General features: G+C 35.5%; 12 protein-coding genes, 1 long non-coding RNA gene and 4 pseudogenes across 18 annotated transcripts; 8 read left to right on the forward strand and 9 right to left on the reverse strand.

Moving 5' to 3' along the window:
• Nucleotides 1-1,057: 1,057 nt before the first annotated feature.
• Nucleotides 1,058-6,451, forward strand: LOC147287093 (protein ANTI-SILENCING 1-like). The gene is made up of 12 exons (XM_086240879.1): nucleotides 1,058-1,408; nucleotides 2,086-2,254; nucleotides 3,173-3,352; nucleotides 3,439-3,693; nucleotides 3,780-4,015; nucleotides 4,196-4,225; nucleotides 4,359-4,451; nucleotides 4,730-4,808; nucleotides 4,943-5,033; nucleotides 5,569-5,677; nucleotides 5,784-5,900; nucleotides 6,395-6,451. The coding sequence occupies exons 1-12, from the start codon at nucleotides 1,058-1,060 to the stop codon at nucleotides 6,449-6,451; spliced, it is 1,767 nt and encodes a 588-aa protein (XP_086097005.1).
• A 918-nt stretch (nucleotides 6,452-7,369) lies between these two features.
• LOC147287094 (putative disease resistance protein At5g63020) lies at nucleotides 7,370-11,973 on the reverse strand. Its single transcript, XM_086238880.1, has 4 exons — nucleotides 11,192-11,973; nucleotides 10,500-10,625; nucleotides 9,164-10,285; nucleotides 7,370-9,064 (listed from the first exon to the last, which is right to left on the reverse strand). The coding sequence occupies exons 1-4, from the start codon at nucleotides 11,205-11,207 to the stop codon at nucleotides 7,566-7,568; spliced, it is 2,763 nt and encodes a 920-aa protein (XP_086095006.1). The 5' UTR covers nucleotides 11,208-11,973; the 3' UTR covers nucleotides 7,370-7,565.
• Nucleotides 11,974-13,472: 1,499 nt separating this feature from the next.
• LOC147287095 (putative disease resistance protein At1g12290 pseudogene) lies at nucleotides 13,473-24,441 on the reverse strand (annotated as a pseudogene).
• Nucleotides 24,442-31,037: 6,596 nt separating this feature from the next.
• LOC147287096 (uncharacterized) lies at nucleotides 31,038-33,546 on the forward strand. The gene is made up of 3 exons (XM_086240881.1): nucleotides 31,038-31,060; nucleotides 32,308-32,554; nucleotides 33,280-33,546. Exons 1-3 carry the CDS (start codon nucleotides 31,038-31,040, stop codon nucleotides 33,544-33,546), a joined length of 537 nt encoding a protein of 178 aa, XP_086097007.1.
• A 3,994-nt stretch (nucleotides 33,547-37,540) lies between these two features.
• Nucleotides 37,541-42,476, reverse strand: LOC147287097 (uncharacterized). Its single transcript, XM_086238883.1, has 2 exons — nucleotides 41,706-42,476; nucleotides 37,541-37,783 (listed from the first exon to the last, which is right to left on the reverse strand). The coding sequence occupies exons 1-2, from the start codon at nucleotides 42,037-42,039 to the stop codon at nucleotides 37,710-37,712; spliced, it is 408 nt and encodes a 135-aa protein (XP_086095009.1). The 5' UTR covers nucleotides 42,040-42,476; the 3' UTR covers nucleotides 37,541-37,709.
• A 7,980-nt stretch (nucleotides 42,477-50,456) lies between these two features.
• LOC147287098 (uncharacterized) lies at nucleotides 50,457-52,202 on the forward strand (annotated as a pseudogene). Its single transcript, XR_015121608.1, has 4 exons — nucleotides 50,457-50,583; nucleotides 51,220-51,423; nucleotides 51,619-51,823; nucleotides 52,080-52,202. The product of XR_015121608.1 is annotated as an uncharacterized LOC147287098 (transcript).
• Nucleotides 52,203-56,422: 4,220 nt separating this feature from the next.
• LOC147287099 (uncharacterized) lies at nucleotides 56,423-60,236 on the forward strand. Its single transcript, XM_086240882.1, has 6 exons — nucleotides 56,423-56,582; nucleotides 58,518-58,697; nucleotides 58,784-59,038; nucleotides 59,123-59,358; nucleotides 59,702-59,881; nucleotides 60,177-60,236. Exons 1-6 carry the CDS (start codon nucleotides 56,423-56,425, stop codon nucleotides 60,234-60,236), a joined length of 1,071 nt encoding a protein of 356 aa, XP_086097008.1.
• Nucleotides 60,237-60,244: 8 nt separating this feature from the next.
• On the forward strand, nucleotides 60,245-62,207 carry LOC147287100 (uncharacterized). Its single transcript, XM_086238882.1, has 4 exons — nucleotides 60,245-60,306; nucleotides 60,939-61,142; nucleotides 61,330-61,530; nucleotides 61,787-62,207. Exons 1-4 carry the CDS (start codon nucleotides 60,265-60,267, stop codon nucleotides 61,907-61,909), a joined length of 570 nt encoding a protein of 189 aa, XP_086095008.1. The 5' UTR covers nucleotides 60,245-60,264; the 3' UTR covers nucleotides 61,910-62,207.
• A 4,839-nt stretch (nucleotides 62,208-67,046) lies between these two features.
• LOC147287101 (protein ANTI-SILENCING 1-like) lies at nucleotides 67,047-72,671 on the forward strand. Its single transcript, XM_086240883.1, has 13 exons — nucleotides 67,047-67,397; nucleotides 68,053-68,221; nucleotides 69,156-69,335; nucleotides 69,422-69,676; nucleotides 69,763-69,998; nucleotides 70,177-70,206; nucleotides 70,341-70,433; nucleotides 70,712-70,790; nucleotides 70,917-71,007; nucleotides 71,392-71,500; nucleotides 71,607-71,723; nucleotides 72,301-72,385; nucleotides 72,506-72,671. The coding sequence occupies exons 1-12, from the start codon at nucleotides 67,047-67,049 to the stop codon at nucleotides 72,355-72,357; spliced, it is 1,767 nt and encodes a 588-aa protein (XP_086097009.1). The 3' UTR covers nucleotides 72,358-72,385; nucleotides 72,506-72,671.
• Nucleotides 72,672-73,002: 331 nt separating this feature from the next.
• LOC147287102 (putative disease resistance protein At5g63020 pseudogene) lies at nucleotides 73,003-76,397 on the reverse strand (annotated as a pseudogene). Its single transcript, XR_015121606.1, has 2 exons — nucleotides 73,574-76,397; nucleotides 73,003-73,131 (listed from the first exon to the last, which is right to left on the reverse strand). The product of XR_015121606.1 is annotated as a putative disease resistance protein At5g63020 pseudogene (transcript).
• Nucleotides 76,398-81,394: 4,997 nt separating this feature from the next.
• Nucleotides 81,395-83,730, reverse strand: LOC147287103 (zinc finger CCCH domain-containing protein 39-like; annotated as a pseudogene). Its single transcript, XR_015121607.1, has 2 exons — nucleotides 82,789-83,730; nucleotides 81,395-81,853 (listed from the first exon to the last, which is right to left on the reverse strand). The product of XR_015121607.1 is annotated as a zinc finger CCCH domain-containing protein 39-like (transcript).
• Nucleotides 83,731-84,867: 1,137 nt separating this feature from the next.
• On the reverse strand, nucleotides 84,868-89,126 carry LOC147287104 (Single hybrid motif superfamily protein). 2 transcript variants are annotated; one of them, XM_086240644.1, is made up of 9 exons: nucleotides 88,945-89,126; nucleotides 88,124-88,339; nucleotides 87,865-87,944; nucleotides 87,183-87,242; nucleotides 86,785-87,021; nucleotides 86,654-86,716; nucleotides 85,413-85,481; nucleotides 85,237-85,282; nucleotides 84,868-85,145 (listed from the first exon to the last, which is right to left on the reverse strand). In XM_086240644.1, the coding sequence occupies exons 1-9, from the start codon at nucleotides 88,952-88,954 to the stop codon at nucleotides 85,075-85,077; spliced, it is 852 nt and encodes a 283-aa protein (XP_086096770.1). In that variant the 5' UTR covers nucleotides 88,955-89,126; the 3' UTR covers nucleotides 84,868-85,074. The 2 variants fall into 2 exon arrangements, with proteins under 2 accessions (XP_086096770.1, XP_086096772.1); XM_086240646.1 differs by having other exon boundaries at nucleotides 88,124-88,312; nucleotides 88,945-89,125.
• A 4,364-nt stretch (nucleotides 89,127-93,490) lies between these two features.
• On the reverse strand, nucleotides 93,491-95,152 carry LOC147287105 (Ran BP2/NZF zinc finger-like superfamily protein). Its single transcript, XM_086241978.1, has 4 exons — nucleotides 95,081-95,152; nucleotides 94,202-94,604; nucleotides 93,867-93,963; nucleotides 93,491-93,741 (listed from the first exon to the last, which is right to left on the reverse strand). The coding sequence occupies exons 2-3, from the start codon at nucleotides 94,591-94,593 to the stop codon at nucleotides 93,888-93,890; spliced, it is 468 nt and encodes a 155-aa protein (XP_086098104.1). The 5' UTR covers nucleotides 94,594-94,604; nucleotides 95,081-95,152; the 3' UTR covers nucleotides 93,491-93,741; nucleotides 93,867-93,887.
• A 3,065-nt stretch (nucleotides 95,153-98,217) lies between these two features.
• On the reverse strand, nucleotides 98,218-106,319 carry BRCC36A (Mov34/MPN/PAD-1 family protein). Of its 2 annotated transcripts, none has more exons than XM_086239869.1 (10): nucleotides 106,070-106,318; nucleotides 104,629-104,752; nucleotides 103,863-103,949; nucleotides 102,413-102,498; nucleotides 102,091-102,306; nucleotides 100,677-100,864; nucleotides 99,432-99,590; nucleotides 99,277-99,357; nucleotides 99,128-99,182; nucleotides 98,218-98,753 (listed from the first exon to the last, which is right to left on the reverse strand). In XM_086239869.1, exons 1-10 carry the CDS (start codon nucleotides 106,178-106,180, stop codon nucleotides 98,547-98,549), a joined length of 1,314 nt encoding a protein of 437 aa, XP_086095995.1. In that variant the 5' UTR covers nucleotides 106,181-106,318; the 3' UTR covers nucleotides 98,218-98,546. The 2 variants fall into 2 exon arrangements, with proteins under 2 accessions (XP_086095995.1, XP_086095996.1); XM_086239870.1 differs by having other exon boundaries at nucleotides 98,643-98,753; nucleotides 99,102-99,182; nucleotides 106,070-106,319.
• Nucleotides 106,320-109,452: 3,133 nt separating this feature from the next.
• LOC147287107 (uncharacterized) lies at nucleotides 109,453-111,890 on the forward strand. The gene is made up of 5 exons (XR_015122051.1): nucleotides 109,453-109,944; nucleotides 110,046-110,105; nucleotides 110,400-110,481; nucleotides 110,859-110,969; nucleotides 111,656-111,890. It is a non-coding gene; the product is annotated as an uncharacterized LOC147287107 (long non-coding RNA).
• Nucleotides 111,891-114,370: 2,480 nt separating this feature from the next.
• Nucleotides 114,371-115,725, reverse strand: LOC147287108 (uncharacterized). Its single transcript, XM_086241442.1, has 3 exons — nucleotides 115,567-115,725; nucleotides 115,257-115,457; nucleotides 114,371-114,855 (listed from the first exon to the last, which is right to left on the reverse strand). The coding sequence occupies exons 1-3, from the start codon at nucleotides 115,630-115,632 to the stop codon at nucleotides 114,691-114,693; spliced, it is 432 nt and encodes a 143-aa protein (XP_086097568.1). The 5' UTR covers nucleotides 115,633-115,725; the 3' UTR covers nucleotides 114,371-114,690.
• Nucleotides 115,726-119,314: 3,589 nt separating this feature from the next.
• Nucleotides 119,315-120,662, forward strand: LOC147287109 (uncharacterized). The gene is made up of 2 exons (XM_086241835.1): nucleotides 119,315-119,441; nucleotides 119,966-120,662. The coding sequence occupies exons 1-2, from the start codon at nucleotides 119,382-119,384 to the stop codon at nucleotides 120,422-120,424; spliced, it is 519 nt and encodes a 172-aa protein (XP_086097961.1). The 5' UTR covers nucleotides 119,315-119,381; the 3' UTR covers nucleotides 120,425-120,662.
• The last annotated feature ends 1,703 nt before the right edge of the window (nucleotides 120,663-122,365 follow it).

Genomic DNA, 122,365 nt, shown 5'->3' on the forward strand with positions numbered 1-122,365 from the left:
AGCTGCACACCCTGATAGCTACCTGATGGAAATAGAACCTGATGAAATCATGCTTTGCAGGAATGTTAGGAAGTTTTGGAGATAGTAGAGGACCATAGAGCTGGATATAGTTTATGTGGGTTCTTTCAGAGTATAAACAATGCAGAAAAAATTGTACTTGATAATTAAAGAAGGTTTAGATTGAATTGTTTTAGTTAACATAATGGTGCAAAAAGAAAGCTTAGAAACTCTTGCACTGAAGAGTAATCTAAAAGAGAGGTTTTATTTTTCATGTTGGGGCTCTGGTCCCATTTCAACCAAAAAAAGAATTACTGAGTTATGGAACACAGGAGATCCAAAATTTTTATACCTTCTTAAAATTATATTAGTGATTTTGGAGTTTGCTTTAGATCTTTGGGTCAAAACTTTGTAAAAGGGTTTATTGCAGCTAGCAAATGTGCAACATATCTTGCCCTGTAGGTGTCTACAGGGGAATGCCTTTTCTTTTCTTTTTTTTAGCGTTACGTTTTTGAGGCTCCAGGGCTCTAATGATGGTCTAGAATATTCAGAGACAAATCTGGACTTATTGCTCTGCCTGATTGTTCTAACCAGAAGAAAAAACAGTGTAAACCTTTTTCTTACTTCCCTCTTCTTTAAACAGCTCCTTATGCATCACTGTATCAATTGACTCTATAGCACATTAAGTCTTGTGTACATCTTTGGTTTTTTAATGCTACTGGATTCTCTTGTACTCGACTAGGTACTTTGAGGTTGATCAGATGAGGAAAACACCAGGAACTACTAATATATAAATTTCAGCTTAAGCCCTAAGATCCCATATTCTTTAGATATTATATGGAATTTGGTTGCCTGCTGAGCTATGATCAATTTTGTTTCCTGACTACAGCTTACAATATATTGCATAATTTGTTTTGCATCTCTGGTTTGAGTGTTATTTTTTATTTGTTTATTGTTTATTTTTATGGTTCATGTATTATAAGGAAATTTACTGTTTTAGGTTCTCGAAACCTATTGGATGGGCTAAGAAACAATGGTTGAGTTTGAAGATAGATAAGCCATGGCGCATCCTGAAGATACAGATATGGAAGATGATGTTGAATTTAGGTGGGGCAAGAAAGGTGGAGCTGGGAGAAAGAAAGGTGTCCAGTTCTATGAGTCATTCACTTATGAAGGCGTGAAATACTCCCTTTATGATTGTGTACATGTTTATCGCACTGGTGAATTCGAGACTGATATTGGTAAGCTTGTGAAAATATATGACACAGAGGACCATAGAAAGAAGATAAAGCTCGTGTGGTTTTTTCGTCCTGCTGAAATACGTAACTTTTTGGGTGATTGTGAACCACGCTGGAACGAGATATTTTTAGCTTCTGGTGAGGGTGCAGGCCTCTCCAACATCAATTCTCTGGTAAATTAGATTTATTAGAGACATTTTATAATCATGTCCACTTTATGTTTTCATACCTCATTTAAGTAGAGTGCTATGCATGGTATAATCATTGTTAAATTAAAAGGGACAAAGGAGTCTTTCTTCTTAGCATCTCTCTGGGCACCTTTGTCTATACATTTTAGAGATATTTAGAGATATGGTATAATCATTGTTAAATTAAAAGGGACAAAGGAGTCTTTCTTCTTAGCATCTCTCTGGGCACCTTTGTCTATACATTTTAGAGATATTTAGAGATATTCCTTAATCCTTTTAGTGTTATTATTCTAGGTTTTCGGGTAGCTTTGATTTGAATGTAATCTGTGTTTTTGCTTGAGGATGTTAACCTAGATGTGATGGTTATATCTCATGCATCCTACTCGTATCTACTTTTAACTGCATATATACTTTTTATGGCAATGTGGCCAATATATTATTAGATGTCTTCTCCGCGTCTTTCCCTTTACATTGCCATGAAAGTCTTTACATTTCCATAACATTAATGAGCCTACTTCCTTTAGATCAATGTAATGCCTTTTTCTTCTTTCATTTGAATCTATTTGGATGCCAAACTTGTAGAGTCTACAGATCGTTAACAAGGGTGTCCACATGGTTATATCGACATCTAATTACATGGCAATTTTGAATACTAATTTCAGGAATCAATTCAAGGAAAATGCAATGTTGTCTGCACATCAAAGGACAAAAGGAATCCTCAGCCCTCTGAAGAAGAGATGGGAATGGCTAGTTACATTTTCTGTCGTACTTTTGATGTAGGAACGCGTACAATATTAGAGAACTTTCCAAATGAAATAGGTGGAATTAAAGGTCAGTCATCTACATCTGGAATTTATTTAGGGTGCTTTCTGGTATAAACCTTTTAAACAAATATAGGATGTTAAATTGTTAATCAGATTCACATTTGATAGAATTGAGAATTTGTCACTCATTTTTTTGATTACTTTCTATCAAGTATTGGGCTGTAGGCTGTAGCAGTTCTGTCTAATTGTTTGAAGTAGAACACTTCTATAGTTACTAATCATGGCTTCATGTAGAATAAAAAACTTTGAGCAGCTAGATTTCGTTTGTTTATGACAAATAATGAAATATGTTTATGTTAATATCTATATGATGATGCTATTGTCACTCTCAAAGCCATGTTCTCAAAAGGCAATGATCAGTAAAACTGAGTACCTTGTTGCCAGATTAGGTAGCAGTTGAAAGAGACCCACTGACACTTCTAGGAGGCATGTTAGCATGCATTTACATCTTTCTGGTGGATTTATAGTAGCTGATAACAAATGAACATGCTATTTCAGCGAGATATAACAAGTGAGTGGTTTTAAGTCTTAGCCTCAACTCTGAAGGGCTGCTACCTCCTTTCCAAGAAACAATCAAATACCCCTAACAGATGTGATCACTTAAAGCAAACTGATGTGAGAGATCCTGCTCAAAACTGGGGCTACATGTCATTCATTGTACTTGGGGACCATATAGTGATAACTGAAGGGGTTCAACAATGACCTGAAATGCATTTAACAGCTGTTTGATTTCAAAGCCAAATTCTTCAAAAAACAAACTGAGGTTTTTTTTTTTTTAATTTTTAAATTATGAGTGCACTATTTACAGCAATATTTATTTACCATACATTCATGTCTCAAAATCATTATAACTTCCCTTGTATACTTTTTTCTTAGTGGACTTTAATATCTATCGTGGTCTTCAAATATTTTGAATGCAATGCAGTGGAGTGCTTTTTTAATGCGGGAAAAAGTCAAAAGCTCATCAGGACTCCCAAGTTCCAGACAAATTTGAGAGACCAAGCTGGACCATCAAATGTGTTGCCCAAGTTAGGATTGGACAAAGTGGTGGCCTCTCCAGTTAAAAATGACAAGTCCAGCAGCAGAGTAAGCCCTGTAGTGAAAGGTGATTTCTGAGAATGCCAGCTGTGCATTTTACTTCTGAATTCAACTGATTAGATGAAAATAAGATTGTTTCTGGCTTATGTGCAGAATCCGAGAAAGCAGTAGTTCGTATTGGTGAGAATTCAAATGAGGCATTAAGGCGCAAACCATATATGCGCGCATCAGATACCCATCAACATAAGAAGGTGATAGTTCTACCTGGTGTAGCTTCCAAGTTACAGACAAATTTGAGAGACCAAGATGGACCATCAAATGTGTCGTCCAAGTTAGGATTGGACAAAGTGGTGGCCTCTCCAGTTAAAAATGACAAGTCCAGCAGCAGAGTAAGCCCTGTAATGAAAGGTGATTTCTCAGAATGCCAACTGTGCATTTTACTTCTGAATTCAACTGATTAGATGAAAATAAGATTGTTTCTGGCACATGTGCAGAATCAGAGAAAGCAGTAGTTCGTATTGGTGAGAATTCAAATGAGACATTAAGGCCCAAACCAGATATGCATACTTCAGATACCCATCCTCATAAGAGGATAATTGTTCTACCTGGTGTAGCTTCCACTATGGGGAAAAGTTCTGAACAGAAGAGAAGAAAAACTGCTGGAGATGCAGCTACTCAACTTGCAGGGGATAGGGGAGTTAAAGTTAATAGCAAACCTTTGAGGATAATTGTATGCTAGCAAGTTTTATTAGTTCAATCTGGAACCTTATTTTATGTCCCAAGTTTGGATATTTTACGGAAATGCAATAATATGCTAGACGACTACAAACACATATTCACACAACCTGTTCGCAAGTTTTGATAATGAATTTGGTTAATATTCTAATTTCTCTAGTTTTCTTAAATCCAGGAGGAAAGAAGAAATTGGTTCAAGCCACTTGTGAGTTTCTATTTCCCGATATTTTTTTGTAGACATTACCATTTGTTGTTTGATTGTACATACAAATCAATGGTTGGCTATTGATTACATTGTAAAGTCTTAACCAGATTTCTTTCCTTGTCAAATTTTGAAGCCTTGGAAGCAAAGACTGCAGAGAGCTCAAGATGCTGGCACTTTGGTCTTACTAGACAATTTGGATCCATCCTATGCATCATCAGAAGTAGAGGTAATATTCCCTGATGCATCTAATATTGGAAGCTTATTAGATAGTCAAAGAAATTCATTGAAACTCAGATGTATATAAAAAGCCAGTCTAGTGTACGATGCAATGTATCATCTTATTTTCTCTTAAAAGAAAAACTCTCCTATTAAAGGTTCCCTAGCCACCAAACTGGATGAGAAATGACTAATCCTGGATGAAGTAACAAACTGGAGTTATAGGGCCAATGTGGTATGGCCTAGTGTTAGACATTATGTTTAATCTACATCCCTTTTTCTCCTCAGGATCTAGTTTGGCGTGCACTCCAAGAAAAGGTTGAGGCAAAAATGATACAATGCAGTACTTTTTCTAATCCATACTATGGTACAGCAGCTTGTTGTGGCTATATACTGATTTTTCTAATGATTTCATGTTTTGTTTGGTGGTTGATTATTAATGGTTTTAAACCTGAAACTTAATTTTGGACTGATTACATTTATTCTTTCATGGCCTTACAGGCAAGGCTTTTGTCATATTCACGTCAAAGATTGCTGCTGAGTCTACCGTATCTGAGTTAAATAGGAGATGCCTGATTCTGGCAGATGGGAGGTATCCTTTTTTATTTCTTCATTCCATAGATGGAGCACGTTCGTTTATTTCTTTTCTGTTGGAGTGTTCAAGATTCCACACATAATTATGTTGTGAATTTTAATAAGTTAGTTATTGTGTGAAAACGATAAATCTTAAATCCATATAGTGGATAAGAATGACTAGCATTCTACTTGTCAATCATTTGATAATATCTCTTTTCCTCTTTCTTTTGCTGTTTATTTTTTCCTTGTTGAATTTTCTTCAATGCACTCATTGTTATGATTTAAATTGGCTGGATGCTTGTCATGTTTTTTGTGGTGTCAGATGTGAGTTACCACTATGATGCCTTTGTATGTCAGTGGAGAAATATACCTCTATTATTTTGAACAGTTAATTGTAAAAGTCTGCGATAGTCTTTTTACTTTCTATTGACTCAGAGCTCAGTTTCTTAAATTAGTTACAAAGGCCACCATTAACTTGGTACAAGTTATGAGAATAATTGAACTCCACTCAAGTTGATCTTACACATGTATATCTGACTTTGCATTTGCAGACCTGTGATTGGTATGAGAAGGACTCTTAAAGAGCCTGACAAAACAGCCAGATTTGTTGGACATCTGACCATTGACAAAATCAGGCTTCAAAGCCAACGTGAAGAGATGGTGACTCACATTGCTTAGTGCTTTGTTCTTGCTTTTGGGTTCAGGTCCCCTCTTTTGCATATACATTTTCATATACATAATATTTTCCTATTTGTTCCTTTTGTAGAGAAAGGCAGTATCAACAGCACACTGTTCTCAGCCCAACACAATTGAGTATGATATGGCCATGGAATGGTGTTTACTACAGGAAAGGTCAGATTTATGGCAGAAGGCATTACATAAGGTGCTTTCGATTTTCCTAAGCTAAGTATGTTATATCAATGTATATAACAGTTTCAGGACACTGCACTGCACACCAACCTTTTACCAGAGATTTTGTTAACTGAAACATTTGAATTGATATATAGGTTTTGATGTCTACAACATGTCATAAATTCTATTTTCAAGTACCGTACTACAATCTATAAATTAATTAGTTTCTTCTAACTTACTAGGAGGCCATTAGTCAAACTTTTGGTATGCAAAAAAAAAAAAAAGAAGCACTTTTTAATGTACTTTGCAGCCAATTAAGAAAAACTTTTTAACTCTTTTAAACCCGCCTGCAGTGATTTTAGGAAATTCATAGTTGTGACAAAGGGCCCTTAATGTGTTTTTGATGTTTTCTACTTGAGGAGTTCCCACTTTAAATGTGTGTCTCACAAATATAAGAAAGAATTTTCTCTTTTTTGTTAAATGTTCTAACTTTTTTCTCCCCTTTGGAGCCCCCTTTCTCTTCAGGAACAAATGGAGGAGATAGAGTCGCTAAGGAGACAGCTAAAGTCAATTTTTAAATAGCTAACATTGTATTCCATCGATACATTGGGTAAGCTTACATCCTTGGAGGAAAAAATCATTAGTGTTGGCTCTTTATCATAGATCATCCTACCTTTTTCATCTACAAGTTTTACACTAACATACTAAATTTATTAGTTATGTTTCTGCAGGAGAAAATTGTTCTTTTTGTGATTACAGTAGAGTCAGAGAAGGGTGCCCCAAAATTGGACAGCATACAGGGTTCTACCCACACTTGAAGGATTGTGTAAATTCCTAACAACTTAAAATTCACTTTTGTGTAAACCTGTCATCTGATCAGATCTAATTTTGTAAGCTTGGAAGGAAATATTAGGATCAAATTCATATGATAGAATTTCTTTTTCTCTGGGGAATTGGTCAGCCTGTGATATGTATCACTTTTTCCAACAACTTTGTTATTGACTAGTTGTGCATTTTGATGCCTAAGTATACCATTGTGCCATTCATGGCTGATCTGTTAATTTTGCTGATCTGTTAGATTGATTAGTCCATTTTGAAGCTTGCCATGATAAAATTATCTACCTAATGAGTTTAGAGCTAAAAAGATCCACCATTTTAGGATAATAAATCTGGCTCACATTATAAAATGAGCGGCATGTTTCACAGGGTCAAGCACTTGATCATGTTGCACGTTTACTTGTTCCAGATAGTTAACATATTTGCCTCCTGTTAGGGCTTCTGCCAAATAGGTTCATCAAATCAACTTACTAAATGATGTGTTCGTATATTTGGTAGTATGTTATTTGCTAAAACTAAATGAGGTTGAGAGTGGGTTTAGATTTGAATAAAATTTGATTCGTGTAGTATTATCCTCATAAATTGAAAGTTTAAAGGAATTGACTATAGATCGAAGCTCAAGTTTATATCTATAAATTCTTGGATTTATCAAAATATTCTTTGACCAGAATTCAATATTTATACTTGGCCACTGAAAAAGAGCTCTTGTATCCTGTTGAAACACTAGCTTGTTATTGTTTCTCACTCCATTGTGGAGTTAAAAGAGTACAAAAACAACAATGCAGAAATAAGTAGTGCATTACAAACAAGTAATACATATATGATGAATATCATTTGGTAGCATGGGAAGTGACCCAATTCAGACAATTAAGTGGCTACCTGCAACTCTGCAACTGCAAGTCAGATCCACCAGCTCAGCTGCCTGCCTTTCCCAAGTCCGAATCAAATGATTTGGAGCATCTTGGTCGTCCCACTCTAACCCATTCCACCACTCTTCCTCTCCTCTGATGATGAGATTGCATCCTTGGGCACTCCTTGAGTCCAGTGGCAACTTCTTCAGTTCTGGACAATTGCGTATGCAGACGTCCTTCAGATATGGAAAGGGTAAGGCACCTTCATATATGCTCTGCAACTTTGGTAGATTCTCCAAACTCAACTCTTTAAGTTTTGCAAATGGGTTCAATTCTTTTACCTCATTTGCCACTCCGCCCAATCTTTCCAAACTCATTATTTTTTCCATTTCAGAGCATCCGTCTACAACTAATAAGATGAGATTTGGAGCAAAAATGAGCCATGTCAGATCCTTCATTTTTGGGCATCCAAGCACACTTACTATTTGAAGGCCAACGAAGCAACTTTGGTTTATCGTCATCGATTCGCGAGGATCATTAGGACCTCGTGCTTCCCAATTAACCTTCAATTCTTCCAAATCAGTACACTTTTCAATTCGAAGGAAATGAATATGTTTCATATTGACCAGAGATGATGATAAATCAAGAAACCTCGTTTTGTCGGAAAGTTGGAGGTTGAGATCTCGAGTGCAGGTCACTAAGTTCTTGTAGCTAAATAACTGTTGGAAACAAGAGGTACTTCTTATGGTCAAAGTCAAGACCTCTAGGTGTTTCAAACACTGCAATTCATCCAACATTGCTTTTTCACTGTCAAAAGGACATTTGTCATCATGACCACAACGCAGCATTCTCAAAACTTTTAGCATGGAAAAGCTTGATATTATATGCGGTGGAACAAAGTTAAGCTTCCGCGTAGACTCCAAGTTCAAGTATTTTAGCCTTACCAAGGCCTTTAACTCCATCGGCAACTCTCTTATACCAGTTCGTGACAAATTCAAATGTTGTAAAAAAGCAAGTTTTGAAACTCCAGATGGTAGTTGGGTTAAATTCCAATTGATAGACAAATCCAGAACTTGAAGAGAACGCATAGAATCAAAGAAGGTTTCGCCAATCTTCTTCAATTTATTTTCTTGAAGAAACAAGGTCAGCAAATTGGGGGATTCTGGTTTTTCAACTAAATTTTCAATACGATTGTGTATTAGTGACACCCTCTCTATGCCCTTCCATTCTTCAACATTTGGTGCGTCAATTAAATTTGAACCTGTGTGCACAAGGAAATTCTTGTTTGTTTTCTTTGGATCACAAACTAACCACAATGCCATGTCTCGAGTGACATCGTGCATTTTTACGAGTCTTTCATCTTGTGGTTCCAACAAACATGCACTAAGAAGAGTACCTATAATATCATAACTCTCATTTTTTGCTTCGTCTACATTAGCATATTCATCCAATATTCCCTCACACATCCAACAATAGAACAATGCATCTTTATGTATGAGAAAATCGTCTGGAAATAAAGCACAGTATAAGAAGCAGGACTGAACTTTCTTGTTGGGTAGATTATCAAAACTAAACTTTAAGAGGTGGAACACATTTTTCTCCATACCTGAAATCTTTGAGGGAAATTTCTTCAAAACTTGAATTGCCTGATTCCACTCTTCAGGGGTCTTCTTGCAAGCCATGGTTCGACCGACTGTAATTAGTGCAAGTGGCAAACCCCCGCACTCTTTTGCCACAGTTTGAGCAATATGTGTATGAATATTAACAAGTGTTTCTGTCCCAACATTCTTCTGAAACAATTCCCATGCTTTGTTCCATTCTAAATAATCCACTTTAATCTTATGAGCATTCATATGACCACATACATCTTCGGATCGAGTTGTGAAGATTATCTTGGACTTGTTTTGATCATCAGGAATAGGAACCCCTACTTGGATTATTTCAACTGGCTCCCATATATCATCCAACAATAACACAAAATTCTTTTTGTTCAGGACATTGAAGATGTCTTGAGCCTTTCCATGCCGCTCTTTTCTCTTCCATTTTTCACCGGAAAGCCCAATCTTTTCACCAATCTCATCTTGAATAGTTTCAAGTTTGTGGTTCTGAGAAACCACTACCCAGATCACAAGATTGAAATCATTAAGAGTGTGGACGAACTTGTTATTGATTTGTTTTAGAAGGGTGGTCTTGCCCACTCCTCCCGTCCCATATAAGCCAATTATGCGCACTTGGTCACCTTCAATATACTTCCAAGCCTTAGCAAACGTGGATTCCATGCCCACAGTAGGCACAACAGGTACTTCATTGGCTGAAGCTGCAGGTACTCTTTCTGTGACCTCTGCAAAATCTTCCTTGCTCTGTTTCTTTAAATCAGCGACTTGCAGCAACTTCTTGGCCACTTGTTTTCCATACTTGTAGCTGGACACGTAGTTTTTTGAACAGTAACCTCCACAACATAATTTCCCAATTTCTTGGCTGCCATCGGTTACAACTTGATTGACTTGAGCCTCTGTACTTTCCACACTTGAAATCCACCACTCTACATGCTCTGACCGCTTCATGAATGGCTGCTGCTCCTCGAGCTCAACCCTTCTCTTCACACCATTCTTTATAGCTGTCAATTCTCGCAGAGAAGTTTGCAGAGCTTCATGGTTTTCTTGGAGCTTACGGACATATTGCTGTTTTCCAATAATGGAATCCCAGCAGCCAGAAACAATGCCATCGCCTGAAAATGAGACTGAGAAGATGTTGCCCATTGCTTGCAGATGGATCGAAAATGGATCGAAAGAATAAAAGATTTCTAAATATTTTTGAGATAGAGGAATTAGTGTGGGTAGCTAGGCACGGCAAGCACACACACATACAGGAGGGAGAGAGAGAGAGAGAGAGAGAGAGAGAGAGAGAGAGAGAGAGAGAGAGAGAGAGGTGGTGGGGCTCACCCGAAGACTTGACCCGGCTTTGATTGATTTTTATTTTTGGTTGAAACTCGAAAGGAACAAACCCAAGGCTTTGATTGATGTAAAAGCCAAGAGTTAGTGGGTGGTGGGGATCATGGCTCACCCAATCTGATTTAATTTAAGAGTCCATTAATTATAAGTTATTAACAAAGTAAAATATTAACCAAAATCACTCAATTTATTTTTATTAACTTGCAGACACTATCTACCAGTCCCCCAAAATACAACATGCGGACATCTTCCAAAAGAAACGCATCACAACCAAACCAACTACACAAACAGTCCAAAACTGATCTTTTTTTTTTTTTGCCAAATCGATCTCTTTCTTTAACTTTACCAAATCGCCAATTGTTCATCTTCACTCAAAAGCATCGTTCTACAACTCTATAAAAACTGCAGTTTCAGTTCACTTTGCAGTTTCACTTGCAGTTAGTAACTGCAACTGCAAGCCTGCAGCTCCAATAAACTGCAGTTTCACTTACACTGCAACTGCAAGCTTGCAACTCAAATAAACTGCAGTTTCAGTTCATTTGCAGTTTCAGAAACTGTAGTTAGTAACTGCAACTCCAATAAACTGCAGTTTCAGTTCACTTGCAATGTTCCAGAAATTGAGCTTAAAAAAAAAAAATCAAGAACCTTCTACTGATAAGAAATCAAAGTAGGAGCCTACGTACCACAAGCTGCGAACATGCCCAATCGAGGAGAAGTCGGAGTGGTCAGAGCAGATCTAGAAGGCTTCAATCAAGCTCAGAGCAGATCCATTAGAAGGCTTCGATCAAGCACAGAGAGAGAGAGAGAGAAGCAGTGCTGCTCGTGGTGGTGGTGGTGTTCGTCCCGAAGGTGTTTGCTCTGTGAAGAAGAAGAAAAAGACCAAGAAGTTGATAAAGAGGAAAGAGAAGAGAGACATAGTGGGGGGAGAAAGAGAGAAGATGAAAGTGACGAGAGAAGAAAAAGAAAGACAAAAAACAGCTAGATGCATCTTACTTGTTATTAAATAAAATTAATTGGTACACTAGAGAGTAAAAACAATAAGTAAAATATAGTTTTGAGTAATTAATTCTTAATTTAAAGACCCAATAATTTGTACAAAAAAACAGGACTCAATAACTCAAGACTCATGGCTCAGGGCAGTGTGAACCCGGTGGGTGGTGGGGCTCCCAATCCCATGAGTTGTGGTGGAGGTTTCATTGTCATTAACGCCACAACTTTGTTAAGTGCATCATCCTTAATGGAGTCATGTGGTTACAAATAAAGACCCATTTGCATGCACAAAATACAAATCTTTTAAAAGGATCTTAGAATATAGAAAACTACGAGTCCTGTAATCCATGACATAATTGAAATTAGGTCCTCCGAGTGCTCAAGGTCAAGTTCTTTTTCAACAATGAGAAGTAGGCTTTAAAATCACCGGGGTTCAAACCCCTGTTTATTTTATCAAAATTTAGTTAGAAAAAATAAATGAAGAAAACTCTTAAAGTAGAGACCAATGTATTAAATTTCGAAATTTTTGGCAAAATTTTGGTCGAAAATTTTGTTTTTCTAGAGTTTCGAAATCGAAATAAATGTTTAATAATTTTTCTAGAAGATTTCGTCGAAATCCTACTCTTATAATTTAATTATGTAAAAAATAATAATCACCAAATTCTTGAATTTTTCATTTTCTAAAATTCATTTCTATACAACTAAGCTCTAGAACCCACAACCAAAGGTCTAAGTTAGTTAAAATAAATTTTAAAAAATTTATAATTCCTTTAAACAAACCTTAAAATAAATTTGAAAAATTTAAGTAACAAAATTACTATAAGCCAAAATTTGGGTTGTTACACTTAGTGAAGACAAAGCTTGGCTAGGTGAGAGGCAGAAAAAAAAAAAAGGAAGGAAAGATAAAAAATAAAAAAATTGAAGAGAGAGGCACGAGGAACAAAAGTAAGGAAAGAAAAAAAAAAGATAAACAAAAAAGGGGGGGGGGGGGGAGGGTTTGAGGCCTTTGGGCAATTGGAAAGAAAAAAAAAAGTTTGGGATTTCGTTTAGTTATTTTAAACCTTAAACTTTAATACATTTCTATATAAAAAAATAATTAAAACTATTCTAAAGGGCCTAAAACCTAATATCCTACAGAATATAGAGTATATAGGGTTTAATGTATAGATTATAGAGTATAAAGAGTATTATGGTATATAGAATATATAGAGTATTAGAGTTTAGATTTTAGTGTATAATTAAATTATACAGTATAAAGAATATACTAATTTTGTTTATTCATTATACTAATTTTATTTAACAGTATTTGCTGCAGCGCGCATTATATTCACCTTATACCATATAAAACCTACTATATAATTTGATTTCTTTAATATTTTTTATTAATTTAGTAGATAATATGTTAAATAAATATACGGTAAAATTTCATTAAAAATTTTCATATTTTGATAGCAATTTCCGTCGTTTCCAATTAATTTTTGTCGAAATTTTAAAATATTCAAAATTTTCATCGAAATTTATTGGAAATCCGAAATTTAATTCCTTAGTAGAGACACGCATCAAGATTTTGGCAGCAAGTAATAGAAGCTCCTCTGCTTCTTCTGCTACTCTGCTACCACTAAAACAAAAGATGCAGTATTAATGTTTAAAATTAATTTTTTTGGTCAATTCTTAAAATTTATTCAATGTTTAATTTAAAGAAGGAGCAAGGTGCCTATATTTCCACCAAAAACTCCGGGGGACGTGGATGAAATATGTAATAAAGGCTAGAAGAACTTGAAGAAAAATAAAACATAAAATACTGGACGATGAAAATAAAGCTGATACATAACTAAGACAGAAACTGGCGTCAAAGTATCTTAAATTTGCAGTTATCCGCCAGAATATCTTTTGCAGAAACTCCACCCGCCGTTCATAAACAAACCAAGATCATAGCGCAAGCCCATCTAACCAATCCTGAGTCTGATTCTGAAGTCTGCATCAATACGTGTAGTTAAATCAAGGAATTTATTCAAGGCTGCAACTTTAAGTGAGATCCACCAGCTCAACTGCCTGCCTTTGCCAAGTTCGAATCAAATGATATTAAAGAGGTTTGAAGGTGGGAAGGAAAACATTTGGAGCATCTTGGTCGTCCCACTCTAACCCATTCCACCATTCTTCCTTTCCTCTGATGATCAAATTGCATCCTTGGCCACTCCTTGAGTCCAGTGGCAGCTTCTTCAGTGCTCGACAATCATATATTGGGAATTCCTTCAGATACGGAAAGGGTAAGGCACCATCGTATATGCTCTGCAACTTTGGTAGACCGCTCAACTTCAAGCTTATAAGTTTTGCAAATGGGTTCAATTCTTTTACCACATTTGCCACTCCACCCAATCTTTCCAAATTCATTATTTTTTCCATTTCTAAGCATCCCACAACAACTAATCTCATGAGATTTGGAGAGCAAAAATGAGCCATGTCAGATCCTTCATTTTTTGGTATCCAAGTACATTTACTGTTTGAAGGCCAACGAAGCAACTTTGGTTTATCGTCATCGAAAAGGACATTTGTCATCATGACCACACTTCAGCATCCTCAAAACTTTTAGCATGGAAAAACTTGATATTATACACGGTGGAACAAATTCAAGCTTCTGCCTAAACTCCTAGTTCAAGTATTTTAGCCTTACCAAGGCCTTCAACTCAATCGGCAATTCTCTTATACCAGTTCCTGACAAATTCAAATGTTGTAAAAAAGTAAGTTTTGAAACTCCAGATGATAGTTGGGTTAAATCCTTATTGTTAGACAAATCCAGAACTTGAAGAGAACGCATAGAATCAAATAGGGTTTCGCCAATCTTCTTCAATTTATTTGTTTGAAGAAACAAGGCCAGCAGATTGGGAGATTCTGGTGTTTCAACTAGATGTTCAATATGATTTTTCATTAGTGACACCCTTTTTACACCCTTCCATTTTTCAACATTCGGTGCTTCACTCAAATTGGCACATGATTCCACAAGGAAAGTCTTGTTTGTTTTCTCTGGATCACGAGACAGCCACAATGCCATGTCTCAAGTGACATCATGCATTTTTATTTGACTTTCATCATGCGCTTCCAACAAACATGCATTGAGAAGAGTACCTATGATATGGTAACTCTCATTTTCTGCTTTCTCTACATTAGCATATTCATCCAATATTCCCTCACACATTCTTTATAGCTGTTAATTCTCGCAGAAAAGTTTGCAGAGCTTCATGGTTTTCTTGGAGCTTATGAACATATTCTGCTCGTCGCTTAATGGAATCCCAGCAGCCAGAAACAGTGTCATCGCCTGATAAGGAGACTGAGAATATGTTGCCCATTGCTTGCAGACGGATCGAAAGAACAAAAAGATTTGTAAATATTTTTGAGACTTATTGGACCTCCATAGATTCTCCTTGGTACACTGAAGACTTGGCCCGACTTTGATTGAATTTTGTTTTTGTTTTTGTCCAAAGGATGATTCATTAACCAAAACAGAGAAAAACCCCACATCACAGCACCAAAAAACAAACCCAAGGCTTTGATTGATTTAAAAGCTGTAATGTAATGCAGCCAAGAGGACCCAATAATTGTACGAAAAAACAGGACTCCATAATTCAAGACTCATGGCTCAGGGCAGTGTGAACCCGGTGACTTTAATTTAAAGGCTGTAATGGAGCCGGTGTGGGTCCCATCAGTTGTGGTACAATAAGTTTGGTGGAGGCCGGTTTCATCGTCATGACCGCCGCAACATGTTAATGGAGACTATGGAGTCATGTGGTTACAAATAAAGACCCATTTGCATGAACAAATACGAATCTGCTAATCTGCTACCACTAAAACAAAAGATGCCCATATAGGACAGACCAACACAAATCTTTAGATTTAGACCTTCTCAAATGAATTCTAATTTTCTATTGCATGCGTTACTGGATTTGTTACTTTAATAATTATAGGAGAAAATTTGGGAATGTTTGTCGGTTGCTGTAGGGGGAGGTGGGGCCCACCGGAAGACTTTAGGTTTAGGAGACTTTACAAGCTTTGAAACACCCATGGCCATGGAAATATTATTGTGTAAGTCACTTTTTTTGAACGGATTGCTCCTAACAAAATCATGTTACTCATATTTAACAATACATTAATTAGACCATTTTGGTATTCATGTTAGCTAGTTGACCCAGTTCTTGAGTAGATGTTACACACTGTTTGCAGAATATTATTTAAAATAAATAGAAAAGATTTTTAATTTTTTCTAAGAGCTACACTATAGGTGTAACGACCCGACCCAAAGTTCACTGGAAGTTAAAATTTTTATTTAACTTTGGTTTCAAGAGGGTTTCAAGGAAGTTTAGTTTTCGCGACCTTGGAAATTTTTTTTTTTAAAATTTACTTTGGGAGTTTTGAGAGTTATTTGACGTTTTCACTAAGATTGATTTAACGTTATTTAAAAGTTAAATTTGGATTTAAAAATGTTTTGTTTTAAAATTTGTAAGACTGTACTTTTCTGAATTTGATTTCGAAAAGTATTTTAAAGATTTGGGAATTTATTGTGAATATTTTGGGAATTTATTGAGAAATAAAATGTTTTAATTTATTTTATATTTTTTTGTTTTAATTTAAGCTTGACCAAAAGTTGACTTTTAAAATGAATGAGATTTCGATTTTGACTTCGGGTCCGTTAGATAGGTTTCGATCCCACGATTTCATAGACACGTGGCACGCGCCAATCCGAGTTACGGATTGAAAGATATAGGCGTTTAAAATGAGGGGCAATGTTGTAAATTTATAAAAGTGGGTTTTAAAAATCAGATTTCCTCTTTCTCTCTAGATTTTTCCACAACTCTCTCTCTCTCTCTAGAACTTTCTCTCTTCCTTTTTATTTCTCTCTCTCTCTCTCCCGCACTCTCACTTCTCCCTCTCTCCCCGAGCTCACTCACCTCCCCCTCTCTTCCCTCACCGGCGCGGCCAGCTCCGGCCTACTCCCCGGCGACCAGAGGCCGGCGACGAGTCCCTCTCGTCGTCACCGACCCCACAGACCCCCTAGCTTTCCCTCTCTCCGTGACTCCCTCTTCTCCCTCCCCCACTGCGCGCGATCGGCTCAGCCCAGCCCGGCCAATTCCGGCCATTTTCCGACCAGCCCAGGCCACCGGCGAGCCTTCCCGACGCCGGCCACCTCTCCCGGCCATTACTCCAGCCAGCCCAGCTCCCACACGCGCGAAATCAGGGCCAGAGGAAGCCCAGCCCGCCGCCATTGCTCTCCGGATTCCAGCCTTCCCCGTCGCCAATCAATGCTTTTTCTGGTGGGTTTTTCTTCTCTCCTACTGGGTTTTTCATTTCCTTATGTATTTGGTTGTTAAAAACTAGAAATTTGAAACTTGAAATTTGGGGGTTTAAAGCCAGTTCGGGTGTGCTTTGAAATTTGGTTTTGGAGATTGTTCTTGGTCTATTATTGGGCGATTTCTACCTCTTAGGAAGGATGATTGATGTTTAGGATCAAAATTCGGAGTAATTTGGAGTAAGTTGCAGGATTCACTATGGTGGTGGTGGCGATGGCGGTGGTTCCGACCACTCAGCCGTCAATTCTTTAAGATGACACGAAATCAAGAACTCATATTAAGTCGGTCGTTGTTTTGGACTGTTGGGTGTTGCCCAAATTGACGAAACTCAATTTTGGGTGCTATTTGGATACTTTTGGTTACCGAAACGACTTTCGGACGAACCCCGACCGTGGTGTCCTATGCAAGAAGCTTTATTTGAGTAGAGTTGACGGATTAAAAAGTTTGGTGTGTGGTGGGTTCTGAGCCGGGAAGAATATATATACTGATTTGTGTTTATGGGCTTTAAGATGAAGTTGATTTTTACTGTTGAAAATAGGGGGTTGAACGAAATACCTAGTTTTATACACACACCTTGTAATTGGTCGTTGAAGTCGAGACTAATCTTATGTTTTATTGGTTTATTTTTAGGCAAGACGACCGTGGCTCGTGACGATCCGGTGGAAGATCGACATTAGATGTTCTCACTGTGAGTGGACTAACTTTTAAATTTTTCTGAAATGTTTTTACATGTTGATGATTAAATTCTATTACTTAGCTATATTGAGTTTGAAATTAAGCTAAAGGATTTTTGGGTTAAAATTGGGTTTTTAAATTCCTTTTTCCTAAGTTTAAATTGATATTTATGGTTTTTGCATTTCAAAGTTTCATGGATTTATGAATTTAGATATTTTGAGTTGAACAAATGTATATTCGATGAGTTTGGTTTTGTTAAGAAGAGTTTTGGAAGAAAAAAGAAAGGATTGAGATTTGAATTATGTGTTTATGAGTTATTGGTTTTCAAACCACCTTTGCAGTACCCTCCAGGTTACCAGATTTAATAGGTCTTTGGGACCCATCACGGCACACACATAGGCTTTGGGCCGTGTGTCGGGATGCTTCGCCCTTTGAGGGCCGCTCTGCGTGCACGTACGACAGAATATTCGGCTCTGCGTGCGTACGACAGACTCTCGGCTCTGCGCACGTAAGACAGAATTTGTGGCTCTGCATGCGTATGACAGATTCTTGGCTCTGCGCATGTATGACAGATTATTTATGACTCTGCATGCGTATGACAGATCCTCAGCTCTGCACATGTATGACAGATTATATGGGTAACTGACTGGTGTGTGTTTTCAAATGTTAAGTATTTTAAGTGATGAGTTTATGACAGTAAAAGTTTAAGTAAGACAGTTCCAGTTGAACAGTTTTATTGATTTTTAGTATATTGAGAATGTTTGAGAAGAAAGTTTTCAGTTCAAGTTATTTATTTATAGATTGACAGTATCAATTTCAGTTTGAGAACTTGGATTTTCAAAGTTTGATTTTCAGCTTCAAATTTTATTACTTTACTGGGAAATGGTTTTAAAAAAATTGGGGGACTTCAAAGGACATCGTAAGGTTTAAGCGTTAAATGTGGTTAAAAGGGTTTTTCTGAAAAAAGTATTCAAACTATGATTTTCATTTCCGTTTAACTGTCCACTCACTGAGCCTATCTCACAGTTTCTTTGTTTTGTCTTACATTGTCCCCCCAGGTAGTAGCTTTGGTGGAGGTCGAGCCAATAACGTCGAGGCATTTGCGTCCATATCCTTACTCCAACCCTGTAGGCGTTATTCTAGCTTTGTAAAATGGTTTCTATTTTAAAATGTTGGGTCTGAGATCCTATTTGGTTGTGGTAGAGGTGGTTGATGATTTAGAAGTGTTTTTAACAGGTTTAGAAATTTCTGGGTTAGTCCATTTTCAGGGGAGGTTCTGCCGAATTTTCGGTAGGATTTTCCTTGAATTTGGATTCCCGCAGGACCTCTCCGGGTTTCAGGGTGGAATCCGGGAGCGGTCCTGTCAATAGGATCCTAGGAATTAGGAATATTGTGGTCCTTGTGGAGATGAGAGAGAGTAATAATAATTGTTCCGTAGAAATTGCGACCAAGTAGTCTTGCAACCCATTTTTCTCTCGCACAGAACTCTTAGTTCAAGTGGTATAAATGAGATGGAGTGAAGGATATAGGTCTGATTGTAACTAATTATGAAAATGAAGCACATTTTTGTCCACTATAATGAATTGGGTTTAGAAGATGAGAGCAATGGTCATCTAGGAATGACTGCATAAAACTTCCTTTTTTGTTGGTCAATAATGATCATAAACCTTTGATTTCGGTGAAGTTTTGATCTTTATTACCATATTCCGTTCCTTTGGAGGGATTTGAATTCATCCGTTATAGCCTTTCTCCATATTTCATATATTATTGACTTAAGAAAAACAAGTTCGACAAATATTTCATTAGCAAAATTTACATGGATAGCATATTTAGAGTTGGGCTTCCCAATACCATCCTTTCCCCTTGTGATCATGGGATGAGTGTTTAACGGACCCACCGTAGGTGCTGTAAATTAAAGCCACTGATAACGGTGAGCTAGGAGGAGAAGTGTGAAAACCATCATTGTTTGGAACCTGCAAAGAAGGTGAAGAAGCAAGAGGAACTAACGTAGGAGAAGAATATATAAGAGTTTATTGGCAATGGGGCTGGATTGGCCGGGCTGGCAGTAATTAATGACGAGCTGGATGGAGCAGGTGGCTCAGTTGGGATGGAAGGCACGAACTGAGGAGGCCCATTTGGTGACTAAGCATGTCTGGGCTGGTGAGGAAGGCATGAGTTGTGCGTAAGTCTAGTAAGAACAACTTTGTGTTTGAATTTGACGATGCTCATTAAAAATGACATGCCAAGATAAGAATAATACCTGCCCTGTTGCAATATTAGGACACCTGTATCCTTTTTGGTTAAAGGAATAACTCAAGAAAAGGGAAATTGGGGGCACAGAGAGAGAGAGAGAGAGAGAGAGAGAGAGAGAGAGAGAGAGAGAGAGAGAGAGAGAGAGAGAGAGAGAGAGAGAGAGAGAGAGAGAGAGAGAGAGAGAGAGAGAGAGAGAGAGAGAGAGAGAGGCTTCGATGCAGCCGGGGGAGTGGGGACTGGCCGGCCGGTTTCCGGAGAAGGGAGGGAGCTAGGGTGGGGATGGGTCGATGGTGGGAGGGTTTCATCTCCTCTCCTTCCAATTTTTTATTATTATTAGTTTTAATACTTTTTTAAATTTTTATAATTATTTTTACATAATTACAATTTTGCCCTTAAAATTGGTCACGTGCGTGTCATGTGATCAATTTTTAACAGATGCATGTTTTGACGGATTTAACAAAAATTTCTTGATTGAAACTAATAGTTAATTCTAGTCTTTAATTAATTGAAACAAAGTGAAAATCGGATCTTTAACTGCAAAATAATGTATAGTTAAAGTCATTTTGTTAAAATTTTCCCAAGAAACACACTTAGCGGATCTAGGTTGCAATTTATTATTGTTACAGGCCCGTAAATAAGGAAACATATGTGCAACCAAATATTTTGAGAAAATAATGATTGGGTTCTATGGAAAATAACTTTTGATAAGGAGACATAGATTTTAAAACTCTGGCAAGAAGCCTGTTAATATACATTGCAGTATGAAAAGTATCAGTCCAATAGGTCATGAGTATGGAGGCGTGGGTATATATATGCTTGTTCTTACGTTCAGCAAGTCTATTTTGCTCAAGGTGATGTGGGCATGCGTAACATGTTTATGTAAAATTCTTAAAAAATATTCTCTTCCTCCGTCCTTTTGAAATTCTTTAATTTTTCTAGAAATCATATTCTCAACAAGAGTTTTAAAAGTTAACAAATATTTTTCATAAGATAATGGCAAGTAAATCTACAATAATTATCAACAAATAAAACATACTATCGAAATCCGATCCTAAAATAGATAAGTAGGGAGGATACCATATGTTTGAATGAACAAGCTCCAAAGGAAATACCATATGTTTAAATGAACATGCTCCAAGGAAATTTAGAAACTGACTTGGACGAACTAAAGGTAACTTAATGTTTTTAGCAATTGAACATGCATGACAAATAGATGAAAACCTAACACCGAATATCGGTATTTATTCACACAAACTAATGTTAGAAAGGCAGGATGACCAAGTCTAGCATGCCATACTTGCTCATTTACTCTTGCACCAAGGAAAGCAACCGTAACACCTAAAGGCTCGGAGCTTGACTCGGGAAAAGGGTAGAGTCGACAGTCGTTCTCATGTACTCGGCCTCCTGCCGAAGAAGATCTTCCTCGTACTCAAATCCTGTACACATAAATGATCAGGATAAATTTTGAAGGAAAAATTATCACAGGAAAATTTATTAACAGAAGTCAATTAAGTTAGAAGACGTATTAGAACAATGAAGTAAATTATTAAGATGAAAGGAAGTAGAATTATGCTTTAACAGATGATGACCATGTGATGAATTTGCAAATCTTAACCACCTAGCACAGTTGATGTTATATATTAATCCAACTTTTTTTTTTCTTAATTTTGGTTTTCTCAGTCTTCTCATATTTATTGGGTCCTATAATATTATGAATCTCAATATAGGAGAAAGAGGAAAAGAGTTGAGTTCTATAACAAGATCATTTTTCAATATATATATATATATATATATATATGATGAAGAGGTGCACATGCAACAATATATAATACATGATGAATATAATTTGGTAGAAACATAGCTGACAAATTTGCCAAACAACATGAATGTTTAACATGGAAGTGATCAAATTGAGACAGGTACGTACAGAAAGGTATCCAAACATGCACGAGTTTAATTAGGAAAGAATATATACTACCTGAAGTGAGATCCACCGACCTAGGCTTAACAGGTGTGAAGCTGGGAAGGAAAACATTTCGAGCAAGTGGATCCTCTCACTCTAAGCTATTCTACCAGTCTTCTTTTCCTTCAATGATGATATTGCATCCTTGGGCACTCCTAGAGTTGAGTGGCAGCTTTTTCAGTGATGGACAGTTCAATATATCGACTAGCTTCAGACATGGAAAGAGTAAAGTACTTTCATATATGCTTTGCAACAATGGTACATAGGACAAATGCAACTCCGCAAGTTTTGCAAATGGGTTCATTTCTTTTACCACATTTGCCACTCCACCCAATCTTTCAGAATCGATTATTTTTTCCATTCCGGAGCATAGAATCACAGTTAAACTGCTGAGATTTGGAGAAAAACTGAGCCATGCCAGATCCTTCAGTTTGTCACATCCATATACAACTACGCATTGAAGGCTGATGAAGCGGCTTTGGTTTATCGTCATCGAGTGCCGGTCATTAAGACTTGGTGCTTTCCAATCAACCTTCAAATGTTCTAAACTAAGACACATTTTAATGCGAAGGTAGTCAAGATGTTTCATATTCGCCAGAGATGATATATCAAGAAACCTCGTCTCGTTGGAAACTTGGAGACTAAGCTTTTGAATGCAGGTCACTAAGTTATGGTAGCAGAATAATTCCTCGAAACAAGAGGTAGTTCTTAGGTTCAAAGTCAATAAGTGTAGCTGTTTCAAACACTGTAATACTTCCAACATGGCCTTTTCTTTAAAATAACCACAATCCAACATTTTCAAAACTTTTAGAGAGGAAAAACTTGATATCATATGTAGTGGAACAAAGTTAAGGTTGTTCATAGACTCCAAGTCCAAGAATTTTAGACTTACTAAGTTCTTTAACTCAATCGGCAACTCTCTTATACCAGTTCCTGCCAGATTTAGATATTGTAGTGTAACCAAGTTTGAAACTCCACATGGTAGTTGGGTTAAATCCTTATTGTTAGACAAATCCAGAACTTGCAAAGTAGGCATAAAATCAAAGAAACTTTTAACAATCTTGTTCAAATGATTTTTTCCTAGAAACAAGGTCAACAGATTCCGAGATTCTGGTGGTGCATCTAAATTTTTAATATGATTAGACATTAATGACACCCTTTTCACATTCTTCCATTTATCAACATTGGGTACTTCAATCAAATTAGCACCTGCCTGCACAAGGAAACACTTGTTTGTTTTCTCTGACTCACAAGCTAACCACAATGCCATGTCTCGACTGATATCATGCATTTTTACCCGACTTTTGTCATGCTCTTCCAACAAACACGCATTGAGAAGAATACTTAAGATATGGTAACACTCATTTTGTGCTTCCTCTACATTACCAATTTTATCCAATATTCCCTCACACATCCAAAAATATAATAATTGATCTTTAAATATGAGAAAACCTTCTGGAAATAAAGAACAATATAAGAAGCAAGATTTGATTTTCTCACTAGGTAAATTATCATAACTGAACTTTAAGAGACGGAACACCTTATCTCCCATACCTGAAAACTCCGAGGCAGAATCCTTCAAAACCTGAATTGCATGTTTCCATTCTTGCGGAGTCTTCTTGCATGCCATTGCCCTACCAATTGTAATTATTGCAAGTGGCAAACCGCCACATTCTTTTGCCACAGTTTTAGCAAGCTCAGGAATATCTGGATCAAGAAGAAGTGTTTCTTCCCCAACCTTATTCTGAAACAAGTTCCATGCTTGATCCCAAGCCAAAAACTCCACTTTAATCTTCTTGTGAGCATCCATTTCACCACATACATCCTTGGAGCGTGTTGTGAAAATTATCTTCGACTTGTTTTGATTGTCAGGAATAGGAACTCCTACTTCAGTTATTTCAACTCGCTTCCATACATCATCCAATAATAGCACAAACTTCTTTTTGCTCAAGACCCTATAGATATCTAGAAATTTTTGATGTTGCGCTTTCTGCTTCCATGCGTCATTGGAAAACCCAATCTTTTCACCAATCTGATCTTGAATACTGTCTAGTTTGAGGTCCTTGGAGACCAATACCCAGATCACAAGATTGAAATCATTATGAGTGTGGAGGAAGCTGTTATTGATTTGGGTAAGGAGGGTGGTCTTGCCCACCCCTCCCATTCCATATATGCCAATTATTCCCACCTGGTCTTCTTTAATGTAGCTCCAAACCTTATCAAGCATCAAATCCATCCCCACAGTAGGCTCAATAGGTCTTTCATCGACTGAAGCTCTGGGTAATCTTTGAGCCACCTCTTGAAAAACCCCCTTGCTCTTTAAAACATCGACTTGCACCAACATTTTAGCCACTTTTCTTCCATACCTGTAGCTGGAAATGTAGTTCTTTGAACAGAAACCTCCACAACATAACTTCTCAATTTCTTGATTGCTGTCTTTTACAACTTCATGGACTTCAGTCTCAATAGTCTCTACCCTTAAAATCCACCCCTGTACCTGCTCCAACCGCTTCATGAATGGCTGCTGCTCAGCGTCCTCAACCCTTGTCTTCACATCATTCTTAATAAACATTAATTCTTGCAAAGAAGTTGTCAATTTTTGAAGGCTTTCTTTGAGCTTACTTACATATTTTGCTTGCCAAATAATGGAATCCCAGCAGCGAGAAACAATGGCATCGAAAGATAAGGAGGCTGAGAAGTCGACACTGCCCATTCCTTACAGATGATTCCAAGAAAAAGAACAGCAAACTAGCTTTAAGTTTTTTTGAGAGGTATGTAGGAGAGAATGTGGATTCAACTAGCGGAGAAAAACAAGCTGTGATATGTTATGCAATCGATCAGAAGGTGGTGGTGGAACTTCATTTCATTTGACACTTCTTATTATTCTTTGCTTAATTGCGTGGTGTCATCAGTTTGTATTGATCTGCATATTCTTTTCTTCTTCAGCTGCTTGCGTGCGTTTGTTATCTTGTTTTATATGCAATGAACATATTCTTTGCTTCTCATTTTTGCTCGCTACTTTCATTTTTCTTACATACATATTTACAGGCTTACAGCGGGTTTAAATTAAGGACCCACAACAAAACATATATAATATGTATTCTTTGCTTCTACAGATGATATGATTGCAAAACTAAAGAAAAAGTATATGACCGCGGTGGATGTTGTACAAGGGAGATCATACATATATGGATTCAAGATACTAAGTACTGTCTGACATGGTCACTCACTGACATGTTAATTTCTTAATTCTTGATTCATATATATGTGTTTTCTTTTCTATAGCAAGCTAGTGTTATAACAATTTTGGAAATATTTTGTATTTTTTTTTAAGTCCAATTTAGAAACTACGCTGATAACTCAGTCCACTTGCTACACGAAATCTCAACTCGGTCCACTTTAATGAGAAGCATGCGACACGGAAGTCATCAAATGCTCGGTAAGTGGCTTCATCGAGTGCTCGGCAATTGCAACTATCAAATAGTGACAATTTTTGCCATTGTGCGACAGCAGCTATTTGAATTGCAAAAAACACCCTTATGATGTTGTTATTAATTGTCATTGTTTGATAGTGACAATTTATCCAGATTTCAAAAAATAAAAAAAAACCTTACCAAGCGCTCTGCGCCAAAAACACGGAAAAAAAAAATATAATGTGAACTTTATTTGTACAAAGTAGACTTATTTATCATTACAAATTTTTAGGTGGATTTGTTTATTATTAAGGGCTGTAAAATTTTAGCAAAAAAAAAAAAAAAAAGGCTGTAAAATAGAGTTTAAAGTTATTTACTTTAATTTTTATATGACTTTCTTAGCCTTTTTTATTATTAGGGGATTTTTAACCCAAATGTGGGTAAGGAAAGTAGATTTTAGCTACGCGGGGCCCTTTAGATGTTAAGATAAAGATGAATTGTTGGATTTGTTTGAAGGTAAAAATTTACAAACAGGACACATACTTTGATGGTTGTTTCATTTCAGGACATTAATTTTGATTCATGTTAATGAAGGACACATACTTTTATTTTGTGTCAATTAAGGACCCTATTTTATCTCAACTTTGCCCCGATATTGAACTCATCAAAACTCCACCAAATCTAGCAAACTTATACTTGATTTAAAGCTATGCATCTCCTATTTACAACTATATAAAGATCACTCAAATTGAACATCTACAACTCAAGATAATTGGCCCAAAAGTAGGGTACCCGAAATTGTCCAATCAGACTTCTGGGAAAAAATTTGGAAAATCAGACAGTTTCGAGTACCCTACTTAGGGCTGATTATCTGAAGTTGTAGAAATTCAATTTTGGTGATCTTTATATGGTTGTAAAGAGGAGATGCATATCTTTAAACTTAGTATAATTTTTCTGAATTTGGTGGAGTTTTGATGGATCCAATGTCGGGCCAAAGTTGAGATAAAAACTGAAAAAAAAAAAAACATAGTCCTTAATTGACACAAAATAAAAGTATGTGTTCTTCATTAACATGAATCAAAATTAATGTCCTGAAATGAAACAACCATCAAAGTATGTGTCATGTTTGAAATCATAAAGCTAGTTATAAAAATAATAATAAGAAGAAAAAAAAAAAAAAAAAAAAAACTAAAACTAGATTGGCATAGTGGAAATAATGAAAATTCCACATCGATCCCAAATGAGATTTCGAGTGAGCCTACATGGACTATTTGGCTTGTAAATTTCCTGTAACCAATGCTTCTGTTTAATAAAACTATAATCAGTTTGGATAAGAAAAAATAACAAATTTAGAGTGGGCGCAGATTTGAATATATAAATAGTACAATAATGTAGTCCTACTCCTACTAAGATTAATATTCAATTTCTAGGATTTATCCCCTATATAAACTTATGCTTATGATGTAAGTTTGAATTTTTTGATGTTTGATTAATACAATAGTGAGAGACAGAGTTTCTCCTCCAAAACTCTAACTCTTGGTATTCTTGCGAATCAACAAGACTTAGATGCCCTTTTTTCGGCTATTCTCAAGTTAGAGAATCAACGAGTTTAGGAAGGTCAAGTCATTCGTGCCTTTGAAACATCCATCCGCTATACGCTGCATCCACAGTTCTATCATCAGAAATTAGTTCAGCATGAGATTTAGTTCACTTTGGATGCGAATTTTGTTCGTTTGTCCCATTTCTGTTGCCTTTCGGTTCACAGGGTCAAGTTGATGATTTTGCATCAACTGGTCCTTCCTGGGTGAAGCCTTGAGAATTTTGGTCTTTGGCTGTTTCCAGATCTAGTTGTTGACGTACAATTCACTTGCATGCTTATAATTAATTCTTTATATAGCTATATAGGTGTTGTGTCAGATTGGCTAGATGTTGTAGTGGTGAAAGATCTTGTAATTCTTGTTGTGTTTTTTTATATCCCACTGGCCTCGAGCCTAACTTTCCAAAAAAAAATGGTTCAATAATTCTCTCTTTGATCTCTTTATTCTTATATCATCCTAAGAAAAAAGTAAATTGAAAATATTGTCTTTTAGTTAGGGGTCGGCAATGGGCCGGGCTCGGGCAGGAATTAGAGGAGCCCAATAGGGCTTTCAGGCTGGGCAGGGTTGGGCTTGGGCCTTAATACACAAGCCTAAGGCCCACCCATCGGGCTCGGGGCTTGCGAGCTTGGAGGGCCAGGCTGGGTTAGACCCAAACGGGCGACCCAGAATGGGCCCAAAGCCTATTTACACACATATATATTTTCAATAAAAAAAATATAGGAATTTTGGCTATGTTGTGATTTGAACATATGACCTCACATAACAAATTTCAACTCTGAACTAACTGAGCTGACTTATTTATTTGTCTAGTTTGTGAATTATAATATATTTAATAGCTTTTTCGTTTGTTTACTTTAATAAATTATTAATATGCTTATTAAGTTATTATATAATACTATTATGTTAGTAATAGTGTAATACCATAAATAATAAACTTTTAAAATTATATACAACATTACAACTATAATAAAATATAAATGTACATGTGTATATACAACTTTTATAATATAACTATAATTAAAGTTATTAAACCACGATCGTTCATTAATTCGACCATCGTTACTTTACTTTTATATTTTCGATTGAGCTAATTTTTTGCATAGATTATCTTTGAGTGGGGAACTAAAACATGAATGATTCGGATCGTTAAAAACACGATTGAGATGTGAGCTTCTACATAGAAATACACTTGAAAAATATAATTCTAATAACTTTCCCATTGAAACCTTGTCGTTTCCATAATTGTGAAGACCACAACGTAATTTCAACAATCTGAGCCGTTCATTTTCTATGTTCATAGTCAAAGATTATCCTTACAAAAAATTAGCCAAATCGGAATTCATTTACACGTTCGATTATCATTAGAAAAACCACAATCGTTTATAAGTTGAACCAACGTTACCTAACTTCTACATCTCCAATTGAGCTAATTTTTTATAGGGATGATATTTGAGTAAAGAACTAAAAAATGAACGGTTCGGATCGTTGAAAATACAATTGCATCGTATGTTTATAAAACATATGTAATAAAAACTCTAAACTCCAAACCAAACCCCAAATAATACTTTGAAAATAATCCATTTAAATATTTAATACAAAACTTGAGATTCCTTATATATTAAATTATTAATACATTATATTAATTATATAAAAATTATATAAAACCTAATTTATTAGAGTAAACAAACGAAAAACCTATTAAATATGTTATAATTCATAAACTAGACAAATAAACTAGTCAGTTTAGTTAGTTGAGAGTTGAAGCTAGTTTTGTGAGGTCTCATGTTCGAATCAAAACATAGTCAAAATCTTATAAATTTTTTTTATTGAAGATATATTTGTGTGTAAACAAGCTTTGAACCGGACTTTTGGCAGGTCTAATCGGGTTGGGCTTCCGGCAGGCCGTGGACTTCAAGGAGATGGCCCAAGCCCAGCCCAAGAGACTTTCGGGCCGAGCCGGGCCAGCCCAAATTTCAGGCCAAATCAAGCTTCGGGCCTTGGGCTTTTTGGTGAGGCCTACTTTTAGTGCCATTTTAGGAAAATGAAGTTACTTCTTCTATCTTCTAACCACTACTGCCAGTACCACAATAAGTTCTGAGATTCATCCATGACTCATGAGCGCCACACAGCCGGAACAGATTTAAGGGGCCATGGCCCATATGTCAAAATTTAAAATGGAGCTTTTTTTTTTTCACTCATACTAATTTTTTCTTTTTGTGATTTTTTTGATATATTATCAGATTTCAACCTAGAAAATTTCATATTACAGTATTATGATCAATAAGCAATTAGTATAAAAGTAAACAAACAAATAATGAAACACAGCACAAAAATAAAGGGTATCAGGATGGAGAGACAAAGCATCACTTGATCATTACTAGGCCATGTATAGAGATCAATGTCAATCTCACACCCATTAAACAAAACTAATTAGTAAGGTGTTAAAGCAAAACAAAATAAACTTAATTAATTTAATTTAATTATAAGGATACAGGACTAATCTGTAATGATGAATTGGAGTACAAACTTCGAAATTTTGACTTGGTTGAAACTTTTTGAACAATAGGGGAAAGTGGAAATATATTGGCTCAAATCCCAAAAGTGTAATTTGGCCTTAAAAAACAAGCTCAATTACAAATACACTCACCAATTATAAGATGTATTTCAGATTGATCTATGTATAAAAAATTATTTCAGATTAATACACTAACTAATAAAAATTTAAAAATTATTACATCCGTTACAAATTTCGTTAATAAAGACGTTAAATGCCAGTGTAGACAATACTGACGTAGATTTTTTAAATGATGTGGACACCAAATTTAAACCACATAGATTAATGATGTCATATTTAATTATATTTTTAGAGGGTTTAAAAGTTTTGTTAGTTTTTATTTTTTATTTTTTATTTTTTTAATCAATATGACATAATTAATACATGTGGAACAAATTTGGTGTCCACTTCATTCAAAAAATTCAGGTCATCGTTGTCCAAAGTAGCATTTAACTATCGTTTTTGACGAAATTCATAATTGATGTGCTATTTTGTAGTTTTCTATTAGTTAGTGAACCAATCTAAAATAATTTTTTGTTTATGTACCAATCTGAAATACCACTTATAGTTGGTGAGTGTATTTTATAATTGAGCCTAAATAATATGAAGAGATTCACACAAGACGATTTCTTAAAATGGGTCTAAAGTCTAAACAACAGTAATACATACATTTAATTTAGTAGCGTACATACATAATAAATGTGACAGGGGACAACATTCATGAGAACACTTATAGAAATGAGCATTCTCAGAGGTTATAGCAAATAAGATTTTTGTGATAGTCCACGCTACTCAAACCAATTTTTTGTTAGTTATATTCATTCTTGTAGAAAGAGAACATATATGTCTTTACTCTTTAGACTCACCAAATCAATGAGGACAAATGTAAGAAAAATTAAGCTCATCTCGAATAGACTCAGCAAATGTTTTTTGCTGCTCAATTAGTTATGTCACATTGGATAAATCATCTCTAACAGCCTCTGCAAATGAGCTCTTCAAAATAAGGACCCAAAGTCAACTCTAAGAAATTTGGTTCTTCAAATTGTCATATAGGTCATCAAAGTAAGATTTAAAGAACTTGTCGAAGATGTTCTAACGACTAAAAGCAAACTTATCTGTACAGGGATATCGAACTAAACTTCAGGCCTCCACTTTGCTTGATGAGCCATGTATAAGAGCTAGGCACAACTTCAATCTAATCAGCATATATAGATGCGAATCATTGAACTTCCATCGAACAATATTGAGCGTCTCTTTAGTCAATGGACATTGATGAATGGAATACAATACAAAATGAAGGTTATGTTATGTACTTCGAAATTCTTGTGCGTGACATGTCGTTTGGATTATAAAATAAAGACTTGTGTCTATTTCTTAAATAAATTGAATGAATGATTACTTGTTGTGATTCTATAAAGACTGTTTTATATATTGTTTTAAACATATAGGTTTAATTTCACTGACAACACCAATAATATATAGAAGACTAAACTCAAATAATTATACTAGATTCACCAAATTGTACAAATATCTTGAGGAGGTGAGGGGGTGGGGAATGGGGATGCTAGGTACGTTGAGTGAGTGGGAGTGGGCTTTTGGTTTTTCTTTTTATTAAATAAGAGTTTCTCTCTTTTATTTATTGTAAAATTTGTCTAACAAATTTGATGACTGATCAACTACCTAAGGGTTGTGCCTTGCTTGGAAGTGGTGGAATGTGACAGTAGACAACATAGGATTCTTTTACATGGAAGTGAATTCTACCTGCAGGTGAGATCGACCTTATATGGTATGAAAAGTGTCTATGACTTTTGAAGTCACAAATTAAAGAATTCTAACCCTTGGCATATATAATTGATTAGGCCTTTCGAGTGCTCAAGAGTCAAGACCAAGCTCTGATTCAGTGGTGAGAATTAAGCTCTAAAGTCACAAGTTATCGATGTAGACCCGCATATATATAGAAGCAAGACTTACAACCATTACCGGCAGCCCTCATTGCCACAGCTTCTTTGAAGACCTCTTACCAATAGGCAATAGCATCTCTGCTGGCCTATATCTTAAAGGAACTCTGTATTTCCCTTTGTTTTTCTGCACATGAAGACTAGGATGGTATTTTACTGAATCAATTAGTAGACTAAAAACTTGATATTCTGACATAACGGCAAGGTCGTATGGTGGATTTTGAGCAGCCACACATACCAATACATGCACACACTAAGACACACATTTATACTCAAGAGCATTCTTAAAGGTTATAGAAAATAAGATTTTTGAGAGTTATTTACGTTCATGTGTCACACCACATGAAAAGTAAGAAAAGTAAGAAACGAGTTATTTACCATGGCAATGGGGACAAACGTAAGAAAAGTAATGATTAACAGCCCTGGTCTTCTTCTGATTACTAAGCCATGTATCTCCTGATTCAGCAGAGTTGGATTCATATGAAGCATCTCTTGATTACTAAGCTATATATGTATGGAGATCAAAGTCAATTCCCATGCCTATTTAACAAACTAAGGTGTTGAAGGAAAACAAAACAAACGTCTTATCTGTACAGGGATACAGTACTAATCTCTTCCTTGACACATATCAAACTAAACTTGAGGCCTCCACTTTGCTTGATGAGCCATGTATAAGGGGCACATCTTCAATCCAATCAGCATAGATGCGGCTCATTTTCTCAAGTTCATTCCATATGAAGTTGCACCTTGTACCCTGCACTTGTTGTTTATAAATAGTCGCATTCCCAATCCTACCATTTGAAGTCTTTGAATTGTTAGTCTGCACCGTTCCAGATTCAACTGCAGTGTAGCCACGAAGCTTCTGTAGTTCTGTTACTTCTGTAAAACGATGATGCAGCTGAAAATTTAATTCTCTGAGAATTATTGCACATCTCAAATATTGAGTGTCTCTATAGTTAAGAAAGGGACATTGATGAATGGGAAGAATCAGCAATTCTGAATGTAGATAGGTTCTAGATATCATGAACTGACTCCAATTCATCATTATATTAACAGATTAACATGTTATTCGATCTCTTTGTTCCACAGGGTCCCCTGTAGAGCTGGAATATGTACATCACCAATGGAGGTAACATCCTCTCAGTTAATTGCATTTGAACTACTCCCTTTAGTTATAGTAAAGGGGGCTGTTGCAAATGCATTTGTCAAGAACAAAGCAATCCCAAGCTATGATAACTTGATGTTATATGAGTTCACCAATGTAAAGGAAACCACTGCAATATCTGATCTACAGCGCCTAGAGGTTAGTATGTTCACAGCATTTTTCTCTCAACTCCTATGTGATATTGCTGAAACCTTAATTAGCTAGGTCTCACATTGGGAATCATAAGCCTTACATCTCAATACAAAAAATAGCAGGTCTCCTATTCATTGTCAATTTGTTTTTGAGTTGGATATTCTAATTTTACCATAGTATCATAGAGAGGCAAGCAATTTGTTCATGTTTAATGCCCACTTTGGCTGCACACACGTTATTGTCAATTGGTTTTGAGTTGGATGTTGAAACTTTAACATAATCAACAATCTATGTTCCCTGCTAAGAAATACAACAAGACAAGAATTTACAGTTCTTTGGTAACCTTCTCCTTTTGTTTTCAGTTATTTTCTTTAATTAAAGAGTGAGGGAGACTAAAGATAGAAAGGAGGGAGAAGATGAGAGATGTGAGGAACAAAATGAAGGACAATAAGTATATAGAATGATTTCTAAAACTAGAACCTATTGGAGACCCATTCATTTTATTTTTCATCCTCTATTCCTTACCTCTTTGATCTCCTTTTTCCCTTTCTCTCTTTAATATAAAGAAAACAGATAAGGAAAATGAAGATATTACCAAATGAGCTTAGAATAAAATGCACTAGTAGAGTTCAATGAAAAAAAAAAAGAAAGAAAGAAGAGAGAGAGAGAGAGTAAATACATGAACATAGATTAAATTCTGTAGTACTTGTTATCACCATGGCTTGCATCAGGTTCTTGCTGGAAGTTACTTATCAGTGGCAGGAGCACTTATGGGCCTTATAAAACCAGGGAGAATGAGCCTCTTTGGTATTCTTCTTATCCTATGGGGCCTTGTTAGGGAAATCATTTTGAGAAGATCAATGAGCACAGATCACATATACATTTACCCAGCAATGTCAATTGCCATGTTTTCTGCCTTCTTGTCTGTAACAAAGGATGTAAGGAGGATAATTCGTAGTTTCAGAGGTCCGCGGAATGTAAAAGCAAAACGTTTATAAGTTGATGCCTTCAAAATCATAAATTTGTTTGAAATGTTTCCTGTTTCTGCGGGAAGAGACTATTTTGATGTAAATGATTCTTTCTGTACTGTAATTACAAAGAAAGGAACACATTTGTTCTTATGAGGTAGAGCAACCAGTCTTGTGATTTAACTTTATTGCATTCAGAAAGCAATAGTCTGTGGAGAGGGATCTAAAGCTATTAGTTCACATGTAGCATTCTCACACTTGCTTAGCTTGGTGTATGTCTTTTGGCTTTTCTTTGTTTTTATATTGTTTGTGTACGACTTCAACTTCTGGTTTCCTCTTGTGTTCTTTTTAAACTGTGAAATCTGAATACTCATTATTGAAAAAGCAATTAATAGATTAATAAATTTTGATTTGCCTCAGTCTCAGTATAATCACCCAGGCATGAAGGAATCTAAGAGACTAAAAGTGATATGGAGGGAATCAGAAGGCACTAATTTCTTGCATAATTGTATGAATAACACAGCACAAAGCCAATTGCTAAAACTAAATATTGAAGAACAAGGGTTGGCAGATTGGGGATCTCTAACCAAACTCATTCTTCCAAGTCCTCCTTCATGTTTCATTGACAAGTCACCTTCAAATAGATCCCTCAGCTAACACACATAATGCCCAAACATCTTGAAATGATTCAAGGGTCCTAATAAAAAATAACAGGGGAAACACATCTTTTTTACTTGCTTTTGGTTGTTTTTGAACTCTTAAATCATTATTTAGAGCGAAGCACAAGTTGGAACCAATAATGCCACAAAATTCATATTCAAACTTGAACTGAATGGCATGATCATAGTGGATAAGCATAAGTAAGCTAAATGTTGGACATTAGCTTGGTTCATTTACTGGCACGTTCCTTAATGCTATTGAATTTTCAGCAAGTCTTTTCAACTCTCAGTTGCACATGAATGAAAAGTTGTGAATATATGGGGCCTCATGGCAAAGTGTATGTTTTCCTAAAAAACTAGCTATGTTGCCCATAATGACTGAATACATTTGCACCATGAGCTGCTATGTACTTGTGGACCATATGCTGCTATTTACATATTAATATACAAGGTTTTTGTGGTTAGAATCACATGGGCGTTTCAGATTCAATCATATGCACATGGCATTAAGTAAGGTAGACTGGAACAAGTTTGCAAAGGCATTTGGCAATGACTGGTGATGGTGACCTTACTGATTAGTGTTCTGATGCTGTTTGTTGTGATTTCACATTTTTTTCCCGTATGATATAAATTAGATAGACTACTACATATTCTAGATGTATATATTAAATTAAACATGAAAAAATTATTAGGTGTAACCGATATAACGCCACGTGATGTAATCAATTCAACGTGTAAGGGTATTATTGGACGGTATATTTATATTAGTAGGATATAGTATTAATAACATTCACTCATATTATGATACGTTAGATTGGTTACACCACGTGACGGTGTATCGGTTACACATAATAATTTCTCACTAAAACAGGATATGGAACCAATGACTGTAATAGCTCAAGCAATTAGCAAAGTGGCAGAGGTATGACTAGGGGTGGAATCGATCGGTTACCGAATCGATTGGTCGGTAACCGACCTTAAATAGGGGGTGGGGAGATGCTGCGCAGGTGGATCGATTTCGAACCGAACCCAGTCGGTTACCGACTTCTCAGTTGCGGTTCGGTTTGATGGGCGGTGCAGGTCGGTTGGTCGGGGCATTTTGGTGGTCCGAGGAAGGTGGTATGTAACCGTTTTTGACGCCGACAAGGGGAGGCTCGGCGTGGTGCACGACCAAAACCGATCTTCAACACCAAGGACAGAAACCAATCGGTGCTGTTCGATCGGATTCGATTTTGTCGGACAAAAAAACCACCCCTAGGTATGACATATTGACAAACATGAAACAGAGGTCATTGATTATTTGAGTAATAAAAATCCTGGCAATATGAATGCATGCTATCTTTTCTTTTCTTTTTTATTACTTTTTCAAGGGAGGTTTATGATTATGGAAAAAAGGTACCTACCCTGTCTAAACTCTAAATGATAAAGTTCAATATAAATAGCAATTATCCAATTTTTCTCTAAGATATCAATTTATAAGATCGAAACATACAATAAAAAGAACATAAATATAAAGTTCAACCATATTGTTTATAACTAGAACAAAAAGAAAAGATGTCTCAATTTTTTTTTTTATTTGGACTGAGATGTCTCAAAATTTACTCTTTCAATAAGTGAGTATAATTTCTATGGAAGATCTTAAAAAAAATTTAGTATTTATAAAATTGCAGAAAATAAATGGGTGTGTGGTTATGATTGAAAGTATGATAACATTCTCTAACTTTATCATTAGTCAAACTCTTTAATTTTTATTTATTAACGAAAGTCAAAGAATTTCAGAATTCAGAGGTGGATTATTATAAGCTCTTATTATTGCTGCCCTGTTGGTCTGCTGGACCATGATGTAATGCCAAATTTGATACTGTTTAGATGCACACAGATTTCGTCCACTTCCTTAACCACTGGTCCATTGCTGAATCATGTCTTTCTTGTAGGGCCACAAAATAGGACCATCTAGTGTTCTAAAAATCCTCAAATCTTGAAAATTTTGTTTGCACTCACTTGTCTCTACTTGTCTAACTTTTTAATATATGGATTTTCATCTTAGTGGACCCTCTTTTTCTTCTTTGTAGCTATCTCCATAGAATGAAATAAAGAGATTTTGGGGTTTTAGAGTTGGGTTTTGCTTTTCAGCTTAAGAAATAGACTGGGAGAGTCCATAGATTTGCTTAGCTAGACCTGGTAGTTGTTGAGAGTAATGTGGAGCAATGTCCCATATCGAAAAACTAGAGCTTAGTATATATGCTTATAAGTCTTAGGCCTCTCCAGTTATTGCCAATTAGTTTTGGGTTGGATGCTCTAATTCTATCATGAACCCAGAGATTGGTTATTCGCGTGTAAGGCCTCACGGCCACACGTGCTCCCACGTCACCCAATACAATTTGTTCACGTGTAAGGCTCAAAATCTCGCCACACGTGCGGGGGCGTGTTGAAAGTAATGTGGAGCAATGTCCCATATCGAAAAACTAGAACTTAGTATATGTGCTTATAAGTCTTAGGCTTCTCCACCCATTGTCAATTGATTTTGGGTTGAATGCTCTAATTCTATTTGTAGTTTCGTTGGGAGTAAGCTCCAGTTAAAAGATTACATTTTCGAGGAGGGCTTTTGTTCTTGGATTGCATACTTCGAAAACCAGATGACTTCTGCTTTTTGAGGGCTGTGATTAGAAGATTTCTGAACGTTGACTGACTTTGAGAGCTGGGTTTTACTTGTGGAAGGCAGAAATTGATATGTATCTGCACAGGACCCTCTGAGCATTTTTCTAGTTTAAGTATTAATTTTTGGAGGTGGGTTTTCATTTGTGGAGCTATATGTAAATTTCAATTGTGGGTTGTGGTTCATGGGCTGCAAAGTTCAGAAATTTATAGAGAATGTTTAAGCTTTTAGTAGTGGTTTTCGTGTAAATTGTTTGATGGAAGCATGACAGCATCTTTGCACACTTGGATCTATCCTTTCCAAAAATTAAGCTTTGCAAATACACATAGAATTAACCCTCCATAAGCTTTGCACACAATAGTCATGGAATCTTACTTGCACACACTTGGAACTATCCTTTCCATAAATTAAGCTTTGCACACAATAGTCATGGAATCTTACTCCTATCAAACATATCATATGCAATGGAGAAGCTAATGCAATTGAGTCTTTTCCTCTAGAAACTATGGACAAGAAAGATAGACTAATTTGGTCTCTGGAGAAAAAATGAATCTACACAGTCCAATCTAGCTACCATAAGCAGCATGCTAGAAAGACTTCTTTAGTGGCCTAGAAACCCTCCCAACAAGACTTCTTTAGATGCAGAAAGACTTCTTCTGGAAGGGCATCTCCAACTCTCTACCAACAAGATTCATTCTATACATAAGGAAAATGATCGATCACCAACCCATTTCATTTATCAATAAATCATATGTTATTTTTTAAAAATCTTTGCACATAGTGAATAAAGTAGTATCAAATTCAGTACATGAATTGTGTGTTGATCGATGTGCTTAAAGTTATGAACCGAAGATAATGCTGGTGCATGGCATTGTATATCAATAAAGCTGAACAATGCATATCAACATAACAAACTCCTTAAATTGAGTCTTACTTGCTCCCTGTATTGGATCTGCGCAGATAAAAAATAATCAAATTTCAATATAGAAAAAGGGGTCATGATTGAGTTTTTAAATACAAGATGTTCAACATTATATGTCAAGCATAAAACACACTAAATTAATTGGATTATGTGAGGGCGTGTAGCTTCAATGGTAGAGAGCATCTACCTCATATCCAAAGCTAGAATTCATAACTTTTATATAAAATATATGATATATCAAATTTTAAAAATGGTTCTCTGGGACTTGAGCTAGCAATGAATACAATTGCATAACATTGGGATCTCAATCTAAAAGCATTCAACAAGACATTGAGCTAGTACATCTAATTGATATATTACACAAACAATAATTCTTTAGTATAATAAGATCGTTCAATTTTTCAACCGTATACATATAGTACTAATAATAATAATACTATGGCAAGAATTTAAGGCATTCAACGAAACAAAATATCTAGTACAGCTTATTTTAGGTGCAAATACACGTATAGAACCTTTTCTTTCAAAGTAAAACTTTCTACTAATTATTTTTGCAACTGTTGTAGCAGGCTCCAAAGTAGCCTTCCACTTCAGCCATACCCAAGGAATAAAATTTCGAGTTTCGAGGAAATTTCGATGGAAATTTCGACGGAAATTTCGAAGATTTTTAAATTTCGACAAAAATTTGACGGAAACGATGGAAATTATTATCAAAATACGGAAATTTTGAATGAAACTTCACAATATGTTTATTTAACATATTATCTACTACATTGATAAAAAACATTGAAAAAAACCAAATTATATGGTAGGTTTCATGTGATATGTGATGAATATAATGCGCGCTGGTGGCAAATACTGTTAAAAAAATGCTTCACTAATTAATAATTACATAAATTTGATTAAACAAACACCTCAGAGGTTGTGTAATTTATTTCCAGTTTTTTATAAATGAAAAGAACTTATCACAGCTTTGGATTATTGTTGTTGTGCTTATTTGAAGTTATTCAATTATTACTTTCTTTGGGAATTTCAAGGACGAAATTCTTATAAGAGAGATAGATTGTGAGACCCCGTATTTTTTCAAGTTTTATTTTAAAAATTTATTTGAGAAATAAAATATTTTGAGTTAATTTTATAATTTTTGTTTTAAATTAGTTTGACCCGTTTTTTGACTTTTCGAACTATTGGACTTTTGACTTCGATTTGTGACTAGTTGGAAAGGTCTCGAACACACGAACACATAAACGTAAACTGTGCATCGATCGAAGCTATAGTTTAAGATATATGAGCATTTAAAACGAGGGATATTTTTGTAAATTTATAAACATGAGTTTTAAAAACTCAAAATTAAATTTTTTATGTTAATTTCTCTCTCCCTCATTAGATCATTCACGTATACTAATAGTTCATATCCTTAACTAACTTTAATGCATTTTTGAAAAATTTTCTCTAAAATAAACTATAGGCCTCACAAAACATGTGTCACTTGGCTCACACCGAAACCAATTACACTTGCCCATCCTCACCGTCCATTCCAATCAAACTAATCAATCAAGGCTGTACGAAGCCCTAGCTTCTCAGCCCCATCGACAACAACACCAGCTCGTTTGACGGAGTCAAAGAGCGGCAAGACCCTGAGGCGGTGGTGGACCGGTCTGGAGAGCTCTTGGGCGAGGTCGATCTCGACGGCGGTGACGCCGATCTCTCTGAGGCGGAGGCCCAGCTTGTCGCCGACGCGAGAGGCGACCTTGGCGTCCCAGAAGATTTGGGAGCGAGGGAAGCGGTTAAGCTTGGCTCGGTACTGGGCTACGAACTATTGCTCCGAGGAGGACGCCATGGCTATGATTGAGGAGCTGCTGGGGTTCGTCACCTGGGCTGTGATTTCCCCTGCCGCGCCCGTTAGACTGGGTATTTGAGATTTTGAGCTCGGGTTACTGTTACAGTGGTAGGCTGGGTATTTGAGCGAAATTTCGCTCAAATTCAAAAAAACTTGCTGTTGGGGCATTCGAAATTTCGAATATTTCGCCGAAATTTTCCGAAATTTAGTCGAATTCGTGTTAAAATTTCGGAACCCCTAAAAAACGAAATTTTCGGCGAAATTTCGCCGAAAACTTCGAAATTTAAACCCTTGGCCATACCTGCCACATATAGAAGAAACCATAAATTAAAGGGAAATTCTATACATACTCAGTATTCTTCTTATTTTACTCAACAAAATTTTTAATCATGAATGGACAATTATGTCCCATGATGAAATGACCATTGAGGACAAATGCAACTTAAAAAAAAAAAAAAAAACTTTGTTTCTTTCTATACCCAACATCATATCTTCATCTTCATCTTCATCTTCAACTTCTTCTATAACCAAACTCCAATCCTAATCAAAGTTTTGACTTCATATCATCCAATCAAGTGTTTTAACCCGAATTGAGGATCAAATCATTATTTTCAAGGCTCCAAATAAGGTATGAGTGCCAATTTTTTGCATTTTTTCGTGGGTATTAAAAGCTTGAACAAATCTGGGTTTGCGCAGTGTTCGGTGGACTAGTGCCGAACATTTGCATTATGTTTAGCAAGTGCCTGCTGAACATTTGCATTTTATTTGGCAAGCACCTGCTGAACATTTGCATTATATTCGGCAGGTACTCACCGAATAATGATAGGATGTTCGACAGGTGCTCACCGAATAATGATAGGATGTTCGACAAGTGCTCACCGAATGATGCAAAAATATCTAAAATTATCACACAACCATCGGTTGGTGGGCACCTGCCGAATAAAATGCAAATCTTCAGCAGGCACCTGCCGAACATAATGCAAATGTTCGACACTGGTCCATCGAACAATGCGCGAATCCAGATTCGTTCATGGCGTTCATAATACAAAAAAGTTTGCACACAACCCTCATTTGAAGGCTCCCAAACGACGATTTGACTCTTTATTCGTCAAAACAATCTTGATTAGATGATATAGGGACAAAAATTGGTTTAGGGTTTGAAGTTTAGTTATGAGAATGAGGTTGAAGGTAAGTTTGGGATGGAGGGAGGTTGAGTATTATTAATAAGGGCATAATAGTAATTTGGGTTGGGTAAAATGAGAAAATATTAATTTCAAAAAAGTGATGGTTGGGTAAATTGAGAAGTTGGGTAAAATAAGAAGATTTTTGGGTATGTATAGAATTTTCCAAAATTAAATTTGAATGAATTTTATGTCTAGCTATGCTCTTGAACAGATTGCAGATTTTTTAAAGAAATGTTTCAGTAGCTTTATTAGACACTCAGTCCAAGTTGTCCAACCAATGTCAGACTAGTGCTCAACAAATCTTCTTCATGGGGATAAGAAGAGCAACAAATCATTAAGGGGATGAAAAATATTAATTTTTATTTTCGTACAATATAATATGAATTCGACCTTATAAAACTTGTCTCCTCTGTTTTAAATTACTTAAAAGATTCACTTTCAGACAATGTTCTGGTAGCTAACCTCGATGCCCTTCATTCTACACAAACTTCAACTAGAAGTCTTCAAGAAAGAAATTTGGAATTATTTACAAGTTTAAGTACAAAATTATGTTTCTATTAAGTCTCTGCATGCAGAGAAAGATGAATATTTGGCAATATGCATCCTTTCTATTGCAACACTAATGAATGAGAAAGTGGGAAAAAAAAAAAAAAAGATTTTTAGATTCCGGTCTCTAATCTATAAGATTTATTACAAAGTCCAATGCTCTATATATAGACTTTTCAGAGGAAAGTCGAACTAAAACTCAAAGAAACACCTACAGAAGTAGAAAGAATGAACAGAAATGTCATCCGTTTACTAAAATTGTCTTACATATATGCATGCATGAGTATACATAGAGAGAGAGAGAGAGAGAGAGAGAGAGAGAGAGAGAGAGAGAGAGAGAGAGAGAGAGAGAGAGAGAGAGAGAGAGAGAGGGCTTAATTACCAGTTGCAAACTTGGTGCTCAAGGTCTTTGTACAACCAAATGTACAACTATAGACAGCATCCACAAGAGTTCTAATGCAGGGTTCCATACATGTAGTAGTGCATTTTGTGTAGACTGGGTACTTTGATGCTTCCTTCATGCATTGTCCAACGCATCGTTCACCACAAGCATAAACTTTCGCGTTTATAGGACTCAAAGGCTGCTGAGAAGGAGATGGAGCAGGGGCACTACTTATTCCATCTCCATCAGCTTCAGCTTTCACAATTGTTAATGCCAAAAACACAATAGACACCACCATTATCACAAAAACTCTTGTCACACCCATTCCATCCATAGCTCCTATCTCAGTACTTTAATTTGAAACTCAATGTTGTCATTCTGAAGTATTACACAGTTACACTGTTATTTATAGGGTCTATATCAATAATTGGCCGCCATCGGTTACAACTTGATTGACTTGAGCCTCTGTACTTTCCACACTTGAAATCCACCACTCTACATGCTCTGACCGCTTCATGAATGGCTGCTGCTCCTCGACCTCAACCCTTGTCTTCACACCATTCTTTATAGCTGTTAATTCTTCCAATGACGTTTTCAGAGCTTCATGGTTTTCTTCGAGCTTATGAACATATTCTGCTCGTCGCTTAATGGAATCCCAGCAGCGAGAAACAATGCCATCGCCTGAAAATGAGATTGAGAAGATGTTGCCCATTGCTTGCAGATGGATCGAAAGAACAAAAAGATTTGTAAATATTTTTGAGATAGAGTAGCTAGGCAAGGCAAGCACACACGCATGTAGGATTGATCCGACTTTTATTTAAAGGCTGTAATGGAGCTGGTGTGGGTCCCATCAGTTGTGGTACAATAAGTATGGTGGAGGTTTCATTGTCATGACCGCCACAACTTGTTAAGTGTGTCATCCTCAATGGAGTAATGTGGTTATAAATAAAGACCCATTTGCATCCACAAAATACTAATCTTTTAAAAGGATCTTAGAATATATAAAACTACGAATCCCGTAATCCATGACATAATTGAATTTAGGCCCTCCACTGCTCAAGATTAAGCTCTGTTTCAACAATGAGAAGTAGGCTTTAAAATCACCGGGGTTCAAACCCCTGTGTATTTGATCAAAATTTAGTTAGAAAAAATAAATGAAGAAAACTCTTAAAGTAGAGACACATGTCACACATCAAGATTTGGCAGCAAGTAGCTAGAAGCTCCTCAGCTTCTTCTGCTACTCTGCTAGCCTACCACTAAAACAAAAGATATAGTATCATACAATTTTGTTTAGAACATTTTGTTACAATGGACAGCATGAACAGGAGCATAACACTTTTAAATGCTAAACAATAATGCTATATCATAATAATATGTTTCCCCAATAATTGGAAAAGAAGATCCTTTATACAAATTGATTTAATTGTAATTGACTTTTGGAAAGGTGGTAATTGAGAAGAAAATTGCTTGGGCTCCTTATCCTATATAAGTAACCATTCCTCCTTATTAAGCTGAAGCTTTAATCACAGTTTAAGACCTATCTAATTATTAATCATACGTATTATACTGTTTTGTCATTTTCATATACTAGTCGTATTTGCATAATATTTTTATCTTTTGAATTGTTTTGGAGTTGCATTATTAGACCTATTCCTGATCTAAAAATATATACAAACTCAATTTTAATTTTTATGGACTAGCTACTCTGCTACCACTAAAACAAAAGGGCTTTATTACATTTTATCCACCTAAATTTTGAGTTCAATCTCACTTCACCACCTAAAAAACAAATTGAGATAATTTAACAAAAATACTAAAACACTCTTATTTTTAACAAAAATTTAGACAAAATTAGCCAGAGGTGGTACATTACAACAAATTTTTAATTCAAATGGTAAATTGGGACAAATTTTTTTTTTTAGGTGGTGAAGTGAGATTGAGCCTAAAGTTCAAGTGGGTAAAATGTAAAAAAACCAAACAAAAGATGCATTAATGTATTATACAATTTTGTAGGTAGTCATGCACATACAGGATAGAGGCAACACAAATCTTTAGATGTAAACCTTCTCAAATTTAATATAGGCTTATTTGCACATTTGGCACCTGACTTTAAGGTTTTGTCTCAATTTACCCTCTTACATTTTTTTGTCTCACATGACCCCCTAAACGTTAACTTCGTGTCCCAAATTGCCCTATTCCGTCAACTTCATCCTTATCTCCGTCTGAAATGCTGAGGTGGCGTGGGTAATATCGTCTTTTCAGCCACATTAGTGCTGCATGAGGGTCTACTCATCCATTATGGGCCCCAAAGTGCCACGTTGGCATCCAGTTGGCCATGGCTGAGCCAATCCAAGCATTTCCCTCCTTTTTTCTTGCTTTTCCCTCCATTCTCATCCTGCTATGTTAGTTCTCTCCATTTCCCAGTGTATAAAAACCTGACCCAAAAAATCCATTCCACCATAAAACTCAAAGCTTTACTAAATCTGTTGTCAAAGTGGTTGAAGATGAGCAACCGAAGCTACCGGAGCAACCAAAGTTACTCGAATCAGTGTATGAAGGGGGAATCAACTGTTCGATGTGGGTGTGGGCTGAAAGCTCGGGTTTGTACATCCTGGACAGACGCACACCCAGGGAGAAGGTTCTATTGGTGTCCTCAATGGTCTCGGGTAACAGTAATGGCCTATTTGGAATTTTTCTGGGTTTAGTTTAAATTTTTTTGGGATTTAATGAAATATTTTTCATGCATCGAGAATGTGGTTTTTTTATGTGGATGGATCCCGATATGTGTCCCCGTGCAAGGAATGTGATCCAGGGTTTGCTTCAGAGGACTAGAGAGTTGGAGCATGAAGTGGGGAGAAAAAATGCAAGAGTCAGATGTCTAAGTGTTGTTCTTTTTCTGTCATGGGCTTTCTTCATCTTCAATTGGATTGTGTTCATTCTGGTGTAATTCTGGGTTTGAATAAGATGATGGTGAGATTCGGTGGTTGGGAGGCGTGTATTGTAATGAAATCCTATGGGTAAGTTGTATTAATGGATTATGGGAGGCTTGTATTTTGTGAATTTAATTTGTAATTGAATCCCAAATTATGGAATGAAAATTAATTTGTGATTTTGTGATTTTGTGATTTTGTGATTTTGTGATTTTGTTTTGGTTTCCATAATTTCCATTAAAGTGTGGAATATTTGTTTAGTTTTAAGTTGAAAATGTAGATAGAAAAAGTGAATGTCACACCAAATTCCAATAGGCTTATATCAAAGTGTTTGTCAAGTGGAAATTCCAAATTCACAGTAAGTGATGAATGCAACCTATCAAGTGCAAATGTTAAAGATCCAACACAACATACCAAAATACAAGCTTTCCTAAATACTTGAAATGTCTTGGAAAATACCATCTTTTTACAAATAGGGATTCAAGCTGGTGAATGAGTTCAACATACTTTAATGACTGAATATGAGTTTCAACATACCAAAATTACACAAAAAATCAATTTCAAAATGCTGCAAGACTCAATGAGTTACCTGACTTACCAAAATACACAAAATGAGTTTCAAAACATTGCAAGACTCAATATGAGTTTCAACATACCAAAACACAAAATAAGCTTGGAACAATCGTTATAGCCCATTAAACACATGAGTCCCAGACTTATCAATTCCATGGCCTAAACTGTCTCTGTGTTTTCCTACATTTCTCCAAGTGCAATTGGGCAACATTCTTCTTCTTATTCTCTTTTTGGTTCTTCTTCCTTTTGGGCATAGGGGTTGATGCAGCACCATTCTCTGGCTGAGATGCACTTTAAGGTTGTCTCTACATGGGCAGGGATAGTGCTCTCTATGGGCTGAGATGCAATTTGGAATTGGGCTTGGGCCATATTTCCACCTGGTGCCATATTTCCATCATGAGTTTGGGCTTCAGCCGAGATAGTTCTCTCTTTTGTCTGCCTTGCACCCCTCTTAACTTGAAAGTAACAATATCCATATATAACCATGGAAAAGAGATTCAATGAGCATTCAACAAACCCATATAAGTTGAAGCCACTTGAAGCTGGGAGTCCTTTGCAGATTGGAGTGCAAACTTTGACAACATGATTCTATCAGGAGAAACTGCAGAGCGAGGTAATTCCATTCTGCAGCTTTTGGTCTAGAAATGGCAATTTGTTCCCAATAGATTACCAGTCAACTAATTAATAATGCTGCAGAACAAAACATATGTTTTATGTAGACATGTCAAATAATTAATACTGCTGCAGAAGAAAATACCAAGATGATGAAGAAATTTTAGTTTAGAGGTATTGGATATCCAATGTAGTTTCGGTTACATCACAAAAGAGATGCCCATATTAGTTTTTAAATTGTATAAAATTTCCAATTTTGAAAACTTGCACAGCTTGGTCAAATAGTTATACAAATAGCATTTCATTTCTGCATGCTGAATATGAATTCCTTGGTGCACTAAATTCAGAAAGATGGTTATAACTGAGAATGATTAGACTTGTAACCTTTTTTATTGCTACATTAGGTTTTTTTTTTTGGCCACTATTGCTACATCAGGTTATGATGTTCATTTTAGTACTTTTTTGTTGCCAGCAAATATTACTCATTTTTCTCATTATGAATGCAGGGGTTTGAGGTTGTGCTGCCAGATAAAGCGACCATGGAACACACTGTAGTCCCTTCTATGGAAGCTTTAAACAGAAAAGACATAGAGGGGGCACAGAATCTTTTGAGGATTGCACTTCAGGTTCTTCTAGTGAGGGCTGTGAACTCTGTGATTCTTGCCTCTGATGATATGCAGAATCTTCTTCCCCGGGATGATCCTCTTCTTAAGAAATGTGTTGACGCTATGGATGCATTGGCCTGGTCAACCATAAAGTGTGCTCAATCTGCTGAGAAAGGTACATAAAAAATACAGTTCCTCAAGCAGATCTCTATCTGTTCCTGAATCTCCTTATTGATGTAAAACTTCAATTAAAAAATGTTGTTATTATGTCAGGGGAATGCGTGTTGAAAATTAGTCCCCGTATTCTTTCGTCATGATTATGTCAATTAAAAGTAATTGTAATAAGGAAACAACTCCATTGATTACTAATGAAAGAAGTACCTCATACAAATCCTTAATCACATTAAACATGGCTCTGGTTAAACATGGGATTTGACCACATTGCTTCAAGGAAATAGTGAGAATCCTTGATTTATATCGTGTGATGTCATGCTAAAAGAATAACATAGGAAAATCCAGCATCTATTTCAGCCAAAATACTACTAGTTTGAATCAACAAATCCTTAATTCTATTTTTAGGATCTAAGTCTTTAATAATCCTAATAAATGTTTGGGGTTGGCTACACTATGGAAAAGGTAAAACAAAATCAGTTGTATATGTCAAGCATAAATTATGAGTGAAATACAGGGGTGGAAGCAAAGAACACTGTCTTCAGTAGGGAGAGGTTCTCACTAAGATTGTTTCCTTTGCTATCCCAGCTTACCTTATGTTCTGTTTTAGGTTTCTTACTATCATTTTCGGGGAAAATCCAATTAGCTGTAGGTAAGTTATGGTGGGGTGAAAATGGTGTGGAGGGCAGGATTCACAAGCGAAACAAGACTAAACTAATCTTAAATGCAAGGAGGGCATGTAGTTTAGGGATTTGGGAGATTTTAACAAAGCACTCTTGGCCAAGCAAGGGTGCAGGATTGTTTAGAGCCCTAGGGGGTTTTTGAGTGAAAGTCCAAAAAGTTTTCTATTTTCCAAACTTACTGGAGGCAAACAAGCGCTCTACAGCCTCTTGAGACTATAGCAGTATCGATCATTGAAGGAAGAGAGTCAATGTCTCACAAAGCATGGAGCTAAATGGAAGCTTTTGTTTCATAGAACCAATAGTCATGGAATCTTACTCCTATCAAACATGTCATATGCAATGGAGAAGCTAATGCAATTGAGTCTTTTCCTCTAGGAACTATGGACAAGAAAGATAGACTAATTTGGTCTCTGAAGAAAAAATGAATCTACACAGTCCAATCTAGCTACCATAAGCAGCATGCTAGAAAGACTTCTTTAGTGGCCTAGAAACCCTCCCCAACAAGACTTCTTTCGATGCAGAAAGACTTCTTCTGGAAGGGCATCTCCAACTCTCTATCAACAAGATTCATTCTATACTTAAGGAAAATGATCACCAACCCATTTCATTTATCAATAGATCATATGTTATTTTTAAAAATCTTTGCACATAGTGATTATTGATTAAAGTAGTATCCAATTCAGTACATGAATTGTGTGTTGATGTGCTTAAAGTTACGAACCGAAGATAATGCTGGTGCATGGCATTGTATATCAATAAAGCTGAACAATGCATATCAAGTTATCAACATAACAAACTCCTTAAATTGAGTCTTAATTGCTCCCTATATCTGGGAAGATAAAAAATAATCAAATTTCAATATAGAAAAAGGGGTCATGATTGAGTTTCTAAATACAAGATGTTCAACATTATATGTCAATCATAAAACCAACTAAATTAATTGGATTATGTGAGGACTTGTAGCTTCAATGGTAGAGAGCATTTACCTGATATCCAAAGCTAGAATTCATAACTTTTATATAAAATATATGATATATCAAATTTTAAAATTTGGCTCTCTGGGACTTGATCTAGCAATGAATACAATTGCATAACATTGGGATCTCAATCTAAAAGGCATTCAACAAGACATTGAGCTAGTACATCTCATTGACATATTACACAAACAATAATACTTTAGTATAAATAAGATTGTTCAATTTTTCAACCGTATACATATAGTACTTTATCGATTTATAAATCGATAATAATAATAACACTATGGCAAGGATTTAAGGCATTCAACGAAACAAAATATCTAGTACAGCTTATTTTAGGTGCTAATACACGTATAGAACCTTTTCTTTCAAAGTAAAACTTTCTACTAATTATTTTTGCAACTGTTGTAGCAGGCTCCAAAGTAGCCTTCCACTTCAGCCATACCTGCCACATAAAGAAGAAACCATAAATTAAATTTGAATGAATTTTATGTCTAGCTACGCTCTTGAACAGATTGGAGATTGTTTAAAGAAAATGTTTAAGTAGCTTTATTAGACACTCAGTCCGAGTTGTCCAACCAATGTCAGACTAGTGCTCAACAAATCTTCCTCATGGGGATAAGAAAATCAACAAATCATTAAGGGGATGAAAAATATGAATATATTCGACCTTATACAACTTGCCATTGTCCGTTTTAAATTACTTAAAAGATTCACTTTCAAACAATGTTTTGGTAGCTAACTTGGATGCCCTTCATTCTACACAAACTTCAACTTGAAGTCTTCAAGAAAGAAATTTGGAATTATTTACAAGTTTTAAGTACAAAATTATGTTTCTATAAAGTCTCTGCGTGCAGAGAGAGATGAATATTTGGCAATATGCATCCTTTCTATTGCAACACAAAAGTCCGGTCTCTAATCTATAAGATTTGTTAAAAAGTCCAATGCTCTATATATAGACCTTTTAGAGGAAAGTCGAACTAAAACTCAAATAAACACCTACAGAAGTAGAAAGAATGAACAGAAATGTCATCCGTTTACTAAAATTGTCTTACATATATGCATGCATGAGTATACATAGGGAGAGAGAGAGAGAGAGAGAGAGAGAGAGAGAGAGCTTAGTTACCAGTTGCAAACTTGGTGCTCAAGGTCTTTGTACAACCAAATGTACAACTATAGATAGCATCCACAAGAGTTCTAATGCAGGGTTCCATACATTTGCCACTCCACCCAATCTTTCCAAACTCATTATTTTTTCCATTTCAGAGCATTCCTCTACAATTAATGTTGTGAGATTTGGAGCAAAAATGAGCCATGTCAGATCCTTCATTTTTCGGCATCCACGTACATTTACTGTTTGAAGGCCAACGAAGCAACTTTGGTTTATCGTCATCGATTCGCGAGGATCATTAGGACCTCGTGCTTCCCAATTAACCTTCAATTCTTCCAAATCAGTGCACTTATCAATTCGAAGGTAATCAAGATGTTTCATATTGGCCAGAGATGATATATCAAGAAACCTCGTATTGTCGGAAAGTTTGAGGCTGAGCTTTCGAGTGCAGGTCACTAAGTTCTTGTAGCTAAATAACTGTTGGAAACAAGAGATACTTCTTATGGTCAAAGTCAAGACCTCTAGGTGTTTCAAACACTGCAATTCATCCAACATTGCTTTTTCATTGTAGAGGTTCCCAAAGCACGCTTGTTGTGGGGGTCAGATTCTAACTCCTTCCTCTTAAGAAGCGGGAAGAGGAAAGAGTTACTGTCCTTGAACTTAATGTTATTTTATATCTGTCTAGACTGGTGATGTTGTGCCAGAAATGGCAGATAAAAACTGTCTACTGATTGGTGAGAGATCGGGAAATGGCATTTGAATATGATCTTGCATCACTAGACAGACCAGTGAGAGATCGGGAAGGGAAAGGAGACTAGCAACACATAAGCTTATGCATACCCTCTCCTTGCTCTAGATTATGTGTCATGTCTTCAAATTACTATTTGTCCAGTATATCCTGTAGGTTGATACTACCTAAACAGTTTTGCCAACATGGGCACTTCATTAAACATGGTCCTGCAGTGCTGTCATGGATGCTTAATTGCTCATTTGGTCCCCTCCCCATATACGTACCTTTTGCATTGTTCCTGTTTCCCTCCCATTTAGAATTTATATTTGTCTGAATTTGTTGAGCTTAATCTTTCAGGTTGACCTGCTTCTTTCTTTCTGCTCTGAGATGGGGTTTTCTTCAGTGGTGCTTGTTGGTCATGATGATGGAGGCCTTCTGGCTTTGATGGCTGCACAAAAAGTACAGGCATCATTGAATTCTTTCAATGTGAGTATGCCTTGGATCACTTTATGCTTGGCTTTCCAACTTGTGAAATTAAGTTACTTGCACAAATATCCCTAAATTAGTACTGAATTATTGGCAGTTTCATTATTAAGATTATGCCCTTGTGATGTTTAAATGTATTGCATATGTTCGTCACCATGTCATAGCTGATTCCTTTTGTTTGATTGATATCCTTCTTAAAGCCCTTTTCTTTGGCCAACAATAACATAGTGAAATTGGCTAGAAATTTGATAAGACATTGTGAGTTCACAGGATATTTTCACATTATTAAAATGCTGATATAGTTTTGGGTATATAGTTAGATAAGGCTTCCACACCCTGGCGAGCTACATGTAACCAATGGGAGAGTTAGATAGGGTAATTACCACATCATTGTGTGAAAATACTGGGGTCATCCACCATGTCTGAAGATGTTACATTCCATCCAATCATGCTTGAAGATGGAACAGGAAGTGAATAAGTGATAACGATGGCGTCATTACCCCTTTATTCAAAAGAGGATGATGCTGCTCTTTTTCTATACTTACATTATGCAGAATATCTGTAGATGTTTTTTTTTTTTTTCTCCTTTAATTTTAAGTTTCATAAAATTTAATTTTTTTTGGTTATGCAATTCAGGTTACAATTAAAGGGGTAATATTGCTAAATGTTAGCTTGTCAAGAGAAGTGGTGCCTGCTTTTGCAAGGATACTCTTAAGAACTTCACTTGGGGAAAAGTACTTGGTTCGTCCTTTGCTGCGAACATAAATTACTCAAGTGGTGAATAGACGAGCATGGTATGATGCTATAAAGCTAACAACGGACGTTTTGAGCCTTTATAAGGTATGCCTGGAAAATCGTGTAAAATAGTCACTTGAAAAGGGTAAAAGGGAAAACTTTGGGAGAGATTATGTTTAAGTATACAGCACAGTTTCAGATGCATGCTGAGCTTATTGCCTTATTTTATCAAATGTGATTTGTGATTGTGAACTCAAATTTTTGTTTGTCATTTGCTTGATGTTCTTTTCTTGCAATCAGGCCCCTCTATGTGTAGAAGGATGGGACGAAGCACTCCATGAGATAGGTAGACTGTCGTATGAGACAATTCTTCCTCCGAAAAATGCAGAATCATTGCTGAAGGCAGTTGAAGACATGCCAGTGTTGGTCCTCGCAGGCATTGAGGATGCCCTAGCTTGTCTCTCTTAAATCTTCTCAAGCCATGGCCTCCAAACTTGTAAATTCTGTAAGTTCCTGCTTTCACTCTTCTATAATTTTGGGAGTACTAAAGGAATCTAGGCAACTAATGTGAACAATTAAAAGCTGGTGGTATGGATATGCAAAACCCTCCAGTTGAACTGAGCTGAATCTCCCACACCCTATTATTGTTTGACAAAATCTTGAAACTCATTATTATTATTAATATAATTTAGTGGAATGTGATAAACAACGATCACCTTTTCATCGTATCTAATCTGACGTCAGTATATTGTGTCATGCAGAGACTAGTCGCAATATCCTGATGTGGTCACCTTCCTCATGAAGAGTGTCCGAAGGCATTACTTGTAGCAATATCACCCTTCCTAAGCAGACTCTTTATCAGACGAGACTCAAAAAGCCAATAGTGTACCTTCTTTTTAACTTCTAATTAGGGTTTTTATCGTTTGTAGGTTCCTTTTCCTTTTCTTTCCCTTTTTTTTTTTGTTTTATTTTGTTTTTTTCGTTAAGCAATTTAGCCTAAGGGAAGAGACTAAGGTCATCTCTTCTTTTTGGTATTTTCGATGTGTTAGTTTGGAGCCTTACTCTAGCCCACATTCTTTAGGGTTTTAGAGCTCTTTTCTCTTGTATTTTCATATCCCTCTATTCCTTCTTTTTCCCCTTTTGGAAATTTTAGTTTTATTTATTGTTGTTTGAACAGTACTTGTTATTATTCCCCACTAAAGGGGGTGGAAGATAGCATATATTTGTACATTTTTATCACATCGTGAATGTATGAATTTTGAGAATGGTTTTGTTCCACCAGTCTGTTGAATTGTGATTCTCCATGCCTAATACCCACAAGCACTAATAGGAGGCTCTGAGCTGTTGTATGTTCCTTCCATCCAATGCAACCTTAAAATTGATGAATGGCAACAGCATTGAGTGGTACTGATAATTTGTTTTTCGGGGAGAAAGGGAGGATTTTGAGCAATTGTGCAAGACAGTTGAAAATGAATTGCGACGGGCACGAGTGGGTTGAATTAGCTTGTGGTTAAGTAGTATTTATCTTTACAATATTGAAGAAGTTTCATGTTCGATTCCACCATCCTCAAGAACCAAAAAACCTTCTCATTCATAGAACAATACAGCTGTACAGGTCCTTTTTGGAAAGACGACAAATCAAGTGTTTTAAGGGTTTATACATTATCAATGGAGATGGACATTACCACATGATGTTACTTTCAAGCTTTCAATCATGGGAGGGAGTACAATTACTTTCCTCTGAATTTGGCTATCTTTAAGCTAAAGATGGAAATTTGCATCATGGGTTACTTAAAGGATGATAATTTGCTTAGTGGGTTACTTAATGAAGGAAATTTACTTTATGACACCGACCCTACAAGTACTTGGTTGAAGGACTAATCAGAACTATTCAAATCTGCAATGAATGACTCATGCAAAGATGTTGATTGATGTGAATGTTGGCATGTTGCTTTGCATGAATTTAGTATACAAATTTAAATAAAATTATTCTTTCCTTTAATGTATCGGTGGAGAACCACTAGAGATGGCATGCCACTTTGTCATGCAGGTTAATGCTAATTTAATTCAAACTTTATTGACTCCATGTCAATAATTAAATCACATACCACTCAATTTAAGTTATATTTTAAACTGATTAATCCAACAACTCAAAAATCTTACAGGTCAAATTTTCATATTCTTTTGCCTAATAGCGGATATGGCTTTTATTTTTTGTTCTTGTTTTGTTTTTGATATTGAATTTTTGTTTCTATGTTTGGTTACAATAGGGGTTATAATTGTTTGCTTGAACTAACAGTGAAAGAGTTGGGCGTCATATTTAGCTTTTTACATTATCCCTTATCTTTTTGCCATTTTTTTTAGTGTTGGGTTAAGATTACAAGTTGGAGGCTCTGTTTTTAGATATTCATAGTTTACTGCTTAACAATGATTATAATTTTTGTTTTTTTGTTACAATAAGGGTTATGAATTTTGTTCTGCCAGTTGTTGCGCTCTAAAATCATTATTTAAAGTTATTATAACTCATATACATCTTTTCTTTATTGAAAAAAACCGAAAAACACATACATAATTTCTTTGAATTATTATTGGCAAACATTATCATTTCAATTTGCACATATATGTGGTACGACTCTGGGATATCACTACAAATAAGACAAGCACGTGAATATCACTACAAATGAGACGCGCGTGAGAATTCAACGTCCTGTCCTGCCTTCCCCTCAAAGGCGTCGCGCCTCACCTCACTACCCGCGTCAATTCAGAATCCACGTAAGGATTGTGGAGGAACAGTACGCACCCGGCGCACTTTAGCACACTTTCCATTTTTGTGCTTGCTTTAATTTCGCTCTGTGTATCAAAACCTCACACACCAGTACACCACCTTGACCGTCTACACCTCTCTCTCTCTCTCTCTCTCTCACTCTCTCTCTTCTCACTCGGACCACACGCTTTCCATTGAAACACTTTCTTCTGGACTCCAAAATCTCAAATGGGGCTTCTCTGTCGTTTCGTTCATCATCGACGTTGAGGTATATATCCCTCACTAAACCTCCGTTCCAAGTTTTTTCTTCATTTTGAGCTCAACATTTGTTTGTGGGTCATGGGTTTTCAACTTTCTTTTTGACTGCCTTTCCAAAGCATCCAATGTGTTCGTTTTGTCTCTTCTTCTTTTCCCAGCTTTTCGCTGATTTTTTTTTTTTTTCTTTTGTGTGTGCCGGACCGCCGTTCGTTTATATACATTATGCTTTGTATAAGATTGCAAAGTTTTCTGCAACTTAAGTGTGCATTAGTGATTCGCTTGAGTGCAAGAGGAGGCTCTGTTTCCAGATTTTCACATTCTTTTGCCTAATAGGGGATATGGCTTTTATTTTTTGTTCTTGTTTTGTTTTTGGTATTGGGTTTTTGTTTCTTTGTTTGGTTACAATGGGGGTTATGATTGTTTGCTTGAACTCACAGTGAAAGAGTGGGTTGTCATGTTTGGCTTATTACATGGCCCCTTATGTTTTTGCCATTCTTTTTGGTGTTGGGTTAAGATTACAAGATGGAGGCTCTGTTTTCAGATATTCACAGTCTACTGCTTAACAATGGTTAAGGTTTTTGTTTTTTGTTACAATAGGGGTTATGAGTTTTGCTCTGCCAGTTGTTGCGCTCTAAAATGTGCCCTAAATGGTAATGCGCGTAGAGTCTGGTTGGTTTCAACTCACAGTGAAGGGGCATCATGTTAGGCGTATGACATGGTCCCCTCATGTTCTTGCAATGTTTTTTGGTTGTTAGGATTAATACCCAGCAAATATATTCGTAGTTTTCCTCATGTTTGATAAATGTCACAGCTGATAGAAAGTGTTGTTTTTAGAATTTAGGAATTTCTTAGCTCAAATTTGGAAAATAATAAATATTTATCAATGTCTGTGGCTTAGTTTGAAATATTGATGCCCTTTATGTCCTTTACGCTCCTTCGAAAATTTATTACCTTTATTATAAGGTTTGTCATGGCATCTCAGGTTGAAGTGCTGAAGCATTATTTTAGCGTGCATACTTGTGTCCAGCTGCACACCCTGATAGGTACCTGATGGAAATAGAAACTGATGAAATCATGCTTTGCAGGAATGTTAGGAAGTTTTGGAGATAGTAGAGGACGATAGAGCTGGATATAGTTTATGTGGGTTCTTTCAGAGTATAAACAATGCAGAAAAAATTTTACTTGATAATTAAAGAAGGTTTAGATTGAATTGTTTTAGTTAACATAATGGTGCAAAAAGAAAGCTTAGAAACTCTTGCACTGAAGAGTAATCTGAAAGAGAGGTTTTGTTTTTCATGTTGGGGCTCTGGTCCCATTTCAACCAAAAAAAGAATTACTGAGTTATGGAACACAGGAGATCCAAAAATTTTATACTTCTTAAAATTATATTAGTGATTTTGGAGTTTCCTTTAGATCTTTGGGTCAAAACTTTGTAAAAGGGTTTATTGCAGCTAGCAAATGTGCAACATATCTTGCCCTGTAGGTGTCTACAGGGGAATGCTTTTTCTTTTCTTTTTTTTAGCGTGACGTTTTTGAGGCTCCAGGGCTCTAATGATGGTCTAGAATATTCAGAGACAAATCTGGACTTATTGCTCTGCCTGATTGTTCTAACCAGAAGAAAAAACAGTGTAAACCTTTTTCTTACTTCCCTCTTCTTTAAACAGCTCCTTATGCATCACTGTATCAATTGACTCTATAGCACATTAAGTCTTGTGTACATCTTTGGTTTTTTAATGCTACTGGATTCTCTTGTACTCGACTAGGTACTTTGAGGTTGATCAGATGAGGAAAACACCAGGAACTCCTAATATATAAATTTCAGCTTAAGCCCTAAGATCCCATATTCTTTAGATATTATATGGAATTTGGTTGCCTGCTGAGCTATGATCAATTTTGTTTCCTGACTACAGCTTACAATATATTGCATAATTTGTTTTGCATCTCTGGTTTGAGTTTTATTTTTTATTTGTTTATTTGTTTATTTTTATGGTTCATGTGTTATAAGGTAATTTACTGTTTTAGGTTCTCGAAAACTATTGGATGGGCTAAGAAACAATGGTTGAGTTTGAAGATAGATAAGCCATGGCGCATCCTGAAGAGACAGATATGGAAGATGATGTTGAATTTAGGTGGGGCAAGAAAGGTGGAGCTGGGAGAAAGAAAGGTGTCCAGTTCTATGAGTCATTCACTTATGAAGGCGTGAAATACTCCCTTTATGATTGTGTACATGTTTATCGCACTGGTGAATTCGAGACTGATAGAGGACCATAGAAAGAAGATAAAGCTCTTGTGGTTTTTTCGTCCTGCTGAAATACGTAACTTTTTGGGTGATTGTGAACCACGCTGGAACGAGATATTTTTAGCTTCTGGTGAGGGTGCAGGCCTCTCCAATATCAATTCTCTGGTAAATTAGATTTAATTAGAGACATTTTATAATCATGTCCACTTTATGTTTTCATACCTCATTTAAGTAGAGTGCTATGCATGGTATAATCATTGTTAAATTAAAAGGGACAAAGGAGTCTTTCTTCTTAGCATCTCTCTGGGCACCTTTGTCTATACATTTTAGAGATATTTAGAGATATGGTATAATCATTGTTAAATTAAAAGGGACAAAGGAGTCTTTCTTCTTAGCATCTCTCTGGGCACCTTTGTCTATACATTTTAGAGATATTTAGAGATATTCCTTAATCCTTTTAGTGTTATTATTCTAGGTTTTCGGGTAGCTTTGATTTGAATGTAATCTGTGTTTTTGCTTGAGGATGTTAACCTAGATTTGATGGTTATATCTCATGCATCCTACTCGTATCTACTTTTAACTGCATATATACTTTTTATGGCAATGTGGCCAATATATTATTAGATGTCTTCTCAGCGTCTTTCCCTTTACATTGCCATGAAAGTCTTTACATTTCCATAACATTAATGAGCCTACTTCCTTTAGATCAATGTAATGCCTTTGTCTTCTTTCATTTGAATCTATTTGGATGCCAAACTTGTAGAGTCTACAGATCGTTAACAAGGGTGTCCACATGGTTATATCGACATCTAATTACATGGCAATTTTGAATACTAATTTCAGGAGTCAATTCAAGGAAAATGCAATGTTGTCTGCACATCAAAGGACAAAAGGAATCCTCAGCCCTCTGAAGAAGAGTTGAGAATGGCTAGTTACATTTTCTGTCGTACTTTTGATGTAGGAACGCGTACAATATTAGAGAACTTTCCAAATGAAATAGGTGGAATTAAAGGTCAGTCATCTACATCTGGAATTTATTTAGGGTGCTTTCTGGTATAAACCTTTTAAACAAATATAGGATGTTAAATTGTTAATCAGATTCACATTTGATTGATTGAAAAGAATTGAGAATTTGTCACTCATTTTTGTGATTACTTTCTATCAAGTATTGGGCTGTAGGCTGTAGCAGTTCTGTCTAATTGTTTGAAGTAGAACACTTCTATAGTTACTAATCATGGCTTCATGTAGAAGAAAAAACTTTGAGCAGCTAGATTTCGTTTGTTTATGACAAATAATGAAATATGTTTATGTTAATATCTATATGATGATGCTATTGTCACTCTCAAAGCCATGTTCTCAAAAGGCAATGATCAGTAAAACTGAGTACCTTGTTGCCAGATTAGGTAGCAGTTGAAAGATACCCACTGACACTTCTAGGAGGCATGTTAGCATGCATGTACATCCTTCTGGTGGATTTGTAGTAGCTGATAACAAATGAGCATGCTATTTCAGCGAGATATAACAAGTGAGTGGTTTTAAGTCTTAGCCTCAACTCTGAAGGGCTGCTACCTCCTTTCCAAGAAACAATCAAATACCCCTAACAGATGTGATCACTTAAAGCAAACTGATGTGAGAGATCCTGCTCAAAACTGGGGCTACATGTCATTCATGGTACTTGGGGACCATATGGTGATAACTGAAGGGGTTCAACAATGACCTGAAATGCATTTAACAGCTGTTTGATTTCAAAGCCAAATTCTTCAAAAAACAAACTCAGGTTTTCTTTTTTTAATTTTAAAATTATGAGTGCACTATTTACAGCAATATTTATTTACCATACATTCATGTCTCAAAATCATTATAACTTCCCTTGTATACTTTTTTCTTAGTGGACTTTAATATCTATCATGGTCTTCAAATATTTTGAATGCAATGCAGTGGAGTGCTTTTTTAATGCGGGAAAAAGTCAAAAGTTCATCAGGACTCACAAGTTCCAGACAAATTTGAGAGACCAAGCTGGACCATCAAATGTGTTGTCCAAGTTAGGATTGGACAAAGTGGTGGCCTCTCCAGTTAAAAATGACAAGTCCAGCAGCAGAGTAAGCCCTGTAGTGAAAGGTGATTTCTGAGAATGCCAGCTGTGCATTTTACTTCTGAATTCAACTGATTAGATGAAAATAAGATTGTTTCTGGCTTATGTGCAGAATCCGAGAAAGCAGTAGTTCGTATTGGTGAGAATTCAAATGAGGCATTAAGGCGCAAACCATATATGCGCGCATCAGATACCCATCAACATAAGAAGGTGATAGTTCTACCTGGTGTAGCTTCCAAGTTACAGACAAATTTGAGAGACCAAGATGGACCATCAAATGTGTCGTCCAAGTTAGGATTGGACAAAGTGGTGGCCTCTCCAGTTAAAAATGACAAGTCCAGCAGCAGAGTAAGCCCTGTAATGAAAGGTGATTTCTCAGAATGCCAACTGTGATTTTACTTCTGAATTCAACTGATTAGATGAAAATAAGATTGTTCTGGCACATGTGCAGAATCAGAGAAAGCAGTAGTTCGTTTTGGTGAGAATTCAAATGTGACATTAAGGCCCAAACCATATATGCATACTTCAGATACCCATCCTCATAAGAGGATAATTGTTCTACCTGGTGTAGCTTCCACTATGGGGGAAAGTTCTGAACAGAAGAGAAGAAAAACTGCTGGAAATGCAGCTACTCAACATGCAGGGGATAGGGGAGTTAAAGTTAATAGCAAACCTTTGGGAATAATTGTATACTAGCAAAATTTATTAGTTCAATCTGGAACCTTATTTTATGTCCCAAGTTTGGATATTTTACGGAAATGCAATAATATGCTAGACGACTCCAAAGACATATTCACACAACCTGTTCGCAAGTTTTGATAATGAATTTGGTTAATATTCTAATTTCTCTAGTTTTCTTAAATCCAGGAGGAAAGAAGAAATTGGTTCAAGCCACTTGTGAGATTCTATTTCCCGATATTTTTTTGTAGACATTACCATTTGTTGTTTGATTGTACATACAAATCAATGGTTGGCTATTGATTACATTGTAAAGTCTTAACCAGATTTCTTTCCTTGTCAAATTTTGAAGCCTTGGGAGCAAAGACTGCAGAGAGCTCAAGATGCTGGCACTTTGGTCTTACTAGACAATTTGGATCCATCCTATGCATCATCAGAAGTAGAGGTAATATTCCCTGATTCATCACTAGACAGACCAGTGAGAGATCGGGAAATGGCATTTGAATATGATCTTGCATCACTAGACAGACCAGTGAGAGATCGGGAAGGGAAAGGAGACTAGCAACACATAAGCTTATGCATACCCTCTCCTTGCTCTAGATTATGTGTCATGTCTTCAAATTACTATTTGTCCAGTATATCCTGTAGGTTGATACTACCTAAACAGTTTTGCCAACATGGGCACTTCATTAAACATGGTCCTGCAGTGCTGTCATGGCTGCTTAATTGCTCATTTGGTCCCCTCCCCATATACCTTTTGCATTGTTCCTGTTTCCCTCCCATTTAGAATTTATATTGATCTGAATTTGTTGAGCTTAATCTTTCAGGTTGACCTGCTTCTTTCTTTCTGCTCTGAGATGGGGTTTTCTTCAGTGGTTCTTGTTTGATCATGATGATGGAGGCCTTCTGGCTTTGATGGCTGCACAAAAAGTACAGGCATCATTGAATTCTTTCAATGTGAGTATGCCTTGGATCACTTTATGCTTGGCTTTCCAACTTGTGAAATTAAGTTACTTGCACAAATATCCCTAAATTAGTACTGAATTATTGGCAGTTTCATTATTAAGATTATGCCCTTGTGATGTTTAAATGTTTTGCATATGTTCGTCACCATGTCATAGCTGATTCCTTTTGTTTGATTGATATCCTTCTTAAAGCCCTTTTCTTTGACCAACAATAACATAATGAAATTGGCTAGAAATTTGATAGACATTGTGAGTTCACAGGATATTTTCACATTATTAAAATGCTGATATAGTTTTGGGTATATAGTTAGATAAGGCTTCCACACCCTGGCGAGCTACATGTAACCAATGGGAGAGTTAGATAGGGTAATTACCACATCATTGTGTGAAAATACTGGGGTCATCCACCATGTCTGAAGATGTTACATTCCATCCAATCATGCTTGAAGATGGAACAGGAAGTGAATAAGTGATAACGATGGCGTCATTACCCCTTTATTCAAAAGAGGATGATGCTGCTTTTTTCTATACTTACACTATGCAGAATCTCTGTAGATGTTTTTTTTTTTTCTCCTTTAATTTTAAGTTTCATAAAATTTAATTTTTTTTTGTTATGCGATTCAGGTTACAATTAAAAGGGTAATATTGCTAAATGTTAGCTTGTCAAGAGAAGTGGTGCCTGCTTTTGCAAGGATACTCTTAAGAACTTCACTTGGGAAAAAGTACTTGGTTCGTCCTTTGCTGCGAACAGAAATTACTCAAGTGGTGAATAGACGAGCATGGTATGATGCTACAAAGCTAACAACGGACGTTTTGAGCCTTTATAAGGTATGCCTGGAAAATCGTGTAAAATAGTCACTTGAAAAGGGTAAAAGGGAAAACTTTGGGAGAGATTATGTTTAAGTATACAGCACAGTTTCAGATGCATGCTGAGCTTATTTTATCAAATGTGATTTGTGATTGTGAACTCAAAATTTTGGTTGTCATTTGCTTGATGTTCTTTTCTTGCAATCAGGCCCCTCTATGTGTAGAAGGATGGGACGAAGCACTCCATGAGATAGGTAGACTGTCGTATGAGACAATTCTTCCTCCGAAAAATGCAGAATCATTGCTGAAGGCAGTTGAAGACATGCCAGTGTTGGTCATCGCAGGCGCTGAGGATGCCCTTGTCTCTCTTAAATCTTCTCAAGCCATGGCCTCCAAACTTGTAAATTCTGTAAGTTCCTGCATTCACTCTTCTATAATTTTGGGAGTACTAAAGGAATCTAGGCAACTAATGTGAACAATTTAAAGCTGTTGGTATGGATATGCAAAACCCTCCAGTTGAACTGAGCCGAATCTCCCACACTCTATTATTGTTTGACAAAATCTTGAACCTCATTATTAATATTAATATAATTTAGTGGAATGTGATAAACAACGATCACCTTTTCAAAGTATCTAATCTGATGTCAGTATATTGTGTCATGCAGAGACTAGTCGCAATATCCGGATATGGTCACCTTCCTCATGAAGAGTGTCCGAAGGCATTACTTGCAGCAATATCACCCTTCCTAAGCAGACTCTTAATCAGACGAGACTCACAAAGCCAATAGTGTACCTTCTTTTTAACTTCTAATTAGGGTTTTTATCATTTGTAGGTTCCTTTTCCTTTTCTTTCCCATTTTTTTTGTTTTGTTTTGTTTTTTTCGTTAAGCAATTTAGCCCAAGGGAAGAGACTAAGGTCATCTCTTCTTTTTGGTATTTTTGATGTGTTAGTTTGGAGCCTTACCCTAGCCCACATTCTTTAGGGTTTTAGAGCTCTTTTCTCTTGTATTTTCATATCCCTCTATTCCTTCTTTTTCCCCTTTTGGAAATTTTAGTTTTATTTATTGTTGTTTGAACTGTACTTGTTATTATTTCCCACTAAAGGGGGTGTTAGATAGCATATATTTGTACATTTTTATCACATCGTGAATGCATGAATTTTGAGAATGGTTTTGTTCGACCAGTCTGTTGAATTGTGATTCTCTATGCCTAACACCCACAAGCATTAATAGGAGGCTCTTGAGCTGTTGTATGTTCCTTCCAACCAATGCAACCTTAAAATTGATGAATGGCAACAGCATTGAGTGGTACTGATAATTTGTTTTTTGGGGAGAAGGGGAGGATTTTGAGCGATTGTGCAAGACAGTTGAAAATGAATTGCGACGGGCACGAGTGGGTTGAATTAGCTTGTGGTTAAGTAGTATTTATCTTTACAATATTGCAGAAGTTTCATGTTCGAATCCACCATCCTCAAGAACCAAAAAACCTTTTCAATCATAGAACAATACAGCTGTACAGGTCCTTTTTGGAAAGACGACAGATCAAGTGTTTTAAGGGTTTATACATTATTAATGGAGATGGACATTACCACAGGATGTTACTTTCAAGCTTTCAATTATGGGAGGGAGTACAATTACTTTCCTCTGAATTTGGCTATCATTAAGCTAAAGAAGGAAATTCGCATCATGGGTTACTTAAAGGATGAAAATTTGCTTAGTGGGTTACTTAATGAAGGAAATTTACTTTATGACACTGAGCCTACAAGTACTTGGTTGAAAGACTAATCAGAACTATTCAAATCTGCAATGAATGACTCATGCAAAGATGTTGATTAATGTGAATGTTGGCATGTTGCTTTGCAAGAATTTAGTATACGAATTTAAATAAAATTATTCTTTCAAATTTAGTATACAAATTTAAATAAAATTATTCTTTCCCTTAATGTATCGGTGGAGAACTACTAGAGATGGCATGCCACTTTTGGCTAGTTTGGTATTGCTGTGTGAAAAAACAGCTGTGATGTAAAACAGCTGTGAAGTAAAGTCAGATGTAAAGTAAAGCATCTGAGTGTTTGGTAAAATATGTTTTCAAAAGTGCTGTGAGTGCAAAAAATAGTATCAAAGTGTTTGGTAAATGTTAATGTAAAAGTGTTGTGACTGTGTATAATTACTAAAATAGACATGATGCTAAAAGTGTCTTTCACTTGTTTGTTTGGTAAAAATAAAATGTGTTTCACTTGTTTTTTAAATTTTTGGCTACAAATTTTTATTAGCATTAATTTTTCTAAGAACAACATTTTTAAATAACTATGTCTATTATTTTTTTAGGTATATTATAATTTTAATCGTGCAAATAAAATATCATAATTAATTATCACAATATAAAATATAACTAACAATTAACATATTTTTTAATTTAAAATAAACAAATTAAAAATATAGAAATCAATGAGGATATTATGGGTAAAATAAAATATTCATTGTTGCTGTGATTCACTGCAGCTTTCAAAAGCACCTAGAAACCTGCTTTCTGTTTTTATTGTGGGGAGTTGAGAATTGTGAGAAAAAGCAGTTTTTAATTTTTTTACCAAACACCAAAACTGTTGTAGGTGATTGAGAATTGTCATCCACAGCAGCTTTTAGGTATTCCACCGCAATCCCAAACGGGGCCTTTGTCATGCAGGTTAATGCTAATTTAATTCAAACTTTATTGACTCATGTCAATAATTAAATCACATACCACTCAATTTAAGTTATATTTTAAACTGATTAATCCAACAACTCAAAAATCTTACAGGTCAAATTTTCATATTTTTTTGCCTAATAGCGGATATGGCTTTTATTTTTTGTTCTTCTTTTGTTTTTTATATTGGATTTTTGTTTCTATGTTTGGTTACAATAGGAGTTATGATTGTTTGCTTGAACTCACAGTGAAAGAGTTCGGCGTCATGTTTAGCTTATTACATCATCTCTTATCTTTTTGCTACTCTTTTTGGTGTTGGATTAAGATTACAAGATGGAGGCTCTGTTTTCAGATATTCATAGTTTACTGCTTAACAATAGTTATAATTTTTGTTTTTTTGTTACAATAGGGATTATAAATTTTACTCTGTCAGTTGTGGCGTTCTAAAATCTTTATTTAAAGTTATTATAACTTATATACATCTTTTCTTGATTGGGAAAAATCGAAAAACACATACATAAGTTCTTTGAATTATTATTGGCAAACATAATCATTTTAATTTGCACATATATGTGGTACGACTCTGAAATATTTCACACATTTCGAATAAATCAGATACAATTCCATGAAAGGACAGACAGTCGCGTGACTTAAAATTCAAAAAGATGGCGCGTAGAAAATCGTCTGCATCCGTAAACCCGTACTACCTTCACGTAGATAACTAAACCCCTATTATGAAATCCACCGATCTTCGCACTCCTGGTGCGTGCGAAAATCCTCCGGAAACCCAACGCTTCTCCTCTCAAATAAGACAAGCACGTGAATATCACTACAAATGAGACGCGCGTGAGAATTCAACGTCCTGTCCTGCCTTCCCCTCAAAGGCGTCGCGCCTCACCTCACGACCCGCGTCAATTCAGAATCCACGTAAGGATTGTGGAGAAACAGTACGCACCCGGCGCACTTTAGCACACTTTCCATTTTTGTGCTTGCTTTAATTTCGCTCTGTGTATCAAAACCTCACACACCAGTACACCACCTTGACCGTCTACACCTCTCTCTCTCTCTCTTCTCACTCGCACCACACGCTTTCCATTGAAACACTTTCTTCTGGACTCCAAAATCTCAAATGGGGCTTCTCTGTCGTTTCGTTCATCATCGACGTTGAGGTATATATATCTCACTAAACCTCCGTTCCAAATTTTTTCTTCATTTTGAGCTCAACATTTGTTTGTGGGTCATGGGTTTTCAACTTTCTTTTTGACTGCCTTTCCAAAGCACCCAATGTGTTCGTTTTGTTTCTTCTTCTTTTCCCAGCTTTTCTCTGATTTTCTTTTTCTATTTTTTTTTTTGTGTGCCGGACCGCCGGTTCGTTTATATACATTATGCTTTGTATAAGATTGCAAAGTTTTCTGCAACTTAAGTGTGCATTAGTGATTCGCTTGAGTGCAAGAGGAGGCACTGTTTCCAGATTTTCACGTTCTTTTGCCTAATAAGGGATATGGCTTTTATTTTTTGTTCTTGTTTTGTTTTTGGTATTGGGTTTTTGTTTCTTTGTTTGGTTACAATGGGGTTATGATTGTTTGCTTGAACTCACAGTGAAAGAGTGGGTCGTCATGTTTGGCTTATACATGGCCCCTTATGTTTTTGCCATTCTTTTTGGTGTTGGGTTAAGATTACAAGATGAAGGCTCTGTTTTCAGATATTCACAGTCTACTGCGTAACAATGGTTATGGTTTTTGTTTTTTGTTACAATAGGGGTTATGAGTTTTGCTCTGCCAGTTGTTGCGCTCTAAAATGTGCCCTAAATGGTAATGCGCGTAGAGTCTGGTTTGTTTCAACTCACAGTGAAGGGGCATCATGTTAGGCGTATTACATGGTCCCCTCATGTTCTTGCAATGTTTTTTGGTTGTTAGGATTAATACCCAGCAAATATATTCGTAGTTTTCCTCATGTTTGATAAATGTCACAGCTGATAGAAAGTGTTGTTTTTAGAATTTAGGAATTTCTTAGCTCAAATTTGGAAAATAATAAATATTTATCAATGTCTGTGGCTTAGTTTGAAATATTGATGCCCTTTATGTCATTTACGCTCCTTCGAAAATCTGTTACCTTTATTATAAGGTTTGTCATGGCATCTCAGGTTGAAGTGCTGAAGCATTATTTTAGCGTGCATACTTGTGTCCAGCTGCACACCCTGATAGGTACCTGATGGAAATAGAACCTGATGAAATCATGCTTTGCAGGAATGTTAGGAAGTTTTGGAGATAGTAGAGGACCATAGAGCTGGATATAGTTTATGTGGGTTCTTTCAGAGTATAAACAATGCAGAAAAAGTTGTACTTTATAATTAAAGAAGGTTTAGATTGAATTGTTTTAGTTAACATAATGGTGCAAAAAGAAAGCTTAGAAACTCTTGCACTGAAGAGTAATCTAAAAGAGAGGTTTTGTCTTTCATGTTGGGGCTCTGGTCCCATTTCAACCAAAAAAAGAATTACTGAGTTATGGAACACAAGAGATCCAAAATTTTATACCTTCTTAAAATTATTTTAGTGTTTTTGGAGTTTCCTTTAGATCTTTGGGTCAAAACTTTGTAAAAGGGTTTATTGCAGCTAGCAAATGTGCAACATATCTTGCCCTGTAGGTGTCTACAGGGGAATGCCTTTTCTTTTCTTTTTTTTAGTGTGACGTTTTTGAGGCTCCAGGGCTCTAATGATGGTCTAGAATATTCAGAGACAAATCTGGACTTATTGCTCTGCCTGATTGTTCTAACCAGAAGAAAAAACAGTGTAAACCTTTTTCTTACTTCCCTCTTCTTTAAACAGCTTCTTATGCATCACTGTATCAATTGACTCTATAGCACATTAAGTCTTGTGTACATCTTTGGTTTTTTAATGCTACTGGATTCTCTTGTACTCGACTAGGTACTTTGAGGTTGATCAGAGGAGGAAAGCACAAGGAACTACTAATATATAAATTTCAGCTTAAGCCCTAAGATCCCATATTCTTTAGATATTATATGGAATTTGGTTGCCTGCTGAGCTATGATCAATTTTGTTTCCTGACTACAGCTTACAATATATTGCATAATTTGTTTTGCATCTCTGGTTTGAGTTTTATTTTTTATTTGTTTATTTGTTTATTTTTATGGTTCATGTATTATAAGGTAATTTACTGTTTTAGGTTCTCGAAAACTATTGGATGGGCTAAGAAACAATGGTTGAGTTTGAAGATAGATAAGCCATGGCGCATCCTGAAGAGACAGATATGGAAGATGATGTTGAATTTAGGTGGGGCAAGAAAGGTGGAGCTGGGAGAAAGAAAGGTGTCCAGTTCTATGAGTCATTCACTTATGAAGGCGTGAAATACTCCCTTTATGATTGTGTACATGTTTATCGCACTGGTGAATTCGAGACTGATATTGGTAAGCTTGTGAAAATATATGACACAGAGGACCATAGAAAGAAGATAAAGCTCGTGTGGTTTTTTCGTCCTGCTGAAATACGTAACTTTTTGGGTGATTGTGAACCACGCTGGAACGAGATATTTTTAGCTTCTGGTGAGGGTGTAGGCCTCTCCAATATCAATTCTCTGGTAAATTAGATTTATTAGAGACATTTTATAATCATGTCCACTTTTTGTTTTCATACCTCATTTAAGTAGAGTGCTATGCATGGTATAATCATTGTTAAATTAAAAGGGACAAAGGAGTCTTTCTTCTTAGCATCTCTCTGGGCACCTTTGTCTATACATTTTAGAGATATTTAGAGATATGGTACAATCATTGTTAAATTAAAAGGGACAAAGGAGTCTTTCTTCTTAGCATCTCTCTGGGCACCTTTGTCTATACATTTTAGAGATATTTAGAGATATTCCTTAATCCTTTTAGTGTTATTATTCTAGGTTTTCGGGTAGCTTTGATTTGAATGTAATCTGTGTTTTTGCTTGAGGATGTTAACCTAGATTCTACTCGTATCTACTTTTAACTGCATATATACTTTTTATGGCAATGTGGCCAATATATTATTAGATGTCTTCTCAGCGTCTTTCCCTTTACATTGCCATGAAAGTCTTTACATTTCCATAACATTAATGAGCCTACTTCCTTTAGATCAATGTAATGCCTTTTTCTTCTTTCATTTGAATCTATTTGGATGCCAAACTTGTAGAGTCTACAGATCGTTAACAAAGGTGTCCACATGGTTATATCGACATCTAATTACATGGCAATTTTGAATACTAATTTCAGGAATCAATTCAAGGAAAATGCAATGTTGTCTGCGCATCAAAGGACAAAAGGAATCCTCAGCCCTCTGAAGAAGAGTTGAGAATGGCTAGTTACATTTTCTGTCGTACTTTTGATGTAGGAACGCGTACAATATTAGAGAACTTTCCAAATGAAATAGGTGGAATTAAAGGTCAGTCATCTACATCTGGAATTTATTTAGGGTGCTTTCTGGTATAAACCTTTTAAACAAATATAGGATGTTAAATTGTTAATCAGATTCACATTTGATTGATTGATTCTGTTATCTAAGAATTGAGAATTTGTCACTCATTTTTGTGATTACTTTCTATCAAGTATTGGGCTGTAGGCTGTAGCAGTTCTGTCTAATTGTTTGAAGTAGAACACTTCTATAGTAACTAATCATGGCTTCATGTAGAATAAAAAACTTTGAGCAGCTAGATTTCGTTTGTTTATGACAAATAATGAAATATGTTTATGTTAATATCTATATGATGATGCTATTGTCACTCTCAAAGCCATGTTCTCAAAAGGCAATGATCAGTAAAACTGAGTACCTTGTTGCCAGATTAGGTAGCAGTTGAAAGATACCCACTGACACTTCTAGGAGGCATGTTAGCATGCATTTACATCTTTCTGGTGGATTTGTAGTAGCTGATAACAAATGAGCATGCTATTTCAGCGAGATATAATAAGTGAGTGGTTTTAAGTCTTAGCCTCAACTCTGAAGGGCTGCTACCTCCTTTCCAAGAAACAATCAAATACCCCTAACAGATGTGATCACTTAAAGCAAACTGATGTGAGAGATCCTGCTCAAAACTGGGGCTACATGTCATTCATGGTACTTGGGGACCATATAGTGATAACTGAAGGGGTTCAACAATGACCTGAAATGCATTTAACAGCTGTTTGATTTCAAAGCCAAATTCTTCAAAAAACAAACTGAGGTTTTTTTTTTAATTTTAAAATTATGAGTGCACTATTTACAGCAATATTTATTTACCATACATTCATGTGTCAAAATCATTATAACTTCCCTTGTATACTTTTTTCTTAGTGGACTTTAATATCTATCATGGTCTTCAAATATTTTGAATGCAATGCAGTGGAGTGCTTTTTTAATGCGGGAAAAAGTCAAAAGCTCATCAGGACTCCCAAGTTCCAGACAAATTTGAGAGACCAAGCTGGACCATCAAATGTGTTGTCCAAGTTAGGATTGGACAAAGTGGTGGCCTCTCCAGTTAAAAATGACAAGTCCAGCAGCAGAGTAAGCCCTGTAGTGAAAGGTGATTTCTGAGAATGCCAGCTGTGCATTTTACTTCTGAATTCAACTGATTAGATGAAAATAAGATTGTTTCTGGCTTATGTGCAGAATCCGAGAAAGCAGTTGTTCGTATTGGTGAGAATTCAAATGAGGCATTAAGGCGCAAACCATATATGCGGGCATCAGACACCCATCAACATAAGAAGGTGATAGTTCTACCTGGTGTAGCTTCCAAGTTACAGACAAATTTGAGAGACCAAGATGGACCATCAAATGTGTCGTCCAAGTTAGGATTGGACAAAGTGGTGGCCTCTCCAGTTAAAAATGACAAGTCCAGCAGCAGAGTAAGCCCTGTAATGAAAGGTGATTTCTCAGAATGCCAACTGTGCATTTTACTTCTGAATTCAACTGATTAGATGAAAATAAGATTGTTTCTGGCACATGTGCAGAATTCGAGAAAGCAGTAGTTCGTATTGGTGAGAATTCAAATGACACATTAAGGCCCAAACCATATATGCGTACATCAGATACCCATCCTCATAAGAGGATAATTGTTCTACCTGGTGTAGCTTCCACTATGGGGGAAAGTTCTGAACAGAAGACAAGCAAAACTGCTGGAAATGCAGCTACTCAACATGCAGGGGATAGGGGAGTTAAAGTTAATAGCAAACCTTTGGGAATAATTGTAAACTAGCAAATTTTATTAGTTCAATCCGGAACCTTATTTTATGTCCCAAGTTTGGATATTCTACGGAAATGCAATAATATGCTAGACGACTCCAAACACATTCACACAACCTGTTCGCAAGTTTTGATAATAAATTTGGTTAATATACTAATTTCTCTAGTTTTCTTAAATCCAGGAGGAAAGAAGAAATTGGTTCAAGCCACTTGTGAGTTTCTATTTCCCGATATTTTTTTTGTAGACATTACCATTTGTTGTTTGATTGTTCATACAAATCAATGGTTGGCTATTGATTACATTGTAAAGTCTTAACCAGATTTATTTCCTTGTCAAATTTTGAAGCCTTGGAAGCAAAGACTGCAGAGAGCTCAAGATGCTGGCACTTTGGTCTTACTAGACAATTTGGATCCATCCTATGCATCATCAGAAGTAGAGGTAGTATTCCTTGATGCATCTAAGATTGTATGCTTATTAGATAGTCAAAGAAATTCATTGAAACTCATATGTATATAAAAAGCCAGTCTAGTGTACGATGCAATGTATCATCTTATTTTCTCTTAAAAGAAAAACTCTCCTATTAAAGGTTCCCTAGCCACCAAACTGGATGAGAAATGACTAATACTGGATGAAGTAACAAACTGGAGTTATAGGGCCAATGTGGTATGGCCTAGTGTTAGACATTATGTTTAATCTACATCCCTTTTTCTCCTCAGGATCTAGTTTGGCGTGCACTCCAAGAAAAGGTTGAGGCAAAAATGATACAATGCAGTACTTTTTCTAATCCATACTATGGTACAGCAGCTTGTTGTGGCTATATACTGATTTTTCTAATGATTTCATGTTTTGTTTGGTGGTTGATTATTAATGCTTTTAAACCTGAAACTGACTGATTACATTTATTCTTTCATGGCCTTACAGGCAAGGCTTTTGTCATATTCACATCAAAGATTGCTGCTGAGTCTGCCATATCTGAGTTAAATAGGAGATGCCTGATTCTGGCAGATGGGAGGTATCCTTTTTATTTCTTCATTCCATAATTATGTTGTGAATTTTAATAAGTTATGAATCCAACTTTTTAAAAAGGATACCACACATAATTATGTTGTGAATTTTAATAAGTTAGTTATTGTGTGAAAACGATAATTATGTTTTTTGTGGTGTCAGATGTGAGTTACCACTATGATGCCTTTGTATGTCAGTGGAGAAATATACCTCTATTATTTCGAACAATTAATTGTAAAAGTCTAAGATAGTCTTTTTACTTTCTATTGACTCAGAGCTCAATTTCTTAAATTAGTTACAAAGGCCACCATTAACTTGGTACAAGTTATGAGAATAATTGAACTCCACTCAAGTTGATCTTACACATGTATATCTGACTTTGCATTTGCAGACCTGTGATTGGTATGAGAAGGACTCTTAAAGAGCCTGACAAAACAGCCAGATTTGTTGGACATCTGACCATTGACAAAATCAGGCTTCAAAGCCAACGTGAAGAGATGGTGACTCACATTGCTGAGTGCTTTGTTCTTGCTTTTGGGTTCAGGTCCCCTCTTTTGCATATACATTTTCATATACATAATATTTTCCTATTTGTTCCTTTTGTAGAGAAAGGCAGTATCAACAGCCCACTGTTCTCAGCCCAACACAATTGAGTATGATATGGCCATGGAATGGTGTTTACTACAGGAAAGGTCAGATTTATGGCAGAAGGCATTACATAAGGTGCTTTCGATTTTCATAAGCAATGTATGTTATATCAATGTATATAACAGTTTCAGGACACATGCACTGCACACCAACCTTTTACCAGAGATTTTATTATTTAAAACATTTGAATTGATATGTAGGTTTTGTTGGCATAATTTTTTTTTTTTTTTTTCAGCCTGAAGGTTTGTTGACATTACGTATCTCTGAAAATGCTTATGAATACTCTTTTAGATGTCTACAACATGTCATAAGTTCTATTTTCAAGTACCATATTACAATCTATAAATTAGTTAGTTTCTTCTAACTTACTAAGAGGCCAATAGTCAAACTTTTGGTATGCAAAAAAAAAAAAACGCACTTTTTAATGTACTTTGCAGCCAATTAAGAAAAACTTTTAACTCTTTTAAACCCGCCTGCAGTGATTTTAGGAAATTCATAGTTGTGACAAAGGGCCCTTAATGTGTTTTTGATGTTTTCTACTTGAGGAATTCCCAGTTTAAATGTGTGTGCCTCACAAATATAAGGAAGAATTTTCTCTTTTTTGTTGAATGTTCTAACTTTTTTCTCCCCTTTGGAGCCCCCTTCTCTTCAGGAACAAATGGAGGAGATAGAGTCGCTAAGGAGACAGCTAAAGTCAATTTTTAATTAGCTAACATTGTATTTCATCGATACATTGGGTATGCTTACATCCTTGGAGGAAAAATCATTAGTGTTGGCTCTTTATCATAGACCATCCTACCTTTTTCATCTACAAGTTTTACACTAACATACTAAATTTATTAGTAATGTTTCTGCAGGAGAAAATTGTTCTTTTTGTGATTACAGTAGAGTCAGAGAAGGGTGCCCCAAAATTGGACAGCATACAGGGTTCTACCCACACTTGAAGGATTGTGTAAATTCCTAACAAGTTAAAATTCACTTTTGTGTAAATCTGTCATCTGATCAGATCTAATTTTGTAAGCTTGGAAGGAAATATTAGGATCAAATTCATATGATAGAATTTCTTTTTCTCTGGGGAATTGGTCAGCCTGTGATATGTATCACATTTTCCAACAACTTTGTTATTGACTAGTTGTGCATTTTGATGCCTAAGTATACCATTTTGCCATTCATGGCTGATCTGTTAATTTTGCTGATCTGTTAGATTGATTAGTCCATTTTGAAGCTTGCCATGATAAAATTATCTGCCTAATGAGTTTAGTGCTAAAAAGATCCACCATTTTAGGATAATAAATCCGGCTCACATTATAAAATGAGCAGCATGTTTCACAGGGTCAGGCACTTGATCATGTTGCACGTTTACTTGTTCCAAATAGTTAACATATTTGCCTCCTGTTAGGGCTTCTGCCAAATAGGTTCATCAAATATTCTTTGACCAGAATTCCATATTTATACTTCGCCACTGGAAAAGAGCTCTTGTATCCTGTTGAAACACTAGCTTGTTATTGTTTCTCACTCCTTTGTGGAGTTAAAAGAGTACAAACGCAACAATGCAGAAACAAGTAGTGCATTACAAACTATTCCAGGTGAAACAATAAAATGAATTAGAAAGGAACCATAAAGTATTAAAGTGGTATATACGGACAATAAAAGCTGCAAATTTTATAAAATGTTTCTTGCTCATGAAATATTGAAATCTCTAAAAAGCTGCAAATCTCATTAAATGTTTCTTATTTAATTATTGGACGAATGCAATGCAATTTTGATGACAAGTTTGTTTGCTTGATTAAAAGGGAATGCCAACCAAGAAAAAAACTGATATTGAAAGAGTGTTATTTAATCTACACATATAATTTATTGGGTCCTATCATAGAATCTACACACTACACACTCCCATGACCCAATTCAGACAATTAAGTGGCTACCTGCAACTCTGCAACTGCAAGTGAGATCCACCGGCTCAGCTGCCTGCCTTTGCCAATTACTTGCGAAGAGGTTTGAAGGTGGGAAGGAAAACATTTGGAGCATCTTGGTCGTCCCACTCTAACCCAGTCCACCACCATTCCTGTCCTTCGATGATGAGATTGCATCCTTGGGCACTCATTGAGTCCAGTGGCAACTTCTTCAGTGCTCGACAATCGCGTATGTAGACTTCCTTCAGATCTGGAAAGGGTAAGGCACCTTCATATATGCTCTGCAACTTTGGTAGACGGATCAACTTCAAGCTTATAAGTTTTGCAAATGGGTTCAATGCTTTTACCTCATTTGCCACTCCACCCAATCTTTCCAAACTCATTATTTTTTCCATTTCAGAGCATCCGTCTACAACTAATGTGATGAGATTTGGAGCAAAAATGAGCCATGTCAGATCCTTCATTTTTCGGCATCTACATACATTTACTGTTTGAAGGCCAACGAAGCAACTTTGGTTTATCGTCATCATCGATTCGCGAGGATCATTAGGACCTCGTGCTTCCCAATTAACCTTCAATTCTTCCAAATCAGTACACTCTTCAATTACAAGGTAATCAAGATTGGCCAGAGATGATGATATATCAAGAAACCTCGTATTGTCGGAAAGTTTGAGGCTGAGCTTTCGAGTGCAGGTCACTAAGTTCTTGTAGCTAAATAACTGTTGGAAACAAGAGGTACTTCTTATGGTCAAAGTCAAGACCTCTAGGTGTTTCAAACACTGCAATTCATCCAACATTGCCTTTTCACTGTCAAAAGGACATTTGTCATCATCACCACACCCCTGCATTTTCAAAACATCTAGCATGGAAAAGCTTGATATTATATGCGGTGGAACAAAGTTAAGCTCCTGCGTCAAGTCCAAGTTCAAGTATTTTAGCCTTACCAAGGCCTTTAACTCCATCGGCAACTCTCTTATACTAGTTCGTGACAAATTCAAATGTCGTAAAAAAGCAAGTTTTGAAACTCCGGATGGTAGTTGGGTTAATTGCAAATTGTAAGACAAATCCATAACTTGAAGAGAACGCATAGAATCAAAGAAGGTTTCGCCAATCTTCTTCAATTTATTTCCTTGAAGAAACAAGGTCAGCAAATTGGGGGATTCTGGTCTTTCAACTAAATTTTCAATATGATTGTTCATTAATGACACCCTTTCTACGCCTTTCCATTCTTCAACATTCGGTGCTTCACTCAAATTGGCACCTGATTCCACAAGGAAATTCTTGTTTGTTTTCTCTGGATCACGAGACAGCCACAATGCCATCTCGCGAATCACATCATGCATTTTTACCCAAATTTCACCATATGGTTCCAACAAACATGCATTGAGAAGAGTGCCTATGATATCATAACTCTCATATTTCGCTTTGTCTACATTACCATATTTCTCAAGTATTCCCTCACACATCCAACAATATAACAATTGAACTTTATTTATGCGAGAATCTTCTGGAAATAAAGCACAGTATAAGAAGCAGGATTTAACTTTCTCGCTTGGTAGATTATTATAACTATACTCTAATAGGTGCAGCACCTTTTCCATACCTGTAAACTTCCAGACAGAATTCTTCAAAACATCAATTGCATATTTCCATTCTTCAGGGGTCTTCTTGCTAGCCATGGCCTTACCCATTGTAATTAGTGCAAGTGGCAAACCGTCACACTTTTTTGCCACTATTTCAGCAAGTTTGAGGATTTCTGGATGAAGAAGAAGTGTTTCTGTGCCAACATTCTTTTGAAACAATTCCCATGCTTTGTCCCATCGCAAAGGATCCACTACAATCTTATGAGCCCTCATACTAGCACATACTTCTTCTAATCGAGTTGTGAAGATTACCTTGGACTTGTTTCCTTCACCAGGAAAAGGAACCCCTAGATTGGTAATTTCAACCGGCTCCCATATGTCATCCAAAAATAACAAAAACTTCTTTTCACTCAAGATCTTGCAGATGTCTTCAGCCTTTTCATCCTGCTTTTTTTGCTTCCATGCGTCACCCTCAAACCCAATCTTTTTACCAATATTATCCTGAATACCTTCATATTGGAGGTCCTTTGAGACCACTATCCAGATCACAATCTTAAAATCATGAGGAGTTTGGGCCAACTTGTTTTTGATTTGGGTTAGGAGAGCGGTCTTGCCCACCCCTCCCATTCCATGTAAGCCAATTTTTCCCACTTGATCATCTTCAATGAGTCTCCAAACCTTTTCAAGCATGGATTCCATGCCCACAGTAGGCTCAACAGCTATTTGATTGACTACAGGTGCAGCCACTCTTTCTGTGACCTCTGCAAAAACTCCCTTGCTCTTTAAATCAGCGACTTCCAGCAACTTCTTGGCCACGTGTTTTCCATACTTGTAGCTGGACGCGTAGTTTGTTGAACAGTAACCTCCACAACATAATTTCCCAATTTCTTGGCTGCCATCGGTTACAACTTGATTGACTTGAGCCTCTGTACTTTCCACACTTGAAATCCACCACTCTACATGCTCTGACCGCTTCATGAATGGCTGCTGCTCCTCGACCTCAACCCTTCTCTTCACACCATTCTTTATAGCTGTTAATTCTTCCAATGACGTTTTCAGAGCTTCATGGTTTTCTTGGAGCTTACGGACATATTGCTGTTTTCCAATAATGGAATCCCAGCAGCGAGAAACAATGCCATCGCCTGAAAATGAGACTGAGAAGATGTTGCCCATTGCTTGCAGATGGATCGAAATGGATCGAAAGAAATAAAAGATTTCTAAATATTTTTGAGATACAGGAATAAGTGTGGGTAGCTAGGGAGAGAGAGAGAGAGAGAGAGAGAGGACTGATGCACTGAGAGGTAATATTGGCCCTCCTTGGATTCTCCTTGGTGCACTGTGGAGTGAGGAGCTGGTGGGTGGTGGGGCTCACCCGAAGACTTGTCCCGGCTTTGATTGATTTTTATTTTTTGGTCTAAAAGAACAAACCCAAGGCTTTGATTGATGTAAAAGCCAAGAGTTAGTGGGTGGTGGGGATCATGGCTCACCCAACCCAATTTAATTTAAAGACCCAATAATATATGCTTAAAATATGCTTAAAATATGACTTCTCTCTCAATTGGTTCACAATTGATTAAAATAATATGCTTAAAATAATATATAATATATATTATTAAAATTTGAGGCTGTAATTCAGTCAGTTTGCAAAATGAAATAAATTTGTTAGTAGTTTGTTTTTTTTATGTATTTAGATTACATAAATCTTAAAATTTATATGATATTAATTAAAACAAAACAAAAAACAAAAAATCCAAATTTGTAAAAATTTATGAGGTTTTTAGATAAAGCCAATTTGGGCAATAACCCATGGATATATTTTTATCTTTGAATTTTAACCCATTTTTTATTTTTGGATGTCCATTTAGCCCCTTGATATAATTATGGAAATAAATTAAAAATCCCTAATTTTAGACATTTATTACTCATAATTTTGAATTTCAATGTTTTTATTTCCAAAAGTTTGATGACATGAATACAGAGTTGTAGAGTAGCTATTACTAATCCCTTTCATCTATTAAGGATAAAGACTAGTTAATCAATATTTGTAATAATAAATTAATTATCAATTACATAATATACAAAATTAACTTAAAATAGAATGTAATTATTAGAAAAATTATAATTAAATATTATTTAATATAAGAAATTAATTGACATAGTATTAAAATTAGTCATTTATCAACTAAAGAGCAAAATAAGCATTCAAAATAAATAAATAAAATATAACAAAAATAGAAATTCAACATGTCAAAATATAAAATATAAAAAAAAAAGGCCAAATTTGATAACTAAAAAATGATGGGTTTAAGGCCCCGTTTGGGATTGTAGTGGAGGACCCAAAAGTTGTTGTGGAAGACAATTCTCAATCACCTACAGCAGTTTTGGTGTTTGGTAAAAAAATAAAAAACTGCTTTCCCCCACAATGCTCAACTCCCCACAACAAAAACAGAAAGCAAGTTTCTAGGTGCTTTTGAAAACTACAGTGAATCACAACAACAATGAATATTATATTTTACCCATACTACCTTTATTGATTTCTATAATTTTTATTTGTTTATTTTAAATTAAAAAATATGTCTATTGTTAATTTTATTTTATATTGTGATAATTAATTAAGATATTTTATTTGTACGATTAAAATTATAATATACTTAAAAAAATAATAGAAATACTTATTTAATAATGTTGTTCTTAAAAAAATTAATGCTAATAAAAATTTGTAGCCACAAATTTAAAAAATAAGTAAAAAAAACATTTTAGTTTTACCAAACAAATAAGTGAAAGACACTTTCAGCATCATGTTCATTTTAGTAATTATAAACAGTCACAACACTTTTACATTAACATTTACCAAACACTTTGATATTATTTTTTGCACTCACAGCACTTTGAAAACATAGTTTACCAAATACTCAATTACTTTACTACTTTATAGTTGACTTTACTTCACATCTATTTTTTCTCACAGCAATACCAAATTGGCCCTAATTCAAAATCAACAATTGTATTTGAGTTTTTGTCCAATTATGTGAAAATTTATCCTTATTCATATTGAAAAGAAAAAGTTTTTTTCTGGTACAGAAAAGAAAAGTTAAATGAAAGATTAAAAATCTTTCTTCTATTCTACAGTACTGTATAAGTGTATATATATAGTAATACAGTACCATCGCCTCCTTATATGACTTTTCTCCTACCAATCCCATCACTGCCAGTATAATAAATTTCGTGAGCTTTCATGACAACCATGCACAGCTTGCTAACTGCATGATTATTAATGTTGTGATGGTGGTTAAAATTTACCTAACAAATTAATGACAGATCTACCACCTTCCCAATTATTTAAGTTGCCAGGGACTGGTTCGAAGATGATAACAAATCCTTTACTAAGCCTCTAGATGTATTGTTCATTTACACGTAGAGGTCCTGTCCTGTAAATTGGGTTAGCACTTAGCAATGTGGGCCACATATATTGTTAACGAATTTTGATGCGGACCATCTACCCAAGAGTTAAGTTCTATAACATTAACGTTTTTCCATTAAAAAAATAGATGAAGAGGTGCACAACAATAATAGTGATAAATTTAATTTGGTGCCAGCTTCTTCAGTACTGGACATCTCCATATACAGACTTCCTTCAGATATAGAACCCCAAAACTCAACCGTTTAAGTTTTGCAAATGGGTTCAATTCATTTAATTACCAGATTGGCCACTCCACGCAATCTTTCCAAATTCATTGTTTCTTCCATTTCCAAACATCCAATTACAGTTAAATTGATGAAATTTGGAGCCAAAATGATCGGCCATCACAAATCCTTCAGTTTACTCAAATTAATTCTATAATTGTTTATTGCTTTAGTGAATTTGTTACTTTATTTAAGAGAAAATTTGGGAATGTTTGTCGGTTGGTGTACTGGGAAGTGGGGCCAACCGGAAGACTTTACAAGCTGGAATGGGAAAATTATTGTGCAACTTTGGTTCCAGTGTTCCACAGCACATAAATTTCTCACGGTATATATAACGCCACCAATAAAATAAATAGGTGTTCTTATTTAGACCTAATTAATTTATAGAAAAATTTTAGCAAAAAAATTATAACGCTATTCTTATTTTTAATTAAGAATTTTGTTTTTACTTTGCTTCAATCAATAATTATTATTTTTCAAAATGTTTCAATTAAGTTACTTCTTCTGAGTTCTAACCACTGCTGCCAGTACTACTCTAAGCTTATGAGATTCATCCATGACTCATGAGCCCCACAGCCAGTACAGATTTAAGGTGCCATATGTCAAAATTTAAAATAGAGCCATTTTTTTCACATACTCATACTAATTTTTTCTTTTTGTGATTTTTTTGATATATTATCATATTTCAAATTTTCATATTACAGTATTATATTGTTATGATTAAGGGTGTGTTTCGAACGGATCGGATCGAAAATATAGTATTTTAATTCCAATCTAAAAAATTTCGGAATGAAATTTCTATTCTAATTTTTATTCAAAAAAATTGGAATTTCAACATCTCATTTCAATTCGGAATTTTCAGATTTTTTCGGAATATCACATTTTCGGAACGTTCGGATAAAAATTTGAAATTTTCAGATAAAAGATCGGAATCTTCACGTTACTTTTTTTTATTAGTAAAAACAAACTAAAAACATTAGTAATTACATGTACAAAAAATGTGGGTGTTTTTGTTAGCATTTATGTTATTATGATACACATATATTTAAATATACATATGTTTATATTAATAGTATTAGTTTTTTTTTTTTAATATATATGTATGTGTATGTTTGAAACAAATAATAAATTAATAAAATATATAGTAAAAAACTAAATAAATGATATAATATTAATACAAATATGGAATAAATTGGCATAATTTCGAAAATATCGAATCGAAATGCCTTTGAAAAATTTCAGATGGAAATTCGGATTGGATCGGAATTTACAAATACATTCCAATTCCAATCCAATTTTTTTCAGAATTTCCGGAATTCGGCATATTCGGATTTTGGATTTGATTCGGACGTTCCAAAATTGGTTATTTTCGGATTGCAATCGGTCGGATTCGAATTTTCCCATCCAAATCACACCCATTGATCAATTGCCAAATGATATAAAAGTAAACCAAAAAAAAAAATGAAACACAGGACAAAAATAGAGGGCACTAGGATGAAGCGACAAAAGCATCACCTGATTACTAGGTCATGTATTGAGATCAAAATCAATCTCACATCCATTAAACAAAACTAATTAGTGAGGTGTTAGGGCAAAACAAAATAGTAAACTTAATAAATTTAATTTACAGGGATACAAAACTAATCTGTAATTATGAATTGGAGTACAAACTTCGAATGTTGACTTGGTTGAAACTTTTTGAACAATAGGGGAAAGTGGAAATATATTGGCTCAAATCCCAAAAGTGTAATTTAGCTTAAATATGGGTCTAAGGTCTAAACAACAATAATACATACATTTAATTTGGTAGGTACATAAATAATAAATGTGTCAGTGGACAACATGTATGAGAATACTTATAGAGATGGGCATTCTCAGAGGTTATAGCAAATAAGATTTTTGAGATAATTCACGCTACTCAAATCAGTTTTTTGTTAGTTATATTCATGTGTCACACGAACCTCTTGTAAACTGAGAACATATATGTCTATATCATATTATGAGGACATATGTAAGAAAAAGCTAGTAACGACTAACAACAACTTCTTATCTGTACAGGGATATCAAACTAAACTTGAGGTCTCCACTTTGCTTGATGAGCCATGTACAAGAGGCACATCGTCAATCCAATCAGCAATTCAGCATAGATGCGACTCATTGCCCTCATTGCCACAGCTTCTTACAAGTGTTACCAATAGCATGTCTGCTGGCCTATATCTTAAAGGAACTCTGTATTTTACTGAATCAATTTTAGTAGACTTAAAACTTGACATTCTGACACAACGGCAAGGTCGTAAGGTGGATTTTGAGCAGCCACATATACCAATACATGCACACATGCGGGCACGCGCACACACAGAGACACATTTATACTAAAGAGCATTCTCAAAGGTTATAGCAAATAAGATTTTTGAGAGTTATTTACGTTCATGTGTCACACCACATCTGGTAAGAAGAAAACTTGTCTTTACCATGGCAATGAGGACAAAAGTAAGAAAAGTAAGAAAAGTAATGATTAACAGCCCTGGACAACAGAGATAGGGAGAATCAAGATATTCAAAGTAATGATTAACAGCCCTGGTCTTCTCCTGATTACCTAAGTCATGTATCTCCTGATTCAGCAGAGTTGGATTCATATGATGCCTCTCTTGATTACTAAGCTATGTATGGAGATCAAAGTCAATTCCCATACCTACTCAACAAAACTAAGGTGCTGAAGGAAAACAAAACAAACGTCTTATCTGTACAAGGATACAGTACTAATCTTTTCCTTGACACATATCAAACTAAACTGCAGGCCTCCACTTTGCTTGATGAGCCATGTACAAGGGGCACATCTTCAATCCAATCAGCATAGATGCGACTCATCTTCTCAAAAGTTCATTCCACATGAAGTTGCACTTTGTACCCTGCACTTGTTGTTTATGAATGCTCGCATTCCCAATCCTACCATTTGAAGTCTTTGAATTGTTAGTCCGCACGGTTCCAGATTCTACTGCAGTATAGCCACGAAGCTTTTGTAGTTCTGTAAAACGATGATGTAGCTGAAAATTTTAGTTCTCTGAGAATTATTGCAAATCTCAAATATTGAGTGTCTCTATAGTTGAGAAAAGGGACATTGATGAATGGGAAGAATCAGCAATTCTGAATGCAGATAGGTTCTAGATATCATGGACTGACTCCAATTCATCATTAGAGATGGCAAACAATAATGGATGCCACTTTTCTGATGGCTAATACAAAATGAAGGTTATGTACTTTGAAATTCCAGGTAAAACAAAAAGAGGAAAAGATGCCAGTCAAATTCCATGAGCAACTAATGCACAACAAATGTATCTTTTACTTGGAAAAATCTTAAAGATGAAGTAAACAAGTCCATGTTGAACATTTAACCGATCTTCTATGGACCCACTTTGGCCACAAGCCTATGCATCCAGCCATGACAAGTAAAAAGTCTCACTCTACAACATATAAACCAGCTTGCAGCAAAAGCAAAATATTGTTAATGTCAATTTGAAAGCATACATATACAATCTCAAATTAATAAATTTGGAAAAAAGTCTGGGTCTGTTCTTTCTTTCTTGCTTGCTTGGAGAAGCCTTGCCACCTTCTAAATAACAATTGAGAAAATTGCAATCAGCTTTATCAAAATGTTATCAACCAATCATCACCAGTAATGCAGTCCAAATAGATAGTTCATGTAAACCAAGATCCAGGGTGCCTCTTCTAAAATTCAAGTCCTGTCAGCAGTCCAACCTATGGCTGTGGTTCAGAATCTTATTTTTATAAGTAAAGCTCTAATTGGTTGTATCTATTGATAATGAAACCAAGTGAAAGGAATCAAGAGGTCTTATGGGCCAGACGTGAATACTTAATGGACTGTCTTTATTGTAATTAATCCAAAATGTTTATAGCAAAAGAATAAAGTATTGAATAAAATTAAGAGTATTGTTCTATTACCAGTATGTCCACGAGCAAAGCGACCACTTGCCATGTTTGTAGTCAGCAGCCCTCTCCTTGAAATGCTTCTCACTGTCTTCTCTCTGATGTTTTCATGAAGATAGCGGCATTGGTCTCCATATATGCATTTCTTCCCATTCCAGAACAATCTGCATAGTTTCAATTCATTAGAAGTTCTATGATCACCATTCCAAGCCCTACCCAACAGCTCCTTCTCACCATGGCAAGTGTTGCGGATATCTTTGATACCATGAGCAAAGAAGCATCTCCCCCCATAAGGCCAAATACCCATTTTGTATTTCCTGCAGAGTCGGGTCTTGAAATTACAGGGCATCAATTCACTATGCCCCACAGGCATCCTCGAGTTCGATACAGCTTTGGAAACTCTCGGTTTCTTGTAAGATTGGGATTCAATGTCAGATAGAGCTTCGAATGCTTTGTCGTTGCCACTGGATTCAAGATATGGGGCAAAAAAATGGCAGGTAGGTCGAGGATTGCTCATTTTGGTACAGTTTAGATCTTGGAACGAGTTCAGGATTTTTGCTGAATTATCAAACAACCCAGAAGAAAATTATGCTCGGGAAATGGTTGGAGCTGAAAATCAAGAAAACCCAGATGCTATATTAGAAGAAATCAGTAAGTATCAATCAGGAAATGAGACCCATTCTGTTTGAAGGTTTGCACATTCGCAATGTATCACAATCCAGATAAACATTCTGAGTTGGGAATGGACCAAATTGAGATATCAAGAAAACCCAGATGTAATTTGAGCCGAAAATACCAGAATGTAGTGAAATGAAAAAATCCCAAATGAAATTTTTAAGCAAAATCCCAAATGAAGAATTTGAAATGAAAAAGCATTACGAGTCTGAGCTATGTGCAAATCCCCAAAGTGTTTGTGAAAATGAAAAACCCTAAACCCTTTGGCACAGGTGAGTGCTTGTTTCTTCTACAGCACGCACAACTGTGGGTGAGCACTAGAAGAACCTCATTTATTATTATTATTATTATTATTATTATTTTTTTTTAACTCGGGTGGTTCTGATGTACAAGTTTTATATTTATATAAGCAATGTTTGGTCTCTCATAGTTTGATAGCTCACGATGAGATTCACTATTCTAATTCTTTTTCACTTTTATGGTAAAACTAATTTAATTAACCACGAAGACAAGATTGATTCTCAAATATAAAGACCAAGCATGTAAACAAGTGTATGTTCACAAAAAAATATATGAAGTATGTGAGTAAACTAGCAGTGAATTCCTAATAGTGTTTTTGAGATTGTAGGTGTGTGAGTTCAAATGTGAGTGAGAATAAAGACGGAAGACATATATCAATACAGGCTCATTGTATAAATGAGTCATGTTTACTTAATGGATAAATTTTGAGCACAGTGAATATTTATTACATTCAACAATTAGATTTAAAATAATGAGTCAATAAGTTATTAATTTTATCATATATAAATTTAATTCAACGGTGATTATATATTGTAATGAATGAATCTCTTATTACATAATTTACATGTAAGAAGTCAAACCATTATTTCTTTTATAAGATGCTCTCACTATTTTTGTTTTTGTTTTTTCAATTAAGATAGAAATTGACCACTTTTTTCTTTTTGGAATTTCACCGAAGGCTCTAAAGTAATGGGAAGAATTCTAACTAGGCTTCAATAGACATAGGCGTGCATAAAGACAGACAAGGCAGTTATAAATTACACTTCAATAGTTCAATGCATAAAGACCTACAGAAACACATAGATATTCATAACATACCCACAGACGATAATCTGACCTTGACATCAAAACCACACTCAACCTCCCCATTCAGATCTAATCTCATCTTTCTTTAGTAGGCTGTAAAGGAAGCTCAGCTCATTAGTCCAAATAAGGCAGGGAAGCTAACTGCGACAGTTGACCGTTGAGGAAGGCAGACAAGAAACATAAGTAAAGGTTGCTCAATGTCAAGAACAAACAGAGCTACAGGGAAGTAAAGTGGAATCAAGAGACGATTTGGAATTCGTACACAGATTTAAGTATTTAAGTACTTGAGAAAAAAAAAAATCTTACAAAACGTGGGCAAATAAATGCAGTTTCATGTATATAAAGTTGTGCAAGGCTCACTCTGTAACATCCAGTGTACAAACACATACAATACACTAGGCATGTAAGAAATAGATTCTAGAATATTACTTGTCAAAGAGTACAAGGGAAAAATTAAAATAATAAAAATCAAATAGAACAAATCTTCTTTATTTTTCACTATGCAACAAGTAAAATCATCTATTGAAGCTTCTTGATCCCGGGAAATGAGGGGAGAACTGCAATGAGAGCATCACCATATCCAACGGGATCTGTTAAGAAAAACAGATCACATGAGAACTTACAACCAGTGATATCAACAAAATCCCTGCAGAAAAAGGATTGTAACATGGCCAAACTTACCACCATCTTCTCTTAGTATCCTGATGACCTCCCCAGATACATCAGACTTCAAAAGAAACAGATAATGAATCAAAACTATGTTATAAGAAAAAAAAATGAAAAAAAGAAGTTTGAAGGACAATAGATGGGAAGGGATGAGAAAATCAAACACCCTGCCTCTTTCATCAGACACATACCTCGATTGGGAGCTCTCCCCCAAGCTGTTCTATGTAGCAAATCACTTGGCCCTCCTTCACTGTTTGCTTCTGTTGTGTAACAATTCAAAACTTAGAAGAATCAGTTGAAAGACCAGAAAAAATCTACTGCACTGAGTCAATGATATAATGAAGTAAGCGTATAAGGGTACTAGAGGAAAGAACTGAAAGGGAGGTTCTAACTTCTAAGCGGAGGCAAGAAGAGAAATTAAATTTAATATTGGCAAAGTTTAGAAATTGAGTTATATATATATATATATATATATATTTACTTTAAGTGTCCCATATCAATTGGTATCAGGCCTATACTTCAATTTGCTGCCGCTGCAACCATTTCAGTTGCATCCAACTAGCTAGAATCCAACCGCAACTTTGTCATCAACCTCTATAGAAACCCAACACTTGCTATCCAACAACCTTTACTGTACACACTCCACCATCAAAACAAATTGAGTTTTTGGAAAAGGTACCAACAGAGTCTGGCAAAGCCAATGCATATATTTGTCATTTGTGGAAGATAACTAGCTAAACAGTGCCTGATACGACACCCCCTATGTGTGACTGTCAGCATTGGCCCCTCTCTTTCATTCCAGAACTAGGAGTTGTCCTTGTGGCTTTTTATTATTTTTAATATTCACTTGTCCTAACATGATTAAATTGAATCATAAATTTTTGTTTTAATTTTCTCCCCATCTGTTCTTTCCATGTTCTACATCAATAAGGTCATGTAGATAATTAATAGCTAACCGCATAACGGATCCTATACCAAGCACAGAAAAAAAAAAATAGGGCAAGAATTTCAAACCCTCCAATAACACAGTAAATAATCTCTAAACCATGAAATTATGCCAGTGGAATATTGTTATCTCTTTTAAACTGGTCGGGTATGTGGATTAACTTTCATTTAGCAGAAACAAATTTTCATTTTTCCGGTCTTTTACTAACAAAGATTAAGAATTATGAAGATCAGAACTTACCAGAAAAATGAAACATAAAACAAGAGTACAAGGAGACAGAAAGTCAAAACAAAGCACAAGAAAACCAATATGATTCCATAAGCTTAATTTTTTGGCCCCGAACAGCAAATGAGTCTCAAAGCCCAACATCCCTACTTCCTCACTGGGTGCCAGCCAAGTAGTGCCAGTATTGCCTTTAAACCAAGTTGGAAAGTCTACAAAATGTTTTACCTTAAAAATTATAAAATTCTTTAAATAAAGATGTACCTCTTTACATGATGGAGGAGCACGCTTTCCCTTTATTGTTCGAGATCTCCTAAATAACCCCACCTGCACCATTGATTGTTTTAGTACCCAGATTTTATAAAATAACAGATAAATTTGATTTGGGTTCTTACTCGTGGAGACTGAATTAACACCAAGCCTTCATCTGCAGCTTTATCTAACAATGTCTGGATATTTCTTGAAGGTTCTGATCTTGTGATAGCTAAAGATTGTGTAGGAACTGACCCATTTGAATTAAGTGCTTCAGCAGTTGTATTTGCATTGACAGGAGCAGGACTTGGGGGAGGTGGAGGTGGAGTGCTAACTTTTTCAGTCAATTCCCTCACCACATGTAACCGAAATCCACCGAGCTAATTATAGGGGGAAATGTGTAAATAAAACAACAGCATCCCATTCTAACAGGAAATATAAAGGAAAGGAGAGGGCCAGGAATGAAATATTTATTCTTAAGTTGTAAAAAAATTTACAATTCCTAATATATGCACCCGAAAAAGAAAACAGTCCTGCTTACTTTTAATTCAAACTCTGCAACTGAAGTTGTATCACATATTGTTGTGAGCAAAGATTCTACCTGCAAACAAGATTGAACCAAAATACAAGTTTGAGCTCACAAGAACAATTTTGCATGCGTTCGTGAATAAAATGTTAAAGAGAAAATTATGTTAATTCATTACATTGTAAATGAAAGCCGGGCACAATTCTTGCATGAATTAGAAGATGAAAAGCTTGTTGGCATAATAATCTTAAATTTATGATTAGGGAATTGCATGATGATGTGAATGGAAGTAAATTTTAATAAAGGAAAATCTTGTGGGGGCACTTTACAACAAACATGGATAAAATTGCTCCACATCACCCAATATGATTGATCCCCTTGATATTTAACAAATTAGAAATATAGAACGCAGATGTCTACAAGGTGTATCAATAAGTTCAAATTTAGAATTGACATGATGATGAAAAGGAAGAAATTTACATTTAGGCTTCTATCTTTGTTTTACCGTTTGAGACATGGAAAGAATAACCATGCAAAATTCAACTAAAAGTAAAAACTACAAGAAACAACCATACCCAACAACTACAAGAAACAACCATACCTACATTCAGACCGCCACTAATTGCAGAAAAAAGACATAAAAAGTGGAGCCCTGATTTACTAACACGGACAAGTCACAAATCAACAGAAAACTTACCTCGTTAAAATTTGGAATGGGCGGGCTTGCTGAACCAGAATCTCTACTCTCTTCAGAATCATTTTCTAAACTTGTAGCAGCTATTACATCATCCACAAAAGCATGGGGATATGAAATTAGTTACACGGATAGATATGTATACACATGCATTGGTGAAAACTCATTTGAGATTACATAACAATCCAACAAACTTGATGTTTTGAGTACTCATAACCAAATTCCAAATTTGATGATTTACTGAGGGGAAAAAAGAACTTACACAGCGTTTCTAAGGATGGACCACTACGTACAAGTAATACTTTCTCTGACTGTCTTGATATTGACAAACCTGAGAAAAGTGGTGGTCTTTGCCCTGTCCAAGTTCTTCGGCCATATGATTGTAAAATCCCAACTCTTGTTCTACCGAAGTTCAAGTTTGTAATTTTAGTATATGACGTCCCTAGGCTACCTGCCACGCAAATCATATCACAAAAAACTAATTTATATAACATATGAAGAAATTCCTTTACTTTTATCTCATTTTCATTTGGTATTTAATTATTTATCCATGCTTCTGCACTATGAATAAAGTAAAAACCACACAGGGAGGGAACAGACAAAGGTCGATATAAGAAATGCTAAATCCTACCTACAACTGAAGCACACAATAAGAACCCTCAAATAAATTACAAATACAGAAACATAGATGACTCTGACAAGTAGTTCCCCTCCTTCTTTATCTTCAATTATATCATTAACCAGTAACCAAAAAAAAAGGAGGGGGAGGGGAAAAAAAACAATTGAATTCGATAATTTAGATTCAAAGGGAAAGTGAGTGCAATGTATCAAACATGCACTAATACTACTGCATTAAAATGGTTAACCTTTTTTTGAGTTGTGCCAAAAACTGCAGATAATATAGGCAAAAAAAACCCTGTAATCCCAGCATCCAATCTCTAACTATAACCATAAATCAATTCATCAAATACCCACATCCCCAAAAACAAAAACAATGATTAAAAACATATAATTTACAACACCAAGTGAAATCAGATTCCAAGTGTTTGTGAGTGTGAAAAAGAGAAATAGAGAGAGACTCACTGGAAGCCATTGAGATGCTTGAGCCTTATGGAGACCAGTGGATGAAGAAAGTGGTTGAAAGCTTTCAGGGATTCACAGGAACCCAATTTGAAGTGTCAGTGCAAACTCAGCAGAAAAAGGCAGAAGAAGGCAGAGAGAGTTGAGAGTAGAGCGAGACACACGGCCGTTAAGTCCCAAGAAATGACAATTGAATATGCAAACCGGTTAACCACACTACCAAGGATACAGCTGTGGAATTTCATAAGTAGCTGGGCCAACCGGCCCAAGCCCAAACATTGTTTTTCCCCATAAATAATCTATGCCTTTTTCTTTATTATTATATGTAGAACTATAAAATAGTTTATGGAAGATGAAAATTATATATGTTGTATTTAAATGTATAGAGATCTATTCTCCAAAAAAAAAAAAAATATAAGAGACATATTTGGTGTCTGTGATTTAGTTTACATTGGACTCTACTTCAGTGCTTCTTTTCATTTTGATGGATGTTTTGAAGGAGGAGACGAGGGAATGGAAGATTTAAGGTTCAAACATTTAATGAACACAAAACAATTTTAAAGTTAAACCTTTATTGGGCTCTTCAAATTATGCCAAAATTGATTTATCTAATTTTTGTTTATTCCAAAAAGTCTTCCAAATTTGGTTATCTTATTTTGGGTGACATAGAGCACGTGTGGCCACTCGACTTAACATAAGTCACACATGGATGAACCTGATCTGATACCATAAAAAAATCTATGTATCCATCTCAAAACCAATTGGCAATAGGAGGAGTAACTCAAGACCCTTAAAGCATCACCAACATATAGGGCAAAGTTTATTTGTAGTGTCATGTCAGATTTTGGAGCTCCAATGGATGAAGCTAACCAAATGTCAAATTTGACCCAAGAGAAAAACAAGGCAAATTTGACCCAATGTTAAGACACATCAAATTGGGCCCCACATATTTTTTAATAATATTTCACCTACTTTTTTAAAAGAAAGAGCTGCCATCTGACCCCACTTGATTGCAAGGACCGTTGCAATTGAAAATAAGGTCCATTGACTTTAGGTACCAAATTATAATATTTTTTCATTTCAACTACTAAAACATTTATGTCATTTCACTTTAAGTACTAAATTTCAGTTTAGGTACCAACTTTAAAAAACATGGTTATATCGAACTATGACTGTCTAACAGTCATAACTTTTTTATTGATTTATTGTTTTTTCAATATTTGCAAGGCTTAAACTTTAATATTTAGTCTTGGGTTATAGGACTTCATCCCCCAAACCTAAATCAAAAGTATGCAACCCTTAAAAATTTTGATTTTTTATAAATTTTAAATAGTCTCAACTGTGACTGTTCGACAATTACAACTGTAACTGTTCGACAGTCACAACTGTATAACAAACTAATTTGTGACCTAATCCAAAATGTTTTACTCTAGGTTAGTACCTAAACTAAAAAAAATTAGTGTCTTGCTGTTTTATTAAAAAACTATTGATATTTGGTATTTAATCCTAATTTTCTATTGAAAATAATATAGCCTTTAAACTACAACAGATACAACGTATACCTCCAAGTTTCCTATATATACCAGTATTGCACCTCCATTTTTGTACGTAGCTTCCTCTTCTCCATTTTTTAAGTTCTAAATTTCATATATTCATCTTCATTTTTTTTTTATATCTTCATCTTCATCTTTATTGTCTCCATTTTTAAAGTTCTAATTTCACATCTTCATCTTCTCATTCTTTTTTAATGGACTTCAACATGAATCCCCAAGATTTAAAGTCATTATTTGTAATTTCAAAAGTTTATTGTATTTTTTAATTTTTAAAAGTAACAAAATAAAGATAAACAATAAAATAATATTTAGTTCACATCATTTGCCTCATCTATTGGAGTGACAAATTTTTGAAGTACCAAAATGGTATGTCAAATTGCCACATAGGTTAGTAAAGTACAATTTTGCCATTCTTATTTGCCCCATCTGTTGGTGATGCTCTAATAATCCACAATGCAAGTTTATACTTTTTCAATGTTGGAACAACACTCCACATTTTCACACGGTGTTTAAAAATAATCTTACAGCATCAACTAACTATTGGTTTACCGGTATTTCCATACACAATATTAGAGAGGCCTTAAACTCGAATCACCCTATCCCAAAAAAAAATAATAATAATAATCTTGCAGGCTTAGTATGCATATAATTTCTTATTTGCTAGTATGTATAAAAGCAGGTTTTTGACACAAAACCAAAAAGGCTTTTTATCAAATGGTCCTTCAATTTTGACCAAAATATCAATTTGGTCCTTAAAATGTATTTTTACTCAATGTAGTCCTCCATATTTAACATTGCACATCAATGTTGCCATTTCCTTCAATTCCATTTGAATTGCCGTAAAAAAAGGTTTCGTGCAGTAAAAATGGTCCCGTACACTACATGAAACCTTTTTTTAGGGATAATAATATCTTAACACACCTAGAGAGGGTGTGTTAAGACTTGGGTTGAGGATCATTTTTTTTATTTTGTTTTTTTATAATTATTTTATTTTTAATTTTTTTTAAAGGTAAATTTGAAATTAAAGAATTTGTAGGGTTTTTTTGGATTGTTATAGGACTGTGAAGACCATTTTGGCCTTATGAAAAGGTCACATGCACTGCACATGACAATTTTTTATGAAAATTCAAACAAAATACAACAAAAAGATAATATTAATGTGTAGTAATAAAAATGAAAGATCACATTGAGTAAAAATACGCAAGGGACCATTTGTGATAAAAACAATGTTGAGTGTCGACCCCTAAATGCTTTCCAACTTTCAGCTAGTCCACTCAATTGTAAAGCCCCATGTTTGGGCCTGGCTTGCATGAAGCCCACACCTATATATGTAGAATTGTACACAAACCCTTCCATGATTCCATTTCCATATATGTAACGTGACCACCCATGTGATTGAGTTATGAAGGGAGCTAAAATACAACAATTAAGATACACAAGAAGCATGATAGGCAACAGTTGAGACGCAAAATATCCATGATAAATGATTGAGGAGCATTTGTTTTCTTTCTAATGTCTTACTTATAATATTTTTTATATTTCTATTTTTAACGAGTTTCTTATCGTTGATACTATTATCGTTGTTTTTATATATATTTTTAAATCTCAATATATATGTTGGTAAACAATCAACATCAGTTGTTAATACCTTAGAATTACCAATCCACCATAAAGCAAACCTCTTTCTCAGGATTCAGGACCTCTTTACCCGTCACACTTAATCCACAATCCTAATATTAATTATTGTTAACACATTTAAAGTTCAAAATACTTTAAGTGCCCACCATATTGATAGGCATATTCCCTGTTCCGCCATTAATATTATTCCTAAGGTTGAGATCTCATCAAGAAGGCCGGTAACCAAAAACAATTATGAAAGAAATTTTTGCATACAACCATTAATTGTATATATACAATATTCTTCTACAAAATTAGATATTTTAGAGGTTTATTGTAAAATCACAGATATGGTATACAATGGTTTTATACAAGATTTTTCGAGTTTTGGAAAACCACCGCCACATGGCATTGAAAGTTTTTTAAGAATATCTTCTTTAAATTAAACTTTTTGTCCACTGTTTGTCTAATAGCTAAACATTGATAATTAACCTTATGCTTTTCAAGAGATAATATACTAAAAGGATCTTTAACTAGTGACTTATAACTTATAAGTTATAACTAGCTAGAATGAGACTTGACTAACATAGTAGACAATTTGAAGTAACATAAAGCTAGCCTAACTAAAAGGATGACAAGAATCTTGCTGTTTAAAGAAATATTGGTAATATAGTTGCTAAGAGCTAGACACATCACACAAATGAATGTACAGTATAGTCACTTTTGAATCCACAATATACATACATGTAAAAGATACACACGAGGTCAATGGAAGGAATCCAATGTGATATTCATGCATAAGCAGAAAAAAAAAAAAAACAAAACAAAAAGAGAGAGTGAGAGAGCAAAATTAAATATTTATTTACTTAGTTTAATGCCAAACTTCATGAGAATATTGCACCTTGTACTTTCAAAGCAATCCATTCTGCCTAGTTATATTGGTTAATTACTTTCTTTTGAGATCATTAGTGGAATTCATCACTATTGCATGAAGCTCCTCTTAAAAGTGAAACTAGTACTCATATCTGACCAAATTATTCTCTTGCATATGTTTGATAAAGCTCCAATGGTGCGTGGCCCCTTTTAAAAGTTTTCAATTTGGGTAATATATTTTAGCACTAATTTGATTATCAAGAATTCTTAAAGCATTATTGTCAGAATTTCTGGACCACTTCAAAGCAGCCTTAAGTATTAAGAGAGAGAGAGAGAGAGAGAGAGAGAGAGAGAGAGAGAGAGAGAGAGAGAGAGAGAGAGAGAGAGAGAGAGCATCTTAATGAAGTTTGTGCACATCGTTTCTAGTAATGAAAAAGAAGAGAAGGAATCAACTCCATTTTAGAAACCAGGTACATTACAATAATTTAAAAAAAGGTTAACACAAATGACAAAATGGATAAACTAAAAGCAGTACCAAAATTACATTGATTTCATTCTTATGGGAAGAAACCTAACAAAATGCTAGGCATATATATATATAGCTTAATTATGTGAACATGAGTCTTATGCCATGTTTCACCGTGAAAAAACCCTAGAGCTACCTAGCACCTCAAAGAAAAATAATGAAGGAAAATAAAAACTAGGGGGGGATGATATATATCATCTCTCTTGTCTCTTTCTCGATCAGCAGCAATGCCTGCAGTAAAATAAATAACATCATGAATTAATTAAAGTTGTAACTTTGTAAATGAGCAAGATCATAAAGATTTTTGTAGTTAATTTTGGAACCATGCACACTCATACTGATAGAGTAAGACCTACCCAAAATTGGATAAGATGTCTCTAGTATGGGTCTCTTGGGGCATTGCATCTAAAACATTCCATTCTGCTAGCAAAGTTGTGCTCGTTGCACCCCAACCTGTCCGAAAGTGAGTGAGTGAGAGAGAGAGAGAGAGAGAGAGAGAGAGAGAGAGAGAGAGAGATTCTTAAGTACATATATATCTAACTTGAAAAAGCAGTCAAAGAAGTAGGGAATTCAATATGTAAGTAATGAGAGCACCTAGCATAGCCCACCAATATTTTGCCATAGAAAAGAAACATGCAACAATTGTTGTTACTAATTATATACTAAAGTACCAAACTATTGAATTTATCACCTGTTACAAATCCAATCTCCAGATTTCCACCCAGGTCGACCACCACCACCTCCGCCAACGCCGCCGCCACTTCCCAACCCGAAACCCCGCGAGCGCAGCATGTCGGAGTCAAAGCCGCCGCCGCCACCCCCAGCTGCAGAATCATCCTTGAAAACACCACACTTGAAGCAGCTGGAGCGGCTGGCAAAATTGTGAGCTCCACAGTTGGAAGCAGTGCAGTACCAATCACCTGGCCTAACATCTGAGCCAGTGAACCCAAATGAAGACCCTCCCCTTCCTCCAAAACCCCCAAAGTCTCCAGCCTTGGCGTCTCCACAGCGTTGGCACGAGTCGCGCCTCTGGAAGTTGAGGTGCTGGCATGACCTGCAGTTCCAATCTCCTGGCCTGCTCATCTTGATGATCTCTGCATTAACATTAATAAAAATGTTGGATATTAATTTCAGTGCTACAATAATTAATAAGTTTCTGAAAATTAATTGTCACATTTTTCTAATGTTCTTATAGGGAACTACAGTAAAACTCTACATGTGGTAGGCGCGAAGGTCTTTAACAATGTACAACTCTTATCTTAAAACCACCCAATTTTGGATATAAGCACAATATCATAAAAATCACCAAAACAATGATAAAACTTCCCCTAATTAACAAAAGTATAAAATTAAATTGAGTCAAAAGGAAAGACAAGAATCATAAGTTCCAAAATTATAGACAAAAAGCCATGTGGGATATGATTTATATCCCAGGCTTTCATGCATTTCCCTTGGTGAAGCTGCCTAAGGCCAGTAATGGGGACGATCGAAAGAAAAAAAAATAGTAATTAATGTGAAAGATAAAGAAGATGACAGAAGAGAAAAACTACTAGCTAGCTAGAGAAGCAACCTTAAGAAAATGTAAAGGGACTTGTTGATCGATGACTAGCTATTTGGGATGGTGTGAGAACAAGAAGGGAATATATTGGTGAAGTAATGAGTCATGCAAGGAGTGGTTTATATACAAACTCAGGCCACAGAAAAAGGGAATAAATGGAGGGCCGTGTACTACTTTTTCGTATTCTTCAATTAGCAACACCACCTTGATAAATGGAATCAGAGAAATCTAAAGCAAGAAAAAGCTATGAGAGAATGAAAACTCGATATTCCACGATTCCAAAGAAGGCCAGGATATTTTGAATTTTGAATGAATACTTTGGCTAGCTACTTGGCTAGTACCACGGGGTTCTTTTAGGGCTTTTTAACGTGAGAATTAATGCATGCATGTACACACCATCAAGTGGACTAGCTCATGAAGCTAGTATCCCACTTCACAACGCTTTTTTTCTTTTATGGTAAACTGGTAATTGGTATAAAGTACTTACTCGCCTAATTAGCAATACCATAATTCTCATAGTAGCATATGTACAACTTAAAGATACATTGGTATGTAATTACTGTACATATGATGAATGTAATTAACTCGATCTATATAGTAGTATAGTACTCACTAATTAAGGTGTTAGCAATTGTGTGGATCAATATAATATATATATATTGTCCCATATTGAATATAAGTGATTGATGTGTAACATTAAGTATTTTAGGTGAGATATCTCTTTTTTATTTTTATTTTTTTGAGAAGAAAGCAGAGCTTTATTGAAGTGAGATATTTCTTTAAATTGCACTGAGTTATGTTGAAATAAAACCTGACACTTGAATCGAGCTAAGGTGGTAATTAAGTACTTAGGGACAACGTGCATCGATCGGTGCAATATGTGGGATTGAAGACATGAGTCCCCAATAAATAGTATTAAAGTTGACAATTCAACTGAGACGTTTGAAGCATGATCATCATTTAAGCAGGTGGAACATACACATAATAATGACTCAAATCTTGTTTGCCCCATAAGTAAAATAGTCTGAAGAAAATTCCTAGACACTAGGCTAGATGTGGAATCAGACTCAACAAAATTCTCATTGGATTCAAGGTAATGACCAATTAATATGCTCTTGGATGGTTAGGATTTGATTGTGAATTAAACCCAAATAAATTATAAGGCATGCAACATATGCAATGAGATGCCTCGCATGGTTAATCAAAATTGTATTGAAAAGAATAGCACCCCATTATGAAAATGAAACCTGAAATAAGGCAACAAAAAGTCCCAAGTTTTCACACAAGCCATGAATATGATATGTAGCCCACCATCTTTAAGAATAATATTGTACATGTTGAAGTAATTAGGTTGACTAAAGGCGACAAATTTGATTCAGGGTTGGAGGTCTAGCACGCTAGCCCAACAATTCAAGACCCACAAAAAGAAAATACAGATTCTGTAGCCTATTACCACAACAAATCTACCAATCAAGCAACCATGAACTTAGAAAGCCCCTTTGACCGTGGCATTTAATAGGGACCCTCTCTCATTAGTACTTCACTTATTTGGCATATCAAATTGAAGTCCCCACAAGCTCTGATATATGTTTTGTTACAGCCCCCAAAAGAATTAGAAACAGGTACAGCTGGCTGCATGCTATTGGACAATGTGGAATCCTAATCAGTATCTCATTCCATGAAATAGATATTCCAATTATTAACAAGATATATATATAAAGCTCTTTAGCTAGCATGCAGGGCCACTTCCTATCTTAATTGTATCCACCAAGGCACAAGGGGTCTAGTCTCTTTCAATTTTACTTTGAGAATCAGCAGAGATTGACAGTCAATTTATTGAAAAAATTGCTCTTGCTTTACACATTTGAATATTCCTTTATTCCTTTTAAGTTAGTTTCATAATTACAGACAAGTCAAGTAGTGGAGTTAAAAGAATATCCACTTAACTTGCATGGGGCAAGGATAAAAGGATGATACTTGAATTTACTTTAATTGATATGTGTAGTTTGCAATTGCGGATAATTACACATATTTGGGTTTACCTAATAACATTGTATGCAAAAAGAAAGTGTGACACAATATTTTTTTTCTTGACACCCAATAAAAACCCACCTTCCAAAATGGTCATTTTTTATTTTTTTGGAGAAACCAAAATGGTCAATTAAGAACCCATATATACTTTGTGATATTAAACTAAAGATTTAATTACTGAATTAATAGTAATTTTTACCGTCTCAAAAGTTCTCGTATTAATTAATATATATCTTCATAGCAAATGTCTAGAATAATTGCTTACATACGTGTAAGCAAATATTTTGTCAATCATTAATCTATATGAATAGTGCATATCGATCGCAAGCTTAAAAGCAAATTATAAGTAACAAGTTTTGTTTCTCTTTGGCATCAAATGCTCGGGGTTAATGCCTAATGGAATATATATTGTTTTCTCTTTGATTATATATTGAAGGAATAGTATTTTGAAGAGAGAAACCCAAAAGGGAAAAATGATAAAACCAAAAACAGAAAAAGAAGCAAAATGGTGAGTTTCAATAAAGCAAGTTGAAGCTGATGATGGAATAACAAGTCTTCGAGGTATTCATTTTGACCATCTTTTTTTCTTTTTCTTTTCTTTGCTGCGGCTGCTATTTCAATTTTTCTCTCTCTAACCCCTTTTTTCTTGTCTCTCTCTTTCTCTCTCTAAAACTAAAAGAACAGACAAGGGTTGAAGTGAGATCTGGCCTCCATTCTCTTGGAGATGGGTAAAGGAGAAGAGAGGCAAACTGTAAAGAGCAAAGAGAGAAGTGGGCAGCTGATGATTCGATTTTCCTCGGGAATCGCTTCCATGCATGAATGACTACGACTAACTTATTCCCTTCCTTTCTTATTTTCAGCTCTCTTTTTTTGTGTGTTGAAATATTGTTCTTCATGAAAAAAGAACATGTTACTCCCACTTTGATTTTTTTTTCTTTTCCAAATCACATTTTAAGTCTGTATAGTAACGATATTCATTTTAATCCATGTAGTTTCAGTTTTGACAAATGGCGGAATGCGAAAGCACCCTTGCCCTTACAAAGAAGTACAAAAGAAAGTTGACGATGAACCCCATGGACTTTCATATATGGCAAGGAAAAGGACACCATTATATTTGCCATATTAGGCTTCAACATGCTCGGCTTCAAATCTCAATAGACATTATATGATTATTTGTTGAATCTCAAAAGCCATGAAACGACAATGGGATTCTATTGAACTCATTATATCTGCATACAAAATACAGATGGAACTTGCACCATAATTTTCCTCTATGTACTCAATAATGCATCATTTGTTCAAGAGAATAAAGCCAGATGCAATTTTCACAACACATTTCACACTAGGCGCAATCCATTTTGGCAAAACTAGTTTTGTGAATGAATGTTGCAGCTCAAAAGTAAACCTAAATACTACAACATGCATCAGGCAGATGATTGCTTTGAGATTATGATCCTTTTCTGCTCCGACTACCAGGACCAGCTACACTCCTTGCATTGGTAGGTCCAGCTGGACTAAACAAGTCCCGATGACCCATTGGAGCATTTCCTCGGAGTACAGGTGATGAAACTTGACGGGGAGATCCTGAACTTGACTCACTTCCTCTATGCGCCTCGGACTCCAACTTCTTCACTTCATCAGTGAGCATTGCTAACTGTTTAACAAAGGTCGTCCATCCATAAATATAGTTTGTATGAGAAAGATACTTGTTAAAATGTAACAACTAGGAACCAAAAGACGAGATTTGGGGTGTCCATCAGCATCACTTGTGCATGGCCAAGGACCAAAGGGATGGAACCCACCATATGTCAGGTCATCAAATATGTCCAGTGTGCAACCCCACTGAGCATATGAACTTTGCAGAGTAGGTAAAAATGAGTTTGTAACGTGTAGGAGTCCAAGGTTGAAATTATTAAGTGGCTCAACCTCAAGATGAAATGTTATATCAATCAAATTCCATTACGCTAGGAAAACACTTTTGAGATCAACAAAGCATCCTTACTATCTACAAATTGCAGAGTGTTATACCCGAATTTCATTCTCTCTTAACCGACACTGCAGTGCATTTATGGCAGGACTTAAGCTGCATATGATTCGAAAGAAAGTAAGTACAGCATTAAAAAAAGTCAAATTCCAGGTATAAACAACTAATAGAGAGGTGGGCATTTGATTCTAACCAATATTCAATTAATTTGCACATGGAAGACTGGTACATTGATGTGTGATGTATGTAGGTAAGTGGATGCACTTTCCCATCCCTAAGGAAAACCAAATCCATTAGGTTCAACAATGATTTGATTAGTATACAGTGACAGGAATATCAAAGGATCACCTCATATTTTGCAAGATTGCTTGATTATACGCCGCTCGCTCCTCTTCATACAGTACTCGTTGCAATTCCGTAAATGACACTAAAGGTGAATCGAGCTTAATAAGAGACAAGGTCGGTAAAACATGAAGAGGAACTTCTTTCCTGACATACTCCGCACCACTGCATGTAAATAAATAAATAAAAAATTAAAAAAATTCAGGATTTGAACTTAAAATGGCCTTTTCCGAACCCAGAACAGGATTGGACATTGTTATTCATTAATGGATATATACGCAGATGATCCTTTTTTTTTTTTTGGTGGGCCTGACAATGTTTATCTTAAGATCAAAGAAATGTATAAGAAAATAAAGAAACATAAACAAGCCCAGAGAAACCAAAAGTCTATAGAACAAACAAGTCACAGGCTCCCCATAACATGGAAGACCATGTGCTTTAGCGAATCACACTTTATTCATTCTTATAAAAACAACATAAATATAAGGAAAACTTGTATACCATCATTTTTTATATCCAAATTGAAATCTCAACTGAAATTTGATGCATGAAAACATCCTAATGCTAAAAGTTAGTAATAATCATCCATGATTGACAGAAGAGAGACATGTAAGTTGTATAGGTAGAGGACAACCTTAGATCAAGAATAAACAATATTGAGGATTCAGGAATAAAGAGGAAAAGCATTATTCAGTCGGGGAAACAACAAAAAAATCAAAATAGTAGATCATTCCTCAAGTCGCTTGGCTTTCGATAATTGGCAAGAAGCCACAGATTTATGAACCATAAAATCTGGGCATTTAGTCATTTATTTTCGAGGAATTTTAAGCACCGTGGATAAACTCAGGTTTCAAATAGGCAGTATAGCAATGTTGTTAAGTCTACTGCCAGCAATAAACTTTAAATGTTTGCAATTTATAGTAGGATTAGTAAAGTAAATTACTCCTGTTATTATTCTGATAATATGCTAAGGCATAGCATACATAAATCATTACATTGTGTAATGAGAACAGACTCAAATCTTATGCCAATTTAATTTGTTGTTTGAAATTTTTATAGCAAAGGTTCTATAATTTCTGTTAAATTATAACACTTTAAGGAAGGGAATGCAAGAGTAGAAATCAGCAGCTGAAGCACAGGTGAACCAAAGGGGAATGCAGCAACTTGCCAATTTGCACCAATCACACATAATTTTCATACAATGAAGGATAAAAAAAGATACCAAGGGATCAAGTACAAACTCATGTATACCTCATATCCAAATTAGAACGGTGCATTGCTTCTTGCATACTCTCTGACATATCCATTGGGTCTATGTCAACAATGATGTTGTCTGAAGTCCCGGTCTGGTAGTTTCCTCCAAGTCTGTCTCTTTCTTGATGGCTTGCATCAGCACTAGCAAAGAAAAGGCCCAAGTCTGAAGATCTTCCCCCACCACCCTAAGCAAATCATCCGCAATTTACGCATAGCACAAAGCGACCAGCATGAAAACAGTATCCTCTTGACAAGCAAATATGCAACAAGAAAATGTCATTACTAAAATAGAGGCTCATCAGAATTGAGCTCCTACCCAGTACGACACATCCTGTGCTTTCAGGCACTAACAAAAGCAACCAGGGCCACACACTAAAGAATTGGAAAGCGCACAACTTCACTATGTATGCTTTTTTTTTGTTGACACAAACTTTCATTACCAAGATGGTCATATAACCTTGTAGGCCACATGCCTGCTTCCATGACACATATGATGAAATTTGAGATGGCTATTGGAAGAATAGCTAGAACAAGCCAGATCCTTCCAAAACTATGTGATAGTTTGTACATGTACTCCAGATAATATCTCTTCTATAAATCTTCATGGAAGGACAGTTAAAAGCCATTTCTAACAATATCTTACCAGTCAAAATGCACAAAGTCGAAAAGAGTTTGAATGAAACATCACCTCAGGCAAATTATTACCACAACAAAGAGCGTGTGATGGGAACAAGACAATGTAGCCTCTATAAACAAAAACTGGCTTCATCCACGTAAGGAGGCAGCCATATGGATTTTCAGGTCAAACCTAGCTGCTCTTTTGATAAATATTGCTCCTATGAATACTCCAATTCAACACATTGCCTCATTTTACATTTAACTGTTATAATGAAGAATAGTATGACTTTAATTGAAATGTAAAGGGTGGATGAGCAGGTTGTGCATGTGTATTCATGTATGTGCTTAATCTGCCTAATACAGTTAATTACAAAGCCCTCTCTCAGTCCATCAAAACCAATTAACAACTTATATTGACATACCGATCAAAATGAATGAAATTTTGCCACTTAAAAACACAAGTGTTGTCAAAATATGAAATTTTGAAACAACAAAGGCTTCCCCAGATAGATGCATAGGCCATTAGGTGTCTGCATAAAAGTATAAAACCTACATTTTGAATTTAACACGAAAGGACAGAAACTTCTGAGTTTCATGACACATCAAGATATCTATACCATATATTTTATCAAATTATAATCAAACATTTACTCAGTGAAACAACAAGTAACAAGACTATAAATTTGTAATCATCCATCATGAAAACTATCCCGGTTTTAGAAATATGCTGCCTGGATCAGTAAACATGTTTCTTTTCTTCCTTTTTGCACTTTTATTAGAATGGATTTAATACCTTTATAGTTCCAGAAGTTTTTGAATCAGCAGAGTCTTGTTCAGGACTCTCTGCTCTGGTAGAACCGGATCTTGCTGGTGCATTTTCTGAGGTACTTAAAGACGATTCAACTTCTATAATTGAACTTTTATTTACAGGAGATAAAGGTACAGGTCCTGACATGTGATGCTGCCTCCCATCTGAGGATTGAAAGGCAATGACTTGAATTCGTCCAACCTGGAAATTCGAAGTATGACTAAAGAGCATATTGACAAGAAAATATGTCTAGATCTGCAGGAAGTTCCCCACTACATTACTAATAAGATGCATTTTTATTGCAAACCTTGTTTATATCTTCACTAAAACAGGAAAATATCAGCCCGATGAACCCAGGATCTAGAAGTTGATACATTGCCTGAGTCCGCACGTCTGCGCAAAGTAGAAAGCAGCTGTAAATATCAATTTCCAGCCACTAACTATGACAGCATGTCCAACAAATAACAGTTAAATATGATTCAGATTGAAATACTTAAAATAGTTTCAGTAGATTACTATTGTGTAACAGCATGAAATATGTATGCATGTATTATAGGTCACATTCATGGGCCACAGAACCAGACATATCCAGCTTTTAGATGTTTGACCATCCGATAGTTGAAAATGTATATGACACATTAAAAGAACCCTTTATTGTTTCATTGGAAACATTACCTTGGAGCACAATGTACGAGGCAATCTCTCTACTTAACTCTAAAGTCTCCTCCCTCTCTCCCTCCATGACAATTTCCCTCTCCAAACTCTCCTCTCTTCACCTTCTTCCTCCTTTACTAATTCTTCCTGCTTAACTCTAGTCTTTATTGTTATTATCTTTCTTCGAAACTATATATTAAGTTTACTTTGAGAAAACAATAGTAATATTATAACATCAGTCCGTCTACTAGATAATTAGTATTAATATATACTAGACAGTTTGAGGTGGATCACATATTTATATATGATCACAAGCAAGGTATTTTAGGAACACAATATCCTAAAGAAAAATGTCACAAATCTGATTAATCAATAATCACCCTCCATGAAAAGAATGGGAGAATTCATCCAAAGTACAACTTTATTGTGTTATATTATTGACAACTTATACTGTTTTCATAAATAAATTCCACTAATGTTCAATTCTCTAAACCACTCACGGAAGAAGACTCTTACTGCTAATTAGCATAGGCATAAAATAAAGCCACTCATGGTTAAAGCTTTTCTCAATTGAGTGGAATCGAATGACACATTCATGTCTAAAAACATACAGAGTGTGACAAAAGACAAGAGCAAGGTCTTACAAGAGGAAAATCTTTTCCAAGATTTCTCTCACTTGCAACTTTTACACCTAATTGAACATCAGTCATTGGAGTTGTTGGATACACTCTGCACTCTCAACTGATGAATCTTTTGGAATTATTGTTCCGTGAACTATGTTTTCGTAAAGAAGGCTTCTGAAAAATTATCACCATAATACTGAAGCTTTTATCAAGATTACCAGAAATGATTACTAAAATCCATGGGTATCATAAATCCAAGTAATTTACTAACTAAACATACTCCACATAAAAGGTGCTGATTATCCATGAATATATTCAGGTTTCCACCAATTTAGAAACTTTTGATACTTGCCATATAAAAATTCCAAGTAATCTTTGTAACGAAGCACTACTATTGTTATCCCAACCCTCACGACATTCAAGAATGAAACACCATAATGAATAAAATGACAGAAAGCATGGCAATTAGATAACACTCACCAACATGGGAAGGAAGAACTGTAATATGAGGATGTGAGTGGTACCACCCAATCACTCTAGTTAATCTTCCAGTTGACTGTGTCATTCTGTGCTATAGAGTTAATTAAACAATACCAACAACAATCCTCGGAAGTAAAAAAAAAAAACCTAAATAGAAGTGCAGCATGACACAGCTCATGAGGATGCATTCATGATTTATAATGCCCAACCAAATAGCTTTTTATGTGAATGAATTTCTACCACCACTTTAAAACTCAGGCAATGAACACTGAACACTATGTAAGAAAAAAAAAAGAATTTTAATACAAGAAATATGTACGGCACAACCCTATCATTACACTTCTTGTGACTGGATATTTTATACCATGTAATTACGCAACCCGGGGTTTACTTGGGAAGAGATCCAAGTAATAAAGGTTAATTCTTTAGTTCATTGCATTTTTTTAATGGATTGGGCAGGAGATCATTTCGGAGGAAATTCACAGTCAAAAGTGAGCTTATTTTTTCAAATCTATAAATATCCCCCTTAAAAGCATAGCATCTTTATACTTATACTTGAAGATCATCAACTGTAATGTTTACTATGGGGATCATGAGGACAAATAGAGCTAGCTTTTCTCTTTCAACATATTTCTCTACATAGAATAATTAATGATGTCAAGGACCTTTTTGGCTTTTTTATTTTTTTGTGTTGGAAATATGCAAAACATCAAAAGATAAAGATTTCAGGAAGGTAGAACAGGCACAAAAAAAAGCATCAAGGATATGTCAGCCTGAGCTGATGCAGCAGCCAACTGCTCAGGATTAGTCTCCACGCGGTCCTTCCTCCGATCAGATCGTGTCTGAGGTGATGCTCCCCAGATCAGTGCAGTCGCCCCATTTACAGAGTTCTGAAATCCCAACATCTTAATGAGTAAGGTTTATTCACAAGGGTGTTCAAGACAAAAATATAAAATACTTGGAGAATCACCCAAATCATTAGGCCAAGGCACAGGGAGTTTTCCACTTAAATCTGCACAATAGGATCTTAGAGTGCCAGATTGAATCACATAAAAGTATCTTTTGAAAGGAAATGGATCTTAGGGTGCACAGGAAACAAATATCCAATGGCAACATATTGACAGAACTCATTATCAACGAGATAATGGAAGTCAGCAACCAGAAACTGAGGTGGATGTGAAATCTGTACCTGATCGATCACTCCATCTAACCTAATTCAAAACAACACCCTATGCTATGCTTCATTGCAAGTCTCTAATATGCCCAAGAGCAGGCCAAGCACATCATGTACAGGTATAGATGAATAAGCATGCTGGTTTGCTAGAAAATTTGGGCTGAGTGTTCCTTAGTTCTGTATGAATGTTCTAACGTTTGTCATGGCATGAAGAAGCTTTTCCAAAAGGAGTCTATGGAGCAATTTAACAATGTAGCTAAGGTATTCCAATTTCATCAAGATTTAGAAAAGATTCTAGCTGAATGAGAAATAAAAGAATAACCAAGTGAATAATAGTCATTACAGAAGAAAACATAACAACGCTGCTAAAGCAGAATATTCGAAAATCAAGTTCAAGTAAGAAATCTCCATACAACTTGCTTTTAGCACAATTGTGTACTTCATTCTTAATAAAACCCAGAGTAAATTTATTAAAGTACAACTGAAGTAGAGAAAAAACCTGAGAGCTTGTCTAGAATAAAAGAAACAGAAAGCATTGAGCATTATAATTTAATATATGCCAAATTCGAAATCCAAACTGACTTACTATTCAAAGACAATACAACTAAGCTTAAAAAACTAAAATTTTCAAACTACATTACAGTTAAGTTCTTTGGGAAATGAAAATTAAACAAAGAAAAAAAAAACTAAATTAGCAGAACCACATTGCTCATTTACAAAATTCACAGAAAACGCAAGTGAAAACAATACAAGTATAACCAAGACAAGAAAAAAATGATTTTAAGAACAATTCCCAGTAGTAGCCCAATTTCACACAATCCTAGAACAAAAATCCAATAAATGAGTGAAATTTGAAGAAACCCATTTCAAGAAACAACCCACAAATCCAAACCATTCCAGCTCTACATTCACTACAAGCATCAAAACATCAAGCAATTTCAACACCCAAAAAGAAAAAAACAGAAAACCTAACACATGCATACAGAACTAGGAGCTAAGAAATTGAAAGATGAGAAATGGGGGGAGAGTGGACCTCAATATCACCAAGCAGGAGGCCCATGATCTCCTCGGTCTCGGTGGACAATGCATGAGTGAGACATGTCAACCACACGTCCTCAGACATCTTCACACACGTTAAAGACATCTTTCTCTCTCTAAAAATTGTGGGCTTCTCTCTCTTCTGTCTGCTGAGTGTAGAACAAGAACAAGAAGAAGGAGAAGGGAAAGAGAGAAATTTGGTTCCTAAATATTTTCGAGGTTCCAACTTCCAAGTACCCTGTTAAGGGCTCTGGCTCTCTACTAGACGAACTAGAAGATCCCTGGCTCTTTCTTGGGTAGTGATCTAGTACAGTCCGTTCTAGCGTGTTACGGTGTGGATCTCAAATTCTCAATCTAGTCCGGATTTTGTGATGATTTCATCTTGATGATTCTTTGTTGAATTTGCGGTGACGTCGTTTCGTGATCTGACTTGGATTCTATTATTATTATTATTTTTTTTAATTTTTTTAATTTTTTTACTTGTTGGTTGGGTAGGTGGCTACCATGACTATGGTGTGAAACAGTGAAAGTATTGGCTTCCACATCACTGACATTTTTTAGTCCTTTGGCATGTATTTTGATTTTTTTTTTTTCTGGACTGGATGTATTTGATACATATTAAGGGCCATTAATTATTAATTAGGAACAAGGAGTAAAATTTCGGTTTCGAGGAAATTTTCGATGGAAATTTCGACGGAAATTTTCGAGGAAATTTTCGATGGAAATTTTCGAGGAAATTTCGATTAAAATTTCGATTTCGAAAAAATTAGACAAAAATGACGGAAATTATTATCAAAATACGAAAATTTTGAATGAAATTTGACCATATACTTATTTAACATATTATCTACTACATTGATAAAAAACACTAAAGAAACCAAATTATATAGTAGGTTTTATGTGATATAAGGTGAATATAATGCGCGCTGGAGACAAATACTGTTAAAAAAATGGGTCATTAATTAATAATTATATAAATAATACCTCTAATTTATTTATATTACAATATTAAATTATGAATTAAATAATTATTCAATAACACATAAAATTTCTAACAGGTTCAAAATTTCCGCTATCTTCAATATCATCATGTCCAGAGTAGGTGAACTGCGAAGAATAATTACCCCGAGATACATCTCCAACATAACTTTGCATATAATTCCCAACATATCAACCATATGAATCAAGAGGTGATATTTATGATGGAATTTGCTCATAATCATACTCATTTGAAGAGCTACTGTCAGACTCACCTAATCCCACCTTAGGTGAACACTCATTCGAACACCCGTCTTTTAAGAGCGTTGATAATTCGCTCTCAAAAGAGACAGGAAGGATCGAGGGAGAAAAAACAATACACCCACCTTTTTTTGAGTCTTTGGTTGGTTTGGTAGCAGTAAAACTGTAGAACAGAATTTGAAGCCAAAGAAATGGAAGACCCACCAGCAGCAAGGCAGCATGCAAAGACCTTCCCGATCTCCTTTCCTCTTTCGTCGACACCTTCGTCGACTTCTCGGTCACTGGCCTTTTCCTTTTACCTGAAAACCCTGATCCTACTTCGAAAATTACCAAAATGCCCCTGACCACCACATCCCAGATCCCCCGTTGTCCCCTCCACCGTTGCAAACCTATTACCCTCCGCAGGACCGCCTGATCGCGATCGGCGATCTCCACGGCGACTTTGAGAAGACCAAGAAGTTGCTGAGACTCGCCAATTTGATTGACGCGTCGGATAGATGGGTCGGAGGGTCCGCCACCATGGTCCAGATCGGTGATGTTCTTGACCGGGGCGGCGACGAGCTCAAAATCCTCTATTTTCTCGAGAAATTGAGACGAGAAGCTGCGAGATGCGGCGGCACGTTGATTACTATGCACGGGAGCTGGGTGCGCACAAGGGGAGAAGACAGAGAAGTTGCGCATAGAGATGAAATGGAAATAGGTTAGTCACCGCGAAATTTCGTCAAATTTCGACGAAATTTTACAGAAACACACTGTGGGGAGTTTGAAATTTCGGCCGAAATTTTAGCAAAATTTCGAAAATTTCGCCGAAATATTAACGAAAATTAAAGGATATGTTATAAAATTTCGGAACCCCAAAAAAACGAAAATTTCTACGAAATTTCGGCGAAATTTTCGAAATTTCACTCCTTGATTAGGAATGACAACAAAGCGAGGCGGGATAGGGTTTATCGATACCATTTCTACCCCGATGGGTATGCGGCAGGTATATGAGGCCCTAATAATATCTTAATGAATAATATGTTAACAAGTTATGTTGAATTTTGACACTTAGGGCCAGTTTGGTATTGCTGCGAGGAAAAACAATTGTGAAGTAAAATCAGCTGTAAAGTAAAGCAGTTGAGTGTTTGGTAAACTATATTTTCAAAAGTGCTGTGAATGCAAAAAACAGTATTAAAGTGTTTGGTAAATGTTAATGTAAAAGTGTTGTGACTGTGTATAATTACTAAAATGAACATAATGCTGAAAGTGTCACTACTGGAAAAATGGACAGTAGGCACGAACAATGACTCACAGTTGTAAGGCGGATGAGATTACAGCATTTTCATACATGGTTTTGAGTAATCAGTAACTCAAAATTAGTTGTCACGGTGAAAGGGTGAGTAATTTAATAATAGGCACTGGTAAACTGTGAGGGTTATTAAAGATCAGCGGCTTCGACTGCGTGGAGCCGCTGCAAGGGAGCTGAGAAATGAATAAGTTCACATATGAGCAAACTGTGCCATGTAGTAATTCACAGATGACCCAACTGTGCCATGTAGTAATTCACAGATTACCAAACCGTGACATGTACTAGTATTGTTCAGATTTTATATAAGTTTGGTGGTTTTCTAAACTCTCACGGTTTTGGATATGTTGTTTATATTTTAACTATCAGTCACTGTTTGTATACTGTGCCTATTCTAAAAGTAATATTTTAACTATCAGTCACAGTTTGCATACTGTGCCATGACCAAAAGTAATATTTTAACTATCAGTCACTGTTTGCATACTGTGCCATGACCAAAAAGTAATATTTTAACTATCAGTCACTGTTTGCATACTGTGCCATGACCAAAAGTAATACCCTCCTCCTTCTCTCTCCAATTTACCACGCCAAATAGATAATACAGATTGACTAGAAGTCTAGGACATTTTATAAAAATTCAAAAATATTGGTGTTTGAGAAAACTAGGATTGAGGACCGGTCCTCACTCTTGAGGACCGGTCCTCCAGTAACTCACTTTGAAATTTATGGGCTTAAGAACCGGTTCTCTCATTTGAGGACGGGACCTCCAGTAACACACCTGACATGTTTTATTTTGCCTACTTAAATTTTTTCTCTCTCCTGACTCTCACATTTCTCTCTTCTCGATCTAGCTCTGTCCGCGATCTTTCTCTTCCTTCTCCCAGCACCGATCATTTTCTCCGGCGAGAACTTTCTCGTCCGGTGGCCGATGGCGACAGGACCACTCCCAAAAGCTTCCTCTCTCCCTCCTCTCTCTCATCATCACAGCATATATGAGTCAAGTTGAAGACTCTCACTCTCAGCTCTCACTTAGTCACTCGCAAGTCGCGATCTCCCATTTTCAGAAACACCCAGCTAGTACCCAGTCGCGATCTCTCACCATCTCATCTCTCTACTCTTGAACTCCATTTCATCCTCTGCCCCTCTCAAAAGCCCAAACTCTAAACCCAGATCTAAAATCTCATTCTCAAATAGATGTCCCCCCTGCGGTACTGTCTCCGTAGCTCCCTCAGCCCTCTCTCCTAATCTCCTTCCCCTAATAAAAACCCTAAGAACCCCCTGAAAATACAAAGACCCATACCCAAAACCACAACGACCCACAGCCAAACGCAAAAAGGAAATAGGTTTATTTTTTTAGGTTTTTCGTTTAATTTCTGGGTGCATGAGTGATTTCTAATGGGTTGATTTGGGTTTCGGAAAAATTTTATTTATTTTTTGGTTCCAGGTGGTTTCGGCTCTCTCTTTCTCTGCTATCTTTCCCTTTCTGAGCTCTCACATGCTTTTGGTATGTCTTTCTCTCTGTCTGTGAATATGAGTTTTCATAATAGTCCATGATGAATTTTGATTTGGCTTAAAGACTCTGTTTGGTCGTGGTTTCGATTGGTTTGATTTGGTGTGGGTTTTATTGTGAAATGTTTGGGTAATTTGTATGTTTCAATTTGGAGTTTTATACTTGCTTGCAAGGTAACATCTGTCTCTTTCTGCTAGGATTTATTAATTTGGTTTGAGATTTTTTTTTTCTGTTTTGGTTAATTTAATTTAATTTTCTATTTTGAGGAAGTTCACATGTGGTTTACAGGATTCAGACTTATCGAGGGCATAGGTTGGATGGAAACTTTCAAAAATCCTGTTACATAGTATATATGGCAATTCAGCCTCAGGTAATTAAGTTTGTTCCTTCATGCTATAATGATAGTTTGTGGCATCTATTTTGGCATACAAGAGTACAAATGCCTCTATATTTGTATCTATTTGTATCTATTTGTTACTGCATAATTGGAGATTCAATTGTGCATAATTTGAGGTGTGTTTTGTTTTCAATTCACTTTATTTTTGCAATGAAAACTTCTAAACTTTGTGACTGCATAGTTGAGCTTCAAGTTCTTGATTTGGAGCATATCAAGATTTTGATTTGAAGATTGGGGCTTTGCTTAATTTGAAAGTGGCTTTTTCGCAGCTAAGTTGTAGTGTCTACACATCCCTACTCTTGTTTGTTGATGTTAAGTTGTACTTTTGATATTCTATCCATGTGCACTAGGCTTGCATTGAGATTGTGAGAGTATGGCTTGATGATGGAGTTGCAGCTGTCATAACAGCAATGCTGAAGGCAACTAGATCTGTTGAGAAAAAGTGAAAACATCAGATTCAGGTAAACTGAAAGTTTGTATTATTAAATAATAAATTGGTCATATGTAATTCAATTTGTATAGGCCAAAAAGAATTGAGTACTAGTGTGGAAGTTGGACATGGGATTGTGTCTACTGATATATAAGATCAATGGTTTTTTTTTTTTTTTTGGGCCATTAGAATTGCATAACATGCAGGTTGATGGAGCTTTATTAATAGTCCATTTTTAAAAAGTAATATAACTTGTTCATGGTAATTGTTCCTAAAGTAACATGCTTTTTTTTGTTTGTTTTACTGATTTCCATTGAATAAGTATTATATATGCCCTTGTAAGTAAAGAAACATGTCAAGAAGGGCCAAGGCAGAGCTATTTTTTTGCTCGATCTAATGAATTAGATTTGGGTTTCCTTACTTTTATATAAAGGAAAAAAAATTTGGGTTTTATATTCTAGATCAAATGTATGTTTATTGATGTAGTTTCACTAGATTGCAGTTTTTTAATTAGTAATTATTAGTTGTACTTAATTAGCCCTCGCTGATATGCTACATCATGTATTGCTTCATGGTTTTGGCACACATGCAATTGATTTTCTTACATCTTTGATAATCCATTTGATATTTTATTTGTTTAATTATAAGTCTTATGAGAAGATTTATAATATAATAGCTTCAGGTCCAATAATAAGAGTACTCTCTTAATTTTGGCAGGAATTCAATTCTCAAGCTAATGTTCAAGCAGGCTAATGTCTCTGCTCCACTAAACAAGATGATGTCGTCTACTCTATCTTAAAATTTCACCATCAGCCAGGCTTTAGTATTGGTTTATTTATTACTTCAACTATGAATTAAATTACTTTAATTATATTATTGTTTAGTAATGAAATTATTTTGTATTCCTATTTATAGTATTTTGGTTACTAATATATAAGTTTAATTTGGCTAGTAATACCTTTTTTGTGGTGTGTATTCCAAGGATGTTATTTTTTGATATTATTGTATATGAAACAATATATGAGCAATTGTATATATATTAGTTTTATATATTTAATGGAAGTATGGCACGGATACCCGAAGGTGAAAGGCAAAGGTCATTTAATAAAATAAATACATGAATAATTTGTATATAATATTTATATGTTTTTCATGTCACAGTATGCCATATTTTAATATTATTTAGTGTTTCACGGTTATACAACTATGAGAGCATGAAAAGGAGTGGCTTCTTGATCGTCCATCGGCTTCTTTCCTTTAAGCCACTTGTATATATCAGCTTGGCTCAAGTATATCAGCTTGGCTCAAGTATGCTAATGAGAATGGTGTGGGACCCGGTCTGCATGGACTCACGGTTAGGTAAACCGTGACATTGTCACAATAGGTACCCCTCCCAATCGCACCACCGCACAAACCGTGACTAGAACAGCAATAGGCACTGCAAACTGTGCCCTTTGAGACTAATTGGCATTGTTTGGTGGGTGTGCCTGATGAAGGATTTTGCAGTAGTGTGTCTTTCACTTATTTGTTTGGTAAAACAAAAATGGTTTTTTTACTTATTTTTAAATTTGTGGCTACAAATTTTTATTAGCATTAATTTTTTTAAGAACAACATTATTAAATAAGTATGCCTATTATTTTTTTAGGTATATTATAATTTTAATCATACAAATAAAGTATCATAATTAATTATCACAATATAAAATATAACTAACAATGGACATATTTTTTAATTTAAAATAAACAAATAAAAATTATAGAAATCAATAAGGGTATTATGGGTAAAATAAAATATTCATTGTTGTTGTGATTCACTGTAGCTTTCAAAAGCACCTAGAAACCTGCTTTCTATTTTTGTTGTGGGGAGTTGAGAATTGTGGGGGAAAGCAGTTTTTTATTTTTTTACCAAACACCAAAACTGCTGTAGGTGATTGAGAATTGTCATCCACAACAGCTTTTGGATTCTCCACCGCAATTCCAAACGGGGCCTTAATAATGGACAAATCTTCTCATAAAATAGTGCATTTTATGTAGAGATTGAGTCTGTGTGGAGAAATTTTTTTTCCATATAAAGATGTCACCCTTTTATCTTTTGAGTCACTCATTTATTTATTACTAAATTTTATCATCTATTCTTATTAAAAATAAAAATAACAATTTATCATCTATTATCCAATACCTTGATAAATCATTTTGCGGAAGTTTTTGGCCACTTGGAAAATTCCATTAAAAGAAAGAAAGCCATAATGCAAATACAACCACCAGTTCAAAAGACTAACACAAACTAAGACCAACACCACCACAAACAAACTAACAACACACTCGTGGAAGTTGAACTCACATTCATTGTACAACCCACATTAGAGCGACATCCATAATTTTTTGGGGTAAAATATTAATGGCTTTAACCTTTTACAATTATTGCGGTAGCTCAATTGAAAGGATTGTAAGGTTTGCCGTATGCACCCAAGTTTGAACCCTTCCCACTAAATTAAATAAATAAATTAAATTTCTTCTTGTTTTTAGTTACATGAAGCTTCCAACTACATATATGTATGGTGTATTTGTGTCACTAGCTCTATCCATCTTATACCATGATATCACCTAAAAGCTCATTATTCATATATCCTTTGTTGAAGTTTTTATTTTATTTTATTTTCTTTTTTTTGAGAAAAATCTTTTGTTGAAGTTTAAGTATTCAACTAAGTATTAAAATAATGGATTATAAAACATTCACAATTATTTCTCCTGTGAGCTCCATATACCTCACCAGCAGTGGTATATGCCTACAAATTAATAACACTCCTCACCACAGTCGATCAACCATTGCTTATTGATTAATTATCACATGAATCATATTTGTTGTGTGGGTTATGACCTATTAATTACCACTAGGTTTGTGGAGTGGGAAAATCACCTATGGTCTATGACTAGTTTTCTTGTAGTGATACGATATTAAATAAGGTTTACAACTTTTGTGCATAACATAGATTCTCATGTATTGAGCCAAAAAAAAAAAAGTTAGTTTTAAGTTTTGTTTTTTTTGTATTACAGGGGAGGGGGAAGAGTTCGAACCCGAGTGTGCAGGGGAGCTATTGTCCTCAACCAACTAGGCCAAACCCATATCACAAGCTAGTGTTTAACATGTTTGAGGTTCATCTAATTGCCCATATCAGAATAATAAAATTCATCTAGCTAATTGCTATTCAAAATAATGGAGAGTACTATTTGCACTCCTCAAACACCTTTTACATTCTTGTACATTTACCAATTATATTGTTAATAATAAAATATACTCGATACTCACTTGTGAGATCGATCAGTGTATTCAACAATATGGGACACATAACGTTACTCTTAAACTATCTGAAGAGATACAAATAGAGATAAGAGATAATATAAAGAGACAAAAGAATAAATTAAGACATGAGATTCACCAATCTTTTTGTTTATTAGTACTCTTAATATCCATTTCAATTAAATGAATAACATCACATCACTCTAAACAAGGAGGTATACAGGATGTCTGTTTTTATTTACCAAAAAAAGAAAAACAAAGCAATGAGAAATAAAAACACAATGCTGTTGCATGATTGCATATATGAAAAGAAAACAAAGCATAAGCACTTCCACAGCGGATGGCTAATCCCCATGAAGGCTTCACGTCATAGAAATTAAGTACTTTTGATGAAACTGAAGGCAAGGCAAAGCACAGCTTAATTAAAGCTAGCCAGCCTTGATCAGAAAGCACTTCAAATCCTAGTGCTTGGGTTGTTGCTTGGGTTGCCGCTTGGGTTGAGTGGGCTAGCACTGGTTGGGTTGCTTGGGTTGCTGGGGTTGTTTGGGTTGTTCATTCCCAAAGTGCTCTTCACCGCCTCAGCTGCTCCTGCAGCCATGTTTTTTACTTGCTCTCCTGTCTGCAATCAAATGCATGTGGTACATACATATGGTACAAGAAAAACATGTGGATTTGATTAGTTTTTTGTCTCACTAATTAACATGAAATGAGTAATGGGTTGAGTGGTTGAATGGTTGACACCAAAATTGGCTTGTGTTTGATGAAATTGAGTAATTTTTGGTACATAATATGGTCTAGAAATGGGTCGAAATGGTTTTATTTGAAAAAAAGGAAATGAGACCTGCGTATACAAGTGAGTCTCACTAATAGAGGTGCGGCATATATACAATTTAGTTTAGAAATGTGGTATATGTAGCATTAACTTTTTTTTGTTATGTCCCATTAAGTCAGAGATCGACTAGATCTAATAATAAGAATATTATGCAAAAATGAAAGAAAGGAAAGGTAAGTAGTTGTTACCTGTTGAAGGAGGTGGGAGGCAGTTTGAGCAGCATCTGATGCCTTCTCTTGGACAGTCTGAGATGCATTTGATGCCTTGTTTTGGGCAGACTGGGTTGTATCCGATGCCTTGTTCTGGGCTGATTGGGCAACATTTGAGGCCTTGTTTTGGGCTGAGTGAGCTGCATCTGCTGCCTGGTTAAACAAGTCATCCTTCTTTACCTACAAAAATTTGTAAGGTTGAGAAAAAAAAAAAATAATAATTAATTTGAACAATCAATAAAAATGCAATGATTACATATTCACCAAAGCAAATTGATCAAACACCCACCTGAGCTTGACCAGACAATTCGCCTGCCTTGTATCCCAAATCATGACCTTGTTGGTGGCTTGCCATTTTGGTGATTTGTTCTTGAATGGAAATGAATCAAATTGGAAAAGTAGTAAGAATAGTATTGCACAATGCACAAGCTCTTCCATCTGAAAGCAATTTATAGCTTGTGAAAGTCTCCTATTCTTGGCATTTGCCCCAATTTTGCGTACATTGATCACTAGCACAGAGCCACAGATGGCATGTATTGGGTGGTCCATTGGCGATAGGAATATTTCAAACGAGTTTACTTGGTCAAGAAAAAAGATGGAGTCCCTTAAAACAATAAAGGAGAAAACGGAAAAGAACAAAAAAAGAGACTTCTTTGCCATAGACTTCGAAAATTAAGCTTATCCATACATACATGAGAGTAATGATAGGGATCTTAAATTTATATTTCTAATTTGAATTTGAAATAATGTGTCAATATTTCATTAATTTATACTATAATAACACATCATTTAAGATAAAATTTGGGATCTGAAATAATTTGCGATAAAATTTGGAATCCCTAGTATTTATTGCGTAAGAAATATTAGCTTATAATTTTCTTGCTGGCTCTCTACAAATTAACTTGGTTGAAATGGGGGCCAGAGGCCCAAGCAACAAACAAAACAAACCGAAACTAGCCATGAGGCCTGTACAAACGGGCCTAGGCCCAAGATTTATTTTACTCTATTGTTGTTGTGAATTAATTGTCCAACAACCTTGCTCACAATTCATTAATCGGTATAGATTATAGAATTAAAGAATTAGCAGAGGGTTGGTTGGGATGAATTAATTCCATTGAGGACCTACGTACGTACGTTCAATGACTCTAGTCCAAGTTCACAACCTTTAATTAATACCCTTCTCTTTTATGGTTTCTGTTTACCATTTGGATTGCTGAAATAATATGCTCGGTGAAAGTTAATAGAATAAGTCTAATGACATATTTACTAATTTGTAATCGAGTTTATGAAATTGATAGATGGAGAAGCGTTTTGCTGAGATAGCTAGTATACTAACTCTTTCTTATTAATGCATGGCATGGAAGTGCTAAAGTTATTTGAATGAGAACAAGGTCCCTGTTTACTTATAGAAAAATAGCTGGTGTTATTGGAAAATCAATCCTTATGATTTTTTAACTGGAATAAAATACAAGATTAATTTTGACTCTTATATTCTCTCTTCACATCCCATTTTCTAATGGCAAATTGGGGCTGCACTAAGAATATATCTCTTTAATTTCTTAATTAATTATTCGCTATAGCAGCTATATATAACTTCACTTTGCTTCTCTTTGGCTTTGTTGTGCGCACAAGAAACAGGTTTGGTTTGCTCACCAGTCACCACTCTACTTTCTTAATTTCCCTTGTTCCGATCATTTTAATTCGATCACCTGCATTTATTGTTTTCATTGGGCAAATATCTAATTAATTAGCATTCACTTTGAATGAACAGTGTATGGCTTATGAGGTTGCTGCTTTATATGTTACAATATATATATAACTACACAGGGCCGGTCCGAGGATTTAGGTGGCCTGGGCGAGAAAAAAATTTGAGGCCCTTTGCCCATTCAATAACTAAAATTAAATGACCAAAAAATCAATAAGCAATTTCTAACTTGATACCCATCAATTTAGTAAGAGAAATTAAAAAAATAGAATTGATTTGAATTAATTGAAAATCTTTAAGTACACAAAAACTGGAGTTAGTTTTAAACATAACTAATACATGTAGCAAGATTTAGGCTGCAAGTAGCAAGCTTCTTGGCAATCTATATTCCAAATTATCTTCTAACAAATTTTTGTTATCAAATTAGAGAGCTTCCTTACTTCTCGATATTAATTAAAGGAGGCAAAGTGTAAAGTAATTAAGAGGAATAGTCAAATAGATGAAGGAGGCCCTCGACTGTGAGATTGAGAGTGATGAAGAGGAATGAATAGTCAACAAAGAATAGTTAGAGAAGAAAAATGATTAGAGGAATAGTCAATAGATGGAGGAGATCTACACTAAAATAGGAATAGTCAAAAAAAAATTTATTTTATTTTTTTTAATTAAAAGGCTCAACTTAGAAGTTGGAGGCCCTTTGGATGAGTGGGCCCTAGGTGGTCGCCTAGCTCGCCTACCCTCAGGGCCGGCCCTGTAACTACAAGAATAGCTTCATTAGGGTGGTGGACATATACATGCATGCATGACACTTAAGCGATGCACCTATATATAGTCCCCGCCCATAATTCCTCTTCTCTCATCTTAAAGTTGCAATCCTTGTTAAGTTGTGTTCCACCTATAGTCTGGGCGCAGTTGAAAGATATTCATGACTAGAGAAGATATATTCTTACTCCAATTAAACTAAAGAAAGAAAGATCGAGCTTAATTTTGCTCTCTTCCAATTTGAATATTATAGATCGAAATGTATGCATATGTGGCTGCAACTGTTATAACTTAATTTTATCCGGCCTGTATGTATGTGAAGTATATGCATATATATATCAAAGCTGATGATTCAGCTAATGGCTCAGAATTATGGGTGTAGCCAAAAATAGAATAGAAAAAAGTTTAAAGCCTTAACCATATAGTTAGGGCCAGCTAGTTAGAACCCTGGTTAATGTTAAGAAGGTTATTATATAATATAACATACTGTTGATGAGATAAATTAAAATTTCACATTGAAAATATAAGGTATTGAATAGTAATTTATAAGGATTTGAGATACTCTTTTTAATTGCCAATTAATTTTGAGATAAATGTCTAAATTTCTTCAATAACCTATAACAAATCGATCTTTATATAAATTAGCATGTTTAGGCTCATAATTAATAAATGAAATGATCAAAATGTTCTCTCGCGGGATCATTTTCTCAATTTTCGAATTCCCACAGTTTGCATGTATATGGTATATATTTACCAAAAATTAATCAGTTTTTAAGTTGCTGATCGATCTCGTAGAATTTTAATTGTGTGTTGACATATATATATTAGGAGTTTAAAATTAGTTTCAAGAAGCCCAAGAAAACAGAGAGAAAAAGGAGAACATGTAAAGAAATTCAAACATTATCCCTCTACTTTGATCCATTTCAATTTTTGCAGTTCCGGCCATATCATTGAAATTCAACTTTCAAGCAATAATCATATCTTCTACGTACCTGTATTCCTCCAACCCTCAGAACTCGGTTTCTTCAACTTCAGCACAAAGCTAGGCAATGACTATTTTACCCTCTATTTAATTAATTTCAGCTCTTTTCATGTTGTAGAGTACAGGGCACATGTCTAACGATTCTCTTTACAATTGTCTAATATATGCCCTCCGATCCCTACCTTACAGCCACATATTCTCCATCTCTACCTTTCTTCCACGCCCTATATATAGATTTTGATCACATATTATATGCACTAAATTTTACTACAATAAACAATCGTGAAACTCTAGGCACTAGACTCGTGTATGTACGTGATGTCAGAACCGCGAATCTGGGACGTGTCAACAGGCTATAGGCCAGGCACCGCGCGCTAAGACATATCCATGTGATCCTCATCGAAGTTAAAACCGACTCATACAGCAATTAACCTAGCCTTACCAGAGCAGGGCACGTGCCATGCGACGTGTCAACCAAGCAGGACACGTGTTGTTCACCCAAGCCCACTTCAAATGCTATATATACCATGCATATATTGATGATTACTACCATCATCGATCGCAAGTTTGAAGAGAAATACACAATTCTGATAAACACTATCACTCAGTCAACGTACACAGAGAAGCTAGCTATTATCAATCACTTTCAGAAGCAAAAATGGCGTCCCATGATGAGAGACAGAGCTACAGAGCTGGTGAAGCCAAGGGCCAAGCTCAGGTATATATACAACATCTTCACCATGCATGAAGTGAGCGACATATATATATAAAATGCACACACACATATATATATATATATACACAATTTAGCTATGGTTTGGCTACTTACTAGTGTTCTATATATGTTATATGCATGTCTATTTATAAGAAAAACTTCAAGTACGTACGGACTCATAGCTCATTGACTAGTGTTTACCATTAACTAATGTTTATAACTGTGAATGTTTGCACATGAAGTTGTCTACTTGTCTGTCTATTTATATATATTATTTTGTTAAGACTGCGAATTTGAATCTGAATAATTGGTTATTCATCACTTACTAAGTTGTCTCAGTACGTTGCACTAATTGTCAAACTAAATCTTGGGGTCATTGGGTTTCAATCACACATCTAAACAAGAATTTATCAATCAATGATTTAGATCAACATTATAACAATCTCTATGGTATATCAAAACAATTTGATTCATGTATATGCTTGATGGCCATGACAAATATACATTTACTGTTGCCTCGATCTCAGGAAAAGACTGGCCAGATGATGGGCTCAGTAGGGGATAGGGCCCAAGAAGGGAAGGACAAGACCAACCAGACAGCTCAAGCGGCAAAGGACAAGACCTACCAGACGACCCAATCTGCAAAGGACAAGACCTACCAGACCGCCGAAGCCGCAAAGGACAAGACCTACCAGACGACCCAAGCAGCCAAGGACAAAACCCAGTCCGCGACCCAACAGATGAAAGACAAGGCCTGGGAGACCAAGGAGGCCACCACGCAGAAGGCCCAAGAGGCGGCCCAAAAGGCCCAAGAGACGGCCCAGGCCGGCGAGGAGAAGACTGGGGGGATTCTCCAGCAGACTGGGGAGCAGATGAAGAACATGGCCCAAGGTGCTGCTGATGCTGTGAAGAACACTCTTGGGATGGCCAAGAATGATGATGAGAAGGAAGAGACTGGTGTTTATTATAAGAAGGACAGGGACTAGCTAGGGACTAGTTTGTAATTTACTAGTAATTCCAAACTTTTAATAAGGTGTTAGTCTTTTAATTATTGTGTTGTTGTTGTTGACTTCTTGTTGGTGAGCATGTTTTAGAAGTCCTGTGGTTAAATTCCCTCTCACACTGAGATATAGTTAGTGTTGTTGGATAGGGAATTGCAGCAAAGCCACTCTGTATTTTTCAGGTGGTCTTTGTTGTTTGGTTATGTTAATTATTCTACGTTGTTGGTCTACAAGTCCCTGTGCTTAATTCTCAGCTCTCATTGAGATATATATGGGAATGCTTTGCATTTGGTGATCTTTTTTAGTGTTATAGAAATATAGGGTTGTAATTTTCAGTCATATATGGAATGCAATCCAAGTGTATTTTGTTTATAAGTGAATTAATTAGTTCGATCTCTTAATCTTTTTATTTCTCTCCTTGTGGATGACAAAGAAATCCCAGCAACCCCAAACCCATGCAATTCTGCAAATATTCCCTTTGTATAGATTGAATTAAAGCATATACCACGGCAGGAGGAGTCTGTATATATATATATATATATATACCACGGCTCCAAGCTTAATGCTAGTGGTGGTCCTTATGAACATAAAAAAACTAGAGTGGATTTTCTTCCCAAGGTTCACTCTTTTATTAATTCCAAGGTTCTCGTTGAGTGTGACAACTGACAAGTATATACACAAGAAGAATTTTTTAATGTATGGAAGGCATTGTTGATCAAGAATTTTGACATATGGTTTCAAAAATATTTTCACTTCTTTGGTTATTTTTTAGACCGAATTACTCTTCATATAAATAGATCGATACTCCACTATCTTCTTAATTAATTAATTCAAACATTTTCGACTTTAATTCCGACTTTTTTTAGCTTAGCACGTAATTCAATCATTTCCTAGTTTAAAAGAATAAAACTTCAAGTTTTAAAAATAGAGATCAAAATTTCAAGTGCCTCAATAAAATGAGTCGATATGTGTTATAAAATTTCCTTTGCTCCATTGGCTGGGTGGGAGAATTTATGGTTGGATTCATTGTCATTTTAGACAAGTGACACGAATCTCATTAAAATAAGTCATTTCATAAAGTTTATTGTTGAGCAATGTCCATGTAAAAAATTTTCTGCACAAAATTAAATTAACGTGTCGTTTAATTTTTTTATTAAAAAGAAATTAGAGATGTGACTTATGACTTGTGACTTGTGGGAGTAGAATGTGAAATTAAAAATACGTATAACTTTATGTATAATTATATATTATATAGAATTATTGTAATTTATTATTTTTACGAAGAATTATTCAGTAACAGTTATTAAGTAGTCCAGTTGAAAAGGTCATAAAATTAATCAAAATGCACCAAATTTGATCCCCCCTCTCCAAAAAGAAAAAAAAGAAGAAGGAATTCTTAGTGAATCTATAAAAAAAAGAAGGATTACTTAGTGATTTATTCAACCATAATTATGAAATATGCAATTGATTAAAAAAGAGAAGAGTACTTTTAGCATGTGGAGGTTGACAAACCACACTAACTTTTTGGGAGGGTGGTTGCTTCAAAAAGTTAATTTCAATAATAGTAATGCTATACTTACCATATTTTTATACCACAATTTCATATCATCTTATATTTACATGGCATTCATACATTGGACACTACAAATTAAAAAATAAAACCTAAAAAAAAAAAATACCCTTCTAGTAAAGTAATGACACATCAAATGAGATACAAATGTGAAAAAAAATATATGGGATAACGAACTCAAATGTTAAACATTTCGTAAATCCTACATGGAATTCCTTTTCCACGATAAAGAAAAGATTAAGCCATTCTTTTTTTTTTTTTTTCTTGGTAAACAAAAGATCAAGCCATTAATAATCCTTTTTTTTTTTCTCAAAAATACCCTTGCTTCGTGTCCATGATGTCCAAAACATTCCTGT

Source organism: Dryas octopetala, chromosome 4 (genome assembly GCF_963921425.1).
Source record: "Dryas octopetala chromosome 4, drDryOcto1.1, whole genome shotgun sequence".
NCBI lineage: Eukaryota > Viridiplantae > Streptophyta > Magnoliopsida > Rosales > Rosaceae > Dryas > Dryas octopetala.

Excerpts from the sequence above, each read along its gene's own strand:
- LOC147287100 (XM_086238882.1), top strand. The coding sequence starts at position 60,265 with ATGGCTGCACAAAAAGTACAGGCATCATTGAATTCTTTCAAT. Across the intron at positions 60,307-60,938 it reads CATCATTGAATTCTTTCAAT|GTTACAATTAAAAGGGTAAT; the intron begins GTGAGTATGCCT and ends TATGCGATTCAG. Across the intron at positions 61,143-61,329 it reads ACGTTTTGAGCCTTTATAAG|GCCCCTCTATGTGTAGAAGG; the intron begins GTATGCCTGGAA and ends TCTTGCAATCAG.
- LOC147287096 (XM_086240881.1), top strand. The coding sequence starts at position 31,038 with ATGGAAGTGAATTCTACCTGCAG. Across the intron at positions 31,061-32,307 it reads GAAGTGAATTCTACCTGCAG|ATTAACATGTTATTCGATCT; the intron begins GTGAGATCGACC and ends TTATATTAACAG. Across the intron at positions 32,555-33,279 it reads CTGATCTACAGCGCCTAGAG|GTTCTTGCTGGAAGTTACTT; the intron begins GTTAGTATGTTC and ends GGCTTGCATCAG.
- LOC147287109 (XM_086241835.1), top strand. The coding sequence starts at position 119,382 with ATGGCGTCCCATGATGAGAGACAGAGCTACAGAGCTGGTGAAGCCAAG. Across the intron at positions 119,442-119,965 it reads AAGCCAAGGGCCAAGCTCAG|GAAAAGACTGGCCAGATGAT; the intron begins GTATATATACAA and ends CCTCGATCTCAG.
- LOC147287097 (XM_086238883.1), bottom strand. The coding sequence starts at position 42,039 with ATGGATGGAATGGGTGTGACAAGAGTTTTTGTGATAATGGTGGTGTCT. Across the intron at positions 37,784-41,705 it reads GAGCACCAAGTTTGCAACTG|ATCCAATACAGGGAGCAAGT; the intron begins GTAATTAAGCCC and ends TTATCTGCGCAG.
- LOC147287094 (XM_086238880.1), bottom strand. Across the intron at positions 10,286-10,499 it reads AAGCCGGGTCAAGTCTTCGG|GCGATGGCATTGTTTCTGGC; the intron begins GTGAGCCCCACC and ends TCTCATTTTCAG. Across the intron at positions 9,065-9,163 it reads ATTTCCCTCAAAGATTTCAG|ACGATTTTCTCATACATAAA; the intron begins GTATGGAGAAAA and ends CTTTATTTCCAG.
- LOC147287105 (XM_086241978.1), bottom strand. The coding sequence starts at position 94,593 with ATGAGCAGGCCAGGAGATTGGAACTGCAGGTCATGCCAGCACCTCAAC. Across the intron at positions 93,964-94,201 it reads GGAGATTGGATTTGTAACAG|GTTGGGGTGCAACGAGCACA; the intron begins GTGATAAATTCA and ends ACTTTCGGACAG.
- LOC147287104 (XM_086240644.1), bottom strand. Across the intron at positions 87,243-87,864 it reads CCATTCCAAATTTTAACGAG|GTAGAATCTTTGCTCACAAC; the intron begins GTAAGTTTTCTG and ends TCTTGTTTGCAG. Across the intron at positions 86,717-86,784 it reads TGTTAATTCAGTCTCCACGA|GTGGGGTTATTTAGGAGATC; the intron begins GTAAGAACCCAA and ends TCAATGGTGCAG.
- LOC147287093 (XM_086240879.1), top strand. The coding sequence starts at position 1,058 with ATGGCGCATCCTGAAGATACAGATATGGAAGATGATGTTGAATTTAGG. Across the intron at positions 1,409-2,085 it reads TCTCCAACATCAATTCTCTG|GAATCAATTCAAGGAAAATG; the intron begins GTAAATTAGATT and ends TACTAATTTCAG. Across the intron at positions 2,255-3,172 it reads TGAAATAGGTGGAATTAAAG|TGGAGTGCTTTTTTAATGCG; the intron begins GTCAGTCATCTA and ends AATGCAATGCAG.
- LOC147287101 (XM_086240883.1), top strand. The coding sequence starts at position 67,047 with ATGGCGCATCCTGAAGAGACAGATATGGAAGATGATGTTGAATTTAGG. Across the intron at positions 67,398-68,052 it reads TCTCCAATATCAATTCTCTG|GAATCAATTCAAGGAAAATG; the intron begins GTAAATTAGATT and ends TACTAATTTCAG. Across the intron at positions 70,434-70,711 it reads ATGCATCATCAGAAGTAGAG|GATCTAGTTTGGCGTGCACT; the intron begins GTAGTATTCCTT and ends TTTTCTCCTCAG.
- LOC147287099 (XM_086240882.1), top strand. The coding sequence starts at position 56,423 with ATGGCGCATCCTGAAGAGACAGATATGGAAGATGATGTTGAATTTAGG. Across the intron at positions 56,583-58,517 it reads TGTACATGTTTATCGCACTG|TGGAGTGCTTTTTTAATGCG; the intron begins GTGAATTCGAGA and ends AATGCAATGCAG. Across the intron at positions 59,039-59,122 it reads AGTAAGCCCTGTAATGAAAG|AATCAGAGAAAGCAGTAGTT; the intron begins GTGATTTCTCAG and ends GCACATGTGCAG.
- LOC147287108 (XM_086241442.1), bottom strand. The coding sequence starts at position 115,632 with ATGGCAAGCCACCAACAAGGTCATGATTTGGGATACAAGGCAGGCGAA. Across the intron at positions 115,458-115,566 it reads AATTGTCTGGTCAAGCTCAG|GTAAAGAAGGATGACTTGTT; the intron begins GTGGGTGTTTGA and ends AAATTTTTGTAG. Across the intron at positions 114,856-115,256 it reads CCTCCCACCTCCTTCAACAG|ACAGGAGAGCAAGTAAAAAA; the intron begins GTAACAACTACT and ends ATTTGATTGCAG.
- BRCC36A (XM_086239869.1), bottom strand. The coding sequence starts at position 106,180 with ATGTCTTTAACGTGTGTGAAGATGTCTGAGGACGTGTGGTTGACATGT. Across the intron at positions 102,307-102,412 it reads TTAGTGAAGATATAAACAAG|GTTGGACGAATTCAAGTCAT; the intron begins GTTTGCAATAAA and ends TCGAATTTCCAG. Across the intron at positions 100,865-102,090 it reads AAACTTCTGGAACTATAAAG|GGTGGTGGGGGAAGATCTTC; the intron begins GTATTAAATCCA and ends TGATTTGCTTAG.